The sequence below is a fragment of the Metopolophium dirhodum genome, chromosome 8 (assembly GCF_019925205.1).
Source record: "Metopolophium dirhodum isolate CAU chromosome 8, ASM1992520v1, whole genome shotgun sequence".
In the NCBI taxonomy this organism is placed as follows: Eukaryota; Metazoa; Arthropoda; class Insecta; order Hemiptera; family Aphididae; genus Metopolophium; species Metopolophium dirhodum.
The window spans coordinates 6,801,452-6,937,575 of NC_083567.1; the positions used below are offsets into that span (position 1 = coordinate 6,801,452).

General features: G+C 30.7%; 5 protein-coding genes across 7 annotated transcripts; 3 read left to right on the forward strand and 2 right to left on the reverse strand.

Moving 5' to 3' along the window:
- Positions 1–959: 959 nt before the first annotated feature.
- Positions 960–4,759, reverse strand: LOC132950610 (uncharacterized). The gene is made up of 3 exons (XM_061022131.1): positions 4,575–4,759; positions 1,543–1,686; positions 960–1,444 (listed from the first exon to the last, which is right to left on the reverse strand). The coding sequence occupies exons 1-3, from the start codon at positions 4,627–4,629 to the stop codon at positions 1,080–1,082; spliced, it is 564 nt and encodes a 187-aa protein (XP_060878114.1). The 5' UTR covers positions 4,630–4,759; the 3' UTR covers positions 960–1,079.
- Positions 4,760–10,951: 6,192 nt separating this feature from the next.
- On the reverse strand, positions 10,952–15,574 carry LOC132950218 (zinc finger protein ZFP2-like). 3 transcript variants are annotated; one of them, XM_061021533.1, is made up of 11 exons: positions 15,402–15,574; positions 14,175–14,416; positions 13,966–14,097; positions 13,815–13,891; positions 13,587–13,755; positions 13,391–13,512; positions 13,176–13,332; positions 12,880–12,989; positions 12,676–12,817; positions 11,968–12,616; positions 10,952–11,584 (listed from the first exon to the last, which is right to left on the reverse strand). In XM_061021533.1, exons 2-11 carry the CDS (start codon positions 14,407–14,409, stop codon positions 11,410–11,412), a joined length of 1,968 nt encoding a protein of 655 aa, XP_060877516.1. In that variant the 5' UTR covers positions 14,410–14,416; positions 15,402–15,574; the 3' UTR covers positions 10,952–11,409. The 3 variants fall into 3 exon arrangements, with proteins under 3 accessions (XP_060877516.1, XP_060877517.1, XP_060877518.1); XM_061021534.1 differs by lacking the exon at positions 15,402–15,574 and adding an exon at positions 14,985–15,278; XM_061021535.1 differs by lacking the exon at positions 15,402–15,574 and adding an exon at positions 14,859–14,974.
- Positions 15,575–15,736: 162 nt separating this feature from the next.
- On the forward strand, positions 15,737–27,776 carry LOC132950217 (gem-associated protein 5). The gene is made up of 21 exons (XM_061021532.1): positions 15,737–16,163; positions 16,453–16,780; positions 16,933–17,170; positions 17,228–17,459; positions 17,618–17,797; positions 17,863–18,024; positions 18,103–18,211; positions 18,533–18,779; positions 19,445–19,571; positions 19,635–19,819; positions 19,877–19,995; positions 20,542–20,719; positions 20,799–20,867; positions 21,898–22,098; positions 23,233–23,389; positions 23,455–23,712; positions 23,790–24,000; positions 25,013–25,237; positions 26,058–26,253; positions 26,319–26,654; positions 26,722–27,776. The coding sequence occupies exons 2-21, from the start codon at positions 16,457–16,459 to the stop codon at positions 27,324–27,326; spliced, it is 4,359 nt and encodes a 1,452-aa protein (XP_060877515.1). The 5' UTR covers positions 15,737–16,163; positions 16,453–16,456; the 3' UTR covers positions 27,327–27,776.
- A 1,435-nt stretch (positions 27,777–29,211) lies between these two features.
- Positions 29,212–35,871, forward strand: LOC132951101 (exocyst complex component 4). The gene is made up of 15 exons (XM_061022816.1): positions 29,212–29,545; positions 29,985–30,316; positions 30,389–30,554; positions 30,819–30,982; positions 31,043–31,157; positions 31,235–31,492; positions 31,649–31,770; positions 31,850–31,910; positions 32,118–32,239; positions 32,431–32,608; positions 32,675–32,895; positions 33,644–33,830; positions 33,925–34,110; positions 35,005–35,358; positions 35,416–35,871. The coding sequence occupies exons 1-15, from the start codon at positions 29,492–29,494 to the stop codon at positions 35,590–35,592; spliced, it is 2,697 nt and encodes an 898-aa protein (XP_060878799.1). The 5' UTR covers positions 29,212–29,491; the 3' UTR covers positions 35,593–35,871.
- Positions 35,872–41,740: 5,869 nt separating this feature from the next.
- Positions 41,741–81,302, forward strand: LOC132950187 (ubiquitin carboxyl-terminal hydrolase 48-like). Its single transcript, XM_061021464.1, has 18 exons — positions 41,741–42,497; positions 43,345–43,551; positions 43,676–43,886; positions 43,960–44,075; positions 44,167–44,409; positions 44,479–44,657; positions 44,730–45,292; positions 45,357–45,532; positions 46,038–46,708; positions 46,781–46,905; positions 46,972–47,147; positions 53,447–53,563; positions 57,417–57,529; positions 62,537–62,673; positions 66,571–66,780; positions 71,809–71,937; positions 78,003–78,063; positions 80,656–81,302. Exons 1-18 carry the CDS (start codon positions 42,361–42,363, stop codon positions 80,673–80,675), a joined length of 3,591 nt encoding a protein of 1,196 aa, XP_060877447.1. The 5' UTR covers positions 41,741–42,360; the 3' UTR covers positions 80,676–81,302.
- Positions 81,303–136,124: the final 54,822 nt, after the last annotated feature.

Consider the following 136,124-nt stretch of genomic DNA (forward strand, 5'->3'; position numbering starts at 1 on the left):
ATAAGAACCTAGCATTAAATGTACAAGCTCTTGTCCTAAAAAAAAAATGGTTAATAATATAAATGGAAAAATAGTTGAAAATGTTAATAGCTCAAAAAGAGCCAAAATATTTTGTAAATTACGTCTAAAACATTCATATAAATATTTGCTTTTTTGTTTTGAAGTGCCGAGTAAAAACAAAACTTTATTTTGTGTAAATCCGAAGTATTAATGTATTATTTTATATAATTACCTATTAATTATTATACACAATGAATCCATGACAAAGCTTTTTGTTTTAAAAAGCTTGGTTTAAAATGTAAATACCCTAGTTATGTGGTTTGGACTTTAATAAACTACACGATTTAAAATAAAAGTAAAAGTATTTACTGATGAGTACCTATTTAAATATTAGATAAATATTCTATTTTTATAATAATGACAAAATTACATTGATTATAATTTATAAATAATAGGTATTTAAAATTAATGATATAATATCTATAATTGAATGTGTTAAAGATATTCAAATGGCGTTTGAATCAAAAACGTCAACTGTTTAATATTTTAGCGCATTTCAGTCTAAACTGTATACCTACTAAGATAGGTGCCTATAATTATGTATTATAAATTATAATTATATCTCTAAATGGTCTCTAAATGCATTTAAATTATAAATCTAAACGCACAACACACCATAATTCAGTACATTGTATTATATTTTACCTATAGATAATTTTCGATTGCTATTTTATCTATATCCCGTGTGGCCTATGGGCTATGGATATGTATATGCCATGTATGCATATAATATATGATATGTAAAATATTATGTTTCTGCAGCCAAGTCATGAAGTGTTTTATTTAAAATATGTGAAATGTATTTTTCTAATTTAATTCTATACCACTAGTTGCCATGCACGTGAAAAGAATTACAATATCAGAATGTGGTAATAATTAATAATTATAGACTTATTACAGACAGTTTTAATAGATTATATTAATTGGATATTTAAAAATAAAATTAATTTAACAATAATATAATAGAAACGTTTATCGTAGAGATAAACGTGGTGACTCCGTCGTACTTTGTAACTATTTTACAAAAAATTGAATATGATGAATACAACTACAAAGAATGATGCAGAAAACCCAATCATTTTTTTAAGTGTAGAATAGTCAGGTTTTTTTTCATAAAAATATATGGAACATGGGATTGTCTCTCCATCTTTAACACCTAACTCGCGTGCTGCTTCTTTGGATAACTGCAAAAGGGTTTCGTTGTTTGGTTGCAAATAGTTATTTATTAGGATATCTATGGTCTTATTGTTGGCAGTGTTCGTTAACTTAATTTCTGAGCCAATTGGTAATATAGCGTGGGCTGCATTTAGCCCTAAAAACTTGAACGTATCGTCGCTGGATTCTTCATGGAACGATGAATTGTATGAACATAAACCATGTTCAACTTTATGTCGTGAAACAAAGAAAAAAACAAACGATATAAATACAAATTATGTCATTTCTGCATATTATGTTGTATTAATAATATTTATAAATTAATACCTTTAACAGCAGCAGTTGTATTTACGGGGTCCATACAAAATCTGTCATTTACATTGCCTGCCATGTAGCAATTGTTAGAACAACAGTCACTGTCATCGACACATTTGTCGTTGAATTTCATGCATGTTTCATTACAGCTTATTTCTGAAATTTATTATAAATACAAATACTTGGGGAACGGAGTGGCCGAGCGGACTAAGGTGTCACACCGGCGCTGGTTCAAACCTCGGTTCACTGGCGGCATTTTTCTTCAGGCAAGTCACGGTGTCCGGAGAGCAGTGCCGCCATCCCCCACGCGGGCTTGGCAGATACCTACGGATGCCCACTAAAAAATCTGCCAAACACACACGTGTTCTCACAAAAATCACAGTTCTTTCCCTCACAGTTCCAAAGGCTAATAAGTAATAACCTCAGTAGTTAAAGCCACAACCCCAATAAAAAAAAAAAAAAAAATACAAATAATTATACTGCAATACAATATCTACATGTCTACATAACTGACAGCATAATATTATATGCCTATATAGAGGCGTGTACACATGCACGATGCGTCGATGTACTAACGGCCTTAACTTTATCATAACTATTAACTTTAGTGTGTCAATCACATATAATATTATAATTGCCCCAAAGTCCCAACCAAAACCCTAAAAGATAAATTATATGATTAATGAAAATAATTGTTTTCCTTATCACAAAATGAAGGTTATTTTTTAACAATTAAAAAATAAAGTTTTTTAACCTGTTGAAGGTCTCCTAAATATTTTTTCAATATTTGAAAGTTGGTTGGGTACAGTTTAAGGGTTTAGTTAATATAATTAGAAAGAAATGCAGTGCGTAACAATTACCTATTCCTATACGAACAATTGTATTATGTCTCCACTTGCGCCTTTGACTAAGCGTAGGCATAGGTGCAAATAGAGGAGGATTCTTTTGGGGGGGCACTTAGCCCCTTCAGTTTTATAGGTAGCCCACCCCCCACTCAGTTTTTAATTATATTATATTAGTTTAAAATATTAATTACCAGGGTTTGTGCTGCTGATATATTTTACCCCGCCCCCACCTCCAGAAAAATGTTCTTAGTTGAGCCTATGGGCGTAACCCGGTAACATCTTGTTCCTATCAACAACTACAGGTTTCAATGATAGAAAAAAAATATACAATTTATTACAATAAAGATTTAATTATCTATTAAATGTATTAAAAAGTATAACTCACCTAATCAGAGAAACTGACAGTAATTCAAATGTAATTAATTATAAATGTAATGATTTCTCGCTTTGTTCATCAGCAAAATATAATATAAGTACCTATTAAATCATTTGCTCGAAAACAAAAACCCTTAAACTGCGTACATTACAATGATATTTAAAGGCACCTCTATATGGCTATATAATATGGTTATTCTGTCATTTACAATATTCTTCCATGTTAATACATTATTCACTGTTAGTAAAACATTTTTACATTTTGGAATTGTGTTTCTTCTGTTTTTATACTTTTTACATGCCACAACAGTAGTATGCTCAAATTTAAGAACGTAAAAGTCTAAACATATACACTAAATTCATAGGTATAGTGTTTAAATTAATATATATATATACATATATGTATATTGAAAATGGCCCGCGAATAAAATTTATAATAAATTTATAAAAAATATACATTATGTATATAAATCACGGGGTATGGACTGGACTGGAGGATCACAACGTTGTTTGTTCAGACAAACTTGTTAAATTAATATACCTAATGCAGTTATGACTCATGAAGTTCATTAAACAAAATTAGATATGATTATATGAATATACATTTTTGTTTAAAATATAGTATGGTATATTCAATATAATATACCTACTCAAATTGTAGCCCGTGAAAAATTTATATTTATTTTTTGCCCTTGTCATCATAAAGGTTACCGACAACGCCTGCTCTAGACTACACAGATCTATTCGCCGGATGTCGTTTGTGCATCACTATTGTTAATTTTGACCTTTTTTTGTAAAACAGTTGCGCATCGTTCAATTTTTAGGTTATACATCGTATGCGCATCGACCGTTTAAAAGGTCGCAAATCATTTTTGCGCATAAATATATTATTTGACAATAGAACTTAAAAAAAGGTGAATACCAAAAATCGCAAGTTGTTTTCTTAATTTCTAGTAGTATCTATCATTTATAACGGGCTCCTGGACGTCAAAAACTAGACTACAAATAAAATAAAACTATTTAATAATAAAAAAATTAATTTTCTAGATTTTGATGAGTTTTGTCAAAATTTAAACTTTAAGTGCTTATTTAACAAAAACGTATATCTATGTATCTTTATTATTTTTAAGCTTCAATAATTTTAAATAACTTTAAATTTTGAAAAAATCATTATATATATAATATTATATGTAGGTATGTATAGGTATACATATTTATATAATTATGACTACAATTCAATTGAATTAATGCAATTTATTTTTAATTGTTTGTATCTATTTATTACATGTTTTATATATTATGATTATGACAATCATTGAATTTTCAATAAAAATTATTTTTTATACCCTTCTAATTGTTCAGCATGTTGATGCGCATATGATGTACGAGGTGCAGGTAAATAGACAATTCACAAACGATGATCGGCCGCTGATGCGCAAACGATGTACAATATTTGACACAGGTAAAGTAACATAATATGATGTGCAAATGGTATACGGCCGATCTATTGTGCTATATACAATACAGTTTACATATACCTACCTACGTGTTCAATTGATTGCATACAAATTACAATCGTTAATTTTATTTATCGAAAAAGCACAAACAAAATGTTTTAAAAATCATCAACCACCTGTTGTTGATAATCGATATATTATAAATTATAGCTTTGTAAGAACTACTGAGGTTACACAAATTTTCACAATTAACTTTGATATTGGTTAAAACATAATATTATATTATATGGTGTCTCTAAATTATAGGGATTATAATACGTCATCACCATATTATTGCCTTATATGGTAAAAATTAAATTATATTTACCCGATATCGTAACAATTGTGAACAACGCAATCGTAATGACTAAAGATGTCTTCATTTTGTATATTTTGTTGGATTTGTATGTAGGTAGTTATAATATATTATATGTGCTGGAAATATAATAATATTAGGTACGGCCGATGGTTGCGCGTCAAATAACGTTGGTAGAAGAGATCAACGTCAAACGTTATGCTGAAAGTGTAATTCGTCCCAACTATTAATTATTAATCGATTGAATTATACTAATTACTATTTATTTAATCACATTTTACGTATTACGTTTTAGTTTCAACAATTGTGTATTATAATATTATCATGTATTTATCTTTATACATATTATTAATTCTACAATTATAATACCTAACGATAATTCTTCGAAAACAATTATGTAATTAACTGTAACCGTTTTTACTAGGTACCTATTAACACTTTGACATTTTATATAAATGTTAAATGTAAATGGATGTACACACAGTCATACTGTGTGTGCTAATATTCTGATAGTATTTTATTATTATCAATGTTATTTTTGAAGAAAACATATAAATATTAAACTTGGTATCTACCTACTTACTATTTATAATATTATAAGTTATAGTCAACCATTCAATAAATTATTGATGATTTGACATTTTTGCTGAATTCATTAGTAAAAACAAACTGATAAAGACTTACTATTATAAATTTAATTTGACATATTATCTGTATGTCTGCACCCTGTAACTTTACCTCGCATCAGAGGTCTGGTAGTTACATTTTTAAATTGTAAACCGAATTTTTTAGAAAAACATGATCCATTTTTCTCTGACATTCTCTACCAAATACTAATTATAAAATAGGTACCATTGAATTTAAACTGTTTAACCATCTGAGGAAATCCTTATTAAAGTGAATACTTCATAGGTGACCGTTTAACAATTTTTTTATATTTTAAATGTACATATTTAATCAACTTATAAATACAATTATGAAAATATAGCTCAATCGATTCCTTGTACATGTTGTAAAAAGTTAAAATATTTTGTCAAAATGCAAATCGAGTTAATTGTTGCAACATATTGTTGGAATTAAAGTTGCCTATTTAAGAGGATGTCAGCGCACTATTTGTTTTCTCTCTTTGACCCACGCTCAACATAGACAAAAAGCATTTGCGCAGAATCGTTTTTTCCATGTTTTCAAGTAATCTTCGAGTAAAATCACCCATTACAAAAAATATAGAGAATAATATTTTTGAGGGAATGTCATATCGATTTTAGATTGTATTGTTATTTGACTTTGTATTTGAGTTTCAAAATAAACAAAAAAATGTTGTAAATTTAAATTATGTTTAAATTGTTTTGAAACAATATTTAGAGAAATTGATATGACATTCCCTCAAAAATATTATTCTCTATCTTTTTTGTAATGGGTGATTTTACTCTAAGATTACTTAAAAACATAAAAAAAACGATTCTGCGCAAATTATGCGTTTTGTCTATGTTGCGCGTGGGCCAGAGAGAGAAAACCAATAGTGCGCTGACATCCTCTTAAGTGAAAAATAAACATTTTGAATTTTGTAATACCTAGTAAATACGTATACTTATGCAGTTATGTTAACTTTCTTGTTTGTATCATTCCTAAATGATATAATAATAAAAAAAATTGGATTAAATAATAAATAACATTTATTACCTACTTCATACATTTATTTTAGATTTAGAGCGGAGCGATGAATGTATTTAATTTTTATTTATTCATTTATTTATTTATAAACGCCAATCAGCAATTTTAGGTTAAGTTTTAGTTAAAATAAATGTTAAATATAAAATATGTTAAGTTATGAAAAAATACAATTTGTTAAATATTATTATTTATTACGTACTCGATGAACAATATAATAACAAATAATAATAATAATATAACAAATATGCGTATAAGTATTATACCTAACCTAACCTAACCTAGCAACTTTTTTCCCTTATTCCATTTTATTTGGGTTTGTAGTACAGTATCGTTGTAATATTGAAAAATAATGTTTGTTTGCTAGTAAAAATGGTTGAAAATTTTTAAAATTTAAGTCTATCAAAATAAAAATGTTGTTCTCACAACAATATTATTGTTAAAAAAACATCGAAAATATTTAATTATTTTTTACGTCAAAATCATGATTTAAATCCAAGATTATTTTTTAGTTAAAAATGGCAAAAAAAATTAACGGGAGGACATTTCAAGTTGACGACTTCACTATTCATTTTAACGATGAGACTTCCTCCACCCTTTATCTCCTAGGGTGATCAGTCCTCATGCGTCAGACATCTCGGTCTCAGCCCTGCAGTGGCTTTCCATGAATGTTAGTCACTCTCCAGTCCTCCACATACAAATTATATCAACTGGTCGCTTATATACATCACGTTTGGCAGAAACCGACACGTGGTAGACCGAACGACATTTGTTTCTAAGTTTAACGATAACAGATGCGTGTCCTAAGCAACTGACCGCTAGATGTCGCTATATACTGTTCTATGTAAGTAGATACAACTACATCACTGTCACATGCACTTATAGGGGGGGGGGGTATACGGTATATACTCGCTTCTCACTAGTATCCTCACTAGTTTTTTTTTTTAGCGTATACTCTAAATAAAAATAAATACGGCCGTTTACACGGGGTCTACGTGAGCGAACCATAGAGTAATATTACTCAGAATAGGGTTCGCCTTCGCGACGCGTCGCTCACGTAGGGACTCGGTGTAAGCCCCTTAGCGTTTTCCTATTAGAATTTTCGGTGTTAAAACAAAAGGTTCTATAATTATTTGTAATTTTTATTTCTCAGATGGTAATTACAATTTTGTACTTGACACGGACTAAGATAATATTATATCGTAAATTTGTTTACTGTTATAATTTAAATATTATAATACAATAATAATATATTGGTAGGTACGCAAGAGAATAATTACGTGTTATAATCATCGACAACGGATTCCAGGATTGTGCTGATTCCGATTACTATTTCGGAAATTTTATGTTCATCTTATTTCAATCATAAGAAACTGAGGACGTCGGATCACAATATTCCAAGCCATGACTTTTGCCATACGTTTATTACAGCTGACATTCTGTACAGGTACCTAAATCACGTTTAAAATATTTTCCGACCAGTTTAATAGGTATAATAATTCAATTTTGAATTTCGTGTTTAAAATCAAACTATACCCAATGAAATAGGTTCATTTAGTTATTGACTATGGAAAAGAAGAGCATATAATTTTTTATGTTCAAGTTGTTTAAATGTCACACTCATAACATAAAATATATACGCTAATGATGAATTCTTGAGATGTGTCATCTGCAAATTACGATTTACCATCATCGTATACTCAGCGGAGAACCTGATTTAATAATTTCAAAAGGATGGATCCACGCACTGATGAGAAAGATATCGGATCTCCTATGGGGCACTTCCGTAAGGCGTTTTTACTCTTCGTGGTTGAATCTATACGCTTTCAGATGATTTCCCATGATGCCGATTGTCTGTCTGTACGCTATAATGATAAATTATTACTTAGCACGTCAGGGTTCTCTGCAGAGAACGTCAAATTTTCAGACTCTAATATGTAGATGAGTACTCAATTATTAGACTCTAATATGTAGATGGGTACTTACTTCACCGAGACTATTATAACCGAAAATATTTTCCACTGTACTGGATTTTCATTCCGTACACGACATTGTGATTTTCTGCGTGTGAAGTACTGCCGTGCACGGACGAATCATCATCACCTATACAGTGATCGCCGACACACGATCACGATGCGGATTTTTTGTATACGCTATAATAATAAATTAATACTTAGCGCGTCAGAGTCTGCAGAGATTGCTCAATTATTAGACTCTAATATGTAGACGGGTAGGTACTTACTTCACCGAGACTATTAACCGAAAATACTTTCACTGTTACTGGATTTTCATTCCGTACGGCATTGTGATTTTCTGCGTGTGAAGTACTGTCGTGCACGGACGAATCATCATCACCTACAGTGATCGTCGACACACAATCATGATGCGGAATTTTTGTGCGCTATAATAATAAATTAATACTTGGCACGTCAGAGATTGTCCAATTATCAGACTTTAATATTATGTATAGAATGTACACAAAAAAAAACACACACACATAATATCATTGTAAAATCAATGCATTCATAATCTCCGCTCATAATCTAAAATAGGCATTATTTTAAGTGATAAAAACATCATTTATTTGTTTTGAATACATATAGTTTTATAATATTGTACATTTATACCGTACATGTACAGACACCTGGAGAGTGGAGATTCAAGACGTAGATACTGCACTCATTAAGATCGCATGGTCTACATAATTCTAAAGTATAAAAATATTTGTTTTTCAGATTATACTTAGTTGAATAGAAAAAAAATCACATGTTAAATATTAGGTTTCGATCGGGAGCGCATCCTTGCGTGCGGCAAGAGCGGCCAAACATTTAAAGGCGGCAAAAAAGTCGCTAATAAAGTTAGTCGAATAACTATTAATTATTTTTGTTTACGAATTTACGTTGTCACTTCTCGGAATATGTAAAATGAAATCTAATATTAAGACTATTAGCACAAAATAATAATATTCTGTGATAAAGCCACGTCCCAGGCGACTGTTAGGATTATCTGTGAGTGTTCGCTGTGTTGCGAAAATGCGAACTACCATTTGCGCAAATAGGGGGGGGGGGGGGGCTTGGTCCCTCCAAATGTCGGTCAAGTCTCCCTAGTTCAAAATCTAGTAATTATTACTAATTTTTATATTCTGTGGTACTAAGCAATATGGCCTATGGGGAGGGGGGCTTATTGAGTCCCCCCAAAAAATTTAGTCAATTTGCGCCTATGCGAACTACTAATATTACGAATGTAATTAATAAACGTTTTTGGCATAGAATTTAATGCCGAAATAATGTTATGGGTAATAATTTTAAAAAAAACTAATAAAAATTTAAATTTTCTTCTGCTTATTATATTTTTAAAATGTCATTGTGTATAGAAAATTCAAAATGGTTTATTCAATAAGATATAACCATTCGGTGAACATTTCATTTAACTGCGGTAGATACGGTTATTTTTTTAGAGTTACACCAAATAACAAAATCGACTTTGTAAAAAACTAGTTTTGCTTAAAAATCTGTTTTTCTTTATTTTATTTTTTTGTTTTGCCAAGCCATAATGTTAAGTAGGCTGTAGGTAGATAGTATAATTTCTGTCCAACCACATTTCATTATCGTACCTAGGTTTAGTTATTTACTAAAAATAATATGTAGGTAATATAGGTATTAGATAATAGGTACAAGTGGTACAACTTTTTATTTCTTTTTGCACATTTAACAATTTTGTTTGATAAAAACTGTTACTCATGGTCTACGGAAAAGAATAATTCAAACTAGTCCTAGGTACTGTCCTTACTATATATTTAGACATATCGTTTAAATATTTTAACAGTGTATATTAGATAACTTCGACTGTGCATTATCTATTCCTTGTTATTTTTTCGATATTATTAATACAAAAAATCCGTTGTTTTAAATTTTAATAATCATTTTTGAAATAATTATGTCGAAAAAAAAAATAATGAAGCCGCACTTAATATTTTTTTTCTGTTTTTGGTGACTATTTGATTTACTTTTAACGCAGCCGTTTTTCTATGGGTATAATTTCATAGTTGCACAACATTTATCAATGGTACTGACTACTGACGACGAATACGTAGGTATATTATATTATAGTTATTGTAAAATCTTAGAATAAGTTATATGCTGACACATTAGAAAATTGAATTTAAAAAAAAATTTATAGGTAGGTTATTCGAGGCACGGACTTAAGGCCAGTTATAAGTTAGTATTAATTATTTTTTTAAATATTAAGATTACTGCCTTAAAAACCAAATGTTTGGCGTACTCAGTTTTTTTTGGTAAACCGATAGGTAGGTAGGTGCCTAAGATGAGTACCTAGACAAATTAGTTATCTAAAACTAATATTTATACAATTGATAATGAACTGTATCATAGATCACAATAATACAATCCATACATTTTAAATGTCATTGGTGTATGCACACTGCACTGCATAATATACTTAAAAATTGCAGTTGTTCATTTTTTAACATTAGATAATATAATGTTTGTTTTATGGGTACCAACTGCCAATACATAAAAATTAAAAATAGTTACTGCAAATACAAAATAATAAAAATATGTTTATCACATATAATATATTTATGGATAAAGTGCACTTCTGGACCATGGAAAAAAAATTGCTATAGGAAACATATCATTATGTAACTGTAATAAAACCAACAAGGAATTGATATGATAAAGGTATTATTAAAAACATTACAGTTTTTTATACATTAAATGTTTATTAAATTCAATCCATGCCATACACCTAATTTTTATAAGAATATTATGATAACTAAAACAATAATCTAAATTAAAATAAGTAAAATAAAATAATAATATAAATTTAAATACCAAAAAAAAAAAATTATTTCCATAATAGTTATTACTTTTACAAAATAAGGTGCATTTTTCTCAGAAATATTAAATATAAATTATTAATTAGTTAAAAATATTTACCTTAATATTTAATAAAAAAACAGGAAACTGACATAATATGCTAATAATTTAAACATAGGTAAATAAAATAATGTATACTTAAAACTAATAATATTTAAAACTTATATTTCTAGCGTAAATTTAAACAATTATAAAAATAAAGACCCTTGATAAATGAGTTGTAACAACCGAGTGAAAGTGGACGAACATTAAAAACAATTTGAATATGATTGGATTCTATACTACGCTTTTGCCAATTTCAAGACATGTTCAATAACTTCCTCAATTGTTTGGTTGCTGAGTAGTGTTTGAATAGCTGAATCATCAATGATAATTGAAAATAATTGCTTTGAATTATCCCTAAGTCTAGTCATGTATGAAGCATCTTCAGTGGCTACAGGAGAATGACCGCATCTCCTAAAATAAAATAAAAACTATTACTTTATCATAAATATTGACATAGGTACTAAAAAATAAACAATGTAGTTAAGTCTATTTATTTAACCAAACTTAAAATATTTTTAGAGGTGTAATTTTAATATTATGCATTTATGCTATAAATAAAATATAATATTTATTAGTACAAAAAAATAAACTTATAGTAGCGGTGAATAACAAGAAAACATTCATATAATTAAATTACATCTCTAAGAATTTAAATTTAATTGTTATATCTTAGCTGAATGCTATACTCTATTCAGACTAAGAGGACACCAGACAGCCACGGTCAAAAACGGTTTCGCTACGTAAATCTGGTGGGCTCTTATTCTGAATAGCTTAAAAATTTAAAATGTACATACTTTATCACAGATTCAATTAAATGATCTACTGTTGTTCCTGGCCATCCAAATTCTTTAAGTGTACTTTCATCTACTAATACAGTTAGCAATTCCATTAGTGATTCTGCCAAAGTGTTGTTTTGATTGGATTCTTCACTTGTGGTTGACCCATTATCTTCTAATTCATCAATACTTTCATCGTCACCCTCTCTATCATTGTCAATTTCGTCAGAATCGTTTTGATCATTTTTATCTTTCTTCCCAACCCCCGAAAGCTGAGCTTCTAGTTTTTTCTTTTCAGCATCAGCCATTATTTCAGCCAACATATCTCTATGTTTTGAACGCATGTGACGTAATAAGCAATCTTGACGGATAAATGCACGACCACATTCATCACATGCTCGTGGAGGCTCTTTTGTATGTGTTAATAAGTGAATTTTTAATGAAGACTTCATCGCAAACCGTTTGTCACAAATAGGACATGCATGAGCTTTAATACCAGAATGAACAATATTATGTCTCTGTACATCTTCTTTTCGCAGTAAAGCCTTGTTGCATACAGTACACATAAATGGTTGAGCTCCTTCATGGATATATCTAGTATGAAGTGTTAAACGCGAACGACGATTAAAAGATTTGCCACAAATATCACATGTAAAACCGTTTTCACCTGAAATTTTTTTAATAATTGTAGCTTAAAAATTCAATAACCAGTTTTTAATTATATACCTGTGTGATGGAATAAATGGGCACGCAATTGTGAAATTTGTATAAAGGTCTTGCCACAGAATTCACAAGAATGTGGTTTAAGGGCGGTATGTGTTTTGATATGACGATTTAAAGTTTCCTTGGCCGCAAATTTAGCATAACACTAAAACAGTTTTAAAATTAGAAAAATCCACTATGTAATTGATATTTGAATAAAAAGCTTACTTGTTGACATTCATATGGACGTTCACCGGTGTGAATTCTACGATGTTTTTTCATGGCTCCACTGGATGGAAAACGTTTAACACATAAATCACATTGATATGGTCTGTAACCTATATACAAAATAAAATATATATTTCAATCATAAGACATGTGATATATCTTTATTTGTCACACACCAGAAACTGATAAACAATTACCTTTAATTGCAATCCTACAGTATTGATGTTAGCATAAACATATACAGAAAATAAGAAATGTAGGTAATATATTGAATTACAAAAAGTATTTAAATTTACCTAAATGACTTCTTCTATGAACTGTTAATAATGCAGAGCCAACAAATTCTTTATTACAATATTCACAATTATAAGTACGTTTCTTTTTAGTTTGACCGGCATGAGCACGTAAATGTTCTCTTAGATTATCCTTTCGGTTAAAAACTTTTCCACAAACCTTAAATCAATTCATTATAAGTTAAATTATTCACGATGTATAAATAAATTATATTTACTTGACAAGGAAATTTAGGTTTTTCTGAACCATCGCAACCAGTTTGCATATTATGACGTACAAGATGATATTTCCTACTGAATGATGTAAAGCAAACGGGACATGAATAAGGTTTTAAAGTTCCTAAAAACAATCCATATATTTATAATTTATAATTAATATAATAAGTATAAAATTAATAATATATATATATTTACCGGCATGAGCATACAAATGTTGAGATAACGTTTCTTTGTCCTTACAATTGAAGTCACAAGTGGGACAGTTTAGAATGTCATCATAACAATGTACCATTAACTGATGACGCTCCATGTTAACTTTTAATTTAAAAAAGTTTCCACAATCAAAACATTCGAAATCACCATTCTAAAATACAGTCATTTTTACTACCATTAAAAAAAAAATAATTGTTATGCTTTTCAAACCGTATGAGCAGTAGCTAAATCTTCACCACAACAGTCACAGTTATTTATTTCTTTCTTCATTGAATCATCATTCGAAACTAAAATTATGAAGACAAATATTATTAAAACAACTGATATAGTATCAAAATGATAAATATAATCTAATAATTACCAACGGTTTCTTGAGGTTTACGATCATGTGATGTTTTATGTCTTTTTAAACCGGGGAGGGTTTTGAATGTCCTTGGACATATATCACAAGCATGTTCTAGTGAATCGGGTACAGGAACTGTTTCTGCTTTCACTGTTAACATAATAAAAATAATAATTAATGCTGCTAATTAGATTTATTTTCTATAGTGCAAGATTTTTGGAAATTACTTATGCCAGGCCCATCTTCCTTTTCAACATCAAAGTCATACACATCTTCATTATTGTTGATATTTTTTTTATTTTTGATAACTTCATAGTCAACACCATTTGGAATGTAATCATAATCGTCAATAGCGTCATCATCTATATCTTGTAATATTGCTTCTAAATCTTCAGGTTCTGGGCTGCGTTTCTCCATTTTAACTACTCGTGGTCGACCGCGTTTTCTTGGAGCCGATTCCATCTTTTGGCTAAATTTAAAATAAGTAAAAAGTAAATATTTAAATTATTGAACTTCCATGTTTTGTTTTGTAGAAATAGGGATTAAAAAACTAACTTAATTGTTATAGAATTAGAGTAACACAAGAATAAATATTCTATTCACTAGGTCAATACTCAAATACATAATATTTTCTTATTGATTAACTAATAGGAAAGTATGTAAAATTGTGATTACAACGATAGAGTAGGTAGCCATATTTGGACAAGTAAATAAAAAAATTAAATACTTTTGTCCTGATTTTGGTCAATTGGTTTACTATGAAAAAATTCGAACCTAAGATTTATTTAATAGAAATATTTAAACCTATGTAACAATAATCAAAAAGTTAGAAAAGTATTGTGCATTATATTGGTACATTTTCAAGGTAAAAGCATAAGACGCAAGCAAATGGTTTATTGTATTGTACCTACCTATTAGAAATAATTTATTATAAATGAAAAAAAATTCGATGGATTTTTTTATAACTACGACTCCTAAGAATATTATAATCGATGGTCGTAAAATAATTGACACTTGTGAACACATTCGTCACCTACCGCGCCCAAATTGCTGCAGTCAAGTCAAACACCGAAAACCAATCAAACGATACCGACGATATGAATTGTTGACAAAACAACGGTACGCGAAACGTAAAACCGGATTCGAAAACGGTGCTCTCGCGGATTTCTGCTAAGCAATAACGAATTTTAATATTTTTTTCACGGTATATCGGAACGCAACATATCAGACACGGGCGCCTTGGACCGTGTCACGTCATCGGCAGCTACATACGTTGCCTATACGATAGGCCTAAAAAAAAAAAGGTTGTCGAGTGCGTGCGTGAGCGAGTGTACGCCTAATTGCATACACACACGTAAATCGACGACGCTAACCGTACGAATGTCGTAACGTACCGTACGTGACTTGACGGATTACCTGTCTACAATACCGAACGTGGGCTGAAAGCTACTCACCTTTCCCCGTCGTCCCTGTGCGAAACGGCGGCTGCGGCCTGCGAACTGTACGGCGGACGGGAAGACGAGTCTCCGGACGGGCCGAAAGCACGGTCGTGTCGGCGGCGCACACTGTTGAATGTCGGCCGAGCGGCGAGCCCCTTAAACGGCGTACAGTCGACAACACAGGCGTCACACGAGAGCAAGATGGCGAACTGAACAAAAGGTGCCAGGCGCAAACTGCAGATGCGGCAACGTAACACACGCCTGGCCGGGGACGGCGCTAAATTATCGTGCGCGCGGCGTATCAGCGGCTGCTACAGGCTGTCCCCGCTTCCCATAGGCACGGTTATTGAGAACACGGAGGGAGGGAGGGATAGATAACATAATATTTTAATGTGTGCGCCCCTTTTGTTATTGATAACGACCGTCGTAATCACTGACCGGTTTAAAATTTTAAACAATAACTATTATTTATTGTTACAAAATAATCGGTGTTTTCAATTTATCGTCCATTTGTGAGTTACATGTTACCTACAACTTGGAATTTGGAGCGGTTTCACTATTCTTAATAAATATAATAATACACTGTTAATATTTAAACGATAAGACTATACAATCGGATTGAAGTCATATCGTCCTGTTGTATTGTTATACGTTATATTTTATCACGTGCGTTGTGTGCGCCAAAGCTCGTCGCTCCGTATTACTTATAACTTATAAGTAATACTTTTTAACGTGTATTCGTTGCCTTTTACTCAATCCGCGGGCCGTTCACTGAAGGTTTGTAAATATTGTCTTGTTTATTTTTATTTTTCCAACACTTATAATAAATTACGCCCAGCTGCACAAATTCCTTTAATATGACGATGCATGCGCATTGAACAATATTATTGTTAAGCAATAAATTCACTATTTTTTTAATGAAATTAAATTTTTAATTTGTGTATGAAGTGTAAATTAATAAACTATTGTATTAACTCGATTCCCCATTCTTCACCTCATTATTTATATTTAAATATTACAAATGTATACCTAACAAAATAGTCTCATTTCACTGTTGTTATTTTAGAATCATGAATACTTTTGAGATTACCCAGTCAATGAACTGGTACAAATCTAATGTCATGACTATGGATGATTGTGGAAAGTTAATTGCATATGGCTCAAGATCTATCATTGTATTAGTTAGTGGTTTGGATGGTAAAAGCGTCTATGATTTACAATATAACCGTCTTAGACTGAATACAAAATTGGGTTGTGGTCGTATTGGAGCTGTATCATTTTCTCCTAAAACTGATTTTTTAGAAGATGCACATTATTTGGCTTCTATAGATGAAGTTAATATTTACATCTGGAAAGTAAAAAGCATGGTCTGTGATCACATACATTCATTTGGAGTAAGTTGTTTTGCTTAAATTAGAATTTAATTAACTTGCTTAGTTAAATTGTCTTAAATTCTAACTATAATAAAAATAGTCTGTTATATTTAGTACTTTTAGCTATAATTAATCATCAATAAATAATTGATTATTGATTTTTTCTCACATAGAATAAAAAAAGTAAGAACATAACTCTGCTGGATGTTACATGGTTGTATGGATGTTTAACCGTTGTAGCGTTGTCAGATGCTGGGACTTTACACAAGTGGGACATTCAAGCATTAACAATGCGTAATTATACGTTAGATATTAAAGCCTCACCTTTAACATTAGCAGCTTGCCCTCACAAAAAGAATTTAGTTGCTATAGGATGTAAAAATGGTCATCTATTTGTCTATGACCTAACTGGTATGGATAAATGATAATTCAAGAAATATTTAGAAATTTAGAGTTAACATTTTTTAGGTGATGGCCAATTATTACACAAATTGCATTACCACGAAAGAAATATAAATTCATTGGCTTGGTGTCCAGTTCCTTATAGTCCATTGAATTCTGATCAATCTGTTGAACCTTTATTACTAGCATCAATAGCATGTGATAGAACTGGTTTATGTATAAGTCGTGCTGGTTTAGATATGTTTAATGAAACTACCATTGCATTACCTATGAGACCTATGAGAAAATCTACATTCAGGTATATATAATAAATTATTACACAATTTTTATTGTTTTTCTTACACTTTTTTAGCTAACTGCTGTTTTGGCATACATATTCAAATTTATACAATTTGACTTTTATAAATGTAAGATTATTAATCATAATTAGATTGTGAATATTATATTTATTTTCAGAAATAAAAATAATTTAATTTGGAGCTGTGTTAAATGGATAAAACCTTCAATTCTTATTGTTACATCTGGTTTTGGAGAAATTATAAAAATAGAACTTAGACCAGATTTGGTATGTGGACCAATAGTGTCTCTGATTAGTGATTCCCACAAGGATATAATTTTTTCTATAGCATGTCCTCGGTACGTTTAATACTAAAATATAAACTGTTTCATTTGTGTAATCAATGATATTTTTTGTAAATTAGGGAATCAACCAATCTTTATTTATGGTCATCATGTATGGGTAGAAAATTAATTCGAACTCCCTTACTAAGGAGTAAAGATGAGACTCCCGAATTACCATTGGAAGTTCCAACGCTTGGTGGTTTTGTTTATTGCTTTTCACTATCCCCAGTTAATTCAGCTGAGTAAGTATGCGACAAATATACCATTTATATTATTTTGTAGCATAATATAATATATTTTATACTTTCAATCATAATTAGCTTTGCATTTGGTCTTGGCGATGGAAGAATTTATTATTGGAATGTATCTAATAAACGTCAGTTAGAACTAATTACATTGAGTCAGTCCGTAGACTCAAAAGTCTTATCTGTAAGTTAGACAGATTAATTTAGAACTTTTCTTACTAGAAAACTGGGCATCCTTTTTGCCTCACTTTTTAAGTATGACAAGTAGTCGCTCCTTACACTTGCCTTATATCACAATAACAGGTGACCTGACCTATGGTTTTGATAATTGATTGTCATACAGCTATAATTTTGAAACTAATGATATGTGCCAATTTTTGTTTGCAGCATCATTTTTGGTGTTAAAAAACTTAAGTTAAAAAAAAAAAATACCCAAAATATTGGGTGCCTGGTTAACTAGAAATACACAGTTAATTAATAATATTTTAATATAATTTCCTTTTAGTTAGCATTTCATCCACAAGACGAAGGTTTGTTAGCATATGCTACAGGTGATGGACGTGTTGGAGTTTTTAATCTAACAAAAAAAAGAAATAATAATAACTTGTTAAAAACTGTACTTGCTAATCCAATTTACCGCTTATGTTGGGCACCATTTCCAAATACAAAAATGGTTAATGATGCAAAACTTGCTCTTTATGCAGTTGGTAATGGGCAAATTGTAATTTATAATGACATGAGTCTTTGGACAGGTAAGTCATATTATGATATTAAGCTTATAATTAAACCTAAAATTTTTGAAAAAATAATTAAACATAACCTAGTTGAGAGAATTTTATCCCCCCCCCCCATGTCTTATCTATATTTACAACAGAAAAATGCTCATAACTGGCCTTAAAATTAAAATATCATAAATTCCACATGATGCCCTATTCTTACTTTTTAATTTGATAATGTCAACTAACTTCAATATTAAAAATCACAGAGTAAAATAGATTATTCTGAACTTATAATTTGGTATGTTACACATTAGTTAGGTGGAAACAACCAAACAACTAATGCGGGTATGACAAGATCTTTTAAAAAGTGCATTATTAAGTATAAACAGCCGATTTTTATAGATGATTGATACAGGCAATTTTAAATGTAAAATATTAAACTCTGATTAAAAATAATGTGCAAGTGGTTCCTTGTCAATACAATTGTTAGTAGTTTCAAAAATTAAATAGAGACTCGGTTTTGTGTTAAAATGAACCAATTAAGTTACAGACTAAGAAACCAAATTTATAGATAATAAAGGAAAAAAAAATTTTTTGTGTTATTTATTATTTTAATTTTTTTTTTTTTTATATTATGTATAAACATAATTTTTCATCTGTTACTTGACTTGTAGTAAAAAAAAAAACATATATTTCAGATCCATTTCATTTAAAAGATTATACTCAATTTAATGAAATTGAAGATAAGCTAACAACACCCGTTAAACGTATTGAAATGGCTTGGAAACCAAATTATGATGTGGTTGCAATAGGAAATTCAAATGGGTATTTTTGTATAATTAAATCATATTTATTACCTGGTAGTTTTACTTTTTAATTTTGTTATAGGAGCATTTATTTATTAGATGGAAATACATTAAAACTTAAACATGTAGTAAATGGTCATGATCAATCTGTTGAGTGTATTATCTGGCATCCAACACATGTAACTTCTGATTATAGTGAAGAATCCAAGTATAAAAATTATTTTGCATCAAGTTCACACTGCATTAGAGTCCATCAACTTAACGAAGGTACCTTTTATTTACAATTTTTATTTAAACTATTTATTCTTTAATTTAATTTTTCAGATTGTACGCCATCATTGGTTGTTGAATTTAAAGGACACAAAGAAAAAATCAATGAACTAGCATGGAGTCCTCATCATAATTTAATACTTCTGAGTTGTTCAAATGATTTCACTGCCAAAGTATGTTAATTTTTGCCATATCATTTAATTATATATTTAAATTAATATGATTATACATTATTTAAAAAAATTATATAAATGTATATACCTCAATGTTAAAACAATTAAATAATAAATAATATTTATAATAATAATATAATTTACTAAAAGTGGTGTTGTTATCCAATATCGTAGTAAATGAAAACTAGTATTTTATTATTGAGTCTTTTGAGTTTTCATGGAATTTGATATGGGCAATTTTAACTTATTATAAAATAATTATTTAACAAGTGGTCCTAATGGCACCCTACTACTTTACAACCGGTAGGGCATAACTTACCACTTATTAACGTGTCAAAATACATTACAAAAAGTAAACAACAAGCAAACATATTTAATTATAAAATTTTATTTTATTTATTTATAGTATTTATAATTTTTTGTTTTACTGTTTTTATATATTATTGCTATTATATGTATTTACTACAAATAACATACAAAATTAAATATTTGGTTTCTTAAATTAAAATTTTAGTGTATTTAGTATATATATATTTGCAATTTCAGGTATGGAATGTGGAAAAATGTACACTTATTGGAGTTTATTCTAAACATTTATCCACTGTGTTGTGTGGAATATTCTCACCTTGTGATGCTGATATAGTATTTACTGGCTCTGCTGATCACTCCATCCATTCATGGCGATTATCAAAAGATTTACACAATTACACAACTGAGTTCAAAAGTAAAATGAATGCTTATAAATATTTATTATTGTTTACTAGTGTTGGGTCATCAAATTGACAATATTTTTTATGTTTTAGAAAATCAAGATACTCCTAATATTGTTAAAGAAAAAATTGTTACAAAAGTTGCCGATAATTCTACAACTGGTATTTATTTAGTTTTTTATATATTTCTAACATAATAGAACACATTTTAAAATAGGGTTTTTTGTTCGGAATTTTATGTACTTCAAGTTAAGTTAATACCTAAGACATCTTGAGATGTTTTCTAATTCTATACATTTAGAAACAAAATAATATAATTTCGTTCAATAATAAATCTTAGATATTGCCTTGTAATTAATCTACATTTTTCCCCATTTCCAAAGAAAATATCCACTTTCTGAGCATTGCGACTGACATAGTGTGGCAATAGATAATTAGACATCAATACTGCTGTATACTCTATTCAGAATAAGAATAGTTTGCATTCATGCATCGTAACTGAGTTTGGCGCTGCCAGACCCCATCGGGTGGACGATTTGTTAATTATTCGATAATAGTGAATATTTTGAAGGCATCCATAGTGGGGATGGATGCGCGAACAACGTTGTCTTTCGTCAGCTGCCGGGTTTGTTATTATTCTGAATAGAGTATACAGCAGTATTGATGTCTAATTATCTATTGCCACACAATGTCAACCTTCCCAGAATGCATCGGTGCAATTGTGCAAACTTGTCTGACCTGTTATTGTAGCCAGACAATACTCGGTGTTATATGCTGAAATATGCTCAGTACCAGATGAAAACCCGTCTGTAGCCTAGGTATTCTCTTTTGAAATAGAGTAAATAAGTGTATTAAAAAACATCCTCTACATTTTTGTGGATTTTATCTGTCAAAACTATCTCAGTTTTAAGACTTAAATGAGAATCACTTATTATGCTACTGGTTATTATTTTTTTATTGGGCCATAGATGTAATATATAGTTATTTATTATTTGCCTTTAGGTATATTCTATTAATTATTTAACTTCCATTATCGATTAGTTTAGTCTAGAGATTCTCAAACGCATACCAATTTTTAAACGTGACTGGTCTGCAATATACATTTAGCATATTAAAAAAAAAGTGTTTGAGAACCTCTGGTATAATGTATTATAACTTAATTGATATTTATTTATATTTATTGTAAATACAGATTCAAGCAAAGAACAATCAAATAAAATTCAACAGTTTCCATTATCAAGTTATGAACTTTTTATTGGAAAACATTTAGAAAAAGATGTAGATAAATTCATCAATTCAAAGTATTCAAACAATGTGTCAGTAGATGAAGATATAAATTATTTGGCATTTTTTGGTACAAATACTGAAATGAAAAAGTTTTTAGTTAATGAATGTAAGTTAAGAAATTATTAATACTAGAAAATAGAAATTATGCGTAACCCATAATTTTTTGAATTTGAGGTCAAACCAAAATATGAAATTTTACATTAAAATTTGAAATAAAACATCAATTAAATCTAGGGATTCCCTCCTGAGGTTACTCTTATATGGAACAGTTTTTAGAATAAAAATAACATTTTAATTCAAATTTAATTAACACAAATAATAGATTTTCTAGCCAAACATAATTATGATATAATGTATGTTCACAGGTTTGGGAAATACACCATTTCTTGACATACTTTGGGATTAGATAAAGACATTTTTTACAAGCTAGGAGATACCTAAATAAGATATTTATCTGAACATTTAAAATATTTTAACCTCCTAGACGGCCAGACCACAGTATGTGCATTTGCAGTTCAACTTGTATTATTTTTAAATAGTAACCATTGATAATAAATAAATAAACCGTAAATATTATTTAATAAAAAAAAAAAAAAAAGCTATACTGCTTATGTGGAAATCTAGAGGGTTAAAAATTTTAAATGTTTTTGTAAATGTGTATATTAATCAAAATTTAATCAAGCCATGAAATTGAGTGTTTCTTCTAATGTTATCAGAGCCAGCTTTAACGTGAAGCAATGCCCGGGGAAATTTCTTTTAGTCAAGGCCTCTGAATATATTATTTTTTTATAGCGCGAGCCCAAAATGTCATACAAATCTGAGAGACCCGGGGCAGGAGCTCTGAATGCTATACACACCGTGTACATAATAAGCAACATTTGGAGACAATATTATGGTTTACTTTGTAGTTCATTCATTGTTATGTATGTTAATGGTAAATTTGTATATAGTACATTGAGCATGTGATACCTGCCGTTAATTTTTGTGATGGCAACTATAATAATTATAACTAAAAGTTTTAACTAGTTATTATTATTTTAATATTTTAGTTAATTATGATAATAATTTCCAAATATATTGCCTTAATAATATGTAAAAATATAATTTACTCGGGCTTATATATAGAATAAATTACTTATTGTTTTTTTATATAATTGTATGAGTTCTGACATTTTAAACTCTTATTCATAAGAAAAACAAATTTAAATAGCTATATAATTAACTATTTTTTTTTGTGTAGACAGTGCATTAAAAAAAAAGTCTTCAAATCAAATGATTCCTTGTATGAATAATATAAATATATGGGGTCAAAACTTAGAAGGGTATTTTAAGGATGCAATTGCAACAAAAACTATCAATGATTGGATGATAGCTGTTGCCCCAAGTGTTAGTTATGAGTATGTGCTATTATATTTTCAAATGGATGAATATTTCAATATTAAATTTATATATTTATATATAGATTATGGACAAAAATGTGTGATGTATATGCCAGTCAACTAGAAGATGTTGGAGAAGTTACTAAAGCATCAACATATTTAGTAGCTATAAAAAAATATGATGAAGCTGCAACAATGTTACTAAAAAATAATTTGTTCCGCGAAGCTTTAGCAGTCGTTAAGAGCCAAAATGAGCAAAATGATGAGATTGTATTGGAAATAACTAAAAAGTGGGCTGAATACAATATTCTTCACGGACATCCCAAAGAAGCTGCTCATTGGTTAGAATATTTTTATAAATCGAACATTAGTAATTATATGTTTATTTAAATTGTTAAATTATGAAATTAATTTTTAGTTTTCTGAATATTGGCGATACGCGAAATGCTATTTTATGCCTTATAAAAATTAAGCAAGCTAAAGAATTGTCATTAGCTGCCAAGTTAGCTAGGTATATAGATGAAGATTTGGAAGAGTCATTGGTTGTTAATTTATTGAAAACCGAATATTTTAGACATCATACATGGAATGAAGCTAGAGAGCTTCTAAAAAATCATCCTAAACTTAATGTAAGTTATTTTCATTAAGTTAGAGATACTATACTTATATTACCTTAAACAATGCATCAATAAGTTATATTATTTTCTTTTTTGTAAATTATTAATGAAATTGGTTTTTCAAATAAGAAACTTCAAATGCATTTTTTGACAGTTTGTCTAGAGGTGGTAGCAGATAATGTTTACATGTTTTGTCCCTATAATTGTTATATATTAATTGTATTTGCATTGTGAATGCATTAAACATTTTGGTTTTGCTATTAGTTATTATAAATGTATAACCTCTCTTAATTAGGTACTATCTTAAAGGAGCACAAAACACAAAATAATTAGTTTTTTTAATTTGAAAGAATGTTCAATTACAAGAAAAATGGTATAGGTTTAACATTTCTAATTACACAATTTATAAGTTATGAGGAATTTTAAAAAGACGCGTGATGTCATGGGGGGCCGGGTTCCTCAGTAATTGCCTTTCTATAGATGTGTAATACTTGCTTCACAAAATAATTTACTTACCTTTAAACTTTATAGTATATTTTTGAATTTTTATTGTATGTAAATGATGTGTTTTTTGTGTACTGAAGACATTTGTGGGACCAGAATTAGTCTAAAGTTTTTAGTTTTTTTTAAATATTTAAAACCTTATAAAATACATTTTTTTGCGCATGCCCTGTAATCACTTTCGGCAACAAGACATTACGCAACCGGTAATTATCTCTTAATATTTTAAATATTTAAAAATAACTAAAAATTATATTATTGTTCTAATACCTCTATCGTCTATACCACAAAAATGAACACATTTATACGCAAATAAAACAGCAAAATTAAAAATGTTAGATTCTAACAATCATTTAATATTAAATAATAATTTAAATAAAACATTTTTTTGTGTTCTGTGCTCCTTTAAGTTAATATATTTATTCATAATTAGCATATTAAATATTAAAAGTATTTAAAAATATAAATTAATAAAATAAAATTAGTTTTATTTGCGTCTCATTTAAAATTTTATTTTTTTTAGTATTTAAACATGTGGACTGGTGTTCATGAAGCAATGTACGAGTTAGATCCCAAAGTAACTCAAATTATAATTAAAAACTGGATTTGCGCTACATCAAATGAGGAAAATTGTTCAATTTTAAATTATATTTTGGAGCATGTAGAGTATAAACCAGATTATTATGACAAATTACTAAAAATAGTGGGGTCAGAATTCATTTCTGATGCTTCACTTTTGATGCCAATGGTAAAGTAAATTATTTTTTTGTTTTGTGTATAGAAACATTATTTTTTATTTTTTATTTAAGGGATCTTGCTACTGCTATCATTTTTTAGTAGTAAATTATAATTATTGTGAGTGAAAATCAATGCGGGTACCACTCTCGTGTGCACATACACATGTCAATAAATCGATAACAATATAATGTTCATCATACTACAACTTACTTATTGTTTAGACAAAATTAAAGTTAGTTAACGTTGTCCGATTTTGATTCTGAAAAAATATTCAATTCAGCAGGAAAATGTCTGAAGATTGTATGAAGCACTTTTCGTTTTTTTATTTTTATTTTAATTAATAATTATGATTTGAAAAATTCATATTTTCAAGTTTTCAACTACAGCTAACAATAATATAAGTTTTAATTTTTATAAAGTGTTCCGTACAATCTATTGACAATTATCTGTAGAGCTCAAATTTTTTTTCCAGAATTAAAATTGACCAACTTAAACTAACTTTAATTTTGAAAACTTATGGTCTTTTGGGCTAAAATTGATGTAAGTAGCGAAGCCCCTTAAATACACAGATAAATTTACTTGTCTGGCAATTTTTAAAATTATTCATGTAGTTGGGAAACAATTTTTTTTTATATTTATATAGAATATTTTTCTATACCTAACTATTGTTAGTTAAAAAAAGTTTCTTGTATTAAATAAATTGAACTTAATATGATAAAATGGAATGAAAATAAAACAACTATAGGTCATATAGGCAACCCGACAGACGGACAGTTCACTTTAAATAAAGTTGTTTCTCTCTAATAATTATTAATAATTTTCTTTTATAGATTACTGTATTCTTAGCGGGCCAGTTCTGTTTAATAGCTTTACAGTATCAAAAAACTGGAATATTAACTGTAGATTCTCAAACGCGTTTAATAAAATGTTTTGCACTTGCATATAACTATGAAACAGTGTATACAGATTCCAATTCAAAATTTAATAAGATCCTTTCAAGATTGATTATGTGGATTTTACCTAAAGGTAATTAATAATAATAAAATTATCTTGTTATGTTATTTTATTTTTTTTTCTATTTATTATTTTAGGACCTTTAACATTGGATTCATATGTACATTTTGAATTGAACGACAACTTGATAAAATCTATCCGAGCTTATTTATGTTATACCTGTTTTTCATGGTTAAAACCTTTGTATACTAGTATAAACAAAAAACTAAACTTGCCAGTTGATGAAGATATTTCTGACAAAGAAAAATATTTCAGTGAAATTATTATTTTAACTCATCAATTTCAACAGTTACTTAACAATTATATTCATGATATAATGGACTTAGAAACTTCAAACTACTTTAAAGCTAAAAAAGAAATTGAACGCATAAATCAGTTGCTGACTACAAGCTCTACTGAAGTTAGCATTGGTGGTAAGTGTTAAATTATCTCTTTCATTTCTTTTTAGTATTTTAATACTTTTACTTAATTTTAATATAGATTCAATAAATGAAGGATGTATAAAGTCAATAAAAAGTGATGATGAAAATGAGAATACTGAGATTTTAGACAGCAAAGTAATAATAACTTCAGAAGTCAGTGAATTAGAATATGTGAAATCTTTAACTGAAAACATGAAAGAATGCAATATTGACGATATTACTAACAAGTTAGAACATGGAGAATCAAACTCGCTTCAAAATAAAGAAATTAATAATTCAGAAAATAATAATAATGCTAATACTGATTGTGATATAGTTTGTACAAATGATAACCCTACAAAAATACATGAAATACATTTGGAAGAAAACAATTCTCTTGCAAACTCAAATAATTTGCTTGTTGAAAGAGAAACATGTAAAAAAGAAGTATACCAATTCTATCAAAATCTCAAATCAGAGATAAAGAAATTTAATTTAAATGATCAGTCGCCTGTCAAGCATATTGCCCATTTAGAAATTGAAGCCTCAAAGAAAAAAGAACTTGAACAAATTGTGACAGAATTTGAAAGTAAACGGATAAATTCTCCTAATCCGTTTTCATTTATAGCAGAGTTGAAAAAATGTATCCATGATCTTGATATCAACTTTAAATATGACAACTAAAGAATGGCGCATCACTTGCCTTAAAAAAATAATTAATATTTAATCTGTGATACTACTGTTTTCTTATTAGTTAGTTAACTAATTATTATCTTATAAATCTTTAAAAATTTAGGAATTATATAAATAATATATAACATGTAATAATATTAAGTTTTCAATTAACTAAAAATATAAATTCTTATCTGTTTTTCTGGAATTACAGCAAATTAAAAATTAAAAATATTATATAATAATCACTAAGACTGAGTTGTATTTATCAAGGTTTTTTTTTTTGTTAATTTAAGTTTTGATTTGAACTAAATTAAGTCATTTAAAAAATAAAATAATTTTATTGTATTATTTGTTAGTATTTTTCTGTAAGCTGAGTAAAATTCAATGATAATTCATGAATGTGAATCTGTATTTTATTGTTACATGTATAGTGTATAATTGTTTATTTAAAACCCTGACAATAATACAATTCTAATACAAAATGTTGGGAATTTGTCTTGTGCCGGGATGGAACAAAGTGCAATATAGTAGTGTATTATACTTTTTTTTTATTTAGCTCAATGCTACGATTGCAACTGAAGAAAGGTAGTAGCTACAAAGTTTATTATTTATAACATTAGTTGATTATTGAATAAACAGTATTACAGACTACAGAGTAAAAAATTCAACCATTCAAGAAATTACGTTTAAGAGTCGCACAATGCTTTTAAATATGAATATTTAATCTTTCTAAAACATTTATAATATGGCTTACACATCAAAAGTTACCATTAAGGAATCTTAATGTTTCAATAGTTGCAGTCAATATGGTAATATTGTATTATCATACACTAATTATATACATTTATTTTTTTATCCTGCAATCTGTACATCAGTTGTACAATAAGCTTCAGTACCAAACATAGATGTATAACTATTATATATCTATGGTACCAAACGAATAATTAAAAGACATGTACGTTTGTTGAAGAAACCATCCAGCTACAGCACTTCGGCATAATATACATTTATATAATTCGATATAGGTAAATAATTTTCTTTTACTGGTCAACGGTGATCTAAGATTTTTGTTTAAAAATTTAAGAAGTTTAGAACCTAAACAATAGAAAGCAATAGGTAAATAAGATAAATAATGAGTATAGATCACACGAGTTTTAAGAAGTTTAGAACCTAAACAATAGAAAACAATAAGTAAATATGATAAATTATGAGTATAGATCACATGAGTAACATGATTGGGGGAAGAGGCTCATTAGCATTGCAACATCCTCATTGTTTGTTATACTTAAATAAACAGTTAAATAATGATTAAAAAGAAATTTGATTTTTTTGTTTATTATAATAGGAGTATAGGACAATAGGTCACGGGACCAGTTGATGTACAACAGTGCGCCTGCAATTATAGTCGAAGTCCGAAGAGTAATATTCTGAATGTTCTGATCAGCTTGCATGGGCGGATGTTGAATGACTTTGCCTGTCCCTAAATTTTGATAATCCTAAGATTATACGCATAAGCTTATATTACGGCTTTGTATAGTATAGATTTACCAAATACTATAGATTATTTTTATATAGTATTTGGATTTACCCAGTATAGAGTAGTAGAATACCTTTAGCATGATATAATTAACGTAGTTCGTTACTTATAGTTATGTCATGCCGTTTATTTGCTGTAGTTCCAATGTTTTGAAGTTCGAATTGAAGCGCGGGATCGGGATCCTTGAATAACTTAATTAGCTTAATTTTTAATAATTAAAATGTATAGTTGATGAACATTTTATTAATACGGTAATTTCGATAGCAACTGTTGGTAGTAATTTTTCAATTGCATGCCCTTATCGGAACCTTATCATTTTTCAAACAGGTGCTTATCACTTCCCGTGTGGAGAAAATATTTGATAATTACAGAATTTATTTGAGATTTTAATTTTTAGCATTAAAATTTAAGATGTACAAAATTGTTTTTAATATATTATGTTATTATGTTATTGCATTTGGATTATTGTTAGTTACATTCTAAAGAGTTAAGATATGTTGGTCAATCATTTATTTTTTTAAACTTGATATCACATTTAATTTTAAATATTATCCGACAAAATACTAATTTTAGTTAAAAAAAAAAATATTAGAATACCTACATAGTTTTCAAAAATTAATTCTTACTAATCTTAACCATGGCAAATCCACCAAGTAAACCACCACGGGGTATTAAGACTCCAAAGGAAACTGTGAGTTCTTATAATTCAAAATTACTTACCTATAGACTATAAGTTATATCAAATATCTTCACTTATAATAATTTATTTGAATACCAATATAAAAAATATTTAGATTTACTACTATTCCTTTTAACATCTAAGTTTTATTTTGTGCTCAATAATTGTTAGTTGATAATGATGTTTTAAAACATAGTATGACAACCCGTGAATTATCAACATGATATAATAATATGTGCCTCAGTGTAAAGATGTTATTTTGATAAATCATAACCTAGTGAATACAATGACTATTTTTCATCTATAGTTATGCTATATACAGAGATGGATTAAAGGTTTACTTATCTAAATTAATGGAAAATTTCAATAACCGTCCCTTCATTATAATTTTCATTTTTCTTTGTATAAATTATAAATTGAATCATGTTCATTTTTTATTTTATTTTTATAGAGCGGATTACTAATGACCATGATTCGAGCATTGTCTGCAACTGAATCTAATGAACATCGTGAAATAGAAAAAACTGCCTTGGAGAGAGAATATAAGCGATGTGATCAAAAATTAGAGGAATTGATCTCTATGGAACATCAAAATCTTGCTCGCGTTATGCATTTATTTACATCAGTGTCTAGTGAAATTAATTTATCTAGAGAACGAGTTCAAGCTGCTAAGCAGAAGCTTCTTGCATGTAAAACTTTGTTACGATGTAAACGGGATGAACTAAGAAAATTTTATGTTGAGAGTATTGAGCAACATCATATGTTAACACAATTGACTCAAATGTAAGGAATCCATATAAATTGCTGATTCTTGTATATAATAATTAAGTAAATGGTATAACATATTTTATTTAGTGAACAAATTAAAGAAGTACCTTTTCAATTGAACATGTTAGAATCAAAAAATCAATACTTACAATGTACTAAATTGTTGATGGAGACATTACAAATAAGTAATAATGATTTAAAAAATATAGATGCATTAAATGAATTGAGAGTGGAACTGAAACACAAAAAACAAGTAATATATATTTATAAATAAAATTATAACTTGTATTATAACAATGATGTCTTTCCTCCTTCACTAATAATTAATTTTTTTATCTTTGAGCATATTTTATGATTTTGGGTACCAATATAATATATAAGATCCCTATATTTAATAGTATGCTAATTAAAAAACAAAAAATAAAGATTAAAATAACACAATACCAAGAAACCTATAATTTATGTATTTTATATTTTATATTTTATAGTTTTATTTATTTTATATTTTTGCTATCAGGCTCTATACAATAGATTATTGGATGAATTAATGAATCATATATATGTTATTTCACCACAATCTGCTAAATCATTTCGTCGTACTGGGTCAGATGGATATAATTCCTCATTTGGACAAAGTACAAGAAGATCATACAAATATATACCACAAATTGCAACACACAAGTAACTAAATTAATTTAGGTATACATTTATTTATTTATTTATTTTTTAAATTTATTACAGAGACATTTTAAATGATAATAATGAGACTGATATTAATGATCTTGATACTGAAAAATTTGTCCCCATAGCTGTTGAGTGCCTTGCCATACTTTTTAAGTTAAATGATACAATTGAAGTAAGTACTAATAGTTTTATTTTCAATAATGGATTCAATTGTATTAACCTGTGACTATATATTATATTGAATTTCAGAAATTGAAATCTACAATGCAAACACAATTAGTTGAAATTGTTGAAAAAACTACAAAACAAATATCAACAACAAATCAATCAAAAAATGCTGGAGAACAATTAGTAACTTTAGTAAATGGAGTCATTTTACAATTTTATTCGGTTGTTGACGCACACCAGCTGTTTTTGTGCAGCTTGGATAAAGTAGTTGATCAACAACTATTAGCCAATGTCAATAAATATGATCTTAAATATGTTTGGGAAAATATTGAGTCTATTGTAAGTAAACTATTCATATAATTTTATATTCAGTGAGTTCCAGTACTTGCTGGGTTTATTTTTTAAGATAAAAATAATATGCTTAATAAATAATGTATAAAAAGTATACATAAAAGTTACATTTCATTAGGTTATAATAAAGTTTTATGTTTTCAGGTGCAAATGTTCTTAAGTAATTATTTGGATGTAAATAGTCACTCGGATTTAGTTATAAAATCTACACCAATTTTTAGTAACATTGACCTGAATGTTTTTTTTTCAAAGAAAAAGATTCAAAGGTATTTATTTAATTATTAATTTATGTAAAACACATTCTAAATTATAAAATAAATAATTGTTGTTTTTTTTTTTTTGTAGACCTAAACAGTGTCTTTTTAAGTTTTCAAATGCTTTTGAAAGTTCTTCTGATTTATTAGAAGTAAGTATTTACTAGTACAATATATTTTGGTTTTCTGATTCAGTATTAGTTTTTAGAAAAGCTATATTACTTTACTATTTATTAGTTATTACTTGTCACCCTTTCAGAGCGGGTATATGACTCCTAGTGTATTTAATATTTGTATATGTTTTTCATTTTATAAAACAGTTAGAAAAATATTGATAATTGTATATATTTATTTTGTAGAGACCTTTTACCAGTATAACACAGACACAAACAATGATTTGTACTTCAAGTTCAGATAATATTATATATATATATGAACCACTAACAATGTTTATACAACAAATTGAACAATCAATGAATATGTAAGGGAGTCTTAGATTTTAATAATTATGTTTACTGTTGTGTAGATTAAATTAAAATAACACAACAAAAAGTATATCTAAGTATGTTGAATACACTAATATTGAATTTATGAAGAAAAAAATGATTTCCAACTTATATTCATTAAATACATATTGTTTACAAAACAATCTAAAATATAATATTTTTTTAGGAGTACATGTACTTTAAGTTTATGGCTTAATGAATACATAAGAACCGTTTTTCTCGATCGTCAGCATAGTAAAGTAGCAACTACAGTTGAATCAATTACCAAGCAAGCTGATGCTTGGCATGCAATTACTACACCAGAACAAATGCAGGAGTTAATCATTTCAAGACCATTATTATCAGTATATAATTAAATAGAAAGTTATATAATTTGATTAAAATATTAATTTTAAATTTTTTTGTTTTAGAGTACCGTAAGCATATGGAATAATATATGTCAAATTAAAAAGTTAGTCATCACTATGCCAGAATATGCATCTCATTTCTTAATGATCATGGTTAGCATTAGTAGAAGCTATAAAGAAACTTGTGATAGCTTATTTACGTCCAATATAAAATCGTGCGATAATACTACCAAGCTAGTTAGTTATTTATGGATTCAAAAACATGATTTAGTTGACTATCTTAAGTAAGAACTATTGTCTGTTATTAATTAAATATATACAAACATGTTAGTTACCAAGACTGTGTATTGAATGGAATAAATATTTGTTATGTATGCTTGTACATTGCATTTATGTGGCGAACATTGTCAAAATAAAGATTTAAATACCTACCTACTCATAAAAAACAAAATATACTATTTTGCAATAGTTATTAAACAATTAGAATTATTTAAAAAATTTAATTTAATTTACATTATTTAAAAAGAGCACAATATTTTTTATAAGTATTTTTAATTATCAACAATTATTACTCTAATATATTGTATAACAAATCTCCAAATTCCTCAGTACTAATCTTTAAGATAATGTGCTTTTGAAATGCAATTAAGTAAAATGTATCATTGGATCAAACATTCACTAAAAAAACAGCATAGATAGTATGTAAATTCTTTTTTTTATTAAACATTTTATTTATAATCTATACAATACAGTTAGTACGATGGGTAAATTTGATATAATGTTATTAAAAGGAGGTAGTGTTTATGAACAGGAACTCAACAGTGTCACCCAATTTTATATTCTTAAAAAAAAAAAAAAAATGTATAATATTTGAATAATATATACACATTTATCCGTGTAATTTTAAATAGTATGAAAAAAATGATTTTTTTATACATATTATATTGATAGAAATAATTCAAACATAGTAAATACTAATTTCAGCTCAGTACATGAGTATAATATATAATCTAGCATAAATATCATTTTCAGACAATCTCACAACTGGGTGAGAAGAGAATATGAAAATAAGTCAAAAAAAAGTTCATTGGATGAACTAAAACGATACACCCAAGAAGCTGATAAGTTGTTTGAGAACTTAGAAGGAAATGATTTTAAAGTAACCAGTGTTTCAGATATAAATCAACTTAGGTGTTTGGCACACCTTTTGGAAAGCATGGCAAGTTACACTGCTTTTCTAATAATTTTAATATTAATTTAAAATCCTGTTTAAAATTATTTTATAATTTATTTTAATATTTTGTTCTATGTAGGAATGGTTTGGAAAAAAATTAAATGAGATTTCAAATCCAGAATCAAAACATTATTTAGTCCCCAAACTGAACAGTTCTAAAACAGACAATAACAATTTACCATTGTCACTAGTTGAAACTTTACACCAACTGGGTAAAGACTTCCTAGATATTTCAGATAATATACTTTTGTACCTTTATTTAGAAGTAAGTACTGTGATACCAGGCACACTTGTTATTTTGTTTGCTGTATGGTATTTAACTAGAAATTTGGTCACTATAAATTTGGTTGCATGTTTATATACATAAATTTATATGCTTTATATGTTTTGAGTTTTCATATTTATTATCGCTTTCTCCATTGTTGACCCAATACTGTCAAAAGCAGTTCAATAATCAATTTAAAATTATCCAGCTTGTTTTTATTTAAAAATAACCTCATGTATTTATAAACAATATATTGGTATAGTGTAACCATTAAGTAAAACCGCATAGGACCCCATAAATGATCACACCCACAGATATGTATACAGACTAAGCTTATAAGTCAAAACTTATTAGACTCTCCACACCCAAAAGAAAATATTCTAGGCCAATGTTTTTCCTTGAAGTTTATTGTTTTTGAGATGAATTAGAATATATTTTTAATCAACTGATAAGGTACAAAATCATTTGTTTTAAATTTTTAGTGAACTTTTAATATGTATAATTACATAAATCTACTTGTTTCCTTAAGTTTTTCTATAATTCCAGTTGATACTTGGATGACATGTACATTCAAGCGTATATCACAGAATAATTATTCTGCGCTTATTGCTTTTATGTCCATTATATGATACAAGATTTTAGCTCTGATAATAAATATGAAAGATAATAAATGTTTACACATAACCTCTCAGACTATTAGTGTCTATTAGTGTTAGATCTAGAGAATAGTTAATCAAATATTCAATCAATCTCTACGTACTATTTTTCTTTTTGACTATAAAAATTTCATCAAATAAATACAACCAGACCAGGAAATTATTGTGGCTAACTCTCAAATTAAATATCTTTGTTTTATATAAAAGTAATAATATAATAATTTATTTTAATTTGTAGGTGCGTGCTCAAAGTATTTACTACCTATTACCTAGTTTTGAATCAGCTATTGGAAACACAACTGAACCCAAAGTTTTGGATCTTAACCAATCTGTATCAGCATTGCATGAAGCTATGTTGAATGCAATTTCAAATAGTAAATCTCAATACATTGTTGAAGGACTCGGTGAAGTTATGGCTAAGAGTTTAGTAAACCATACTCGTAATATAGAAATGATTGATGAAATTGCAATTAGAAAAATAATACGTGATATTACAATGCTAAAATACAACATAGCTGCAATGTTAGGGGCATCTCAAGTTACTTTAGAAAAAACAGTTCATTATTATGAATTGTTACTTTGTACTCCAAAGGTAAACAAAATAAAGAATTAAAAAGTTTTAAATCTAAATTTGTACTTTTGTGTGTAGGAAATACTGGAAGAGATATTGGAAAAAGGAGCTACTTTCAGTGAAGCGGAATATTTAAATTTGCTTCAAATTGTTCATAGAAGTAATAAAAAAATAGAAGAAACAACTAGCTTGCAAAATGATTTAAAACGATTATCCGATATTCTATCACAGACTAAACATACATTTTTAATATAATCATTTTATTCAACAATTGTAAACATAAATAATATTATATTATATTTTTGTATAATGAACTGCTTATATGTTTAGTATTTATTAAACCAAACAAATATATCACTGTTATGTAATTTTATATTAAAAAGTATTATAGTTTATAATGATATTCTTAGTTATTTATACACTAATTATTTATATATAAAAACATTTTTAAAATTGTATGTATTATTTTGTTTAGTTTTTATTTTTCTATATTTATATAACTATATACAGGAGTACAGGACAAGTATTAAACATTTTAACCATACTTATTGATTACATAATTATGTTCCAATGTTCATATTTTTCTATAATTTATAGCTCCTAATTAAAATATCTAGATATTCAAATTTCAGATGGATGTTCAATCTGATGTTACATTGTTGCATATCAATGACATAGGTATTGGCGGTTCATCGTGAGGAATTTGTTCAGTGACCGACAAAACACACATAGGGTCGGCAATAGGTGGCCCTCGGTCCAAATAGCGGACCACGTAGGGGTAATAAATAGACAATCAGAAATATTTTATTTTAATGCTGATTTTTTTCTTCATTATTTTTCTCTGTATACACCCAGCTGTATAACTCAGTTAGGTCGGTGGTCGAAGCAGTTCTTCTGTCAATCCAAAAAATTTAACCTTTGACACTTTGTTAATTGTTTAGAACAAACTAGACAATCTGTGTCTCAGGTCTTAGTCTGCGCGACTATACGTTAACGTCGTTTAGCAGTTCTGACTGCAAACTCAAATTCAACTCGTTCCCGTTTAACTTTTTGAGAAGTTCTACATGGAAATGGAACTCATCCAACGTTGGTATGGTTTTGCACTATGTTTATGTAATTTATAATATAAAAAAACACATTTATCGCCCAGAATCCAAAAGTAATTATTGTTTAAAATTTGTTTTAAGCTTGAATAACTTTTTTCTTTTAAGATATAAAAATAATAAAACTCGTAATCTACGATATAGTGAATATTATGTTACATATTATTGTGTAAAAAATTGGTGTCTTTGTCAACACTATAGTAGGGTTCTTCATCTCCGTGCACTGTGCAGAATGGTTTTTACAAATAATTCATGTCCTCTTAATAATCATTAATTACCATTATTATTTAATATAACTTTAAATAGATGCAATAATAAGTAATTTTTATTTTTAAATTTGATAATATAATCTAATAAGTATTAATATTAAACATATTTTACACGATTAGTTAAAATTACAAAGAAACAATCAATTTAATATTAGAAATATAATTTTGTATTGCTTAATGGTTATGTCTTATGTACACTCTTATCTGCCTAATATCGATTAAATATAATATTAAATGGTGTAAAATAAATTATACGTACCTGGTACCTACTAATACTAATGCAATTTTCAATAATAATTGACAATTTGATAATATATTAAAAATATGTACTGTAATCAAACACAGTATTAATGTACCTTTATTGCCTATTCAATACGCCGTTCAATGCATCATATCAAAAAATAAAACTAGCCTTCCTTTGTTAACTGAACTCAATGACTTAATTAGGAATTTGTTTTAGGGGGGAGGGTGGACATTTCTTTACACCTGAAATACTAAAAATAAATACAATAAATACTACATTTTCAACTACCTACAGTTTTGAGTCGTAGCTGCAGGGAATAGGAACTGATTTATCAAAAATCCTAAAACTAACAAACACACAAAATTATTAAATTTTGTTTCAAAATTCTACACAATTTAGTACCTATACAATATTATAATGCATTTAATAAATTCACTTTAGCTACCTAGCAGTTTTTCTGAAACATACGTATTTCAGTGAGTTAATAACAGTGGTGCAAATCATTATTAATTTGAATGTTATAAGTTATATCTTCTCAAAATTTGAGATTTTACGTTTACACGCATACGCACAACACTGAAATTTACTGTCACGCGCAGTGCCTATAACGAATTTTGATTTCGTTTTATGTATTTTAACAAGTTAAGAATGATTATGAAATCAGCGGTATTTTTCTGTTTTAGCAGACACCCTTTTTTAAAATATTTTTTTGTTTAACGTTAAGAATGCTAAAAACGATGACGAAGTCAGAGTTTTGCGGTCGGCCTTAGTTTTAAAGTTTTAGCCGAGTTTTAAAGTCCGATACTCATCCAAGGTGGTCATAGGCGCAATTTTAGTTTTTGACTTGGAGGGGCTTTACATATCTTGTCCCTTTGTGGCTCTGTCCCGGTAATCGGAAAAAAAATCCCCAGACTACAATATTACTCACAACCACATGCAACATGAACAAATATTTTTTAAACGTTAATTAGTATCTATAATTACCATTTACCACATTATTAATATTTAATTACAAATACGTACCTATATTATATTATATTATTAAAAAATAATTATATTAATATATTGTTAATATGTTAATATTTTGTTTTAAATTACGATAATATATTATGTGTAAATGTGTAATATGCCTCGTGCCCTACATTCAATAAATTATTGTTTGATAATTATTATTATTAACTATATTTTGTATAATATTTTTGTATACTATGTTTTTAACTTTATTATTGGACGTATCGATCATTCAAAATATTTTTATATGCTATATTTGTGAAGTTGTTAACTGTTAAGTTAATTAAGTTGAATTACACATAATATACTATCGTAATTTAAAACAAAATATTATTTTAAATGTATTATTTTTTTAATAATATAATATAGTGTAATATACGTATTTATAATTAAATATTAATAATGTGGTAAACGGTAATTATAGTACTAAATAACGTTTAAAAAATATTTGTTCATGTTGCATGTGGTTGTGAGTAAATATTGTAGTCTGGGGATTTTCTTTCCTAGGTTTGGGGATTCCTCTGTCCCCCCCCACACCCCATGTTAAAATATCTTTAGTATACATTACTTTTTTAAATTATATTATAGGTATAACATAATATATTGTTTTTTCTCATTCACTTTCTTACATTTGATGTACATATTACCCAAAACAAGATGTATCTATGAATTATACATCTTACCTATTGCTAAAATGAAAACTATTTTCATTAAAACAAACTAAAAAATTTAGGTACTTACTATTTATATATATTATGAAATTGGAAATTTGTTGAACTACTATCAAGTATCATCTATAATCTTGACAAATTGAAATGTTATCAACAATATTATATAGATTGTAATTACTAATTTGTAATACTATTATTAAAATGTATTAAACCTATATATTATTATGTTCTTATGGCCCGTGGGTGGATCCGATTATTTACTATGGAAAACACGTGATTAATGGATCGTTCTTTAAACTTTATAAAATAATTTCTTCAAGCGTTTACTGTATTAGAAGTATAGGTTTGATTAAATAAAGGATTTAATACTTCAATTAAAATACAATTGTCCAGACCGGCTGAATTTAATATTGGAGGGGCTAATCACCTCCAAGAGTGCTGCGAACGATAGACCACGACGAGTGTACCAGTTCGGTTAGGAACACGTGTATGTGAAGCTAGGTTTTTTCGTACTACGAAGTACGAACCCGGGTGGTCACCCATCCGAGAACTAGTAGCGGCGGCCGTTGCCTACTCACGCAATCACGTAGCGTGAATGATCTCGGGCACTGCGCCGTGCCGAGCCACCAGCATACAACAATATTTCAATATTATGTTCCTTTCCCTTCACAAAATACACACACGCACCACACTTGTTGACTTGCATACATACATACGTACATACATGCACGTCCCCGCATGCGTCTAAATATAAATATATTCCAACTATAAATTGTTAATTAAAAACGTATCATTGCATTGTGATTTGTGACAATGATTTCTAAGTACCTACACGGTATAATATTTTCTAAAAATATCATAACATTAGGCATGTTTTTGTGCTAATAAAATATAATATAATGGTTAAACAAACAAGTAACAACAACCGGGCACCAGCAGGCTGTCCATCGGGCTGCTTTTAAAATCAGATAGGGGCAAATTCTCACCTTGTTGTCGTCGTCCCCCCCCCCCACAAATTACGCCTCTGAGAGATACCTATGTCTGATGACAAGCAACGCATTCAGGCCATTCAGCATTTCAGCTTTTTTCTGATTCATGGCCGCATATTGTTTAATCTGCTATACCAACACAACATACCTGACATATTTCTTTGGGGACCTGGGTCAATTTTTCCTACAATAAGATAATGGACAGAATCTATTATCGGCTGTGATCTACATTCCAACTATAATCATAATTTTTACAAAGCGTTCCCCCCACATTGGTTAATGGAAAAAATATCTGGTCGAAAATTTATCCGGATTATCTTATTTTTTGCTCCCAATAGTCACAACTATACGCAGGGGTCGGCCACCCTTTCCATACACCTTCATAGCCAACGAAGCTCCGTTCCTACCATAGACCTATTGTTATGTACGTCTGCACAACTAAATAAACGAAACACGCAGTGAGGTAGTTTAACCACTATACTTTATCTGAACACTATGTTAATACAAAAATACACGGATTTGTGGAGGCTCTGTCGGACTGACAGCGACTGACTCGCCTCGGGGACGAGTGCGGTCGGGCGGGCCCGCTGTGGCTCAAAAGTGCCCATGCAGCGGAATGCCATATACGCCGGCCGTGCTCGTTCCTACGGCGGATACATGGTTACATATATATTATGTCAAAGAAATGCTTATATTACAAATACTTATATTACTAATGAAATGGGCTTATAACACTATCAACAGATTGTTAATTAGGGTCTATTAATAGGTCCGTGGTTCCTACTGTTATTTTCTATTCTGTTTATCCGTCTCAGTCATCCAGTTGGATGATAATCTGATATACCTATACTCCGGCCCACGAGAGAGTATCCTCGTTTTGCGCATGCAGACTGTAGGCATTTCCCCACTTAGTGCCATTTAGTGTATGTCAAATACGTGGCGATGCGCGGAATCGGACGAGTTTTCGTCGGGCGACGGGATACTCTCTCGAGGGCCGGAGTATAGTACCTACTGAAAAAATACCTGGAAATCGAAAAACAGACAGAAAAAATAACTGTTCTACTATAACAACATTATTGTTAGTTAATATTTATTATACTAAATAAAAAAAAAAATACAAATACAAATAGATAGGAATATTAAATGGAATGTTATTTAAACGTTTTCCAATATTATTTTCCGTTGACATAATTCTTTCAGTCTTTTTTTCGTTAGTAGTTGATTTTCTTTTGATTTTCTTTTCCAAGTGGTGGCCACGGTGGCATAACGATTAGGTAAGTACCTACAAATGTCACAAATTGTAAGCAGTTATTCAGTATTCTATAATAGCTCTAGGTATAGTGATAGTTTTGCTCTATATTGGCTATGGCTAAATTTCAGACAGGTTACAATAAATTACATTGCGAGAATAAACACTTTATTACTCATTAGTATAAGCATTCAAAACATTTTCCCCATTTGTCGGATATTTTTTCCGCAGTTATAATACTGTTTTCCAGCAAGAAAAACTACTTTCACCTCGGGCAAGGTTTTTTGACCATCAATGTTCATTCCATTTCCCGTGTGATAAACTCTCATGGCATATTATCTATTATTATTTGACCGAGCTAGTAGATATTGCCAGTAGTATTGTAGGCACTAGGCACTGAATGTATGTCATGATCACGGACTAAGATATAATATTATATGGTGGTCTTGATATTCTGTGATGCATGCAATAAAAAATATTATGTATTGACGTATGTTTTGTACGAGAAACGTTTTTATTTCATATCTTCTAGTTGGATACTTGGATACCATGACGCTCCATTAGTCATTACTCATTACTTATATTTTACATAATATCAATTTTATTATAATATGTCTATGATTATAATTATACGTCTTGGTACTTTGATCATTTGTCAAGACTTTATTATATTAGTATATTATTATTGTTAAGAGTTTATGACCAGCAAAAGAGGTTGGCAATGCTGAACGTACGCGTAATCTCTTTTCTATGCGTCCTGCACTCCTGTGCGCTCAAGTTGAGAACCCCTAGATAACAGCGTATGGAATAATGATATTATTGTAATAAATATACCGACCCACACACACACGCGCGTATATGCATATATATTATATACTTATATATATATACTAGAGTATATTTAAGTGATATTAATAAAAATGTCGGTTTGATTATTTCGCGAAAAACCAATATCGGATATCCATCGGCTGAATAGTATTTTTAGTGATAGTTGGTGGTTAATGCTTATTACTTATTGGTTGCTCTGGATCGAATACAATATTATGTCAACCCGCGGTGCGTTACCAAACGGCTGTTGGACAATAACAACAACTCTAAATCTTTAAATCTCTGAATCTTTAATTATTACCGTCGCTATATGAGTGTGAAACTGTCGGCAGTGGTTATTGGCTACGAACAGAACAATTAACGGTCGCCGACTTAACCCCATCCGGTCGGACTTGCGATCACAGTGTATAGGTTTTAAGATTAAAACGATTGTAAAGTCGGTCAGAGTTCTGGTGAGTCCGTTGTCGTTCTTCTCAATAACGACTACGACGACGACAGAGAAGCAGCGATTCGGAACGGTTCGCTCGCGACGCTTATCATATCGGCCGGGACTCGGGAGCGCAGTCATTGCCGAGTCACATACTCACATCTGACGTACCGGTTAGCATATCTGTTCCTGGTCCTCACGTCTTTGTGCTTCTTCGCCGTATGTGGAGGACATGTCCAAGAAGAAGGATCACGAGAGAAAGAGCCAGTGGGCATGGGCCGAAAACATTCACCCCAACAACATCGAATTCGACCACATACTAAAAGCATATCGCATAGGCCTACCCAACTGCAAACCTCTGTCATGTCGGTGAGTTAAACCCTTTTGGTCGTACATCGGACCTTTGTTCGATAGTTCCCATGTCAGTGTTAGTCATAACAATCGGTTTTAACTACCTAGGTATACCTATTCCTGACCCTACTTGAAATATTTGCGTCGTTTGTGTTTGTATCAACTAAAACATTATGGACGAATAATATTATAATTTTAAACAGTGTGACTTGCTTTGTTTTGTTTTAACTATGCAAGTCTATAAAAGTAACTACACGGCAGTCATTTGTTGTTATATTACTCTAAATAATAAAGCTGAGCATTTCTACACTGATAACAAATTTGATTTAAGGATTAAACCTTTCGCACTATTTGGGAAAAATCCTATAACATTTAATAATGACGTTAATTACATAACATTACCAATTTAATCATATGGGTACATAACCCATTATACTTGTAAGTGCTTATGCAGTTATGCACGACTTTCACACCTTGAATAGACAAATATATTATATTGTATTTAAATAATTTTAATTAAAATGTAGGTACCTATTCCTTAACTTAAAAAAATGGGATGTGCACTGTTGCCTTGACTGTTGCTGTTGGTTTAATTTTGAAGTAATCATTGCATTTAGTATAATATCTGTGTAAATTAGTTCAAGAATCTAGAGATAGATTTTGATTAAAGCGGAGATGAAGGCACTAATAGTTTTAGTGAATGTTTTTAAAACATTTTTAAAAGAGTTTTGTAAAATCAATAATACAGTTAACTAAATAAAACAGGCTTGCTCTGATTAACATTGAAAAAGTGTTGGTATAACCTAGTAAACATTGTTAATTAAAGTTAATTAATTTGTTTTAAATATACCTTTTTGGTTTATAGACGTAATTGCAAAAATAATCCTTACTGTCTATCTGGACTTGGAGAACAACGTTGGCTTCAAGACAAAGTGCGTACACCTGTTAATGACTATGAAGATCCAGAGCTTGAACGGCGGCAAAACAATACATTTGTTGGTTTAAAAAACTTGGGTGCAACATGTTACATCAATAGTCTCTTACAGTTATGGTTTCATAACATTAACTTCAGGTAAACATCCATTTTGTCATTTAAGTTAGTATTTTATGTTTGAATTTTATGAAATATGTTATATTAAAAAAAAATAACCTGATTATAATTATGATGGTAATTATGTTGATATTTTAATATACAGAAAAGCAATATTTAACTGGAAACCAGAAGAAGATTCAACTGAAAGTCAAAACAAGTCCCTTTATGCTGAAAATTCATATATACCAGAGACTAGTGTTGGTCATCTACAATTAGTATTTGCTTTAATGCAATTTGGTAAACAACGATCAGTAGATCCTGAAGACTTTATTACAACTTTAAGAATTAATACTGCTCTTCAACAGGATGCTCACGTAAGTTTTTTAGTCAATTTATATTGTGTGATTATAATTGATATTAATAAAACAAAATTGTATTGCATTTCAGGAGTTTTCAAATTTGTTCCTATCTGTCTTGGAAAATAAATTTAGTACACAATCTGATGCTTCTGTCAGAGATATGGTTAGAGATAACTTTCTTGGCGAATACAAATATGTAACTACGTACGTACTATTATTAAATAATGTCTACAATAATTAGTAAATACTTAATATATATATTTATAATTATAAATTTATTCATTTTTTTATATAGCTGTTTAAAATGTAAAACTAAATCCACACGTCCATCGACATTTTATGAACTTGATTTAAACATTAAAGGTCATAAAACATTGAATGAAAGTTTGCAAGAGTTTTTAAAAGAAGAGCACCTAACAGGAGATGATCAGTACTATTGTGATCATTGTAACTGCAAACAAGATGCTGTACGAAAAATATGTTTAACTACTTTACCTCCTGTGCTTAATATTCAATTAATGCGTTTTGTTTATGATAGGTATGTTTTCTTATCAATATTGTATTGTATCAAACATTATTATGACGTACAATTTATTATTTTTTTTAGACAAACAATGCAGAAAAAAAAATTAAACACATATATACAATTTTCACAAACATTAGATATGGCTCAGTATTTAAATTTACCCATCGAACTTGATGAATCGTCTAAAGAAAATCACATATACAATTTATGTGCAGTCCTTATACATAAAGGTTCAAGTGCATACTCTGGTCATTATGTTGGTTAGTGTTTAATATTAACATATTATATAGTTGTACAATTTTAGTTAATAATTCCCATTTTTTTTTTTGCAGCTCATATCAAAGACATAGCCGCTGAAGAATGGTATAAAATGAATGATGAAAATGTTGAAAAACTAAAGGGCAAGGGTTTAAATTTGTGCACTGAAGACGAGTTTAAATTAAATGGTTCAAAAGTTACTAAAGCTCCTAAGATTCAAAAAGGTATGTTACAAACAAACAATGCTTACATGTTGGTTTATATGCATCACACCATGATCACAAAACTAAAAACTGAATCATCTAACTGGGAGTTATCACCAAGACTGATTCACCTTGTAGAGGCTCGTAATAATAACTTTGAAAATACAATATTAAATATTAAGAGTAATCGAGAGTATGTAGAAGACAAAGATAAAGTTTTTGTTGAGCAAATGCTGAATTTAATAACTGAGATGAACTCTGTATCTGTAAAAGAAAAAAAAAAGGAAGCCATTTCATTACAGTGGCTTAACTATTGGTTTAAAATCACACCAAATCAGAATGTCAAGGAAATAAGCAACTGTGCAATTTTATGTAAACATAATTTACTTGACCCCGATAAGGTGCACGAAGCTAAATACATTGGAACGGAATTAGTACGTATGAATAAACATAATATATAATATGTATTACTTGATGTTATTTAATTTTTACTTACAGGCAGATAAATTGTATGGTATATATCAAGGAGGTCCAAGGCTGCAATTAAATTCATCAATATGTTGGAAATGTGTTAGAAATAAATGTGCCTTATTATACACCAAAACATTAACTACTGAACAAAATAAAACTATCAACACAGTTTTACATAGTTGGAATCCCACTCCTAGCATAGAGTGAGTATTTTTTTTTAATATAGGTATGACATGGACTTTTATTCTATTAAAATAGAAAATAAACGTGTATTCTTCTGAATGTAAAATTTGCCATGTTATGCACTTGTCAGACAGAGACACCACATGTGGATGTGCGTCCTTTTAAAACATTCAAAACCTACGATTGTGTTTTTTTTTTTATGATTATTTAATTTAATATACAAAATTAAATACAATAACTTGTACAAACAACATATTCATAATTTAAGTTTTAAATATATTTTTATTTTATTTCAAATCCAGAAACAAAATAACCACTCAGTTGTGTATTGTTATGGTCAGTGGCACAAATTCATTTAATCACGGGGGGGGGGGGGGGGGGGGCACTGATTTTGGCCTCTGGTTATATCAGTACAATTCATTGTTGTAAATAAAATAATTAATACACATTTGAACTGACTTATGTGTTAAGAAAATTGTATCTATATTTATCTTGGTTAATTTTGTTATTATTTTTATTTTGTAGTGATGAAAATCATGAAAAATGTTACTGGGTTGGGAAAGATTCATTAAAAAGTTGGCGACGAATGTACTTGGAATTGTTTGAATATTTTGTTAATAATCATGATATACCTCCAAATACTGCCCTGCCTCTTAATCCAGATCTATTGTCAGTAGTATGTGATCCATCAAGCAGTTTTGATGACGAGGATAAAAAATTCTTTAAGTCTAAAGATAGAAGCCGTTTTATTAAAATGGAAGGGATAACATTGGAATCTATTGATGGATGTCGGAAACTTGCTCATATGTTTGTTAACAATTCAATATCGATTTTCAAAATTCTAAAGCTCAATGACTTCAAACCATTTCATTATTCCTTATTGGAATTAGAGTCAGTTTTAGAAGAAATGACAAACATATTGTCTTCAGTTATTGCTAAAAAAGTTAATGATGAATTAGCTAGTGAAGAGAAAAAATATGATAAAAGTAAAATAGATAATTCAAAGAATATGATAACTGAATGTTTAATTCCAAATGAGAGCGAATCAAAAACAGACGACGAGCATAAAGAAGATGATGTTGAGGACAATAGTCATGAAGAAAAAGACAAGCATGATGATTCTGATTCTTTTGATAACAAAAATGATACTGAGTACATGTCATGGGGATTCAATGAGGATATTACGTGTTCACATGGTAGGTTCATAATTCAATTTTTTGTGCAATGTTTTTACTAATAAGTAATGACTATTTTATTTTTGATAACAGGGAACTTGACTATTGAAACCAACACAAGAAGATTGGTTCCGGAAGTAGTGAAAGGTATTCTTCATTCCTACTTTCCTAAAGCACCAATATTTTCTAATGATATTGAACCTTGTAATATATGTCGAGTAAGTAGAAGGATTTTTAAACATAGAATCATATACACAGTAATTTACAATTGATTCAAATTATAGAATATGCATAGTCAAGATGAGATTACTAAAAATCTACATAAGCAATCTGCTATTACAGAAAAAGAATTGCTGAATGATTTGCTATGGAATAAAAAAAGACCTGTTCCTTCACAGGAAAATTCTCCATACCCTTGTGTTTCTAAGAATTTTTTAGAATCTTGGAGAAAATTTGTGAGGTAATAAAAAATTATATCATTATCTAGTTTTAATTTATTAGCTTGTAACAATTGTGCATAATACATAATATTAAGATTGGAAACTTCTAACATAGTTGATATATTTATTGGTTTAAGTTAAAATTTATTTCCGTAATACTGTGTTCAATATCATTTATTTTTCTAGCATTCTAGCTATAATGCTGTATATATAAAATGGTTGTATGCATTTATTATTTTTAAAACTTAAATATCTTTAATTTTATTTGTAATTTGTATATTGGACTTTGACCAGGGTAATTTTGAATTAAAATTCTGCTAAGTAATGAATGAATTGATTTTTGATGTATTTGGTTTTTTAGTTATGAATGTGATTATGGTTTTGGTAGAATTAGTGCTTCCAGAGTATTAATTAAAATTTAATGGATTATAAACTGTAATTTGATTTTATTTAAAAATTTTATTTTTCAATTTATTAGTGTGAAAACTAATAGAGATTTTCAAATTTGTATTTTTCTAAATGTTAAAACCTAGTTGTAGTGTACAAATATACCGATTTCCAATTATTGTTTCTTTTGTATCAATTGAAAATAATCCCTTTTCTTATAATATATTTTATCAACTATCTATAAACAAATGTAACAATAAATTAAAGATAAACAAGGCAATTATATTAATAGTAAATGTACAATATTAAGAACTATTTAAATTTTTAAAAAATGAAAGAAATATTATTTACATTTTACATTGCCTTTAACTTGTCAGAATAACAATGATAAAAACATTGTCAACTTTTGATTTTTTATGGTAACATGTATTTTTGATTTTATATTTTAAATACTTTTAGTTTTTAAGTTTTGGATTAGTGTATCTAAGTGCAACACACTAAACCTAATGTTAAATATTGTTTTTTTATTGTTTAGTAAATGTTTTGACCATGTAAAACGTATAAACAAATAGAAACCTATAAAATCTATAAACTAACTTAACGTAACTTTATAAATATATTATTATTAAGTTCTTATAATATAAAACATTTATTTCTAGTATAAAATTAATCTTTTTTATCAACCATAATTTAGATGAGTTACAATTTATGAATAAATCTAATTATGTGTTGTACAAAATAGTGGTACATAAACATTTTGAATTTTCAGCAATATTTAATATATTTCTAGAGTTAATTCTGATTTTATGCATAAAACGTATTTAAAGCTTGAATAGGCAGGAATTTTAATTTTACATTTATATTTTATACGCTAGTAACATTAATTAAAAAATATTGTTTTTGAGTTAAGACGCGTTAGTTTTTAAATTTAAAAACGAACCTTGAAATCTGAGAGTTGGTACCTGATAGTTGATAATTAACTCATATAATAACGTCTAACTAAATTGATGCTTCCCGTTGGTAATAAAACTTTACTATTCTAGACTAACTACACTTTTGTATTTTTTTTATTGCGGACAATAACCATTAATTAGACTAGTCGTCACGTAATGACAGACCTATTCGAGTGATCGATCCCGCGTGAAGTGGTAATAATGAACGCACGCTGAAGTTACACATGATTCTTCATTATCTACTGCACAACCACCAGTGTAATTCTTTACACATCTCGTCGAACATCGCGTGAATGACAGCCTGTAGTGTCAGTGACGAATAGCTACACCACCGTACTAATTGTGTGAAATATATCGATCTTAATCAATTTTCTTCGCCGATAATGTATTGTATACATACAGTCTTTTATGGAAAATATGAGATTCCGTTTGTTGTGTTTTTCTCTTTTAAAAATAAATTTACTTATATCTGCGCTATAACGAAAGGGAGAGGACCTAGTAAAACTCATCATAGCTAAAGCAGCCGGTAAATCTAGAGGCGGATGGTGGAGCCAATAAATCAGAATTCAATTTTGAAGGGTAAAAATAAGGATGATTTGTGGCCCGAGCAGAGTCAACAACCAATACAAAACCACAGACTGTTGCAATATAATACTATATATATATATATACGTACTAGAACCCATGTCTGTATATACGTACAAAAGTAATATAAAGCGCATTAAATCTCCATGTGTCAAAATATCGTTCCCGAAATCGGTGATATCTGCCCATTCGGCAAATTGTGAACGTGGACGACAGAAGAAAATATAAAAACTTGAAATAAACAAAAGATATTTTTTAACCAAATGCTACATCGAGTTTCGATTAAATAGCATTATTATAATATTATATGATATTATAATATACTCCTAAGAATCGTACATATTTTTTTTCCCGGTACTTATTCGCACACTGATATTTGATAAAAAAAAAGTTATTTCAAATCTAGGTACCTTCCAGCTGTATACGGCATAGTATTTTATTTGTTGAATATCGTCGTCTATACGTATTTAGCCACTTGAACCTGATCCGTCGTTAAATTTATGCATATATTATTTATACTGACTGTTACTCCATAATTTTCCGGTTACTGGTGCGTTCACGAAACATCGCATTTGAATGAAATATTAAAATAAAAATATTATGTTCTTATTTCTAATTAGTTTTACTAAAAGGATTATCTGCCTTTTTTCGCTTGTAATTCCGTTGACCAGGACGCGTAAAAATTTGATATTCGCATGGCACTTGTTTCGACCTGACATGCTCTCTTCCCCATGTCCCTGTTCTTCTAACCCATTAAATCCTTTAAATTCGAAGGATTTATTTATACGAGGGTCCATTGCCACCCCTGGAACCTGTGACGTCTGCCCCTGGATTCTACCTGTCAAAATGACATTCGCTATATTCTTCTAGCATAACAAGTCTAATACTACAAATGCACGTCGTTTCAAAATAATAACATGACTTTTTAGTAATATTATCACATATATTGTGTATTGTAATAACATTCTCCCTCTGTTATACGTACTATATCTACACAACTCCCATTGTTGGGTTGTATATACTTATATGTATGTTGACCAAGAGTGCAGTCTGTGTTACAAAAAAAAAAAAAAAAGAAAAATACTGCGTACTTTATTAGTCAATATAACTCAATATGTTAATATGTTTTTCATAATATTATATTGTAGGTTTAAATGCCCTTTTTTAGGTATCGTAAAAGGATTTAAAATTCAATAGCTTATTATTTGTTCAACTCTGTATAATATAGTGTGCAGTGATTTACATTAATTCACATTATTTATTATAATATGTTGCGTAATTGTGTAATACGATTCATTATTTAAAATTCTAGTTCATACTTTGTAAAAAAAACTCGTGACAAGTTGGAAGGCTTCTAGTGTGTCACAAAACTATTTATTTGTTTATTTTATTTTATTTTTTTTAAGTTTTACTGGTTTATAAACTCTCAAACAATCAAGCCACGGTACAGTGGGTCGGTGCGGAAAATCTGATTTAACAAGCATGAATAACTTTTAACCTTTCGAACTTCTAACCAGCTTTTCTTTACACTTGGTTCGCGTTGAATAAGTAAAATTCTTTCGTAGCGGTCTCTGCTGCTCTCTTCTGAGAGTATACCACCGCCTCCAATACACATTGTATTGTGATCGGAGAACTATTACAGCGGACTTTCTGGCGGCGTAATATAATAGTTATCGAGACGACGATGTCGCGTCGCCTTTAGCGCCCCCTTACCCCTCGGCCTCATCCACATGTGTACGCATATATATATATATATATATATATAGCTTTCATCACCTCAAGCCGGTATAATTAATCAAAAATGTTGTTGGAGGACAATGTGATGCCGGAAAGGAGAGGGGACGCCTTTGGTGTATTGTTATACAGGCATCGTTATGTGTAATTAATAATTCACACTTAATTAGTCAGAAGATATTCGGGTTGTGGTCAGAGGACCATTGAGAGGAGGGACACGTTGAACAATACTTGACGAAATTACGAGCTGCCTTCTCTCTGATGCTTGACGACTTTTCATTTTAAGAGCGGCACCGAGAATAGGGCCTTTCCCAAATTATTAGACGGTGTATAATAATTATTCAAAATCCGGCGTGGTGCGTGGCTAAGTTTTTGCGTGTTCGTTCGGACGTTAAGGATCGTTTATAAATTACTTTATCACCGCGCACACACAAAAGGAGGCTGTCCACTGGCCTGCAAGTGAGCGTGTGTGTGTGCGTGTTGTGGCGGTGGTATGATTAAACCGTTTCCGAACGTTGAGCGTGAAAGTAGGCGGCTATATCTTTTATCGGGTCGTGATTACAATATAACAACAACGGACGATGAGAGAACGAAAAAAAAGGCTTCGCGTCGTTATTTGTCGTGGGTGTATAATATATACGTATATATAATATAATAATTTGTCCGATGAAAAACACGTTATAATACTGTAATATTTAACCGCGAAATATCAGATTTCATTTTAACCGCTGTTTATATCGGAAAACGTGCAGTTTATCGGATTATATTATCGGATTTACTAGCCCGATTTTGTGTAGAGTGATCCTGTAATAATAATAAAACGAAATAAGCAAACCAACGACGGAGGAAAATAAGTAAATTAATATTGTTTTATGTACATATTTGTATGAATATATTGTTCTGTATATTATTATAATACTTGAGTGTAAAAACAAATCTGTGCACATATACAAAGGTAGTAGTGAAACGGCGTGGCGGGGAGGTTGCAAAGTACTGGCAATTGTCATGCGTCCGTGTCCCCGCAAACGACCGGAAATCTTTATTGGAAAACAGAAGCGGGTAAAGCTGCACGTGCATTTGTTTGATGGGTTTTTGCCGACACTGCGTTCGTTGGTGGTTTAAGCGACGGGGTTTATATACCGCTTCGGACTTGTGTCGACCACAGCGTACCGCTCTCATCTTCGGAGGGTGCGCGGCGGTGTACCCGTATAGTCTACACTACACTAAACCTACGCTCTACACTACACTATACTTCACTATATATAATATAACTATAATATATTTTATATATATATATATATATATATATATAAGTGTGTGTGTTTGTGTGTATACTATATTACGGCCGTGTATGCTATTACACCGCCTGCACTCTTTCTGTATCCCTGCGGAGTGCGGTGCAGTATATAATGTTGACTGATGGCTGGCCGTCTCCGACATGTGTTGCTCTGCCGCAGTCGTCAGCCTCCGCCTCTGCCGCTGTGTTCGAAGCTCTAAAAGACGTCGTCGTCGCCGTTGTCGATGGGTCACATCGAAACTATGCGTAGGTATATATACAGGGCGCTCGCATGATAGGGTGGAAAATGGTACCGAAGGGGACTCGTGGCGATCGTCCAGATGAATTGCCGGCTATCAAGACTCGCCGCTGGTCGTATAGCTTGTGTGCTTGTATGCGTGTGTGTGCTAATGACGTCACACGCCGTCGCCACTCTGACCCTACCAACAAAACGTATCATTTCTCAAAACCACCGAGGCCATTGCCTCCCTATATATCTACCTATACTTCCTTGTTCCTTGAGAATGCCCACCCCGAGTGTAGGTATCTCATCTGCTTTGTGTGAGAGAACATTTTTCCAATACTTTTTACTATTTTGGGCTTTATCCATAACATGTAACCTAACCTAACCAGCATTTACATTTTGATTTATTGATAATAAGCATGTTTTAATACTTTTAAAAATTCTCAAAAAATGTACAATAGTTTATTTAGTTTATTGAAATATGAAATCGCAAAGGCAAAAGCACTGCGTAGTACCTTGTATACATAATTCAATATTTCAATATAATATATATTATACCGAGTTGATGCTGAATAGTTATGTTATACGCATGGACTAGAAATAGACGGAACATTAGGTATGATAACGCGTGCAATGATATAGCTTGTTACGAGGATCGGACACTATTAAAGCTTTATATTGGCTGTCCTCGGAACAGTGTCATTCTCTCGCTCTTATGATAAAACTTATATGCTATATCTCCGTTCGGCACGCCTCCCAGTCCTCGGTAGAAATATTCCGTCTATTTCTATAAGTCTATAGTTATACGTAATATAGGTATACACGATATCTTGGATTTTTAGATTAGGTAGGTTATTTAAAAATATTTTTTTTAGATTTATCTTTGAGTTTGATAACAAATTGATTTTTGGATATCCGGTATTGAACTATCCATAACACTATACATCTAAATATTATAGAGGTACACAGTATCATTTTGTCGAATTGTTATACCTACATAGAACATTAGCACATTATCTTGTTTATGTTTTCTTAATATGTATTTTTAATAAACTTTTAAATTGTTATTTTTGTTCTTCAATTTTATTTTGGGCTTTGTTGTATTACATTTTTAATAATACACCTAAATATCTGTTATAGAAATTCATCAAAAGAACCAAGACCGCATTCGATTGTGAACGAAGCACTTCTTTGCAAAGAACACACTGGACTGTTATTTGAACCACCTTCGAATTTGTATTCGACTGAACAGAATCCGTAAGTAATAAATTAGTTCGTATAATTTATATTGTGATATTATAAATATTGATTGTATGCTGTTTTTAAAACGTCAATTTATTACAAGTTCTAGGTAGGTACTTGATAGTAATATTTAACTATATAAATAGGTAACATAATTATTTACATATATATTATATAAGTTCGAAATCATGAGATTTAAACACTATTATTCTATTTTTGGAAGTTGATACAAATTACTATTATACTTGTATAGCTCTAGTGCTGTAAATTAGCTTTATATTTTAATTTTTTCGAAATTTCCTCAAGGAAACTAAAAAAAAAAAAATGCCCACCCTTAGTATGGATGTAACATAATATCCTTGGAACTTTCTGAGGTTTTTCGAAAAATATAAAATACCTCATTTCTTTAAGAATATTAAATTATATTATACCATATTCAATATAATAATATGGTGTGCCTAAGTTATTTACTAAACATTTTCTATCAAAACGAGAATAAAGTTTAAAAGTGAATCGAGTTTTCAAGAATGATGTATATGTACATTTATCTCCAACATTTAGGGTGGTTTTACTTTTTAGTAGCTAATTCTAGTTGGTACTTTGGTAGTCAAATTTGAAAATTTGTAGTAAAATAAATAAATTAAGCACAGCATACAGTAGGAAGGTTCCTCATAAGTTCCTAAATACATAAAATACATAAAATACATATGTTCAACATATTTTTGAAGTTTTTTCAGTGTTTGAAGTTCATAATTTACGGCATTTGAATATCAAACTAAAACATTGATTTACATAACATATTATTTAAAATATGAACTTAAAGTATTGCATTTCACTATTAGTGTCATCTTATACAATTTAGGAAATATTTTGACCAATTTTAAGCTATATTTAACTATTATTTATAAAAACATTTAAAATGTTCAACTTTTTTTTCAATATTATGTATTGTTCATATTTTTTTCCTCGGTCAAAAAACTTAAAATTGTTATAAAAGCAAGGCTCCTCATTAGTTGTTCTAATAGTAATTACATAGGTAGGTAGTTTAAATTGTTATTTATCAATGTGTTCGAAGTTCATATTCAGATTCTGTCTAAATCACATTTGAAAATTATTTTTTAATTAAAACCATAAGTGATATTTTTAGTAAAAAATAGTTGAATTGACTGATAAATAAAAAATTACTAATACATAATTATATAAATATATATTAGCGACACACTGTCTCCATTTAGAATCACTTTTCATACATTAATCAATTAAAAAATTTAACACATCTTTACAGTGACCTACTTCTACTCAATGACGATTGCCGAGGTACACTCGAAACCATGTTTGAAATTTAGGGGAAGGGATGAGGCAAAAAGGTGCACATATTTAGGCCTACTTTTTTGGCCTGTCAAAAGTAAAATGAAAGCGACCATATATGTTGTGAATCTGATATTGAGATATATTTATTGATATACTTATATGATATATAATTTACTATGCATTTTTTTGTTTTTTTGTAAATATACATTTTTGTTTTGAACTGAAAATACAATTAATCAACTACCCAGAGAATAAGACGTATAAAGAAATAAATAATAATAAAAAGATTATTTTTACATGGCACAATGTCGTTGCTTGTACATATTACAACCACGGGGCATAAACTAAAATTCTAATCATCATAAAAGTCGTGTTAATAAGAATTCATAAAAATTGATAATTTTCAATTAAAATGTCAGAATCAAAAAGAAAGGCATACCTATTTTTAACAATCATTGTTGTTTATATTTTAAATCTTATCACTTGCTTATTACACGTACATATAGTATATAGATACATATATACTGTTATAACCTATATGTAAAGGGCTGGTAATAATTTAAAAATTGTTTTCAAACATTTTCACCAAAACAAATTAAAAATTGGAATGATGCGCCCCCTTGAAACCTACTATACAGCAGAGCGAGTTTTTCAGTTTCTTTTTCGATATTTACTATACATAAGTAACTGTGTTTTTCACTGAGATAATACCTTATATTTATATACCTACAAGACAGGAACATCGCTCTTTCGAGTGGAAAACTGCGAAACTTTTGGTGTATAAGTCCGGAACGAGCGTGTGGTATAGTTTCCCCTTCCGTTTTAGAAACTCTTCCACTATCGTCGTCACGATGACTGAACGACATTCTAACCAACAGAGCGGTGTTGTGATGTCAACTGCCTTCACCACCACACCCCACCCCACTCAAAAATCACCCCAGTTGTTCCACAGGTTTTTGTCGTCTCCGATGCGATCAACTGTAGTTTTTAATTAATTAATTCCGTTCATCGTATATACGCGACGGGTCAAGTTCTTCGGCGGGCAGGACCCGCCGCCACTATAGTAGTCGTTTTCGTAGTAGTAATATATTATTATTATTATTTTAAGAGCGTCGGGCGGGAAAATTATATATTATAATATTTTCAGTCTGTTCAAAATGGTTTTTAATAGCTGGGCGGGTTGTCGTGCGTGTGCGTTTATATTCCTCGAAAGAAGGGGGTACGGGGCGCAAAATAATCTTATTGGCCTCTGCTGCTGCTGTTTCTAGCGGATGCGCCGTGGTCCGGAGGAGAGGAATTTAACGTGACGGTGATTATGCAAATGTACACCGAGTGTCTGCCGTGGCGACTATGCAAATCGGTCGTGCCCATAGGAGATATTATGTTTTTGTCAGCTGCCGTCAGTATTTAACAAATTATCCAATTAATTAAGTATTATCGTCGCCACTGCGGCCGCACCCTTCCTGTTACGGGGGTGGGGCTAGTATATCCTCGACGCCGTGGTTGCCGTGTTTTGGTGGTTACACTGTCGTGGACGATGTGTGCCGTGATGATGTCGGCCATAATATATAATACAATATATTGCATTCGGATTATTCATAAACCTATTTTCGATATACTGCCCATCAGATTAGCGTATAGACATGAACTTATACAATATATATATAGGTACCACTCACTACACATAACACTAAAAAAAAACTTACCTGTTGGAAAAATTTGTTATTTTAACCTTTAATGTATATTGTATGTGGAAAAACGCTTAAAATACGTAAGACATGGGCTGTTAACTAGTCGGCTCTATGACGTCACGGGGCTATTCATCAACTCTCATTATTTCGTTGAATAATCATTTTTTTAACTTAAAATTTTTACCAAAACGTTTTTCATTATTTCAACAACAATAATACTCCAATAAACTTAAAATTAAAAAAAAACAATTTAGTGTTGTGATGTCATGTAAGATTTATGTATTAATTTGAAAACCATTTTCTTTTTTTTTATTGCCAGAAAACTATATAATATTCAATTTTTTTTTTAATTACTTACAATATATTATATTCTTTTGACAAAATAAGTTAAACATTATCTAACAATGAATGACTAATGAGTTAAATGTAAAACACAGCAATAAAATAACTTATTAAAAAAATATTATTTTTATTTTTATACTTAACTCATATCATTTGTTTTTGATTAAATTAATTTTTTTTGTTATCAATTACTGTTTTTATATTATTTTTACATTTCTTTTTTGTAGTAATAATACTAAGCCATATAGTTATTTAATATGTTAATGAAAGTGAAAAAAACTTATTTTTCCCTTGTCATAAATAAATATAATTACCATGTATCTATTTAATTTATAGTACCTATATCACTATTTTCACCTGATATAGGTAGATAAGTTGGTTCTAATTTGAATTTAAAAGTGCACTTTGAAATCATATGAATTCATTCATATAATCTAGATTATTACGTTCAATTTAATAATATACATGTACAACATAACTTTGCTATTTAAATCTAATAAAATATAATAACATATGTGTTTCAGAATAGCGCTATTAACTAAAGAAGAATGGAAGATTCTTTCACGATGTTATGCAGCTGATTATGGAGTGTACTTGTATTTTGGTGAACTTGGAATGTTTACAACATCAAATCCAGGTAATTTATTGCATTTCTGATACAATTTTGTCATAAATGTTAAAATGATAATTTAGTAAAATTTAACCATTTAATTATTCAGCTTATATTTTTTTCCATCTATAAATGTAGTTTAAGTGAACGCCACACCCGCATATGTTGTCTCCGTTTACGAACGTATGACAAAGAAAATTTGTGTTCAGCAGTTCCAATTGTATGCAATAAACTTTAATAATAGAAAGAATTTTGACGTAGGTATTATAACATAAACGTATACATATTATCTGTGATTTCACGTGCTTTTATTTAACAATATTTAAATTTTTAAGCGCGTTATAAGAATTTTTAAACTGTAATAATATTTTGCTTAAAAATTAAAATATCGTAAAAACACGTGGAAGCACATATAATGTTTTTTAGGTACCTTTCAATTTAGGCCAATTAACTTTATTATTAAAACATACACAATTGGAACTGCTAAACTCGTATATTCTCTATTGTACCACTGAATTTTAAAATTTATAATTAGTATTTAATACTAATATTTATAATCAATGGTTGTACGTTCGTAAGACGGAGACAACACATGCAGGTGTGGCATCCTGTTAATACATAATTTATACATTAAAATCAACCAATATTAATTTAGTAAAATAAAAATATTAACAGACGATTGTATGTTATATAGATCCTCGTGGTTAAATTATCGGAAACCAACTGAGTTATAATAATTAAAATAATAAGTTATATAAAACAAATTGTAATTAGCTCTATTTCAAAATAATGTCTTACACATTTATATTATATTATTATTTTTGAAATACCACTGATCGTTAAAATCTCTTTTTAATATCTTAAATTTATAACACTCGTGTTGGTTTGTTTATTTTAATGAAGTGACGTTGTAAAACCGTTTTGTTTTTATTGTCATTTCTCTCATTTCTCATAACATGTAATTATACACTAGAGGTTCGAGTAAGCTCATTGTCGGCCTACCCGTCATATCACCCCATAAGGTTGTCTTTCATATCAGAAGTATTGTTTTTTGAGATAATTTTATTTCAAAAATTCAAAATATAATTATACTACGACAGATAAAAAGTTAAAAAGGTGGATAAGTGGATGTCGCTCTGCTGTACAGTAGGTTACAAGTGGGTCACTGTAGTGAATGGTGTTAAATTTGAATTCAATGATATAATTGAAATATATTGAATATATTATCTTTGTATAAGAAAAACGATTCTGAGCGAAAACAGTCAGTCAGCCTATGATATTAACAAGTATATTTGATGATATTATTGTGAATAAAGTAATTTATAGAATTAAGTAATAAAGATAAAGAGTGTTTTACGCTTAATGAATCACCCTGTATAACCTATTTACGTGGAACCTTGTTGTAAATTATCAATCCTTAGCTATAAAAGTTGAACATTTTATACATTTTTAACTACAAAATAATTATTAAATTTTAAATTTGATAAATTTTGTCAAAATTCGAACTTTAAATGTTTATAAAAAAAATTGTGCCTTTGTATTTTTAATATTTTTCAAATTCTATTGTAACATATCAGGAGCCTTGCATTAAATTTTCACGCTTTTTACCCAACAAATAAAATTTTATTGATATTTATAGAAAAATGAACTAAAAAAATTGAAAAATGACAATCTCCGTAAACAGCTCAAAAAGAGTCAAATTATATTCAAAATTGTATTGTGTATAGAAAATGCTAATATAAACATTCAGTGAAATTTTCAAGTATCTACAGTCATTCGTTTTTTAATTACAACAAAATAAGAAAATCGTTACATGAGAAATGTAGTGAATATCAAATGTTGTAAAAATATGAATTTCAAACGCTCATAAAAATTTAATTTGACCTTCTTGTAGACATTTTTTTTTTTTGACAAAGGTAAACAAACTTATGAGGAATCTTGTATTACATTTTCAAATCTTAGATTTAAAAAGAAAATTTTTTATGAATTTCCAACTCAAAATAATTTGCAAATTTTCGTCATTTTACGTATTTTGTCAATATTTGAATTTTAGATGCTTATAAAAAAAAAAAACTGTGACTACTGACTATGGATTTTTAATTTTTTTCATCTGCCTTTGAAATAATATACTAGGAGCCTTCTATTAAATTTTTAAGCTTTTTTAACCAACAAATAAAAATAAAATAAAATTTTATTGATATTTATAGAAAAAAAAACTAAGAAAAATAGAAACTGAAAATGTCCGTAAACAGCTCAAAATAAGTCAAAATATTTAGAAAATGTTATGATGTATAGAAAATGCTAATATAAACATCTAGTCAAAATTGCATGCACCAAAAACCAAAATCAATTTTTTCAAAAACAGATTTTGTGTAAAAATTTCCGTTTTTCCTTAATTTTTCTTTTGTTTTTCACGGCGTTTTTGAAAACTACTGGAAAAATATAACCCCCAAAAGTACCAACTAGATTCACTTTCCTATCAGAAAAGATACTGTTGAAGAAAATCCAAGCACTTTTACTGTCCTAAAAGGTGATGACAGACACAAAAAAAAAAAAAATTGAAAAATTAAAAAAAAAACACACATCATTGTAAAATCAATACATTCATCGTTCCACTCAGAATCTAAAATGAAAGTTTGTTTTTTGCATCAGTATATAAAGTTCGATTATGACAGGTGAAATCTGTATAGGTATAAATAAAATCTGCTGTATTACTACTACTGCTGTTTATAATCGTACTATTTTAAAATCAAGAAAATGTAAAATATTTATTATATACCTACATATTTTAAAGAAATATTTTTATTGAGTAATGAGTATTTTGTATTTTTAATAGTACCTATATATAATATTAAATTTTCAATTATACTCGGACGGAAGTTATATTTCATCTAAAACTTAAATAATTTATCTGTTTATCGAAATATACCAATAGTATGATGTGGATTTTCTAATTAAATTTGTTTTTTTATTTCTTCTACATGTAGTATATGTACTATTTTTTATTCTCTGCAAGAATCTAGTCAAACCCATTCTAAAAAAAAAGGAAATTAAGTGTTGGTGGTTTGCATATCAAAACTTTAAATTTTACAGTTTTTTTCTTAAATATATCGCCATTAGCAAATTAGTCTAATTTATTAAGAATAGCAGCCAAAGCAAGATGCCCAACGCGCGAGGTTATGTATTTTCATTTGGAACGGTCCCAGAGGAACCCGAAACTTTGGTCCGAGCGCTTCCTTCTACCATTTTTTTCTTACCACTCTCATTGGACTGGCTCTGTTTTTGCGCCTCGGAATTAATATCGCGCTTTTGTCCCGCCCGCCGAATCCCCGTAGCTTGACTCGAATTTCAATTCCAAATCGGAGGAGGTCATCTTTCTCTTTACGCGCACACACACACACATACACACACTATACACATGACTAACATAATACACGCAGTGGCAAGAAACTAATTCATTTAAGGGACACGTGGAGTGGTAATGTTTGTATGTATGGTATTGCGCGTGTGAGAAACGTGATGGGAATGCTTGTAAATCATTAAAAGGTCACCTTTGGCTGCACCGAGGGGGTTCCGTAGACGTTATAGCTGGACCCTGTTATCTGGGCCGAAGGCATTGATCATGTTTGTGGTGAATCCAATTAAAGATATGGAACAAGAAATCACAGTTTGCGTTCCAAACAGGGTTGTATATTAATCGGGTCCAAGGACCATTTCACCCTTTGCCCCTCAGTGTGTAGCCGTGTCACGGAGCCGTTAAATCATTCGTAATGTGGCGATTCTGAACTATACATGTGCATGGTATTTATGCCGTGGTTGTCGGTGAAGGGATATGAGAGCCCGTGGACAAAAAAAAACTTAATTTGATTTATTGGTATTTCTGGGTTCTACGAGAGCTATCAGCTATAGTGTTTAATTATAATAATTGTCATTGCGTAATGTACATTCTGAATATATACAGTTATATAATGATATACGAATTATTATTATTAGTTATAATATTGTATGCATTTGAATACCATCGTGTTCTAAGTCCGTGTTAACATGTGACTAGTTTTTTTTCAAATATTGATTTTTGTTAAATTTTTGGAACTATTGAAATAACTACTTATATATATTACCTCAAATCTATACATATTTATTATATAAACATTTATTTATTTGACAAAGATAATCATAAAGCAGGATTATCTTTTTTTCCTTTCTGTTAAAAATTGTGTAACTATATCAATAGGTATTATTCATGCTGATTTTATTATGTTGAGATTTGTAACTAAATAGAAGAAAAATTTAAGTTGTCGTTTAATTGTACGGAGAGAAACGGCGTACTTACGGAAAAGGGTTGATATCACTCCCCCTGTAAAGTAGTTAAATGAAGCGTGTTTTGTTAGTGGTCAGCGAATTGCAGATAACCGAATACGATTCGGTTCATTTGATATAGTCGTTTAAATAGAATCCACTAGAAAGGGGAACCCCCTCACTCTATCTTTTGGAAAATGATGTAAAACAAACGTAACGCCGAGAAATCAATTTGGATTTCTTGACTTACCAGTTTTTTCTTTTCTTTTTTTCCACCCTATATAAAAAGACCATCAGTTTAATAGTCGTTCAATATGTTTAACGACCAGTTGGGAAATCCATGAAACCTCTTTTACCCCCCCCCCCCCCCCTCCCTCTTACCGCTAAAAACGGTCGTTAAGTATTGGTTTTTTTTCAGACAAACCTTTTTTCTCCCCTGGACACAAGCAGGTTGAAACGAGGTCCCGACGTGGTTTAATAAATGACAAGGCATTTGTCGCGCTTTTATCCCACTCTGTGCAAAAGGGATAGCTCATCTTGGGACGGGACCCAACGATAATTTGAATCGCCCTAAAATAGGAGAAAAAAATACTAATGACGCGTTTTTAAAGATTAATATATGAAAATATATGTAGAATTTAATTTAAATTTTTTTTTGTTAAGGTTGTGTAGAAACTATCATTAATAACCTTACTCGTTACCTTGTTAAATGAAAAATTTAACGTTTTGTTATAGAAATATGTGTACCGTGCCGCCAGAGAAGATTGGACGAGGAAAAAAAGGAACAGTTAAAGTATAATAAAGCAAAAATTTTTATTAAAGTGATAGAAAAAGAATCGCGTGAAAATAGATTCAATGGAATCGATGACAAGGTAAAAATATGATTATAACTCTAGTATAATAATATAAGTTTAATAATTGTTAAAGAAATTAAACGTAGTTAGTATGGATTTGACACAGATAGGTAACTACTATATTTGTTTTCTTCTTTAAGAACGTGAACCGATATTGTATTATAAATATTTAATATACCTACAATATTATTTTTGTGGAAATTAGCATTAAGTACAATAATATCGATAATAATTAAGAAACTATACACAGTTCAATTTATTAAACGATTTTAGAAAAATGTATTAGGTAATGTAAGTTATATTGACAGTGAAATAGGATATAATATACGAACATAATAATATTATCATATAGTGGTATAATTATTGTTCGTAATAAAGCTTATTTCGTTATCGATTTGATCGCGCGTGTCAGTTAATCGATTGATTTCCTCCACCACGGCATAATGATAAAGTCGTGTGTCGAGGAAAATAAACAAATAAAAAGGTTTAAAATAACGAGATAGTTATATTTATATTATTTTGTATTGTATATGTATATGTTTATTGAGGCTCGAGCTGAATAGTGCTGCCGCCGGTACCTACCCCATCTTTATAGCGTAATTGGCGATCGTAAAACTCGATAATTTTCTCGTGAGAGCCGGCAAAAAGACTGAGAGACGTGTGGAAAGACATTATAATAATAGGACTCCTCTCTCGGCGCAGACACTGATGGTGAATATTCCGGTAATAAAGCCATCGCGCCAGAGATGTATGCACTATTATATTATTGTATAAGGAGGCTGTTGCTGCACCACTCGCGTCTGTAATCATGTGCCAAATCGTAAACTTCCCATTTACACACATATACATACTAAGAACTTGACTGTGGCATTATAATTACCTGAACCCCGGCAAACAAATCAGAACAAGTACCTACAATAAAGTCGGACGTTAAACCCCGCCGGAGCGCCGGGGACAAGGACGGGCAAAACGAATAAAAAAAACCAAATACAAATATAAAATACATCCTCGGGGCGTATGTGTGCGCGTCTGGACCGTCAAAATAATTACTGTTGTGGTTTACGACCTCGTGCCCAGATTGGAGGCTGTACAGACAAGAGGGTTTTTCCACTCGTGGAGATCGGTCCGTTTCTTTATTTTTATTTCCCCTCATCTGTTTGTTGCTCATCTCACACTTAGACCGAGCTCAATATTACTCCGAAAAATGGTTGATGGACGTCCACCGCAAGTAGAGAATAGATATTACTGGGTATAATAATTTCCCCAAGTGTAAAAATAATAAATAATTTTGACTAGAAAATTTGTTGTAATAGTGACGTTGGTTTGGACCTTCTTTATCGAATATTGTTATTTAACTAAAAAAGGTTGTAACCTTTTTCGTTTTGGTAATCGTCTAAAATGGTCATCTCTTATCCGTGTAGTAGTTACCTAGTTGTTTGGTTCACACAACAACTAATATTTTTTTCAACATAATAATAATTATAATAAAATTGCTTTAGTGACTTGCTTTAACTCTTTGATTATTTCAGCTCTTTTCTTTTACCTTTCTCAAAAAATACAGAAATATTTTTTTTGTTCAATTTTTTTAGTTATTATGCAGTGCTACTTCTTATTACTTATTTTTAAATGTCAAAACAAATAATACAAATGTATATTATATTTTGTGTTAATGGATTTGAATTTTGAACAGAATACAATAAAATTATTAAATACCTATTGTTTTAAATTTTTATAAAAATATATTATTTTCCCCAATGAAATAATTTTTAAAAATATGCACGTGAAATGAAAACTATCGTTTCATTTTAAGAAATATATTATAGTTTTTCACGGTTATGTAGACAGTTTTAAACAATTCACCCTGTAGTGCATCGACACCTGCCGTTGGTATCAGAAATACCTATGTCAGATATATATATATACTTTTTAGTTCTACACTGTCAAATCAGAAAATTATAAGTTTGAAACAAAAGCATTGGGATTTTTGAAGACGTTTAAATAATTCCCCTATGTATCTATTGTATAATACGTATATAATTTATGTAGCCATCGCACTTTTATACATTTATTATTATTAGGTGTTATTAATTGTTGCTTTTCATCGGGGTTTCAACGTACACTCACAGTGTTTAATTTGTGTTCGTTTTTTCTTTAAGACCAGTTAACTCGCCACGCAGCCATAAATATCGATACGGATTCCCCCAATTAAGCTCTAAACAAAATAAATAAAACCGAAACATAGTAATTAACTCATGGGTTCTGTATGTTATAATCATTAGGTTGGGTGAAAAATAATTGTTCCAATAAAATGTATAAATCCTGCTTCTGAGGCAGAAGCAGCATCGGCAGTATTTTTTTGGAGTCGGGCGGGTCGCAGCTTGCGGCTGTTACGCCTTCCTAGTTTTGAAGTGGATATAGTTAATAATTAGATGTGTGTGTGTATATAAAAAATTATATATATATATAATATATAATATGTTATGATGAGAATATTTTCTCTGCGCGTACCTGTCGCTTTCGTTGTTAACATTTTTTCAATATATTTTTTACGCCTTGTTTATACATACCTAGTTCTGATAGGAATCGACAGGAACAGAAGCAGGAAATATTTTTTTTTTCTCACAACGATTAAAAATATTTGCTACCTATAAGAACAATGATTGCTGTGTTTATTTTGCCATATTTGTTTTCGAGTTTATTTAATATTTAATATTTATAGTTGATATTTGTCTGTACACAACTATAATTGATGACACACTGGCGTGGTGTAGTTCAAAGACAAATTCACGTATTGGTACTTGGTATCACTATTCGAATTAGGTTTTAATTTTACCTATTCTGCTTTAAGAACGGTATAGCTACCCAGTGTACAATGACTGATTAATATTGACTTAAATAACTGTTGACGGTTATTGTGTATGAATTAAAAAATATAATTAAAATATAACGCTAAAAAATACACCAACATATAGGTACAAGTATTTAGATTGATCCAAATTACTTAAAACTTATTGATTGACGGAATAATCAACGTAGTATGTATTAATTACTATTTATGTAATTGTACATTTGTACAGTTTCTGAGTACGTGTTAAATTGTTTTCGTTTTTACACGACTCGTATAACATGAGAATAAATCAGAATTATTTATAATCATGTATGCCTATAATATGTAGTAATTTAAAAAGTAAACACGATGAAGAGGAAACAAATAAAGCGAGAAATGAATTTTTCATTATTTTAACTAGGTACCTATGTTTGTTATCGTGTTTGATTTACTATCAATAAGTGTTGGTTAGGTAAATGAGAAATAAAATAATAATTCATGCACGTTTTACATTATTTACATGACGGCCACGGTGGCTTCAGCAGTGCCTAGAACATCGTTTTTGTAGGTTCAAAATATATTACCTAGTCAATGATTTCTTGTTCGTTAATGTGATTATCGTTACAGAAGCAATTGTTTTTCGTTTCGGTCGCCGAGGTGGTAATTTTCAGTATTTTCATCTTAATGCTGCCTTCTGTTCACGTGTGTGTGTGTCAAGCAGTATGTGTAATAAATTGTCTGTCATTTTACCAGCACTAGCGAATAATCGAAAGGGTCTAATACAAAGGCACAGACCGTAATAATTAGGAATGTCGTGTGTATGTATACCGATAGGGCGTGATTTTATCTCAGCTCGTAAAATATGACTATATACGACTTTATTACCGACCCGTGTATACATATATTACCCCCTATAACTTAGTCATGCCGCCGCACTGGTGACGTGCCAGTATATACGAAATACATACGCATATTATACATGTAGATATATTATTTGCATACCAACTGCAGCTTTGGAAAACAGTTTCAAGATGTTTTTGTGTCGCCGAATGATATTTAAAATACTAAATTGTGCGTTTGGTTCACAGGATGAGTTATGGGGCAACTGTTCGAAGAAAATTAAACTGGATACGGCGTGCCTTAACGGCACTAGTGCCTCCGCAACGGCCGCCGCTCCCACGTACGTCAACAACGGCGCATTAGAGTTGGGAATCAGAAGGAGTGCTCGAAACCGAAGGCCTAGGGGTGAACTGATCGTGGTTTCTTCCAACGACACATTGCTTGATCTCAAGATGAAGGTAAGTCGATTGTGATAACTGTCGTTAATATTTGTTGCACACTGCTCAGTTGTTATTATATAATTATGTAAACCGCGGAAAACTCGTCGTGTGTAGTAATAACACCACTAAAACAGGACTGAGTCATCTGTCTGATCATTATAGGCGTGCTTTGGAACAAAAAGAAAAAATCTTTTTCGTTTAAAATGTGTGTAGCAATAAAAATTCAAGTAAATCGTTAAATCTGCATATTTTAAACCCTTGCCAACTAAACCTATCATCTAAAGATGACTGACCGTTATTGACTGAATGCGATCATTGACTAAGGTACCATATAACATATACCATAACATACTGTGAACAAAACAAAAAATCGTAAAAAAAAAATATAAAAATGATAAGTAACCTGCGATTTTTTACAGTACAGTAGTGACAGTATGACCATTTAAAATTGATATTTTCCCAGGAATTTGCTATGATCTCTAGTATCTATTATATCTATTTGTATACTTTTATAATATAATATATCTGTATTCTGTATACAACATATAGTAATACGTATTATAAATATTATTTTTCCGTAAAAAAATTGAGTGGCCATAATATGATTCTATATACTCTCAAATTATATAATATGATTTTAATAGTGTATTATATAATTTATTTTGACGAGTGTACCTAATTAAATAACATATCAGACGTATAATAAAGTCTTAAACAATATTAGTAACACGAGGCCTTAAAGTTCAAGGTTTCCTGACGTTATTTTACAAGTGGCTAAAAAAACTTGTTTTAACGCATCTTTACAATCTATAACATTTTATATGGAAAAAGTGGATACATTTTACTTGACTTTTATCATAAAATAATTGATTAATAGTTATTACTTATTATTTATTACTATTACCATTAAACTAAAATGCATACTTGTGAGTTGTGATAACGTTATTATATACCTATGATTCTCCATCACAGAAATGTATTACATATTTGCGTGTGTGTGTCGTATATATTACAATTTAATTTGACAAGAGTAATTGAACAAGACCGGTTTAAAGTTTTTACGATGGTATATTACTTTTATAAAATTCCAACAATTGCAATAATGATTTTGTTTTATTAATACAATTACGTCTATACTCTATATATAGTATATGCATACATAATATAATACGTATAATACAATATCGAAACGACGTATTTACATTTTTGATGTATATATACCACGTATCCAATATATCATTTATAATTATTTATCAAAAGATGTATTGATAATTGGTGTTAATACAACTCATACTACGAAAATGATCAAGGAATCAAAATAATATAGGTACAAGAGTTTCAATACTTCTAATAAATAGAGTAAATAAACTTTATAAAAAGTTTGTTTATATATAATTCGAATTCTACTAAAATGGACATTATGCGTGCAGATAATAACAACACCTATTATAATCTACATTATATATTTAAACAAAGTAATTTTGAAAGATTAGAATAAATACCAACACTGACACATGTAAGCTAAAACTTAGTCCTTGGTTATTATATTAGACATGTTTTCACACATACTTCAACCCATTTCATCTTCACCATTTTCTCAGTAAAGTCAGTTGGTTAAAACTTGACAGCTTTGAACATTTCAAAACTTCGGGCTTAATGCAACTGTGTCGTAGAATCCAGTCGGAGACTTGTTCGCGTGCGTGTGTGGCTGACATTCTAAAGTCAATAATATTGTTGTTTAAACTACGCCCAAGTGTGGAAAAATTTTTTTCTTTCGAATTTGAATTTGAACTTTTCTGTTACAGATAAATAGACTTTTCGAGTTACCCTCGCGTTATGGTTTTACAATAAATATGTTATTGTTTTCGTCAAACTTAAAACTATTTATCGGAACGCGGAATAGATTTAAATGGCTTGTCGCTATAAGGTTGTAATAATTATTACGGTTTCAGAAATTTAAAGGTGCGATGCGAGAATATATTATACATATTACATTATAGTGGGAGATATATGATCCGTGTGCGGATGGCTTTATATATTATAAATATTCTTTATGTGTGCTCGGCCAACCCACAATAGAGTCGAAGTCGTCGTGGTGAATATTTATATTATTATTGTGTTGTTATCCTATACTATATATTGAGTCATTAAAAACATGGGGCGAACTCGCGCAGACTGCAGCCGGAGCAGCAGTGCTGCAGGACGCCCCGGGGCAGAATATTTCGCGACGCGCTGGTGGCGTTTAACTGCCGCCGCCGCAATCTCGGTTTTTTATGTTGATTTGCCCTTCCTCTTGCCATCTACCACCACCACCAACACATCACCTCGACTGAAACAATTGTTTTTTTACGACACGCACTTATTATGAGTGGCGTAGAACGGCAAATGGAAAACTACTTGAACACGACCGCAGTGATTACCGCGACGAAGAAAACGCTAAATTATATTATCGAATATCGACGGCGATGATATTATTTGATTACCGGTCTTCAATGTTGGCCACATGCCGAGTGTTGTTTAATAATTGTACTAAATATTTTAATATGCATTCCGAAATGTTTACAGTTTGCAGTCGTCCGTTGATGGATTGGAGGCGATGTGGTTGTAATTTTATTCGAATAAAAAAGCAGTTTTATACTTGATACGAGAATAAGGTTTTAATTTTTTGTCTAACGGATACCTATGTCAATGCCCAATGCTAATATAAAATATAACACCTAGGTACCATTATGTAGTATATACTACACTATTACCACCTATATATACTATTTAAAATGTTTACGCTGTGAATGAAACAATATAGCTTTAAATTCTAATTTATTAAAACCGATGTTATTTATATTAAACATAATAGGTATATAATATACTATATGCAATAAACTAAAATGTTCAGACAGGCTGCTATAACGTTAAAAAATATATTAGATTAGGTGTGGTGATCATGTGATATAAAGTGCTAGCACGCTACTCGATATTTTCCATTTCGAAGAAAATATATGAATCATAAATATGTATTAATAAGTAACCTTTAATTGTATAATGTTTCCTAGTGGGAATTAAAGCTAACTTTTACATTTTATTCGATTCTATATGGTGATAAAAAAAGCGTTACACAAAATCGGTTAGAAAATAAAAATATCTGTACCCATTTGAAAAACATAATATTTATATGAAATAAGTATTCCTATTCTTAAACGAACGTATTTTTTGTTGACAACAACCACAACTTTAGTATTTAAAAGAATTTCTCCTGTTGTAGTTATAAGAATATTTTAATAATATCAATAATTATCAATTGATTTTAAAGATATATCTGAGTGTTATATTTATTTTTCAATTAATGTCAACTTAAACCTTAAATTGTAATTTAAAAATTCAATTTGAATAATTTGAAGTATATGATTTCAGTTTATATACTTAATAACAAAATATTCTTGAAAATTTTAGTTACCTAATGTTTGGAAAAGTGTATCGCAGGCCCAATTTGATCTAGTCAAAAAACAAATGATAACTATTTTGTTGAATTATTCACAATTGTGTTTTTTTAAATCGACTAAATATAATTTAAAATTTATTTTAATCGTTTCTAATATTTACAAAGACGTTAACTGTAATTACTCTGCTCGGACCGTCTTAATTGGTATAATTTATAAGAACGTTATCAACTGAGCGGGTAATCCGCCGGAGACAAATCCGTTTGAGGGATGCAAATGTCGAGTGAGCAAATGGTAATAGTGTTAGGAGGGTGTAGTATGTGTATTTAAGCGCCGAATTCGTTATCATAACTGCTGCTGCTACTGCTCGGACCCTTAGCAGTTGACTGTTGAGGGAGGAGCGGGGGAAGAGGAAATATTAATGACGTCAGGCTGGACCAAAGGACGACAAAAAACAGTTTACCGTTCTATTATTAATCTAGAACATTCAGATGAAGGTTAGGAGAGGGTTAAATGACCGTAAGTGCTGGCCCCGACAGCAAAACCCCCTAAGGCCGAATAGCTTTTTACTGCGAAGAAGTCACCCTTTCCTTCTATCTCGCCCTCTCGCTCTTACCAATGCACCGTCTCTTCCCTCTCACATCCAATCTCCACTCGGTATATCTTTAATCATAATTCAAAGGTTTTACACACACTGTGTATATACGAGAGAGTGTATCGGACACCGGGCGGACGTGATTAACTGCTCTGCGAAATTGTAACTGTGTGTTAGAGTGTGAACTTTACCCGAGAGAACTTTCCCACCCTCTGAGCTAAATTGGCTGGACATTGGATAACTCAGAACCCTTTTCATTTTTTTCGCTTATAAACTTGATGCAACACACTAAACTTATTCATTCGATTTTTTTACCATCGTATTTTGTTTGACGTTTTAATCGTTGCCGTGTGAACTTTTCAAATGTCATTTTTCGTATGCTATTCGGTCGACATGCGTGTATTATTCATATGTTTTGTTGCACACGTGAAATAGAATTTTCCACGACGCCAATCATTTAACTATAAATTCATAACAATAAAATATACTTACGGAGAAAACAAACTGACCAGAGTTAACTTAGCTGCACCTGCGATCGCTTGACCGCTGACATTGATTGAATGATACATTTTGAAAATATAGGAAATCAAAATCCACAGACCTTTTATCCTGTCCCGGGATTATTTTAATTGCACCCCCCGACAGTATAAATATAACCTTTTGTCAGGACTAGCCTTGGGACAAATGTCATCCACTATAATTCTGTATACTGTCTTAACAAATATCAATTGGGGTGGAATATTGATCACTGTAAGTTTAGTTTGTTATTTTTTTTATGTATATAAAGTTATTTTATTTAATTTAATTATTTACACATAAGTATGTTTAGTATAGTTAATAAAATAATATTATATTTTATCACGAGTTTCTATACTTAGTCATGATCAATATGTGTCAGTGATAATAATAGTTATTTTATAGGTACATGTTAATTGACAAAAAAAATTACATTTTATAATTAACTGTAAAACGAGTTTAAAACGAGGTGATTTAAATGTTGACGTTTTGTGTTCGTAGATCATGGGCGCATTCAACGTCATGCCCAATGATCAGCATCTGAAAACAGCAGAAGGTGTTAGGTTGGATGATAATGAAGCTACATTGGCTGACCTAGAGATTCTTCCCGATACATTAATTCTAGCAAAGGTAAGCAGAATTTATTGACCAATTATCAGAAATACTATTCTCTTTAAACTTTATAGTTAAGATAAATTTATTAAAAAAACATATCTAACTAGGTTATTATAAATAATAAATAGGTATTTATTATATTTGTTATTAATAATAATTAATAATATACACTTGTGTTGGTAGTTTATATTATGTTTATGATATACCTTTAAATAAACTTTTTACAGTATCACCTAGAACCAATAACCTATTGATAAAGGTGTCAATCATCACTTTTTTGAGCTCTAATACTCGAATGAATGTTAACAACAAAGATAATTATAATAAAAAAAAACATAATTGTAAAATTAAAATATTCTTCATTAATTTGGTTATACCGTAATAATAAATTGTCATTAGGTACTTATTACTTCGAGATTGTTAAGGTTATATTTTCACTATAGATACTGAAAAAGTAAATAACATTTAAAGCATTTTAGTGAAATAAGAACTAGGTTATGTTTTGGACTGAAATGTTTCCATTCTGCAAACAGTATCTGGACTAAAAATAAATAGTTATTTCTATGTATTGTGTGCGCTTTGAGAATAGTTGGAATATATTTTGTAAAGTATTTTTTAAAAAAGATTTCCTGGTGTAGTGAATGGTTGCCACAGATAGAGTTAAGCTCTCGAACTGACCAGGAGAATTACTGTATTTATTGACCTTTCTGCTCCTTAAATGTTGACAATGATTTATTTGTCTTCTGAAATATAAGTATTTTTTTTTATACAACAAATACCCACTATCAAATAATCTCCAACCAACTTTATTGTAAAGCTTAACGAGATTCGAATTTAAATTTTTAGACAAATATATATACAAATTGGCCATGTCAATGTATGCCATTAAAATTAAATGGTTCATATCGGTTACCGATTTTAAAAATACAGTGTAATTTTAATGTATACGTACTCGATACTCTGCAGAGTACTCACATCAGACATGCGCACTTAATTATCTATGACACTTAAAATATGAAATTATAATTTTTCTATAAAAAAAAAACCTAGTAAGGAAACACTATAAACACTCTATAGGAGCATCATGCGATATCTTCCTGGTTTCTATATCTACGTAACTAATTAGATAAACATTATTTAACCAATACTTCTATGCTATATTTCAATTTTACATAACACAAAAATGTGCAGTGTGTTCAAATTGGTATAGTTTAAACATAGCAACATAACAAGTTCAAAGAACGGGATGTATGTAGTATAATATAGCGGAAGCATTATCTCGCTCAGCTTGGCAATAACATAATTAAGATAAAAGCTCGAAGTTATTAAATACCATTTATAGGTAAATGTAAGTGGCTATATAGTATATGGTAAATGTATGATCGCGTTTTAATTAAATTATCTGTGCATCCTGAAGTTAGGTTAAAAAATATCAACTATGTAGTGTGTGGTAGGCATTGGTACAATTTCAATTTTTGACTTGGAATGGCTACATATTTTAATAAAACAGACCCGTGGGGGCTATACACCCCATTTCCCATGTTTTGGATACCTATAAAATATATTACCTTGTGTAATATAGTATATCATAATATATTTATTATTAAAATAAGATAACAGCGTAAAACTAAAAACTACAAGTCCTTTCAATCGCAGACTGTGTTATAAACAAATAATTGAAATAACCGATAAGCAATAGCGTTATGAATAATAACGGCGGAGATTGAAATACAAGTATTTAACGTCATGACTGGGGCTGTTGTATAAATAAAAATCAATTCTAAAAACACACTAATAATATGTACCTATTATAATTCGTAATACTATAATTTTAAACCTACATTATGTGCTGCGCATCAATAATAAATTGTTGTTTAAACTTTGGAAAATAATATTTTCAAACAACGTTTACTCTATAGATTAGATCACTAATGGAGGATTTAATACTTAAATTATAATACACATTTTTGGAGGTGCTAAGCCGCTCCTTCATGTTCTCCCCCTAAATTTCGCCTATATAGTGGTAGCAGTAGTCACAAAAGTCGAGATTGACAGTCATAAGCAGCCCCCAAATCAAATTTTGGGCACTTCCAATAAAATTCAATCCTTTACAAGCGATACGAGTGTCCGATACACAATTTCTACAGCACTTGTGGCCGCGTCAATATTATAATATTAAAACATTCATACTCCTATTAGAAAATATTATTTTATGTAAAATATGTATTTTTATTAATATTTCAAAAATTACAAACTCATTTCAACGGGCTCTTAAAATAGCCGTGTCCCTGTATTCCAGGTCCCTTGTGGGGCCCCTGGTCATAAGCATAACGTCTATCGTGTTGATAATTGATATTATTATTAAGTGTTCGAAACTTATTGTATAGGTACTGTATACAAATCTAAAACCTAGCTTCATACAAAGTTTAAAAGAGTGTAAAATAATATTATTTTGTAGTTTTCAGATCGTCTGTCTAAAAATAAAGGTTTTTTTAATTGCGCTCTTCGATGCCATCACAATACGATTAGCCATGTATATAATACATATAATATTACATGCGTCGAAAATCGGTTATGGTACACCACCGCAATTTATCGCGCACACCGATTATATTATAATGGATGACTTGCACGTCAAATGATTCGTGAACACCACACTTCGGCGATTCACCTGCACAACTCAAAGCACACAGTGCTATTACGTCTTTTAATAAATATTCAACAGTCCGGGTATTGCAGATGATGTGTATTGTTTCGAAAACAAAAAAAAAGCTTAAGGTAGATTATGTCCATGGGCACTTATTATATATAACATAATAACGATCGAGTTGATCTGTCGGCAGCTGAATTGAATGGGTTCCGATTGAAATAAACTATTTACTTAGGATTTTTTTTTCACCGACGACGACGCGTTTTCGTCTTCCGTTATTTTTTCTGTGTACCTACTGAAATGCGATCGTGTCTGGTACCCGAGACACGTGCTCCGTGAATTACCAGGTTAGTTTTTTTTTCGTTCGTCTCCGGAATCCCCAAGCATAATAATTGCCCGGTGCTCCATTTACTTTGGTGTTGTGTTTTTTCCTTCCAATCGTTTCACCGCCGGCCGGCCATCACCTGCCTTTAACAAACAATAATAATTCGTGGCATTTAGCTTCCCTTTTTTTTATCACTCGTATCAAATTATATGTATACATTTGTTTGTTTACACCGTCATTGGACGACAAGTATCTTATTATAATATTATATAATTGATATTTTACGTATTCCAAACTTACGAAAAAAACCTATCCAAGTTAATGTTTCGCTTTTTTATAAACTAAATTACTATGATACTTGTGGTATAATATTATATGTTATTAATATTTTCCTATTTTCACATTGATTAATGCGTTTTCAAAAATGTTAATTTGTAATTACCTAAAACAGTTAAATGTCATTTATCAATTTGCTTATTCCAGATTTTTCTATAGTTTTTTCTGGTTAGATAAACTTATAGATGGCCGTTAACGTTTTCAATATATTGGTTAAAATCAACAGCATTATATTATATATATGGTGCAGTCGTTTTGAGATTTCATAAAAAAAAAAATGATATGTATGTACCGTATACAAAACCATCGGGGGCTTACGATTTCGACGTTAATGACCTGATCGCGAGAGCTTCATAAAATATTTTGACGTCTTTGGATATACCGTGACGTATTTCGTGTCTCCCGGGACGCCTTGAGGGTCCGATGAACGACCGCGGTGGTATCCCATGTCTGTACTGTGCACGTGACGAGGAGGTAAAGGGGACAATGGCCTTTTTTTTCGAAGAGGTATACATACGCGCGCGTGTGTATGCTCGGAAAGCACCGATCAACCTACCAAATACCGCGTAACGGGTTGACACCACATGCACACGTAGGGCGCTTTCGCTCTTCCGAATAAACTATCTCTCTTTCTCTCTCTTCATATATTTATATATATATATATATATCAGCAGTTTGATCCCGAAAAACGGTACATGTGCGTCCAGACCTCCAGGCTTGTTCCCACGGCGTCGACTTGTCACCCATATATATATATGTGCATGTACACATGTGTTATCGTCGTGATAATATATGAAGTGTAGAATACAGAATCGTTCACGCATCGGCGCCATGTGTACGGCGCGCGCATATATATATACCCTCCGAGTGTGTGTATACTGCGCGCCGAAAGCGAGGAGCAATGATAATATTTAATTATAAAATTAGATAGGAAAAAAAATAAAAATTACTTAACAACAACCCTTAGACTGCCGGGGTAAATCGTCTAATGGGTTAATGAAACGATGACTACACCGCCCACGAGAGGTGTGCTCGCGTGGTGATTTCTTCTTAAACGTTTTTTCCGTCATCTGTATAATAATAATATAGTTTCCCTCGACGGCTTGTACGAAATATTAAATTGGCCGTGTCTAATTGAAAATTATTTAAATTGCCGTTTTTTTTTCTATTCTTAATAATATGAAGTTATCATCGCATCCCGCGCGTCGCCAGAGCAGAGAGACCACACATACGCGATATTAATACTTAATAATACGTAATCTACTTTACAAGCAGTATCGGAATTGTAAGTCACCATATGGAAATACTTTATTTTACTAATAGACTTGCAAAAAAAATTGTTTATGCGTTTTTTTCATTACAGAAATGACCAAGTTAACTTAATTTATACATTTACGTACGTAGTACGTACTATGCAAAGTATTGTTAAACCGTGTTTTTTTGTTTAAATATAATATATTAGCGGTCAATTTTAGATATTGGTAATGTAATGAGGTCTGGAGTGGTGTGATATTTATACACGCATCAGTCAACATACATCATCATAGGTAAATTTATTATAGGAGCATTATAACGTGTTAAATATTATTATTGTTATTAGGTACTATTTTAATACATTTATATTATGTTCGATAGGTATAGTAATTTGAAGAATTTTTTCTTACGCATTTGCTATCAATTTCCTATTTTATAATGTCTTTAAATTAACTAACCAAAACATTATTGGATAATCCTTAGTTTTAAATATAATAGTACCTATACCTATAATTTTTTTTAAAATCTTCATCAGTATTTGTTATTGTAGAATATATTAAAAACACAATTTTTTTAAAGTTTATTTATCATATTTTTATGGATTTCATTTGATGATGGTATTTAAAAGAAATTATATTATGTAATTGTATTCGAAATAAAAACATTTATCGTTTCGAATTTTCTACATATTTATAACATTCATATAGAAAACACCCAAGAGATAGTGTGAACAGTCATCTCGGTATACATTTTTAAATCACCAATAATAATACATTTTTTTGTTCTTCAGTATTTGTATCTCTGCGTATCTGCACGTTACTTATTGTTATAATAATATGCCGCCAATGATTTATGACTATGAACGCTACAGATGGTTAGGTCTATGAACCATTATATCACTATTCAATAGTACTAATATTGTCTTTTGGATTATTGATAAACAATTTAGTGTATGACTTATGTATTTAGCTTATGTTTCCGTGAATACTATTGTGGAATTATGAAAATTATCGTATCTAAAAATTATTCTGAGGTTGTGTAAAATGTTGGAATATTGTTTTGAATAAGACTGCCACGAAAAAATCTAATCACGATTTGTAGGTATACATAAGATAATTGTCCTTATTCAATATGCTTCTAACTATTTAGCAGTGAGTATTTTGTAGATGTACGATGTGCAGTATACACATAGGTATCTTTATCTAAATAAATTATTAACTTTCTATAGCCACCTATTGTTTCCACCGTAAGTCGTAACAGTTATGGATATAAAATCAAAATAAATACATTTTGGGGGGTTTGGTTATTACTAATAATAATTTACCACCTATATTCTGTAATGGAATTGGTGCGTCTAATAGTACCTACCTAAATTAGGTACCTAATATATTTTGCAGAATTTTCAGACCTGTTCCGTTCTCTATAGTATGGTATTTTACTGAACTTATACCACCATAAAATATTTTCAATGTTTAAAAACAATTTTAAATTCTAAAAAACATTTTTTTTTTACAGTTTGACGAACCTACCGAAGACCTGCCAGAATTTGTCGCTGAGGAAGAAGCTGGCTTCAAAGGTTAGTTGTTCACATACATTCATTTTTTTAAATATAAAATCGTACCGTAACGGATCTTCCCTTAGAAAGAATCGTTTTTAAACTGGATCATACTATAGTGTGACAGAACGATGATGGAATGTGAGAATACACTTTGATGGCTTTAACACTCATTTGTACCGCATAATATATATAAGGGGACATTATATGAGCTATTATTGTTCGGATGTACCAGCTTCCTGTGTTTGTATTTCTTGACACGTTTTTTTTTCATTTCACACGCATTGTTATGTACGCATCGAGATTGAATTAAAACTATTAATTACTGACGTCTTTATCACCATTACTTACTTAAATAACGCATCGTATGTAATTTTTTAACAATTTTTTATTCTGAACATTTCCTAAGTGATAATTGACTCGTAGTATTTCGGTAAAATAGTGTTTTATCTTCATACATTTTTTGAAGCGGTGCGATCCTATTCTGCATACGAATGTTCATCGCATTATTTATTAGTTTATTATCATGTATCTTCCATGTCTTAATGACTCGATACACTTCCATTCAATATTTCGTTTCTCTCGGATATAGAATATTCTACATTCTAACCGATTTCGTCAAACAACGAGTATTGTATTAAAATTGACACTAAAACTGTATGAAAAGTAAAAATCACGAGGCAGTTTCGTTATAGCGCTAGTAAGAAATAAAAAAAAATAACTTGATCGGTAGACAAATAAATTCCCTTATAATTTCCGAATGTGCGTGTGTCTGTATGCTTCTACGCATATATATATAGTTCAGTGGACACGATCGTATTCTTGCGGAGAGCTGTTGACATTGGACAACAACAACGACGTCGACGATGACGGCATTATTATATTGCCTCTGGGTATTATAAATAAAGCCGCAATCGCGTTTCCAAATGATGATTTCCGTTTTGACTTTTAACCCACTATAGACTTATTATTATTATTACGAGGAGCTGCAAGACCGCGGTGACCACCCGAATTCGAAAAATCGTAATCACGTAAAACGAGACATATATACGTACATTATAATATGCGTACGTTGGTTGTTGTATTATTGAAATTCTTGTGGGTAGGGGGGAGGGCAAGAGGCGGTGACGGTGCCGCAATTACCGCAACGCATAATATCATCGTAATCATCATTATGTCGCGGCCGTGTCATTTCCGGTCGGTACACACACTCCACCACTGACGGCCGTACTTCTTCCCCTTATTCGGTGGTCTCGGCATGCGGGACAATAACGTCGAAAACTTTCCCGAGTCACGTCACTCAAAGTTGCTTTAAAACGCACAACGCCATAATACCTATATATATAATATATATATATACATATACCAAAGCTGGTCGGTAACTAATAGTTAAAAATTTACGATTCAAGTGATTTTTTATATGGGAACTTTTAGTTTGATTTTTTCTTTGACTTACAATTAGTTATTATGTTATTTTTTAATTTTTATCGATCTCCATTTAATTAATATTTAACTAACGATTGAAATGTAAAGTAGGATATGAGTTATGGAATTATGGAAGTTGATTATATTATATCATTATTGTTATGCCGACAGGATTTGAGTCTTGTCAGCGGCGTCCATATACAGTCATCTATATTCTATATATTATACTCTATATAGCCGCCCAATTAGCGCCATTCGAATTCAGGTCTCTCCGTATTGTATGTGCGTATCGTGTAAAAGTAATGTTTATTTTTTCCTCCGACGCACACACACACACGCGATAATCTCGTCGTGTACACCGTACTCGGGCTCTCTTAGACTCTTATACCCGTTTTTATCGTCAATTAAACCAAGAAACCCTGTACAGTATACACGATGTATGTTTATAATGTATATAATATGTGTTTAGCGACCGTAAATCTGCAACGATAATAATCATGATATTAATAATATGTGCTGCGCTGCGGCGCGAGCATATTCGCACCACTATATTATTATATTGTATACGTGCAATTCACGTGGGACCCGACGACGATACAAATGATGCACTTGGCCGTTTGTAGTTATTATATTTTTTTCTGTCCCTCTTTCTACTCCCGTTCCTTCGGCGCGTTTTATTTTCTCTCCGACATCGTTAACAATTTAATTCATTATTATTATGATTATTATTATTTCCCTGACACGTGATGTATAGTAATAGCTACGATTGGCGCCGTGTACCGCGAAAGACCACTGCGCCAAAATCGTCCCCTGTCCTGCCCGCGTGGATTATTTTCACCTCAATCACTCGGCGATTCCCCCTCGGCGTCATACTTTCAGCTAACGATCGTAAGCCAATCGCGACCGATTGGTAGATAGCTGCCGTGTTAACAATACGGCTCTAAGGATATTTTTCTTTTAAATTCTTATATTAGAAATATTGACAGCGATATTTCATTTTACAGCTCATCTGGTGCGTACGAAAACAATCGGAAACTAAATACACATTTTGTTTTTAGTATATTTATTTCCATATATTATTATTCCAAGAAACTAACTAATAAATTGATTTATCAACCCCTGCAGTAGTATACCCCTTCCTAATTTAAAATTGTATGTATTAATCTAATATTTTATATTTTTTTTCAGGTACTGAGCTAATGAGTTGAAAGATCCGAATTGAAATTTGTAAAATAAAGAAATATATATATATATAACATTAATTTGAAAAATCCATATGGGTCGATAATTTATTACATTTATTTATATATATTTATACGCGTATGTATATATCAATATTGTATTGAGATAGGTAGGTGACTAACTAGTTAAGTAGGTTATTATTACTAAATAGTTTTTTTTTTTAACACTTATGTATATATAATATTAGTGTACCTATGTGTTAGTATTTATTTCAAGCTAAATTGTTAAAACAATTATATTTTTATATTATTTAAAAAAAAATGTTTTTAAAGGCTTTTTTTTAGACAGGGATATTTAAATTAATTTGTTTACTTCGAGTTAATTTATATTTATGCAAGCAGCGCGTGTGCTGGTCATATTAAAATATTGTCATCTCTCCGCTAGTTGACTTCATCGTTGTGAAGCCACAGGAGAGAATATCGTTTCAAACTTTTGTTGTTATATCGTAATCTTTAACTATTTATTATTATCATTATCATATTATAGTATTGTATATAAATATTTTTTTGATAGCAACGAAACAGAAAAGTTTTAATGAGATATTATAAGTGTTGCGTGTATTATATGATAATGGATTACTTACTATTTTTGTATCTTGCTTTGATGTTAAATTTTCATTTTTCACATATATTGTGTGTGGAAATAAAAATAACTATTATTATAATAATAAAGAACAGGAACAAAAGGATACCAAAAAAATTGATTTACTAATGTTATTTACTTTCGTAGGTTTTTGCCGATTGGTGGCGGTTAGTGTTCGTGGCGTGGTATGGAGGTGGTTTGGATTGCTCGGTGCTACCTACCGTATATATAAGCCAATAATAACGCGACTTCCGTGCCGTTATCATTGCGTATAATTAACATAATCAGTCAAATTATAGCAGCGGGCGTAAACATAAATCCATTCATTATATTAATAATATTCGCGGCCCTATATTGTCGTCGTCATACCCTGCGACGATGAATGATTTATAGTGTGCCAGCAGCGGTGGCGCAAAGTCGGTCGAAACTCCGTGAGTATACAAGTCGTCGTGATATTGTTATTGTTGTTGTTGTTGTTGTTGTGGTGTCGATGACTGGGTTTTCAACTCGGTTACTTGCTGCCTGCGTCCACTTCAGTCGAGGTAGGGGAGCGCGTGAAAACTTCGCGGTGGCGTCGTCGTCGTCATTGTTTCTGTCTTTCTGACGGTATTATAGGTATACTATATAATACATAATATTATAGTGCATAGGCAAACCGCGGATTTTTGATATTGATACATGAGTCATGAAATCGCTTTACACGGAATTTGCCGAAAACCCAAGAAAAGGACCATTCAATATTTGTGCAAGTCTATACCTAATATGTATATTGATAATGTATTATTTTCCTTTTACCGTGTGTGAGTGTGGGTCCACGCACCTAGTTAGAGTATTTTTGATTGACACGTGTATATGATGTAAATTGTAGAACAGAGCTGATGCAGTATACTATAAGGTGTGATATTTGCTTGCCGTTTTGAAGTGTCACGGGGGGAGGGTATGATGTTTGCTTACCGTTTTGAATTGGGACGAGGGAGGAAGTCTGCCAGTAGCGATATGTGTAGGTATAATACGCACGTCTTTTTTTTTATAATACCTACTAGTTTTTTTTTACTTTGTTTCTATGTGATGCTCATGTTTATAATTAATAAGCTTAGTGGTACACTTAAAAAAAGAAACAAACACGTATTTATGGTTCAACGTTGTTAATATAGGTACATAATATAATCATTAAAATTAGCACATTCAACTAAAATGTGTTTTATAGTTAAATTGAAATAAGTCATTGATATCAGGAGATGTGGAGAAAATAAATTATAAAGAAATATATATATATTTTTTTTTATTCTTCAAGAAGTTAATGGGCCCCACTGAACATATAGTGATATACAACCAGATATAAATTACGTTTTCTACTTTAGAAATGTCTGTGTAAGTCGGTAATCTATTTAAATGGTATTGTGGTGTACTGGGACCTACTGTCAATCCGTCAAATCTAACCTGTGCCTAAAAATATAGCTGTAGTGTCGTGTCAACCGAAAACTTGAAAGTTCTGTTCGTACGAGAAAAAAATTGCATTCATCTATATACATCCATGACTATTACAACGTCTGTCACGGTGAGTATAGGTTACTTTGTATATAATACTTGTATTTAGGTATATATTTATAAATTTATAATCAACATTATAACGTCGCTTAATCGACAGTTCGCAGCAAGTCTTACATACGGTTGTCCCCTACGTATACAGTTGTACGGGTTTCAGTAGGAAAATTATTGTGAAGGACAAACAAATTCTTATAATATCATGTAATGTAGACCATAAGAGATCTTCCTGAGATGTTATACTAATACTAGGTATGTATAAATACCTAATAGTGAATGTGGTTAACGGCGTCCGCGACGGTAGGTAATACAAATCACTCATCTAATTATTTTATAATATGGTCGCATAATAATAGTTGTACGGATTTCAGACCTCTGTTAAATTATAAAAATGCTGATGGATCTCTGTTCGATCTGATGACTGTTTACGAGTTCCGGCAGTGAGCGGAGAACAAAAAAAAGTTAGGGTCGTTAGAACATTTAGGCGTTATATTTATAGCAACACGACGACTCGCATGTGGCCTCAGTTGCAGGTAATAACGTGATCAAATAAAAAATATAACGAATGACGCTGCCCGTAACGGTTAATAATATTATCTTTCACTATTTTTTCAGCACCCAATGAATATATTATCTATATATTTTTTTTTATCTTCATCAATGTTTTTATTTGTTGAAATTTGAGTATAACTATACCTATTTCGTATTACCTCGCTTTATTTAGATTATCAAAACAATAAGGAAGAAAAATGGAAAAGGAAAATATCATAACTTTATATTAATATTTTCTCCATATTGGAGAATTTTTTTGGTATGGTAAATAATTTGTTATATACAAGGAACGGTAAAGATATATTTTTATAAAAATTAAAATCTCTGAAAGTATTTGATGATGACAAATGCTACGTGCTTAATTTAAAATATCTAGTACCTACTAACATAATACTGGTACGGTGGCATAGTATAGTTGTCGGCCATTCGCGTATACCGAAAAAATAAATATTCGTTTTCATATTAACGTTAAATATTGTACTTGCTTTATACTGTGATTTTACGACTAGATTACAACGCTGCAGCAATAGTACATTATAATTTTTACTGTATACCTACCATATACGCATATATATTATTAAACGTTCTATAGATCTCTATTGGTATATGTACCTGTACTTATATCATATTATACGTTTATACGTCCGTATCGCCGAAATCTGTCGACTGGATGGTTAGGTATATAAGTAGGTAGTTAGGTATGCGTGCACTGTATAACATTATAATGTAGGTAGGCTATAAAATATTATAATATATTATATGTTTATCCTATATACGAAAACAATAGTCCCGTGCCATTTCTCGCTGTACGCCGACGCACTCTCGTGCCTTTTATCCATGTAGGTATGGGCAGATATATAATACGGTTTGTGTATATTATTATGTAATTATTACAAATGCGCGCGCGCTAAGATTTTTTTTCTTCTCAAAAACTGTTATTTTGGTAATCGCTCTATAAATGTACGTCCGACGTTTTACCGGGACGTACCTACCTACCGACGACCACCCAGGTGTGCGAGCCACCTAGTTTTTTTCCGTTCTTTTGGGATTTTTTCTGTTTTGATAAACGTCAAAATTTTAACGAATATCGTCGCCGGACGTCAGTTCCCTAGGCGTAAAAAATGCCAATCTCTCAGCCCGTGTATACTCCATATTTTTTGGAGTGCATTCGTGGCGTTTAAACACCGCGACCCTCGTATCTGCAGTATACACCAATTATACACATTTTTGCAGGACCATTTTAAAAATTCGGGAAATTTTTGGGAACCATTTTAACTCTCGATTGCGTGAACAACTCGGTTTTTTTTTAAATAGACAGCCATTATTTATGTCACCAGATATGGATGTGTTAATTTGTTATAAGGTAATTTTGATCTATTGACGATATGGTTTTAACATAGGTACGACGGTAGTGTTTGAGTTTTGAAATTTTAAAATCATTTTTTTTCAATTTCTCCAAAAAATTAGCAAACCCGTTTAAAGAATTTTTTTATGGATTCGGTTTGAATTTATACTTGGGTATACCCTCTATAAGTCTATACTATATAGCTACCACACAAATTCGTATTTCAATCTTCAGGTCATTGGTACATAATATGAGACAGACAGACAGGACATATACTGTATGTCTGTATATTATTTCGGTAATACCATAGTTGAATTATTTATTGTTATTTGTAAGCACAAAATACAATAACTGATAAGTATTATTTATACATATTAATATATTATGTGTAAAATATTATCAAATTATATTTAAAATATCTTTCTTTATAAATGAAATAAGGTTATCAGAATTATTTTAATTGCACAATAAATTAAACGATGGCTTTACAAAAATAATATAAACACTCATAAAAACTATAGTTTTTTTAAATCTATAATTTCAAACTTTTAACTCTGATAATTAATTGGGTCACACTAATTTTTTACATTTTATTTTTTATTGCTAAAACATTGGTCATCTTTTACCAAATACCAATATATTATTGATGTGTTATTACTAATATTTCTTGTTAAGCCAGACGTCATCGTGATACCTATATATTAATATGAATTTAAGATTTGGAAGTTCACTTCCAAATAGAGGTATATTATAGTATTATACATTTATACTATAATATACTAAATAGATATAATACCTAATATTATGTTCTATTATGTTAAGCTTTTTTTTTAACATTGATATGTTTTTGGGCTGGTTAAAACTTTTTTTCGTAATTGTGATGGATTTTTCGTTACAGTCATGATATGTGTTGCTCCTATAGCAACGCTGATGCATATAATATAATTACATTACAATAGAAACCTCGTTTTTATGTTTCTAATCAAATGGCTTTATTAAATCATATTCAAGAATTTAAATTGAGCAATAAAAGTGTTCATTTTACATTGCATATTTTTTTTATGTCTGAAGACACTTCCACTAGAAAAAGTGATCATCTGATCATCAAATTTGATGGAGGTTTCTGGTAGAAAATGGTTATCTAGTTGGGAGGTTAAAATTAAAAATTATCAGTACTTTTTAAAATAATAAGGAAAAAAATAATACGAACATTTGTTAAAATTAAAATATTATTAATATAATTGTTTACCTCCTGAGCACTTATATACATATATGATGATATTTTTGTTTGTGATTAAAATATTTTTTATTGTACTTAAGTTTGATATATTTGTACATGTCGACATTTCTGACTTTGTAAGGATTTTTGTAAAAAAAAGCTATAAATTGCATATTTCTATATAATTGAATAAAAGTTGCATTTTTTATAGATAGTCAATGAATTTTATTATTTTTTGCTTTGATTTACAAAATGTATTTTTTTTAAATGAATTTCCCGCTCTGGTCTTCGACGTGGCAAGATGAGTGTGAGGCAAGTGGGAGGCAGCACTATAGTGTATACAAACCTAGCCACCTAGGAATGGTCTACCAATGAAATTGTAAAACAGAGTTCTACTCTAATGTACTAATACTATAGGTAGTTAATTTTTACCTAACAAATTGTATTCTTTCCAGAAGCTGTACACGATAAAATAATTATATAAATTACATATCATATTGTCTAAGCATATAATATCACGTATATATACATGTATACATATATAAGTCTATATAGGTATAGGCACTTACTATACATATTAATATATTATTATATTAAGTATAATAAAAAAACCAACGTCCGCAAGTAACCGTTTAAGTCTAAAACAACAGTACTATTATTATATATTATTCTCTCGCATCAGTCTTTCTCCACCCCCCCCCCCCCCGCTATTTCACACGCCGCGCCGTCGTTCTGACCGAGAACCGCGGGGGTTGGACCGTCGCCAATTCCGTTTGAAAGGGTTTATTTTTTTTTCTTACGAAAGTTCCGAGCTATATATTTCACTTTTATACGGTTAACGCGTCGCTAATAATCGGTTTATTATTTTAATTATTAGTAATAATTCCCGTGGTAAGACATAAATCATTATGCGCATAGATTTCTTTTTTCTCCTCCCGTGTACGATATTTATTATTTTTACACTAGGACGCGACCGACGACAACCGCGGTCGGTGGACCGCGACGAGCCGTCGGACCGACGGTCACGGGACGGCGCGGACGCGCTACGAGAGAGTGCCCCGAAGACGCGCGCGCGCACACTTCATCAAAACGAATTACTCGGCAATTGTCGTCGTCGGCCGGGTCTGCCGTCTTCGGACGATTTGGCGTGGGTGTGAAGTGTCTGTATAATATGTATTTATCTATTATATATTATATTATATACTCGTACATCGAAAGTGCAGCGATCTACGATCGTGACGACATATTTAATTCCGCGTACAAAGACCTACAATAGTATCTATAATAATATGATATAGGTATATTATGTATAATATAATGTCTGATTCGAAATCAGGTAGGAGTATACGTAGTGAATCAAATAATATATGTATATTATATGTGTTTATCGGTATACTTCAAATACCTACAGCGCCTCTACTATAGTATTGGTTAATTTGGACGAAGTCTATATATTATAGGTACACATATAACCACACGAATTGTGAATTCACGACGTCCGCCCGAGAATATAATATTATAAACTATGTATATACAATTATATATTTATATAATATACACTTTGGGGGGAGGGAAAAAGTAAAAATTCACAGAACTTTTCTTTATAATTGGGAAAACAAAAGAAAATTCAGAAAACAGAAATTTTTTACGCAAAACCGATAGTTTCCGATACATGCCATTTTCTATACACAGTATAATTAAAAATATTTTGATTCTTTTTGAGTTACTTATAGACTTATGCAATTTTCTTAATTTTTTTGAACTTTTTTTAATAATTGTCAAACAATTTTGTTCGGTCAAAAAGCTAAACAAGTTAACGAAATGTTCTTCATAACTTGTTATTGCTGGAATTAAAAAAAAAGTTGAGTCTATTCCACAAATACTTTTATGAGCGTCTGAAGTTAGAATTTTGACAAAATTGGATATTAACTCATAAAATAACGATTTTTAAAAATGATTATCTAATTCGGTTGTAATTCAAAAACGAATAATCGTACATAGGTACTTGCGATTTTCACCAAATGTCTATAATATTATAATTTCTTACTCTTTATCGCGTTTGAGTGTTACTGCTATGGGTAGCTATACTACCCTCAAGCTTTCATGTTGTGCACATTTTTTTTTATTCTATGCTCATAATATGCTTATTGTAACTACTATTAAAAATTATATATTTTTTATTAAGAGGACGCTACACTAAACTAATAGCTAAACGTGATCTGCTGAGCATACAATTTGCTATCTATTTTGCGTTTGTGGTAGTAGAAGTATAAAGAAGCGAGAGAAGTATAAAAAATGTCCAACACATGGTATTATTTTCACTCTTTTTGAGTTATTTGTAAATGCTGATAAAAATCTTTACGAGGTACGATAGGTACGATTTTCCTTATAAGCATTTGAACTCAAAATGTTGATAAATTTCTTAAAAATAATAAACTTTGCAAATAATTTTATAGTTAAGAATATTATATAAAATTTTCAATTTTTATGTGTTAGGATTGAAAATGTAATACAAGGTTGGGCATAAGCAGTACTGTAACCAACATATCCAAGAATAAACACAGTTTATACATTTTAAGTTAAACATTTTACGAAATTAGATATTTAAACAAAAAACGTTTTTAGTTATATTTTTGTGTATTTTATTATATTTTAAACACCGAGTATTAATTAGCATTTTCGAGTAAAATATAAATTCAATGAAATTCAAACTCGTGCAGTACTCGTCGGTGCGCGGGGAGCAGAGGCCGACACAACCTACAACGACGCACATAATTTAACGGTGAAAACATCATTACACCTATAACTTTATATTATTATACTGTCGTCATCGCGCGTACCTCGGATATAGATATAGGCGTATAATGTACAATATATAGGCATATCATATCATATTATTATTATTATTACGGCTTATAATATAATATTATATATAGACGGAGGAAAAGTTTTTCGGGTCTCTCTTTTGTTTGCGTTCGCCGTGCACGGATGACGTCCGTTCCGCGGGACCGTTCTACTGTGTCGATAATATATATATATATATATATTATATTATATTGTATATAATGTATACTTTGAGCATAAACATACCTATATACGTATATATTACTGTACGTCGTTGTTATTATGTGTTGTTTATGTGTCCGTGTATATATATATACACACTCGTACATATTATAATGCGACTCGCGTCCACACGCACAGACATTATATTATTATTATATGTATATATAGATAGGAGGTGCCTATTATTATTATACTTGGCGAGTGTAGACGACATTCACGGTTGATTGGAATATTTCATAGCGTTGTTTTCGTATACCTTCGTATGTATATATATATATTATGCAGGTACCTATACTGTACATTATACTATATAGGTACCCGGCGGAGCCTTTTCTTTTCCTCTCACTCACTCTCTCCCTCTCTCTCTCTTTCTTCCGATCGCTCTATTTTTCTGATATAGATGAATGGGAATATTTAAAGTAGTATGGAAAAAAAAAAACAAAAAATTACACGATGACGACGGAAAAAGTGTCTGGTCATCGCGTTGATCGTCGTCGTCGCCCACTGCAGCTGCTGCCTATAGGTGTATAATATTATGCGTTATCGCCGTCCGGCACACGTGGGTCCTACCGACCAAGAAAATGCCTACATAATATATATAACTACATTTTTATAGTTTTATAGCTGTTTCCCCATCATAGCTGACTCCGCTGCCACCGATGGCTATACCGGAACAATAGACTCCGATAATATTATATTACAAAACGATATTTCGATGTACAGGTATTATGTATATATATATATAATGTTATTATAACATGTATAAATACTACGATAAACGCGTAAATCGGTCGAACCATTTAAACGACCGTGAACCTAATATACATATTATACCTGACACGCTCCTGTGCTACGACATGCCACCTCCAAACGCTCACACTTTCGTATGGAACAGCACATATATATTTTACACTGTCCCATTTAAGAGTATAGGCATACCTAAGTATATTATATTATTGTATACTGTGCCATTCTGAGGTTAGACTCATTAAACATAGATTCATCAATATCATTCTTTATAGGTATGTCGTCTATGGGTGTAAAGGTGCCGTACAGAATCGGGTTTGGACTCAGCGGGTATTGATACGCTGGGCCATAGCGTGATGAATTTATATGGGGGGTATAGCCCTCATAGCCACCCTTTCCCCATTCTATGGGCCTATGCACCGAGCCAAGCTCGTCTAGACGCCCCCCCCCCGCACTTACCTGAACAGTCCATAATCCAAATTTGAGGGTCTATGTATTTATTATTTATGAATTGATGTATTATTTATTCATTAGGTTAATTAGTTATCTTGAAATCTTATCGTCTATTAAATGAATTGGTACCTAACAACTTTTTCAAGTACCTATTTAATAGCTAATTCATAGTTGATTAACGTAATTAGGACTTAAAAAATATAATTTAGTGAATTCTATAGCTTAGCTTTAAACGTGTACAAGATGGGAGCTGCTGCTTGTCCACAAATTACACTTACACCTACTTATAAAAAAGCAAAGTATGACTATTATAACGTGCAGAATAATAATATTATGTTTATAGTAACACGTAGAAGATTTACAATTTTCAATCATCATTTCATCTTAATCCTTGGGAATATTATTTCCGAAACATGTGAAACAACATAGTATAATAGTCTAATTCATTGACTAAGTAATGGATGAGTAAGTATAGTAACAGTAATACAGTATACATAAATAGTTTATTATTATTAACTAAAGTCACACTAGTTTTTTTTTTCAATTTAATTTTGTTAAACTTTTTGTTAGCTCGATATCAACTCATGTGGCTTACATTTTTACTCGACATCGCCTTTAATGATCTCAAAAATGAAATTTTGAAAATTTAACTTATTTTCTGCTTAAATGAATTGTTTTTTTTTATTTTTTTAATATGTTTTTCAGTTTCTAAAATGTATAAACGAAAATAACTAAATTTACACTTTTAAATTTTTAATTTATTTTCATAGGATGTATTTAACACAATAAGATGAGTAAGTTTTTACAAAAACACGTCCAACTCGATAATATAAATATTTAATAAGTACCTATAACACTATTAATAACATTTACCAAATCTAATATGTATTTATTGATCTCACCCGCAGTGATATTATAATATATATGAAGGGCATAGGGGAAGAAGAGTAGTCCATTCGTGACAATTTTTTAACAAAGCAAAAGCGGTGTTAGTGAACTCCTACCCTTTAATCATTTGAAAAAAAATGCGCTTTAAGAGTCATATTATTGGAAAATGTATTTATTTTAAAAACCTTTTAAGCAAAATTAATAATTTTAATTTTATGTTGTTATAAAAAACTATTTGCAAAAAAAATCATGGACAAAAATCTTTCTTACCCGTTAAATATCGATTTCACATAATATAATATTATCTTCAGATTTATCTAATGTTAGGTAGGGATGTTTTCAATGAATTCATCACTGTTGTCTGTAGTTGTCAATAATGTTCCTGCAGATCAAAATCAGTTTAAATATTGTTTAAAATTTGCAACAAAAAAGTTTCTAAAAATATGAAGACAGTGCGTTTTTGTATTTGTTTTCAACGCAACCATCTATCAATTTTATTCAGCATATTTAGTATTATATTCATTTTTAAAAATCCTAAAACCACAACTATACGTAATACGAAATCTTAATCAGCGGTCCCAACTCGCTGATGTTGTACTCGGTTTTTCGTGTCGCATAATAATAACATTCGGAGAGGACACGACAACGCCGGGGCTATAAGACACGACGGCTACCGGTTTATTATTATTATTTTTTTTTTTTTTAATCGTTACGAGAATTCGATTTTTTTTTGTCTTCTATTATTTATTTTTCGTCTTCTCCGTCGTTTTCGCTCTTCTGATCCTTTTATGTCCGTGACGTCGTCATAGTCCGCGTGTGTGCCTGTATATTATATGCGTACCAAAACTGCGACCGACCGCCATTAATCAAACCGAAACGACCGCTGTAAACGGACACGTATATATAAATGCCGCCGCCGCCGCCGCCAACTATTGTTACCACTCCCTCGGTCGTGGCCGGTTTTTATTTTATTTATTTATTTTTTAATTTCCACCGGGATGCCGAAAGAGAAAAATTTTCGGCTGGGCTTCCATAGTAATAATATATACCTGTATATAACGTCCGTTTAATGTCGCTTTAGTTTATACATTTATTTTTTTTTCCACTCGCATCGAAGAATCCGGTCGAGCACCGAAAAATGTTTTTCGCTTTAATTCAATTCAATATATGACGCGTGTATATATATAATTATTGGACGCCGTCGTATCATATATATATATATATATATGTGTATATACTGCAGTATAATATAATATATAGAGAGGATACATTTTTTGCGCACCGCCACCGTTTCGATAATATATATATATGTTACGTATAAAATAATAGCAACAGAGCGAGCTATATAATACTTTTCGCATGTTGCATCGTTGCACGTACACCTATACGTATATATATATATATATTATATAATAAACCATCTAAAAACCTACTGCAAAGAGAAGACTATACGCGACGCTCTCTGCTGCAGACAGCAGATTATTATTCGGCAAATTCCAACCATCGAAATTTGAACGAAACATTTTTCCGTCTCAAACCGACATTTTATATAATATAAAATTATTATTTATTGCACACCGGTCGTATAATAATTTTGCTGTATACACATAATATAGTATATTAGGTATATATACCTATTGTATTATTTTGCGACACGTGGCCCCGATAACGTCTATGCTGCATATACTGCATACTGCAGTGTTCGTTATTATCGAGGAGATCCAATTTTTACCATCGAATTTTGTGTATAACTTACCACAACAATATATCATAATATTATGCAAAACTACGTTGCCGGCCGTTCGAAAGATACAACCGCGTTTCAATTTCATAAGAAAAATCATGATAAACGCAATGTATTTTTCTGCTGACGGGCTTAGAAAAAACCGTTTTTTTTTTTTTTGTTGTATGGGCGGAATTGTCGTGGTTTAAAGGTCGATTTTGGATTTAGGTTTTAGATATTTTTTATTACGCGCGTGGGTCAAATTGCAACTTTATTTATAACTCGAGAGACATTTTTAATTCTAATATTGTTCAATTTATTAAAAATTTTAAGAAACTTATTTTAGTCACGCCGTAGAATTTAGATCATGTTTTTTTTTTTTGTAAGCACGAGTAATTTTTCCTAACCTCTTAAGTTGATAATTATTTTGAGCGTGAGATTTTCTTTAGTTGTGTTACCTCTATAAATATTGTTGCGACTTGCTTAAATTCACAATATGTCAAAAACTAGGTACTGGTTATAGGTAATATTATAAATATCAAAATAATACTTATAATCAAGTGTTTCAATTCAAACTATGTGTGTAGATTGCAGAATGTAGCCCCTTAATAAACAGTCACAGTTTACCGGACCCTAACTATGGTTCGCAAATATTGCACTGTAGAAGATGCGTTTACTGCAGACTTGCGCGGTCCACGTGTGTAAACGCAACACAGGCGGTTTTATAGTTAAGCGGAAATCCGTCGAATTCACCGTAGCAGGCGTGTGCAGTTTGAGATGTCGAGGTCGACCGAAGGAAACTAATGCTAATAAATACCTCTGCGAAATCGGTCAGACAAAAACAAAATATTATATTAAGTATGTATACGATATTCCGGTGACGGGGTAGAATATATTATTATCAGAGCGGTTTTCAAAATCGATTTACGCACACTCACAGGAAGCGGCGAGTAAAATAATATAATATTTCCGCGGTGACCAAGAGTGCACGTGAAACACGCGAGCCGACAGTTAGAACGTCAATTATACACCACACACACACACACATACACACACACACACACACACACACACACACACCTTATGTATACATTGCGCGCGCCTAACAACGATAATAATAATATACACATAGGTATACCTATGTCCTATAACTTATAAGACATATAATATAATATCTGTCGTACACCGACGGCGGTGACGGTGATTGCGGTTTGATTACGATTATATTATTATGATTGTTATTATTATTACTATATTATAACTACCATAATGAGTGTATGGTATATTATATTATATTGTGCGCATTGTACGAGGAACCTCTGAATTAGCTTGTCCGGTCGAGTGCGGCGCTGGCCGCGGTGACGAGGAGCAAAAACGATTCGTAGAGGACGATAAAAGATAGAGTTGAACGACACGACAGCAACGATTTATACTGCGCAATGTGTCCTGTTCCTAATCTCCACGCGGTATATATCACACACACACACACACACACGTTCGTTCATGCACAATATTATACATTATTATACTTTATGGCTATATATATATATATGTATATAACAATTTATATAAATAGGAAATAAATAGAAACAACAGGTGGTCCTGCAGCAGGTATATATACCATAAAGTCGAGTTGTCACCGCCTCCTCGTGGGTGGGTGGTCTAATAAATCATTATATTAGTATTAGCTTATAATATTATGTAAGTACGATTATGACTATTTGATTTTATTATATTATATACAAATAAACCGGCTCATGTGCCTATACTATTATTACTATATAAAATGTATGTACATGTAGGTAAGAGCGGTTTACTGGTAGGTATGTATAATGTAAATTAGGTATACCTATCGCATTGTACATAATTTTATGTCCGTTTATGTGATTGTTTGCGAATCTATATAGCGAGATCGTTATCTAAATACCTACGTATAACTACTACTCGTATGTGAATAGTGAACGACTCATACCTCGCCGATGATGGGTCTGGCATGCAGTCGTAGGGGTGTACTACCCTTTACAATATAGATTATAGATACATAATATTATAACATTGAACAATGTTTAATCAATGATAATAATATTATATTGTTTACTATTGGGGTGATTGTAAACTCTCCCGGGTCCACTTCGGTACCACCTGATTCTGAAGGGTATTACTATATTATGTAAGTCTGTAATAACTTGATTTGTACATTATAATTGTATCATTATATAGAAATAGAATATAATATGAAAATACACATGTTAAAAAAGTTAAGTAAATAAATTATAGTAAATTATAAAAAAGTATATGACCTAACCTAACCTTTAGCAGGAGCTATATTTATTGGCAGCACTTGGCTCCAACTGTTCGGGAGGGTGGCAAAAATAATCAAAATTTACTGACCCATTTAAAATGATGTATTTTCTGGGGAGGCAACTGCCCATTATAACCCCCTTCCTCCTAATGCCCCTATGTCTAGTCGAGATAAGAAGTAATAAAAAAAAAGGTGGATAAGTGGATGTCGCTCTGCTGTACAGTAGGTTACAAGTGGGTCACTGTAATGGATGGTGTTAAATTTGACTTCAATGATATAATATCATTGTATAAGAAAAACGATTCTGAGCGAAAACGGTCAGTCAGCCTATGATTTTACCAAGTATATTTGATGATATTATTGTAAATAAAGTAATTTATATATTATAACCTATTTACGTGGAGCCTTGTTTTAAATTTTCAATCCTTAGCCATAAAAGTTAAAAATTTATAAATTGTTTTAATCACAAAATAATTAATAAATTATAAATTTGATAAATGTTGTCAAAATTTGAACTTTAAATGCTTATAAAAAAAAAATTGTGCCTATGTATTTTTAATATTTTTCAACTGCTATTAGAACGATATATCAGGAGCCTTATATTAAATTTTCACGCTTTTTTACCCAACAAATAAAAATTTATTGATATATATAGAAAAAAAAACTAAAAAAATTGAAAACTGACAATGTCCGTAAACAGCTCAAAAAGAGTCAAAATATTTTGTAAATTTTATGGTGTATAGAAAATTCTAATATAAACATTCAGTCAAAATTTCATGTCCTTACAGTCATTTGTTTTAGAGTTACACCAAAAACCAAAATCGATTTTCTCGAAAACAAATTTTGCGTAAAAATTCCCGTTTTTCCTTAATTTTTCTTTTGTTTTTCACGTCGCTTGTGAAAACTACTGGGAAATTTTTACTTTTGACCCCCCAAAGTACCAACTAGATTCACTTTCCTATCAGAAAAGTTACTATTGAAGAAAATCCAAGCACTTTTACTGTCCTAAAAGGTGATGACAGACACAAAAATAAAAAAAAAATAAAAAAAAAAAATAAAAAAAAAAAACACACATCATTGTAGAATCAATACATTCATCGCTTCGCTCAGAATCTAAAATGTATAACTAATAACTATGAAATATATTTTACATTTTGGCTGATGTGCGAGTGCGTGTTAATTTATGCAATATTTTAAAATAAATGCGATTCTTAACATTAATCAAATTATGTTTTTGGTGTAACTCTAAAACAAATGACCGTAGGGACATGACATTTTGACTGAATGTTTATATTAGCATTTTCTATATACCATAAAATTTTGAAAATATTTTGACTCTTTTTGAGCTGTTTACGGCCATTGTCAGTTTTCAATTTTTTTAGTTTTTTTTTCTATAAATATCAATACAATTTTATCTGTTGAGTAAAAAAGCTTGAAAATTTAATAGAAGGCTCCTAGTTTATTGTTTCAAAGGCAGATGAAAAAAATTAAAAATCCTTAGTCACAGTTTTTAATTATAAGCATTTAAAGTTCAAATTTTGACAAAATACGGAAAAATCACGAAAAATAGCAAATTATTTTGATGAGAATTCATAAAAATTTTTCTTTTTAAATCTAAGATTTGAAAATGTAATATAAGATTACTCATAAGTTTGTCTACCTTTATCAAAAAAAAAATGTCTAGAAGAAACTTTAAATGAAAAAATGAAACTTTAATTATTTCAAATTTAAATTTTTATGAGCGTCTGAAATTTATATTTTTACAACATTTGATATTTACTCGATTTCTCATGTAACAATTTTCTTATTTTATTGTAATTAAAAAACGAATGACTGTTGATACTTGAAAATTTCACTGAATGTTTATATTAGCATTTTCTATACACCATAAAATATTGAAAATATTTTGACTATTTTTGAGCTGTTTACGGACATTGTCAGTTTTCAATTTTTTTAGTTTTTTTTTCTATAAATATCAATACATTTTTATTTGTTGGGTAAAAAAGCGTGAAAATTTAATTATTAGACTCCTGATATATCGTTTTAATAGCAGTTGAAAAATATTAAAAATACATATGCACAATTTTTTTTTATAAGCATTTAAAGTTCAAATTTTGACAACATTTATCAAATTTATAATTTATTAATTATTTTGTGGTTAAAAATTTATAAAATGCTTAACTTTTATGGCTAAGGATTGAAAATTTAAAACGAGGCTCCACGTTAATAGGTTATATATAAATTACTTTATTCACAATAATATCATCAAATATACTTGGTAATATCATAGGGTGACTGACCGTTTTCGCTCAGAATCGTTTTTCTTATACAATGATATTATATCATTGAATTCAAATTTAACACCATCCATTACAGTGACCCACTTGTAACCTACTGTACAGCAGAGCAACATCCACTTATCCACCTTTTTTTATAGTTTATATCTATTTCCAAAAAAAAAAAAAAAAATACATCAAATTATGAATTATGATATATATGAACACACCAGTATACATAATATAGCTATATAGGTACTGAAATCAACGTATATACGCATACCGATGGCGTCAAAACTGCAGAATGTGTTTCAAATTGCGAAAATAGAATTCGTCATGTGCAGGCCATTCCGCCCACTGCAGAGGAGAAGACAAATCGTGTAACTATATTATATAATATAATGATTATTATTAATAAATTTGCCCGAACATAAAAATGAATGTGGCATCATAGGTATGTGTATAGTTTGTGTAAAACGTGTGACTCAATGCGGAATAGTTCACGCTGTCGTGCCAATATAACATATATTATATAATATAACATTTGTATATATATGTATATATTATTTATAGAACCTTTTTTACACCGATAACTGAACGCGGAAATGGTTGTGGAGAAAATAGTATTTCCGAGGGGCGGTTAACCCTAACTTTGAGCTTTTACGGAATGTTTTCTTCTCGACAGTCGTGAAACAGCGTTTTCGCGTATAACTTCAAACTCCATCCGTGTGTGACGATGACAAAAACAAAAAGTCGAAAAGTGTCCGTAGAGGGATGCATATAATATGTGGGATAGTTGTATTGCATTATATTATTGTTGTATTTATTTTTTAAAATTTCTTTGTTGGACTTCGGAAAGCTGTTTTTTTTATGCCGTTCATATATATTATTACAGCTGTACCTATACACTTGTAATATGGCGTTCTACCTTCTACCTATATTATATTGGTGCAAAACATAACTATGAGATACAATTTAAATAACTGTACGCGTATATCACTATAAATCTGTTATTCGGCAAGGTCGCAGTCACACCTGGCATGCTTTAATACCATTATCGATTCATCTAAAGTTATGATTATACATATATGTCATCCCGAATAGTTCAAAAACTCATTAATTTCTAAGATCGATGAAGGTATAAGGAATAATAATAAAAAAAAATTCGGTTTAATAAGCGAATAATAAGCAAATAATTGTGAATGATTACCACACGCGCATGTAGGGCATGTATTGTTACATACCGTGTATAGGTATAATGGGGTTTGTGCCCCGTCGGCTCTATACTCGCCGAACGTTATTTTGGGAAGATCTACTACTTGATAACTATTTTCTTTTGTCCGCTGGCTCGCATCAACGTTTCCCCTTTGATTTCGCAATAATAATTCATTACAGTCAACCCGAATTCCCGAATTGCATCCCGAGTATAAGGCAAATGTATCTTTTTAGTTTTTGGAATGAATTGCGCGTATAGGGGACGTGTCACTATAGTCTAGTTATTCACTATATAAACTATAAAGTACCTATAATATTTAATCCGCGCTGCTACGGTGTTGGGAAGACAGAGTAACACTGGGAGCACTGCGTCGACGCCTGTCGTACTGATGATTAGGTGCCTATCCCGTGGAGTCGGGATACTATTATCAGCTTGTATGTATTTTACCGACATATCGTATACGTTTTGCTTTAAGTGAAGTTTATTTGAATTAATTTGATAATATGAGTAGAAATTATAGTAATTAGTAGTAAGAATACGGTTGGGTATATACCAGCGTATAAAATTTCGATGGCAAAATTAATTTATTAGAAAAAGTAAAACAACCAATATAAAACTACATAATATATATCTCTATATACATGCTGAATCGGAAGGTACAAACTACAAATATTATTTCCACCACAGGGCGTTTTGTTAATTTGCTTTTCCGATACCGTCGTAATATTAATAAATATTAGGTAGGTAATTAAATTTTGTTTTTTCAATTGTGTGTATACTATAATATTTACATATTAATTAATAATAATTCAATATTTTTTATTTAAAACACAATTATTGGAAACGACGAAGAAATAAAAAGTCGCACAATGAAAACTTAAGGAACAAAACGAAAATCAATTGTAATTTTATTACATTTTAAAGTTTAAAATTTAAATATCAATCAGAATCTTTTATAATAATAACAGAGCCGTCTTTATAATTTCATGTTGTTGTTTTTTAATAAGATGCATTACATCACAATTTACTCAAACACTGAGGTCGCGGGAGCTTGCAATAAATTGCACTAGTATTGGAAACATAATAAGTTCTTATACACCATAATACCGTATTATTATGGAGTGCAGTGTATACCTATTAGAAGCAAACAAATAGATCATTGTCATTATATTCAATATAAATCTGAAACAATAAATAATAATATAATAAATATTATGTATATAAGCCTGAATTGTTCGTAGTATATAGTTATGTTCTATATACACACGGCCCATGTGTTTTAATTTTTTAATGTTATGTACTTAAAGGTGTTAGCCATGTGTGATGTGTCACGCATTTACAAAACGCACAAATAATACTATTTCCAGCAAACAACTTAATCTTAACAAAACGTCATACATATATTATGTGGTACTATATTAATATTAATAAAGATAATATTCTTAAATATTTGTTTAATGTGTTTAAATGTCACAATTTTAAATGACCCTGCCAATTTTTTATAACTCGGCCTGCTTCGTATAAAATACCAATTTATATTTTTACAGGTATACTTATAAAGTTAAAAACTAAACTAGACAACTAATAACTTATAACGTAAATACGCGTTTCAATACCTATAAGTATTCAGATTTGTATTTAATTGTCTGAACATTTTTTAATGTATTGTAATATATTTAAAATAGCAATATAGAAAAAAATATGGATAGTTATTTAAACGTTGGATGGAATTTAAAATGTGAAATTATACTTAATCCGATATTATATAATATATATATATATATATATATATATATATATATAAACAAAAAGTTCAGTATTTGTTTTTAAAATATATATAATATAAATTATATTATTTACATGTCTAGATTAGTTATTAGTAGTCTAGTAGAGCTACTATATAGACTCTAATTTTTAGAGATATAATAACAGCTCTAAAAATCCTTCAAAAAAGTTTGAAAAAAGTACAGGATTTTAAAATTTAAAATTTATTAATTTACTACCTATTATAAATTATATAATAATTAAATAATTTACATTAAGATTCCCAAAATTACTGAAAAATTTGTTTTCATGCTTATCTGTAAATTTAATAAGTCCACTGCAGTTTAAATGGATCATCTTCAAAAATAAATGAAACAACAATAATTTACCCTAAGATCTAATCTATACTATATTATTGTTAATAATAAACATATTATGATGTATGTCTACTTACTCAATGAAATGGCCTTTTATTTTTTTAACAAGCCATTGTTTTACTTATATTTGATTATATTAGTACATCATACAAAACAAAGATAGTATAAAACCATAAATTAGCCCAAACATTTTTTAATAAATTTATAATAATTTATTTTTATAGAAATCTTATTTTATATAGCTGACAATTCTGTGTTTTAAACTTGAAAAAAATAGAGTTTTACAAAGAGGTGACAAAATTGAGATATTATGTGAGTTCCTAATTTCTATATAGGTATACGCACGGGATGATTTTTTTTTTATACAATTGCATGACGTATTTACTCATCCCGTTTTCCCCACCGAGTATAGGAATACTAAAATAATTCCAATATTACCACTGCAGTAGTACACAATAATAGGTATATAGGAAGAAACACATCTCAAAAAAACTCACGCGGGAACTGACCGCAATGACTTACTTTTACTTGCTAGCACGTATCTTGTATAGGAATAATTACACGCATATTCTTCCTTCTTTTGGCTGGCCAAACTTCAGCTATTACTAAAACAGATTGATGTCTCGTCATGTATTATATAACAGTATAATATGTATCCTATACGCACTTATAAACGCATAAATATATGAGGACACAACTATAGGCTATTTAATTACTGATTATTACTCTTGTAACATAATCACGGCACCGGTCAAATCGCTGCAGTCGGAACACGGCATATAAAGCATATACAATTTTTACGTGTACCTATATTATTATATATTACTATCCAAAGTTTCAAAAAAAAAAAACACACACGTAGGTATTATACTGTCGTGTCATTGATTAGATTTGAGCGTGTACGCGTAACCAATACGCACTGCAGACGAACTTGTAGCATTTATATTATAATATTATATACGTTCACGGTATTCGTGTATAATAATAATAATAATAATAATGTAGGTCAGTTTTTAGAACGTGCGCGATGAGCCAAATAATATAATAATATAATATAATAGCCACGCGGCAAACCGGTGGACATCAAAACGCGACGATAAAGAAAATGACATATAATAAAATATACAATGGTAAACACTGGCTATAGGTTACGTATAACGCTCGTTTGTGTGTCAATCGGACAAATATAACAATACGGTGTACATACGTATATCGTCGGTGTATACATACCCATACCTAACTACAATATATTATTATATCGTTTGAAGTGCAGGAAGCCGACGGAGGCGTATCGGCCGCGGACTTGTCGTCGTCGGTGTAAATCCGGGCACGCACTGCACGACACACGTCGTCGTCGTCGTCGTGTGTCAAAAGATGTGTCTTGTCACGGGCAAGCGAAGACTTTGTCCATCATTGGCCATAATGGGCGTAACGCGTGATATCAATACCGCAGCACAAGTATACATTATATCGTATTATGTATCATAAAATATCGTCACATATCGATTATATAGGTACAGAGTATAATAATAATAATAATAATAATAATAATAGTTGTAGTGACTGGTGAGTAACTATAAGTACTAACAACAGCAGCTGCTGCTGCAGCTGATGTACAATAAAAATATACACACACAGCATCGGTTGTCCGTCGAGGAGAATTATTATTGTGTGTGTGTGTGAGAACGCATTTGACGATATAACATTATTGTTACGCGCGTATAACATGTACGTGACCTGTTGGTACACAGCCAAGTTTCGGTCGGATTTTAATGGTCGTAATGAATGGGAGTGTATATTATAATGTGTGTGCGTGTGTGTACGATCGAAGATAGAGGGTGTGTGTGTGAGAGAGACAGAGAGACAGAAAGGTAATAAGACGTGCATGTGTATAGGGATTGCAGTGTTATGAGAATGCGGCTAAAACGACACTATATATTATTATGAAATATTATTGTGTGTAGTGTGTGTGTTGATATATATACTAATATATGAGATCCGAAATCGATAAACGGTCGACACCGATAAAAATAATGTAAATTATATAGGTATACAATTTATATGAGAAATAGCTGTTGGCCGATAATAAGCAGGTTTACCGACGGCGACTTCTATCGCACTGTATAGTGTATATATATATATATAACTATTATATACCTACTTACTATACTTACATGTTGTCACATAAAATGCGTTCATCATGATCAAAGACGGCACTTTGTGTTATTGTTTAATACGAATTAAAAGTAGGCTGCCAGGTAGGGTACTATTTGAAACGGCCCCGAATTTTTTTCCAACATTATAATCATCACCTATCTCTTTCAAATTTTGTTAACTTTTTTTCTCAAAATTTAGAAAAGTTAAGATATTATAGACTAGGTATATTATTATTTATGCAGCTCTTAAATTTTATATTTATCCAACTTTCTCACGCTCATGTCGGCCGGCGCAACTTTTTTTTCATCCTTACGATGTATTGGCACGTCTATATTTTATTGTTCATATACATTATATTGATATAATAACTCGTCGCGTTAGGTTCATTTCGTGTGACTGATTTCAAGTGATTTGCAGCTCCGATAGCGCCTTGATAATATATCTTCTATATAATATTATAATTATATAATATTTTCAATTCGTCGAAACCCCTTCCCGCGTTCAGCCGTGTGCAGTGTGTACACACGTCAATTAATTATAATAATATTGTCGGTAGACGGGAGCAAACACGTTTTTTTTTAAAAAAAAATTTTTATTATAAGTAAATATTATTATTGTACATTTCTGCGTCGGCCGCCGTAGGTCGCGTACCTACGCTGCAGCAGACAACGCGCACGCGGTTTACGTTTGTCGACCATAAATCTTCGACCTCCTGTTGCACGGATCCACGCGCGTTTAGTGACGCAGGAAGTATTAAAATAATACCTATAGAGTATATTCACGGGACAGAACGTCATCGTCAGTCGGCGGTAAATCATCGATTGTCCGCGAGAAGTCGTCCAACTCGCTATATTATTATTATATTGTATGAATAACAACAATAATACACTGTATATACTGCAATATTATATGACGATAATCTCCATCATCCGTTTGGCTATTTTTTTTTTTCAATGATTCGGAAAACGTCGATTTCGACGGAAAAATATGATGTGCGTCGATTCCGAAGATCTCCGCACTGTCCATTTCCCGAGACGAGCGTCGCCGGCTATATTATAATATAGTATACAACCCAACGTATATTTAGAACATATTAATGATCGTTCGTATTTGTTGTGTATATTGTATTTGAACGTCCTCGCAACACATTAAATTATAGAAATTAATACGATATTACGATTGATTTCAAACACCTTGCAATCTGTTTTAGATTCTGAGCGGAGCGTTCAACGCGTATTGATTTTACAACGATGAGTGGTTTTTTTTTTAGTGTGTCAGTCATCACCTTTTGGGACGGTCAAAATGCTTCGATTTTCTACTTCAGATTATTTTCATATTTTCTGGTAGGAAAATGAAACTCGTTGGTACTTTCGCCTGCCCGGATATACTGTATCGACCTCTTCACCCCCTAGATCTTGTCAACCACATAATTCATAATTGTATGCATCTGCGTTATCTTGAAAATTATATTGCGTTGCTGTTCATGTATTATATATTTTAGTATGTTAATTTACAATTAATTAACTCCCTGTGTGGGATATATGTTTATTAAGCACTGACATTAGGATCATAAGTTTAATATTATTTTTTGTTTGTGTCACACGTACAGGATTTACGGATATTGTAGTTCCTTCATGTATTTCAATGTATTATTAGCTTACTCGTATATTGAATTTTATATTATATAATAGTACTAGCTATATACTATAAATATAGTTATCACTTGTCAAAGCACGTAGCAATATTCATACTTTGTGACGAAACAAACCATTTTGGTGGTATATTATGTTTCATATACAACAAGACTTTAAGACCATGTAATAACAACTTTACGCGACGTGAGCGGAATCTCTCTACCCTGGCCCATGAAAAATCCGTACAGTTCTGGATTACTGATTGAGATTACTTTCTCAGGCAAATATTGTGTGCGAACGGTAAACACCAAATAGAAGGAATGGTATAGTATTAGTTGACAAGGTTCACCAATTTTCGTACGAAATCGTGATGTTTTTAAGGGTATTAGGGTATATATTTTATAATATCACCGGTATGAATGGCTGTTGTAGTGTTGTTTACTTGTTTCTATGTCCTGTCTTGACGGCCCAGTTTCAATTAGATCATTAAAAAGTGTTAGAGCGATATTTATAGCTTTACAAATCGAAGGCAATGTTTTTTTCCAATACTTATCTATTGCTTTTAATTCTAAACCGTATGTAATATATTATTATGATGTTTGCTTAAGTCTCGTCGGTGTAACTATATAGGGGCTGAGTCCTTGGGATTTAAATTTTAAACCAAGAGTTTGAAAAAAAAATAATATATTTATTATTCATAATAATTAAAAAACTTAAATATATAATATTATAATACGTTAATATTATGTTATGGTCAATGGTACTCCTGCAGTATTGTTTCGCCTGCAGAAACGCAGTCATATACGCGTGTCAGTTATAATAATATTATGTACACTAAATTATAATTTTATATTTTAATGATGGTCGCTGCAATCGTCATACACTATTTATACATCTACATCGTATTATAATATTTCAATACCGCACAATGTTAATATATCATAATAATATACACAATCGTGTCATATGGACGCATAGTATAAGACATCGGACGGCTGACGATTAATTACCATCAGATGCGGTTTACCCCTTTTCTCCAGGGTTCCCGGTACGCACACATTTTATTTCGCGTTCGATGCACATACCACAACCACGTTTGCGTCACACACACACACACGCATATACTAATGACAACCGGTGCACGTGTGTTTTTACGTAAAATATAATATCATACATAATATTATTGTGTTAGAGAGACGTAATAATTAACGACATTAAAACCCGGCCAGGGGTCCGTTGTTGCTTGGTCGCAGTGCACCGCAGCGTATGCGGACAAATTTGCAGAGTCGAGTTTGACAAGGTTTTCGCGACGGGTTGTCGATTGTAAATTTTTTTTTACGGCCAATCATCGGCTCATCATCGGGTGACCGACGATACCCGACCGACGAGAGTTCAGAAGCTCATTCGAACGCACAGACTTCATATTATATTATAATATATTAAATAATAATGAATACGTAGCCGTGTAGGCGTGCGCAGACTTTAATCGCAGACGCAGCTAATACGCGTCATAACAAAGCGGCCCATTTTTTTTTACAACCGGCCAAATATTGAATTTCGAACGGCCCAAATTATTACCTAGTGAGTATGGTTCACAGGTAGGCAGTGCAGTTATTGACGCTATTTGATACTATATATACGCGGTGGCAATTATATAATCCGTAATTTTGATCGGATATAGACTATAGATATAAGTAGATATACCAAATTGTTGTAAACTATATTATAGGTAGGTGTAGTGCGGTTTTAACCTACTAAAATTGTGCAGTTCTTAGAGACAATACAAAAGATTTTTACCTACAGTAATTATACGAAATATCGATTATCTGTGTAATGGACAAATTGGTTCGGATCCATTTCATCTATATACTCAGTTGGTGTATCAAACAACGAATTTAGCCGACAGCGACTAAGGGCCTGTTTCGCAATCATAGTTTAAACCTCGGTTACCTCGGCCTAACCCACTGATTTTACCGGTGGTTTAACATTAGTTTAACGATTGTACTACGGGCCCTAAGCTGCTATAATATTATAACTTGGACTGCGGGCCAATCAGTAATCAGCCCGAAAAATGTTGCACAATCAGACGCAGCACGTCACGAGCCTTCTGCTGCACGCCTGTATATGTTACAGACAGACTGACTTTGGGTATATATAGGTATACCCGGTCACCGCCGTCGGACTTTCAAAGTCCTCTTGTCATATTTTTATGAATATAGGTAATCGCCTCCATCGTATTATAATATATTACGTGTATATATTGACCTGCTGCAGACGACGTGCGGCGATGGTGCAATTGACGGAAAAAAATCGGCCACAGCCGTGATAATATTATTATATACGTTATATTATATACGAACAACACCTTGTGTTACTTATTTAGCCTGTCCGCTCGATTTTCGTGACCGTGTAGCTTTATGTAATGGCAATAACCGTAAATTGTTTTTGTTTTTTTTTTTTGATTTTCATAATAATATTATGCAGTGTGTCTACATTGTTTGCACTCGATAATATAAAAATCCGAATGCCACATAGTTTTAATCGTTTTTTCGACTAACCCATTTATAGTATAAAAATGTCCAAAGTAAATTGTGTTATGAAATAAACGTTCCAAAATATCTAATTTGCATCAACTGTTCTGAAGTTAACATTCTCATATTCTCACATCTCAATTAACCTAACCTATATAATATATTTAGCTCTGACATTGGTTGTGATTTTGAGCGGAGCGACGGGACGATTATATATATAGATACCATTATTATCCATTCCTTTATCAGGTTATTTTTTTTTATAACCTTACACTTGCGTTGTATGTATGCGAGCGTTTTAGCTAACCAACTCTTAACTTTAATACAATATAAGTCATATATATATAGGTATTAGTCGGGTGTTTGGTTTCTATAACGCTGTTCTGCTTTTGTTGACAAACTGCGGATTCTATTGAAACGACTACGATGGTTTTTCTTCAGATTCTTAGACTTTATAGTATACCGCTTTTGAAATCGGGACGATAAATAATAGATCGAGAACAGCCAGAGCGACTAGCAGAAGTACGAAAACTTCAAAACTGTGTAAAGAAATGAAATAAAGAAAATCTTTTAAGAATCTAGCTATTTTTGGATGAAAAAAAAAGCTCCTAAAAAACCTTATCAGAATAATAAATAGCATTTTATCATATGTGCCACCCTCATTGCAACGATTGACGAAGATCGTTTATTTCCAGAAAATCATTCACTCGTTTTGAAATAATATAATCATATCCCAAACAAGTTGTGACTTCGAAGCGCCTTCAGCGTATAGCAAATATATATTATGTATACCTACTATATTCATACAAAATATAAATTATTACGGCGGGAATGGAACCACATGAATTATTTAAACCGGAAATGAATCACATTGAAACCTCATGTTTAACAGTAACGAATGGTGTATGTGTATTATAATCTAATTATTGTTGTAGAGTGTAGACAAAGTAAGCCGACTTTGTTTAAATAATAATAATAGGTTGAATGTTGATATTAGTTTAACCTTCGAAAAGATTTTTTTTTCTTTGAAAATAGATATGGATACATTAATAATACAATATAATATTTAGGTACGCTAAGGTTTGCTGTTTAATTATAATGGTACTGATTAATGTTGCACAACTAAACGTGTTATAAATTATAATACTTGTAAAATACAGTAACAATTATTTTTATTTTTCATTTTTCATTCTCATAAACTCATATAAATTATGTACGAATAATGTAAAAACTTTATGAGTAATTTGTGTATCATTATTCATTAATTATGTAGAAAAACAATATCTAAGTACTGAAGTACCTACCAATGTATAGTGGCAATAACAAAATGCGTCAAAATAAAAAAAAACTTTTATTACGCTTATTTGATATTTTAGCTATTTATTATTTTCAAATATTAATCATAAAAATAAAATTTGGCTTGGTGTGGCGCGTGGTAGTTGCATTCAGTCACAAAACGTGTTTTGAGTGCAAGCACCGGCCGGTGTCCCTAGTTTCTTGATGGGTGACCACCCGGGTTTTTAGTGACAAAGCTTTGCTGTATACACACGTTTTCCAATCCAACACAATGAATACAGATTTAACAGGGTTAGCAAATTAAATCATAATAATAATTGGGTAACAAATTATAAACAATAATAATAATAACTTTATATTTATTATGTATACCTATTAAGTATAATATGGTCTTTTTTCTGGCAACAATTCTTAACAATTAACAAGCAATGTTAAATGATGTTAAATTAGGTAATTAAGCTAGTTAATAACGGTGCACTTCGTCTATTTACTATATGTAACTCTATTTTACATACATTCAAATAAGGACAACATTGCGATGGTGAACTGCAGTGTTGATCGTTTGTTGACTATTAATTTTCTGTGTAAACGTAAATAATTGTGAATTGACGATGATATCTATGATTATAATTGAAATATAATATAAATGTAATTATAGTCATTGAAAGAATAAGTACCTACATAAGTATATTTGCGCATTATAATTTATAATGTCTACCGTGTATATGTATGTTTTTGTATTTTTACAATTAATTTACTGTACAAATCTTTGAATTTGCAAACCTTATAAATTTGTGAATTTCAACCGTTCAAAGACACCAACAATCAACAATATAATTACCAGCGCGCGTATCTAGGTCGGTGTTAGTTAATTTTATTCTCCAAGTTTTGTAGAAGGATTAGGTCAGGTTACAAAGATGATTGTATATGTTGTTACACATTTCGTTTATTATATATGTGATAATATACATTTCAATCTAAAATTTGTTTGCTCTTCGTGTAAGCACACTCCACGCGAGTGTTTGACGGATCGCCGCGATAAGGGCCTCAGGGTTTTTGCAGGGGTGTGTGGATAGCATTATTTTATTGTCATAGTCTTTGCACATCTTCCAATTATTGATGGTATAGGTACCTAGTTCAAAAGTGGAATCTCGTAAAATCCGTCGACCAAAGGGATCAGCGCGTTATTATAGGCTTCCACATGCCTATTTATTGGGTTTTTTTTTGTTTGTCATCTGGACTCGGCCAGACGTTTCGTTTATTATCTCCTCGTCGCGTCGTGTATCTATTTGTTTCTTCTCACGGCTGCCGTTCATTTATTGTCTTTGGAGTTTTCAATAATAATTATGACTACGTGTTGACAAATAATAATTCCGTCATTAGTCATAATTATATGATTATAATAATAATAACAACATATTTATAGATGTAAATGTTTGTACATGTACATGGGGCGAAACCGCCTCACTATAAAATATTAAACGATATAATATATTATAGTGTCCACGATACTCACGAACGACGAGATTAATATTTTTTCTAGCCTCCCATCCCGTTTCCCAATCATATAGAACCAATTTTACATCGTACTGATTAATTAAACCCATTAAACTGAGCACGCAGAGAGTCGAATTTCGCGTGAAAGTATATATGGTAGGCGAATTACGGCGAGGTTCGTACTTCGTTAGTTATTTGATATAATTGTTGTTTTATTTTTTTTTTTTTCGTCGCCGTCACAAAACGAGTTTCCTTCGGCGGCTATGGGGACCATATACATTATATATAGGTACATGTATTTATATTATATTATATATATATATATAGACATAAGTATACATGTATTTTATATATATATATATAATAGATTCGACGTTGGTACCTACTACTACTACCATTTTTATTATTATTATTTTTTTTTTTTATTCTGATTGTAATTCAATATGCAACGAGATGAGAACAACCACGTGTCCATCAAATGTGTGTGCGGCGATCATCGGTCACATCGGCCGGTTGCACGTAAAAAAGCAGACGTAGAAAAAAACTGTTTAGAATTATACGCAATTACTGCGACAGTTTTCCTCATATTTTATTCTTTCCTAGAACATAATAATATATAATAATAATATACCACGTAGTTGTGCGATTTGACACAAATTTTCAAACGATATTATACCATAAATATTTATTATATTACATAATATTATTGTATCCGTGCGGTATTAAAACACTATATTATACAGCATAATATTGTGATATTATAATTCTTGTACCTACGCACTGGTTCATTTACATGGCTAACATATTATTATGCACTAATTTTCTGAAATAGTATTTGTTTGTGCAAATAAAATGTTAATTGCTATAAATATATAGGTAATACAGGTATAGCCGTATAGGTATGGTTTATTATATTTATAAAAGTTCATTTTTACGTTTATACAAAAACTTTTGTTTCTACTATTTTTTTTCATAATTATAATATTATGTAAGGTATCGGTTTACTAGTTTTTTTTTTTTTTTATGGCAAGAGAGGTACTTATCTTTTTTCAATTAAAAAATGTCTATGAATGGGTGTGTAATGGACCACACATTTTGGAGGCATACGATTCATCCATCACTATTTTGCATCAATCATCTGAACTTTAATTGGTTATTTATAAAAAAAAATATATTTATAGCATTCAATATTTATAAATCAACGTAAAAAAAATAATATAATTGCTTCTGATCGTGAAATTACATAGGTTGTCTTTAAACAATAATCATTAAACAACTAAAAAAACATTAATATGATAAACAATAACAGTCGGAATATTCCTCGTTTAGATATACTTCAAAGCTCAAACTACTATAGTGTATAAAGACATTTCGTGTTTTGTTTTTTTTCAAAAACGCAACAATATTGACTTGGTAAATGATTGTGTAGCCACAAAACGGACCTCGTTGTGTGCACAATATTATAATACGAGATGGCTTTTGGCGTGTATAATACGACAAAAAAAAAAAACATTTACCCACACAGTACCTATATATATATTAAATTATGTACAAGCGCCGAACACAGACGCACGAGAAGATCGATTTTCACGCTATTTATTCCGCGGCGCGGCGGTGTTTTGGATACAACCGAACGATTTTAATAATATTATCCATAAAAATAAAAACGAAATCCAAATATATACATATATATATATACGGCGGCAGAGCGTGCGAATCGCAGAAAACCAATTTCCATCGCATAGGTCAACGGCGATAACTACGCGAGTATTATTTATATTATGCATATCCGGCGGATAATAAATACGCGCAGACATAATATATTATATCAATATATATATTATATAAACACGCGTATTAAAAAGAAAAAAAATACTAAGAGCAGTGTATAGTGTACACACGCCTATAATATTATGTATTAATGGACATTCGATTTAGTGTACTTATAGACACGTCGACTGCAGCAGTAATCCTGTATATAGCTATATACGAAAACAACGAATACAAAAACCATCGGACCATCTCGTTAAATAGATGATACATCATACATAGGTATACATAATATCATGATATAGTCAAATGATAACTACATATATATTGTTTAATAATCGCGATCGTTTAAAATGGAACAAACGAACCGAAACGAAACGGTTATACTCCTCCGCACCGACGCGAGGGTAATATTATTATATATACCCAGGTATACAGATATCGTTATTATTTATTTGTACGGCGAAAAAATATATGTTTAAGAGGTATTTAGGTATTTTTTTTCGGTCCCGAAATTAATACGGTTTTACAACAGGATTTTGATTTGAAGAAGGCGCACGTTTCATTGCGGCTTAACGGCACTACGGCAGTATAGGTTATTTACGACACTCAATGCTGTATGATATACTATTATGGATATTTATATATAATTATGGCAATACCGCATATTAAAACGATAATAATTTCATCGATTTTTGTCGAATTATAATATTATAAAAAATGTAAAAAAAAAAATACAAGCTACGTATTAAATGTATTAATAAACCGTGTCAAATAATTATGTAACGTTTAATTGAAAAAATTAAAATAATAAAATAGGTACCTGTAACAGTGTAAATTATAGAAATTTAAAAGATATAATTAAGAAGAAATCATAAAATGAGTTGTATGCAGCTGTCTGCCTGCCTCTATGGCTCTATAACATAATATTAAAGTTGTAAGGAAAAAAAAACTTGTTATTCTGTATAGACACATATGTTTTAATAATTTTGATTAAAGAAAAAAACCGTAACGATCAACACAAATAATCATTATGCAATTATATGATTATTATTTTTAAGTCTTTTTTTTTTATGTCAATGATTAATATGAACTAATAGATACGGTTTTTTTTTATAATATCGCAAACATTATAAACATCAAGCGCTTTAAATTGGGATTTAATTATAGTGAAAGAAAAATCTCCAATACTTTTAATTTAAAGTCATTAAATAAAACATTTAAAATTATAATGACGTTTTAAGCTATTTAAAAGCTTCAGTGCATCGCACAAACAATTTTAGTTTATGAATGTATATGTATTTGTCTTTCATTTTTTACAATGGGGTTTTTTTAGTCCGTCATAACTTTTTGCAGAACTAAAATCCTTAAACTTTGAGTGTTGTTTTTGGAAGAAAATTGGCTCTAGTTGGTACATCGGCACGGCGAGGATCAAAAGTTAAGACCCCCCAGTGACCGCCTGCATAGTACTTTACTAATCATGAAAAACAAAAAACAAAATTTCGGAAAAACTATAATATAATATATTACGCAACATCAGTTTTCGAAAAAAATAAACTATTTAGCTATTTTGTTATTTTGTTGTAATTCGAAAAAAAATACTGTATACAGAATTATAGATGACGTTTGAAATATTTACCAAAATCGTATATTTGCTTAATATTCTAAACACCGTATAATACATATGATATTGATGTACAATATTTTCTTTTGAGCTTTTTATAGACATTTGAAATCTTCGACTTAATTCATATAGTGTTTTTCCATTTATGTTTTCTTCTATTATTGTCGTATGATGTATTATGAATACACTAATTAGTAATAACATAATGCATAACGCGTGTTCGGTGTACATTTGTTATTTTCCCGCTTATGTATATATATATAAAAAAAAAAATGGATTCATTAGTTGTGATTTGGGAAGGATTAACTGCTGCAGTTGTTATGTCAAATACAATTTTTAGAATTCATACAAAAAACACCGCTCCTTACATGGAGCCGATTATAAAAGAAACGAAGAATTTCATCACGTCGTATGAACTGCCAGACGGGCGCCTCTCCTTTCTTCCTCGACGAAAACAAATTGTAAACGAAAGTTTGTTTACATCGAAATAGGATTCAAAGAGCGATAGTGATAATATTACTAAAAATTAAAAACGGTATTTTATTTAGGCGTAATAATTAACGGGGAAAAATGGAAATGCTCGAGTGTGTCATTATATCATGTTATGCGTTTATACATCGTATTAATAATGATACTATAATTGTAATATTAACTGCTTTGTATTATTTATTTAATTGTTTTTGTATCACATAAAGTTACCTATTATTAATATAATATTACTATCATAATAATTAGATATATCCCTAGCTGTATTCAAAATTGCATTGTGAAATTGTGCGCCACAAAAGTAAGAGGGAATGTTATTATATTCATAACTTCTATAATATATCGTTTAATAATATATTTTATACATAAACATTTTTTTTTTTTATATAATTCGTATATACAATACGAGTGAAACATTTATGTTTAATATATATATATATATATTGCATATGGAGGATTACAGCGCCAGAAAGAATAGCAAGTTTATATTATATCAATAATATAATAACTACCGTCTGCAGAGACCGACATATTTGAAATATTGACGTCTAATACGAAAAACGTTATCCTTGGCATTGCAGCACCATAGTCGCTGTGATCGACTTGTCCTACCTTATTTAGATGTCTGCGTGAAAAAATAATATTATATTGTTATGTCTACGCTAGTATTATTAGTATTATTAAATCAATTGTACAGTAATACCAATTTATGATGTACGAAATTAAAAATAAAACTTTTAAAAATTAGAAAACCAAATGGGTATGATACGACTATTGATCGTAATATATGAGCCTAATATTAACAACAAAATGTGTAAATCGTATAAATGTTTAAGATTTATTTAGGAAATTAGCATGTTTATAAAGATAGCTGCATATCTTATTTAAATAACGCATAGGTACACAGGAGCGACCAAGTTTCGATGATACTTATAATAATATATAAGGAAAGTCATCGATAGCATTGATCATTGATAAAATAGGATTAATAAATATGATCGGAAAAAACAAGCGGTAAAAGAGTACTCGTATAAGAGATTTGGAGTGATCAAACGCACAAAATAACCCCTATACTTAATGTACGGCGAAACTTCCATATTATACAAAGTCTCATCGTGGGCAACAAATAAAATTCGTGTTATAGAGAATCAAGACAGTTTGGTTCTAATTGGGGTATATTTCGCTAAATAGAAAATTTCGTGAAATGGAAGTTTGTTTTATGGAAGTTTCACTGCATATATTATATTGTGGTTATTCATTTTTATAGGGATCACAATACGAAACCTACTCGATAATACGTACTTCGAAGTAACAATTAATTACAAATTCGTATATAATATTGACGCTAGCCTTGTCTGAAATCTAAACGCCAAAAGTCAGTGGGAGAATATTACGGTATCAACCTATATATAGGTCTTATATAATATACTCATTACAATATTACAACAATAATCGAAAGGCTATTACATTAAATTGTTCCGAAAACGGCTTATGCGATTTAATATAATTTGCCGGGCACGACTATAAGTACATGAGCTATATCATGGTAACACGATATACACAATACACCTGTATACAATTATAATGCCTGCCACTGTTACACGGACATACATATCAATAATAATAATAATAATAATAATGATAATAATGATAATAATAATAATGATAATAATGATAATAATAATAATGATAATAATAATAATGATAATAATGATATATATTGTGTAGGTAAACGAATACCTATATACCGACGACTTTGTGCGGTTCCCAGAAACGATTCTCCGAACGCGAGCCGCGCGTCGACGCACGTTTGGCTCGGCGTATAATATTATACCTATACCTACCTAGTCGATGATAATAATACGTCGTCGGACACCGGTCCGATAAATCAAACGCTTTCGTCGTCGGGCGACGCGCATAATATCGTACCGGGTGTACAGGGCGTGTTATCGAGTCGCGGTCGCACAGGCATCAATATTATATTTATTTTTGATTTTGATTTGCGAAAGCCTGCGCGGTCCAGCCGTATACCGCGCGGTATACGTGGCCGAGGACGGGCGAGTGTTTGTTGCCTCCGATTCCCGTCGCGACTCGTCAAGCTGGACAGGTGGTTGTAGTGTATTGTAGAACAATAATATAACCTACAAAAATAATATAATATGCGACAATAACAGAGGTATGGGCGCATAGACATAATAATATGCGCGTTTCAGTGTTTCGGATGTCTTTTTATGCTCCGAGCCGAAGACTCGCGAGTGGTCAAATCACGCATCATCGTGTATCATGTCGAAAAGAAACGCGCATGAGCCTATTTCAAAAGCAATCTAACGCCATTCGGACGCGTACTAGAATAATAATTGTACGAAATCAACTTGAATTCGACACTATACACCTACCCACGTTTATACGATGAAAAAAGTAACTGATGTCAAGTTGAAATAGTTGGGTACCTATATGTTACACGCTGACGAAGATAAGTAAAACGTGTCACGTTGTGCGCGTAACATCGTCACTAACGTTTTACCACGACTTTGAATTTCCAATCGTCATCATAATAATATTATGACGTGCTGCGAACGCAGCCTTGAGTTTATATTTGGCTATGCGACTTTAACTGCATGTGATGTACATGGTGTGTTTTCGAACTGCGGTCTCATAATCATTTATGCGAACCTACACGCGCTATATGTTCGTCTGCGATGGGTACTCGAAGGATGGGCAAGTTTGCCGATTTTTGCAACCATCGTCAATAGGAAAGTATAGCTGCAGTATAATATAATATAATGTATAAAAACAAACGATGTTTTTTTATGCTTCGAGCTGAAGCTAGACGGCAGTTGTAAAATGGTACGTATGATATCAATTAATATATTATGTCGAAAATAAACGCATACTCATATTTTAAAAGTATATTTTACCTGCAGATATGAATTGGAAAATTGACGGCCAAGCGCGAGTCGGAATCGCGGACGAAGGGTTCCGTGCCATCATCTATAAACGTGTTGGCAACACTGCTTATATTATATACTCTAGGATTTTAAGTATGTTTTGTCATAGCGGCAACAGAAGTACATAATCTGCGAAAAAAAATATCGACTTTCTAACTTTCGTGGTTCACGAGATACAGCCTGGTATGACAGACGGACGGACGGATTGCGGAGCCTTAGTAATAGCTGGGTCCCGTTTACCGTACGGAACCCTAATAATGAGCGAAACTGACATTATCGTACCTGCGTACATTTATATTATATTTTACGGTGAAATTAAGTAACTATTATTAAGTCGAAAGTTATATTATATTAAAATAACCGAAATAAGTAACCGCGGGTAATAAGTAATAACTTTATTATATATAATTATTATAGGCGGTAAGATTTTAACAAATCATTCATTCATAAAACGTCATTACATGCTATACATAATTCAGCCTAGCTAGTCTACTTGGCTACATATCACTACCTAAGGGCTGAGGCCATATACACCATATAAAGTTATAACTAGGGAACGGATTTAAATGCTCTAAAAAACAAGAAAAATGCCTTAAAAAAATACGATTTAATGCCTTAAAAAAATGCTTTAACATCAAAAAATGCACTAAAAAATGCCCTAAAAAACTTTAAAAATGGGTTTTATATTCAATAAAAACAAAATTTTAAATTTAAAACTTATAAAAAACACATTATTATGAAAAATCTAATAAAAAATATTTAAATACAATACAACCTTAATTAGTTATTTTTCAATTATCTTCTGTCCATCTTCTTTTCACCCTAAAAAATAAAAAATTTAATAGGTATACCATTTAGATAGGTGTATTCGTTATACTTTTACCTCTTGTTTCATAGCATTGTATTATACACGTGTCAACAATAATTTCGTAACATAATACATATTTAGGTATTTTAGTTTTTTTTAGAATAAATGTAGAAAAAATGACTTAAAAACCACAAAATGCACTAAAAATTTCAAAAAATGCAAAATAATGCAAAATAAAAGTTACATTTTTTAATTCTTTGACGTCTGAAATGAACTTTTTGCTTGGAAACCAATGTTTTCGGACATTCAGAAAAAAGTGCAATTTGCATTCAAATCCGTTCCCTAGTTATAACTATTAACTATACATACCTATCCCACTATTATACCACCTGTAATCTGTATAAATGTTTAGTACGGCACAATATTCCGGTTTTGTACTGTAACTGTACCTTATCTCATTTCTATTTTTTACACTTTCATCCGATAGTGTCATATGCAAAAATAAAATAAATATTCCGGTTGCCGGATCGTTCCGAGAGCGTAAACTGTATTCGCGGAAAATCGGTATTTTATTACATCCTTTTCGTTTACGCCCCCTCCCGTGGTACATCCGTGACGCCGCCTTCAGGTAAACTTTTGATTCCGCACCCCAACGTATAGCTTTACCACCTACTACCTATATTATATGTTTATAATGCAAAATCAAACATTTCATACCGACCCGGCTTTGTAGACAATCGAATTTTGATTTTTGAACGAAAACAAAGTCCAACTATTGTACCTGATAACAAGAAGATGTGGAAAATGGAGCGTAAAAGTTAAGAAAAAAAAAAAAAAACCACGATAATAAGTATATTATGTCGTAGTGATTAGAATCAAAATGTCTGGTTTCAAGGTTTGTCTTTTTACAGAACATATTATAATAACATAATAATATATAAATCCAAATATAAATATAAAAATATGTATAATACCTATATATATACATAGGTGGCCACATTATGATTTACCCAACTACATATTATTGTTACATTGAATGCCAAACGAACCGCGGTGTACTATTCGTGATTTCAATATAATATACTCAGGCGTACTATGTACTATAATAGTACGGCAATGGTGCGTGGCGCACACGAATCACCCTGTATATATTGAACCCCCTAGAGCGGTCGACCTTGCAGTGCCGCCAAAAAAAATGTCTCCCATACTATTTGTGTATGTAATATAATATACGCGCATATTATTTATACGATGATTGACAACGGCGGCGGCGGCGGCGGTTAACGTTGAAGATTTCGACTCGGGCCGTGTACCTACCTATGCAGTCTATACACCTACATATATATGTGTGAGTGTGTGTGTGTGTGTGCATTGTGTTATGCCGTTTTGGGAAAGGGAATTTTCGCGGCGCCTTGCTCGTCTCCAAAGAACAAATGCGGTAAAAAAAACAAAAAAAAATTCCACTGTATTAAAAAATAAAAATAAAATAATAGTGAATAGTTATACTGTTATTGAACAATATATATATATATATATATACGCACTGTAAAAATAATAAAATGCGTAAGCCAGGTAGCCCATTACCCGATATATATAATATTATTTGTAAGCTGTCGGCCGAAACGACAATGGGAAAATATTTACGACGTCATTAATTAATAAGTCGTCGTGTACGTACGCAATGAATATATATATATATATACAGCCATGATACAGGTATTGGCGGTATTGCGTATAATAGAGGTATTTTATACCTATATAGGTTTTACGCAGAGAGCGAAATGTAAGAAGTATTTTATATAGTTTTATACAGTTTAATTTATTCGGGTATAATTACAATTAGACCTTGCGCTACAATCAGGCGCACACTGCAGGTTCATACCTAAACGTAATTTTTGAAATAGGTAGTTCATTTTTTCGTTCGCATTATCTGCAATGTCGGTCGACCATATTATTATCATGTGTAGCTAAATTATAAGATTTATAATACTTGGTGTAATATTGCACCACGAATCAAGTGTGTACAGTATAATGTGTACAATGTACATAATGTAATAACAGTAAAATAACTTTCAATCAAAGGTCATTTATAGTCATAAATATTTATAGTTTATATACACTCAAGTTGCGCCGTTATTGTCGTGTTTATTAAATGCGTGCGTCAAGTGTATGTTAATAATAATATGATATGTATAATGTACATGGCCTAAATTCACAGCAATATTTTTGTACATTTTTTTATAGGTACGACAATTTTTTAAGAATGAGACGGGGGGGAGGGTATCTAGAGATAATATATATTGTATAATTTGCAAGTCATTCGTGAGTTTTTATCAATCAAAATTATTGTCATTGCAGTATATTGTGATAAAATTTAATTGTAACTGATACTAATTATAATAATATACTGGCTACTATAAATCTCGGAAAAAACCACAATAGTATTATGACTTATATTTTATCGTCACAAGCTCTATTAACAGTATTATTTCTGTATACATACTATAACACTATATAGGCGAGCGGTCAACACAAAAGACGTATAATGTCCCTTAAGTCCGTCGAGTTTGGTGAGATGAACGCCAACGCGGACTGCAGTGATCGATCCGTGGTAGACACCCTCGATTTGGCGATCGACCAAATTATCACGGAATTTGGTCTACAGTCCACGACTCACATGTCGTGGGCATCATACAGCACTTTTGCCGAACCTCAGCGGCTGCAACGGACGGCGGACCATAAGTCCTTCTCCAGGACGGTCGAGACGCTGCTCAAGCCACGAGGGTTCTGGAAAAGAACCAGAAACCTCTTGGAAAACGTGTTCCGAGCGGTTTGTTGTCGCGTCTGCGCCACGCGCACCAAAAATTAAAACCACCTGCACAAGTCTCCGATGTTACAGTCCGATCGTGACTGTAGTTATATCTGATGTATATAAAATATTTATGTATTATTGTTATGTTTTAAGATACCTTTAATTGTGTATCGTGTATTTAGGTACTATTAATTGGCGTTTTTCATTAAAATAAAAAAATATCTAACAAATTTACCTATAATATGTTTTTCATATATTATAGACATCAAAAATTAGGTACCTTTTTATAGTTATAAATTATACATAACTAGATAATATTATTATGATACGCTTTAAAGGTGCTATAAGAACTAAGTCAAAATAAATTTAATTAAAAAAAAAAAAATAAGATTTAAGTATTTTATTTTTTTTATCATAGGCAGATATCAAAATTTATAAAAACAGAACGAAATAGGTAATATAATTTTTATTGAACTTTAAATTATGCCGATTAAAATTTAAAAATCAAGATCTCACTATATTATATAGGTGAACAAAAAATCCAGGTAAACTATTATGTTGAAAAAATCGATAGAATATGAATAATTTTTTGAACAACATATTCTAGTACTTTCTATAATCTATACAAACCCTAGACTATAGACTCTGACTGCGTTACATCTATTAGCAGAAAAATGAGAATTGACAATAACTAAATAATTTGACAACGAGCTAAACAAGAGACGGGCGCACACGGCAGTACAGCGTATACGTACAGCTTATACTTCGGCCATAGGTACACCGAACCAATACCGAGTACAATCTCGTATTGACGAAGTGACGTCTGGAATCACGAGTTTAATAGATATGTGTGCACCTTTTGATTCTAATCCCCCTTGTCGAATAACTCATAATATGTCCTTCAAATATGAAACAATTCATGGAGTTATTATAGTTATAACTTATAGTAAAAATAATAATATATATTTATATTTTCCGTGTATAGTGTATGAACGTTTAACTCCAATATTTTATGTTCGATTTAAATTCATAAATTCGTCTGTCCTACTACATATTTCAGACTCCATACGAGATTTAATTTCCTCGTTGCGTTGTTATTCAACACAAACTATAAATAAATAATTAGTTCAAACTAAAAAAAACGAAAGTATACCTGCAGCACAATATAGTCACGATTTTCACAAGCCGCATAAATTTTCCACAAGCACGTTGACGCGTTAATTAATAATAACCATGGTTGCAATAACCGTAATAATATCAAATAAAAACTATTAAATAGGTAACCAAGTGTAACAAAAACGTTAATTTGTGTGAATCATAAATGCATTTTCAGTGGGTATAACAATCTTATATTCTATAAATAAAGGTTAGGTTAAAGTAAACATTTTTTTTTTTGAACTAGAGTTCGAGGTTCGAACCCTATCGTATTATAAACTCTGCAGTACATCACAAGACATGGCGGGCGCAACTAAACAAGCGTCGGACAAAACGCTTTGTCCTCTTCCATATCGACCTGCGCTTAGGTTTAGCCGCCGTTTCTGTTACCGGTTCAGTTGCATCACACCGGCGAGCTTCGGTTATTGCAGGGTCCTGCAGCAAACTCGCGGCGTGCACGCGTGAGCTATCGTACGGAATTCTCCTAACTCGGACGACTCGATAAAATCTCGTGACGGGACGTGCTTTACGTCGGCCGAACAAAGCGGCACATGGATTGTTCGGCATCGAACACGAACGCCGTAACGGTCGTTCCACGAAAACGCCGGCTTGCGGACGGCGAAGAGTCGGACGGCGAGGTGACGCGGAGGATGCCGACGAGACGGATGGCGAAGGGACGGACGGCGTATCCATAATGACTTCGGCGGCAATGGGCGTCACAATTGCCTTGTTCACCGACGAAACGTAAAACCTGAACTTTGGAATCCGTCTGTACCGCAATGTTCGGCATTGAACTACACCGTCTTAACGCCGGGCCAGCGAATTGACCGCGACTTGTCGACGTCATTTCGCGACAATTTTGGGTCAGTTCGGAGGATGGATGGAGATAATATATGATCTCGACTTCAGACGACTTAATATCCTCAACTTCTGCGACATTCGAGATGATAGTAGACTTAATTAATATTTTATCGGAAAAGTGTGTTATGACTTTTAGAAAAATACTTTTGGCTTTTGGGGATTTCCACTTCACCACCAGCTGGACGGAAAAAGGTCGCTTTCCAAACGCTTCACAAATCGTCATCGAAAACTTAACTTTCGGTTCAGGCGTGACAAAAACGTATTTTTGATTCATAGATTTTCATTGAGAGGAAAAATATTGAGTATTTTTACGTTATTTTATCCGATTTTACATCATTAAATACCTCTGTATTTTATGTATTATAATTTTCGGTAATATATATAGGTATATAATAAATTGTAATGTTAAATATTTTAATTTAAATTCATCAATAATGGGATAGTTGATATCATAATCCTAGTGCATACGTCACAATGATAATTGATAATTATTGTACTATGATACCATTGTTTTTAGTATGTTCTAAAATAAATGATGATACTTAGGTACCTATAATGATTCGATTGATCTAATATATGTATTTATCTAGTATTTAATATAGCTTATACCAATTATAGAAATAATACTATATAATAATATTATAGCCTATAGGTAAGTGTAACACACGTCTATTGTGCGAAATAATATACAAGTACAAGTAATATAATATAAATATACCTATGTAATATACTATTTATAATCTAATTTAATATAATTATATAATAGGTGCGCCACTTACTATATAATCTAGAACACATGAGTACTATTGCTATGATATAGTTAATTGTTGATAAAAAGTGCATGTATATACATTAAAATCATCGTGTTACACCAAAAACAACGTGTAGGTAGGTACTTATATACTAGCTGCAGCATTTTTTTTTGTTATAGAAATGACCATTTTAAGTTTTCATAAGAAAAAACTTATAAAATTATAATGATGTAGTTGTGCAGCTTGAGCAGTAATAATGTAGTATACAAGCATCATTTTGCCGTGCGTCTATTATATTGTAAGTACATCGAAAATCGAAATATAAGTAGGTACCTACCACTATACCTGTTATCTACTTATTCGTTCCACACGGTTATATCGCGCGCGGTACGTTGAACAAATATAAAATTATATATTTTATAAATTATGTGTATAAAAAAAACATCGTATAATTTGCGTCACAATAATCGTCGGGTCATACGCAGATTGATATAATGAACTGAATCAATGGTTATATATATATATATATATATAGGTGCGTAATGCCTACATATAATCTGAAAAATTGTCATGATTCGTTGCGAACGCAGTAAAAAGAAAAACGGAAAAAAATCGTCGGTTATAATAGTTTATAATAATATAATGTCCGTTTTTCCGGCGACGGCGGTAATTCTCGAAAATCTCCCGTGCAATATAATATCATTTTGTTGTGGGATCTAAATATGGAGGCGACGGGAGCGGGGTTAATGACAAATAAATAAATTTTACAAATGAAAAAAAAAAAAAATGCGTTTGACGATAATACCCGCGGCCGCGGTGGGGACACGTCGAATAAAGCGCGGGAAATCGCGGGTAAGTGAAAAAAAAAACAAAAAAACGAAAAAAAGAACGCGGAAATCGCTATTGGGTGACCGATAACACTATACAACGGTATACATGTATACATCGGATATAATAAATATATTGGGAATTATTCACGGACAGCGGTGCGAGGAGTGGCGGACGCTAAGCACTGCGTTAAAAATCGGATTACGATTTGATCTGCGTCGTCGATCGTCAATGAATATACAAAATAATAGGTGCCCCGCGTGTACCTATAGGTATATTGTATTGTATAGATTATAGGTACATTGTCTACGCGATTTATGGATACAACAACGACAAGCCATTGTAATAATGGAGCTGTGCTGCAGACGACGACGACGACGACGACGACGACGACGCTCGAATATAAGAAACCGAACAAACCGCAACTCGCGAGTGGCGAAAAAAAAAAAAAACCTATACCGTAATAATATCTGCACCGGCCGCGGTAACCCAATATGACGATTATAATAATATTATTGTTGCGTTCGCATAAAAGGTTTATAGCGTAAAAGAGTGATCGCACCGCGGGGAGAGGGGTCACCGTGACCGCGGGTCCGGTTAATAGGCCGTGTGACTTATTCTGCTGCAGCAGCCCGCCGCCGTCGTTGGTCAGTTGGCGAAAGAACTATATAGGCATTACCTACCTATACTTATATTATGAACGCGGTCGACACGATAACACAATAATATTATTATTATTGTAATGTATGGTAGGTATTATATTATAGAACAACTGTGGTTTCCAAGAGCATTGCCAAGAGGCAAATTATTCAAAGGGCCTCTCAAAAAAATAACTTAAAAACGTTTTATAGATATTTATTACATAATAATATGGATCGATATATTTATAATATAGTAATATGATATCGATCAAACATCACATATTTCAACATAATCATAGATTCCAAAATTATCATATAATTTTATTATTACCACGGACTAAGATATTATGATTTTAGTATCATTATTAAAATAAAAAAATGTATATTATATTATTATTATAAAATTATTTAATGGATCCAAACGCATACCACTGGGCTGTATATAGTAGGCACGTTTTGGTAAATATTTTCATTTATTTCTTGAAAAATACAGGTCGGGGTCTCGGAAGCGATCGCCTCCTAGCCGCCTGGGCCAGATCGACACTGATTGTATATTAAACGGCGATGACTCATTTTTTATTATTATTGTTTATTTAAATGGTTCTACCCCCCACTGATGGTAAATATATAATATAAATCTTAAATATTAACAATTGTACCTTTAACATCTCGTTAGCATTATAAAACATTCTAACAGAGGCGTAGCTGAGGGGGCTGCAGTCCTCCCCCCGAAATGTTAAGAAAATTAAAAAATTATTTTAATATTTCACTCAAAAAGTCTTAAATTGTATTTAAAATATTTAAAAATGTACTATAAGTATTAACACTTTTCAGCTAATCTATCTGTGCTAGTATACGTATTTAATGTGTAAAAGTGTAAAAGTTGATCAGCCCCAATAAAGCGGTTGTCCCAATAATCCGAAATGAAAAAAAAACATATAAATTTATTGAAAAACTGATTTTTTATGTTTTTATTATTACAAATACATATTAGTTATTACAATAACACAATTATACAACATTTTTAATTATACAAAAAGAAAAACATAGTACATATTATGTATAACCTAAATATTTATAAAAGTACACACATATATATATTTTTTATTATTTTATTATTTTATTTTAAATCTTTACGTATACGAGACATCGTTACTGCACGCGACAAACGCGACTAATGCACTAAATAACATTTAACACACATCACATTTGAACATATGATAAGATAAAATGTATATAATTTAATCTAAAATCGATTACGCGAGTCGTTCGCGATTGTCGGACTATTGATCTATTAATATTTAATATTATACTCGATAAAAATGTCCCAATTATCCGGATTCGCGGCCCAGATAAGCGGCGTACTTTTACATTACAAGTATACATTTGTTTTTGTAATTTTAGAATTGTCCCGATTAAGCGGTTGTCCTTATTAACCGGTGTCTCTATTAAACGGAATCGACTGTGTATATATTATACATACATTATACATATTTTGAATGTATGATGCGGGCAGAAACACTCAATCATCTATAGCAGTCATCTAATCTATTTATACTATATAAGACATTAGTATGGATTATGCGCATATAAAGAATATACTTTCAACTAACGAAAAGTTGTTAATCAAAAAAATAAAAATTAAGTATCATAATTTAGGTTAGGTTTAAATTTACAATTTATATTTTATTTACTCATAATGGGTACATAAACATATTATTATTTATCAACCTACATAAAAATTACATAATATTCAGATGTACATTATATATATATCGGTGTACCATGTCTATCCATGTCAAATATCGACAATGCATAAATCAGTTATATAGTAATTCAAATAGTTGCAGGTTCCTCTCACACAAGTGCATATATAGTATACCAGATACCTACATACATAGGTATAACACGGAGATTGAAGATTATCTCAAAAATTCATAATTTATTCGGCTTTAACGCGTCAGCACATGTATCAGATAGCAGATATTATATAATATGTGTTTATTGATTATAATGCCTATAGATACCTATATTATACTGCAGAATAATTTTCGCGGGTTTCACATATTTTGTCCACTCTATATCGTACGAAAATCATTCACATTAATAATTATTATATAAGGTATAGGCGCGGACGCGCGGTATAGGCATTACTCAACCATAATATAGTTGGTTACATAGTTATAGGTACTTATAATATTGCATGTTATACAGCTAGTGGCGGTAAAATGGGTGCACTGTATTATATATTATAACACTTATATACCTATATAATATATGATATTCGTCAAAATGTATCCTCCGTGTTATTCTCGCATATAATGTGTTGCCTTATACGTGCATAATTTATATATATATATATATACCACGGTACATGGCGAAGAAACTACCTTCATATATATATATATGTATATACCTTTGTAATAGCTATTGTACATACGAACAACAATAATCTATATAATATTATTTTTATATATTATATATACCTACAATGATGTGCATAACAATTTTCGAAAAATAATGCAAAACCATATTATCTTTACCGCATAACGCGTACGTTATAATCACGTCGGGCGGGCTGCCGGAACAAACGACTTCCGGACCGTCGGACCTCGGGAGCCCTACAAGACGACGGGGGTACGTGTGGATTTCAGCGCCGGACACAACCGCCGTGCGCCGTGCGGAACAGGTGCGCGCCGAGGCCGCGCCCGGACCAATGCGGCCGTTTTGTGGGCGGTCGCGCCACGCCCGGCCGGCACCGCGGCGGTCGGCCCGCGCGCTCATGTACCTGTCCGCGTCGTCGCGCACCGGTAGAATATAATTAATTATTATCATTATTATTATTATCATTATTATTATCATTATTATTATCATATCGCAGGACCCGCGCGAAGACGAGGCGCCGCCGCCGTTTTTCTTTGACGGGCGCGCACGTTATATCTCTATACAATGATTATATCATAATACATAATAATATGGTCGTAATATTATTATTATTATTATTGTTATATGATATAATATCTTGATCGCTGCCATTCGTTATATTGTGCGCAATTATACATGCGCAGGCGTCATTTCGTTAAATAATAAATAGGTACTTTAAAAAAAAAAAAAACGTAAATCTATTAAACTGCCCAGAACGCGTGTATCCATTGACAAAACGTGCGGTGGTCACAATTTCGCACAATTGCCTGTATTATATTCCTTCGCGAGGACTAGCTTTTTGTTTATATACATAGATACTATATAATATAAGACTATTTACTACTTTATACTATACTGGATAATTTGTCCTTTGTGCTTCAATGTGTAAATTAAAAATGCATATATTATAGTCATAATGTATAGGTAAGCACTTGATTAATTAGCTACTATTCGTTTAAATTTAATTTATAACTAATATACTATATATAGGTGTCTAGTGTCTACCTATTACTGTGAAGAGATAGACATCCGGCTGACCGATGGATACAGCGCATGTCTGTATAGTAATATATAGTGTCGCTTCATGTGTGCCTATAATTTGAAGATGACCAAACTATATGTACTCACCCCTATATCTTATCGAAAAATGCTTACAGCGATGCGGCCAAACCTGCGATGTTATACATATGGCACAAACACATTTATACCGTGTTAGCAGTAATAGTGCCACTGTACACGGTTTTACAATTATTTCGAGATAATGCCTACTTTGGTATATGTAATATTGTATTACGAAATAATAATTTATTGTCTAGGACGATTTTCGATTTGAACTTTAGATATTGATGCAGAATTGGGAGTTTTTATTTTACTTGTAAATAATATAGGGTGCTGCAAAGTTCATATTAAACCACTTAGGTTTTCTGAAGTGCGCGACCGTCACAGCTAGTGTACCCACATAATAGGGGACTGCAGGAACCTTATTGTAATATGATTTAATAATCAATTTCGGTTCGGTTAACAACAAATTTATAGTAGGTATACAAAAACAGCTGCAGGTATAGATATATAATATATATATAGGGTTATTCCCCAAGCATATGCCCACCTTCATTAAATTATGAACTTATTTAAATTCTGTTTTTTTAAAATTTTTAGGTATACTCTTTTAGACAATAATATATTACTTGTATTGCATGTATTTATAAGTAATTTCTGGAGTGTTGTATTGTGGAGATACCAACTTTTTTTTTCAATCGAGAATGTTTTTCTTATAAATTTAATAACAGGGGATTGAAAATTTTGATGTAGTGTTACCTATAATATGGCTATACATATGTACATATTATAGATATGTATATTATATAAATCAAAATTGCAGGAACGAGTAGATTCTGAGTTATTCAATTGTATATGTAATAAGGTCTGATAACTGATAAGATATAATATAGTCCATGAAATTATTCTTTGAATAGATTTAAATGTATTAATATATTATGATGATTTTAAAATGTATTATAGTTATTTATTAATATTAATATTTTATAATTTATACAAATCTTCCGAATATAATAAGTAGGCGGTTGCGTATCTAGGATTTTTTCAAGTGGGGGGGATATACAATTTTTAATAGACATTAAGTATACCTACACATAGTATATTCATATTATTATATACATGTATTGTATTGTGTACAAAATTTGGTCTCCAGGGGAGGGGGATATGAGTATATAACCCCCATATCACGACGTAGATACGCCACTGTAAGTAGGCATAACTACTATACTATAAATATCACTTGCCAATATCATTGTAATTATCCATTTATCCCTATAAGCTATATAGGATATTATAGTAACTATAGTAAGTAAACATTTAGCCATAGGTACGGCTTGATAACTCAAAAACTACTCGTTTGAATTTCGATTTAAACGTTATATAAACATTTTCAAAAAAAAAAAACATAGGTTCAAACATTTATTTACAGTAAAATAGAATTGTTCTCGTTTAAAAAAAAAGTTTGTGTTGCCATGGTCCACGGGGCACTCTTTAAATAGTATAAAAAAATCTAAGTATTTGAAAATAAGGTCAATAATACCTATATTTTTAATAATATCAAAAATATGAATTTGAATAAAATATGTATTATTAAAGAATAAATGGAGGTGAGCATACTTAGTGAATCAACATATTTTAATACACAGTGTACCTACATATAATATATTATATTATATGAATTTAAATATAATCTTTTAGGGAGTGTTTTGTGTTTATACTATATTTTATAGCTACTTGCCTACCTACCTACGTTTATTAACCATATACCTATGTACATAATCATGCTGATAGGTAAAATAAAGTGATTATAATATTTAAATTTAATCTATTAGATTAGTAAAAATATAAGCCATTTCACAGCAATATACAGTAGCATTTACCTATTATATTTTATACCTTTTCATGTTTTTCTAGTGTTTTACTTTACATATAGACATAATATATTATAATATGCTCCAAGTGATTATATTGCTTTTCTCAGGAATACGCGTTGTGTATAGCTTATATATTTTCGTCAATAATTAGAATTCTTACACGAAATCATAAACGTTTTGAAGCTTTGCACGCGATGAATCATTTATCTTAAAGACCTTTTTTTTTATGTTGGCGTGTCGGATGGCCCTATAATAAGAGGGCAACACACGCATATGTACATATAACTACTGTTGTAACTGTTCACGAGTTATGTGTACACCTAATATTAAGTATCTATATTTACATAGAAGCTTGGAAGATATTTTTAAACTGTTACGTAAATTATTATATTTTGAACTCCGAACGAAGAGTGGAGTGTACCTATATTGATTTTAGTATTTTACAACAATTTTTTATTTCAATCTATGAACAGCAATTTTTAGTACCTATATATTGAAGTCCTATAACAAAGTTTTATGTGGCATGAAAATCGAGTGTAGATTATGGTTCTTTGAATAGTTTATTTTTTCATTGGCATGTCCTCCAAGACGTCATTGAGTCTCAGTGATAATACTTATTATGACCTGCAGCAGGGTTATGAAACAGATCCAAGTTGAACAATATATGCGTATACGTATTATATTTATGACTATTATTATTATATACTATTATGTTATATATATATATATTAACTATCAATAAGTATATTATATTATAATCTTAAATGTTTCTAAATTTAAGAAAATACCAATATCATCCATACATAAATTATTCGTAGGTTATGTATATCTATATATTATTATTAAACGTAAAAATATATGACAAAAGAGCTTACAGGAGAGACAGCAGTAATAAGTGTATGTAATAAATTACAGCTATTATATTTAGTAAATAGTATAGGTACTGTATATTGTATTAAATAAATGATATACCTAATATTTGGGTATAGTATTAAAATTACGTTTTGTTAATTTGTTAGGTAGGTATTAATGTACTATTATATACTACTTATACTCACTAAAATAATATTTGTAAAAAGTATCTATCCCATTACAACTCTGATGTCTAATAATAAACGTTATATGACTATAAGATAGGTCGTATTACGATTTTAATTATACACATATAATATATTATATTAACGTGTTACTATGACGCGTTATATCCATATAATTGGTTGTATCTGCCTTTCTAACACATAACATAATATAGCACATTTTACGTCTAGATTAGTCCATTTTATTCTTTTATTTTTAATATTAGAGTGAATTAATAACCAATTATCAAATTTAAATGTAAGAATATTATATTTGGGACACCACAGTAGGTTTTTTTAAATATTAAATAGTAAGGGTTTCAGTGGCAGAATTTTTTTTTTTGGACGGGGATTGAATATTAATTTTGACAAATTTTATCTGAAAATGATTTATTAACGAAATTGTTTTTATTACTAACGATTTTTTAGGATATTACAACCACAAAACCCCTGCGTTCTAACCACTACCACCCTCCCCCCCCCGGATACGCCACTGGTATGTTTTATAAAGCATCTTATATGCATTTTAATATTGTAAACTTGACGCATACTAAAACTACTCAAGTTGTCGGTTGTCATTGGTCGGTTGTCATTGTTCGGTCGAAATTGGTGTCGTGTGAGTGGTGAGGACTAAGACATGAGGCGAAGAACACTGTAGGTATAAAATTAAAAAATTTAATGTATAATGGATACCTATCAGTCTTTATTAGAATGAAATACTAATACGAATTACCCTCTGTCGCTAGGAATGGTTGGTGGACAGACTTGGCTGGCCACCCGGTCGGTGATCGTTGTCACAAACCTGATTTTTCGTTGGACGTCATCAAGACAAGTCGTGGCCTTTCGCCTTTGCCTCCGGTCCGTACGTACAGCTGGCTCCCGCGGAGTAAGGCGTGGGAGGTCGACTTAGTCGCGCTGATTGTGTCTCGAAGTGGTGGTTGATAGGTTAGGTTATAGGTACGACGAAGTCCTTGTATTTTGTACTTACAATGTTGACTCTAGCGGACCACGTACAACTTCTATTATTATAATATTATTTAATATACATAATTTTTTATTAGACCAAATTTTTTATGGTACCCCATATTGGTAATAAAACATTTTTTAACATTGTAATTTCAATACAGGTAAAGGGGCTGGACTACAAAATAATTATATAATACTATAAGTACACGTATTATAAATTATTTAATCAAAGGACAAAGATACACACAACGACTCAAGTCACAACCACTGTGCAGTAAAAAATTATATTTTAAGCGTTAGAGAGTATAGAGACTAATAGTATAAAATATTGTTACCCCTTGTGAGTTGTGAATATGTCAAAATACCAAGTATTAATTCGGCATAATGGAATACATTAATATTATTTATTATTGAATATAATTCAATAATTACACGGTAATATCATGTACCAACTACCTATACTACATAATATAATATGATTACATTGTTCACAACACCTATTTTCATTAATTTATAAACTTTATCATCTATTGTGACCTATCAAATATCAATTTATTATTAATCATTTAGTAGGTAAATAATTTTTCGTGATATTATATAAACAGTTTTTATTTTGTTTTTGACATTTATTTTGAATATGAGTATTTAATAATATTTTGTAAAAACAGACAACGGGTCCCTCTATAATGAATGGACTGCGGGACCGCGCCCTCCTGGCTCCTCTTAATCCAGACTTGTTCTTACAATATTCAACATAACTTCTAATGAATCGGTTAGAATGTTGAATCTGTGATTCAATGCAAAAAATAGCAGATATTTATTATAATAACGTCTGAAAGATAATTTATTTGTGTCTGTATTTGTTTGTCAGCCTCGTGCATACTGCAAAATATAACATTGAATTGCACCGCATAATAACGAAAACAATTTTAAAACCTGGTGTCCAATCACAAATAAAATCTTCGAATAACGTTTAGGCGAAAGTATGTGATAATTTCCGCTCGTCACTTTTATAGTCGAACGACCTTCTGCAGTGAATATAATATATCTATATAGGATGTTATCCAATTCGGAGACATTGTTGTTACACACATAAATATATATATATTAGATATATTATTTTCGTTCCTAAAATTTCCGATTCAATCATGACTCAGCGAATACCGTCTTCTTTAATAGGTCATTGTTCTTGCCTTCTTGGTCTCTCGAATACGTTAAATACGTTTTGGCAATATGACCGCGGCGGACGATAAACGACAAGGACCTCAAAACTAATTATTAAGATTTTCCAAATTTTTGATTTTGACCAGAAAACACGTCGTAACGAAAAAAAAAAACGTCACAATAACGAATTACGTCATGCGAGTCAATCATTATTGTTATGGGTACCTATAGATATATATGTGTTTTATGCATTTTAATATACATCTCATCCGGTTTTTGATAAATAAATCATTGCAGGCTAGAATCAGCCGTATTACCGTATAGCTGCAGTGTAATAAATAATTATTCCCTTTTCTGACCTCAAGAAAGTAAAACGATTATAGTAATAATAATAACTACAAGGTAAGTTATACATCTGATTATATATAGTTAAAACTGTTACAACCTTTAAGTTTTATTTTTAATAATAATTTTGTTAAACAATGGTTTGATGAGAATATAACAAATACATACTTACATACAACATGTGATATTCGTCATTATAATATATACTATTGTTTCAAATACGCCTTAAAGAGGAATGTTGGATTTAAAAAAAAACATTAAGTACAGCTAGAGTTGCTAACAATATTAATCATTCAATAATTAATACTTATAGCTGAGTTAGATACAATCTATTTAAACTTTAAAATGGTAGGTTGGCATAGGTAAATTATAAAACAAAGAGTTTGTTCTACTGCTTTGCGATTTTGTAATGTTGTGTTTATAAGCACTCTCAAATACTTTAAGTACCCCACTATACCACGCGTTACGTTGTTTGCTTAAATTATTGTTTTATTATACTTATGCAACTAAACCATACAATAAAATGCAGCGATAGTATTTAATAAACCATTATGATTATTTTTGACGTGTATTTCCACCCCTCAGTTATATTTTGAATCGAATTATAAGACTTATACTTAATATTGAACTATAGAACTACATTGATCGTAAACCCATAAATTGTACAATGAATTACTGATAATATTCCTATATGTTGTCACTGGCTTAGCGCATGCAACAAAAAACATTTATTATTAACGTAAAATCAAACAGTTTTCGGCACAATATAAATTTGAGAAAAAAAGACGATTGAACGAAATAATTCCGATTTATATTATGTTACCTAAATTTATTTAACATAAATTAATATTATATGTATACAATTTATACCTCTATATATTGCATATGATATAATTATATTAAAATACCAAAATATATTAATGTAGTTCAGACATATAGGTAACATAATATTAATATTTTATTAAATGGTAGGTACGGCGTATATAGACTATTATAGTTTTATGAACTATGGGTAAGTACAACAAGGTATTATTAGTAAGTAATATTTTACAAACAAAATTAAAGTTCTGACAAAATATATGCCACTGGAAGATATTGGGTATTGGTAAGTATTCCTTTCTGTTTTATAATTATACATAATGGTACGTTATTGAATGGATACTCGTCAGTTTATATAAGGAAATAATAATATAGTTACCTAAATTAACTCTTGAAGTTCTTCATTTCAAAATACAATTGTATAATATCATATTAGTACCTATATTGTTATAAAGACAATGCCACAGAGTTGAAGTCTAATCCTATACATTATATTTTGTTGGTCCCATAATCCTTACATGGAAATTAGTGTATTTATGATGAACAGGTAGAAACGAATTGAATAGGTACCACATGTTAAACGGTTATTATATTATTATTATAATTATATTTATTGTTCACGTTAAAAAAATCACCCAATATTTATTTTAGTTGAAAAATAATGTCTCACTTAGGCACATATAATAATATAATATAGCTTAACGTTCCGGCAAACGTTCACGTTCTCATGAATTACCTACAAGCTTCGTTACAATGTTACGTATACTTATACCTAGTTAGTACATATAAGTCATAAACTATAACAGTGTTCTTTAATTATTAATTTTTAAATGCACTGTCAGAGGGATGTGAAAAAATATTACTGTTAAAAATATTATGTTTTATTATAATTGTATAGCTAATTAATGATATTCCGCCGTTTGATATTGATGTTGAATTGTTAACAAAAAATTAACAAAATTCTATCAATAATTTTATAGCACTGTGTAAATTAACTATATCATATTATTGCGTTTTAATTTAGAGTATACATTTTATATACATATTAAACATGACGTTTCACGTTATTGACATTGCGTAATTTGATGATATCCTGCATTTATTATCATAAGATAGAGAATATGAAATATACCTAGTATATTCTAATATTTATATAATTATATGATAAACATCAAAATTTATAATTATTCCGTGGTGTAACCATACTGCAAGAATACAGTGTAAACCATAATAATTTTACAATAATTTAATGTTGTACCTTCGAGTAGATATTGCGTATAATATTTAAAATAAAGATATAACAAAAGTATTGTTTCTATTGGGTAAACAATATATTACGAGACGTATTCAGAATTTTTGGGCCCGGACGCCAATTTATTTTGCCACCACCCCCATTCTATAAATGTCAATTTTCGAATAGAAGAAAATAATTTTTACATGTTTTTAAATTAAATGTGACGAATAAACCCAACATAGAAAAATAAACTTATATTACTATCAATAATAGGATCACAGCCTCGGGAGACCATTGGCTAGTTAGTTTATAGTAACAAGATGAATAAATAAAAAAAAAATCATCCAACAATATTATAAAATATTTATTATAAAAATTATCAACACAAATATGGCACGCGCGACGCGCTTGCTAACGGTGACTTGAAAATGATTTGTTAGACTTATTAGTGAATCGCCAATTTGATGTCATGAGCGGATTCGTGGTGTGGAGGAAACGGTCGGTGGTCGTCGTTAGTCGTTACTCGTTACACATACAATTCTACGACCATTAAATTTGCATTATTAAAATTATAAATTAATATATTATAATTTGCGTGT

Bases quoted from the DNA above. Each gene is read 5' to 3' on its own strand.
- LOC132951101 (XM_061022816.1), top strand. From the start codon at position 29,492: ATGGCAAATCCACCAAGTAAACCACCACGGGGTATTAAGACTCCAAAG. The intron at 29,546-29,984 runs GTGAGTTCTTAT...TTATTTTTATAG, and splicing joins TTAAGACTCCAAAGGAAACT to AGCGGATTACTAATGACCAT. The intron at 33,831-33,924 runs GCAAGTTACACT...TGTTCTATGTAG, and splicing joins CACACCTTTTGGAAAGCATG to GAATGGTTTGGAAAAAAATT.
- LOC132950187 (XM_061021464.1), top strand. From the start codon at position 42,361: ATGTCCAAGAAGAAGGATCACGAGAGAAAGAGCCAGTGGGCATGGGCC. The intron at 57,530-62,536 runs GTAATTTATTGC...GTTTTGTTATAG, and splicing joins GTTTACAACATCAAATCCAG to AAATATGTGTACCGTGCCGC. The intron at 71,938-78,002 runs GTAAGCAGAATT...TTTTTTTTACAG, and splicing joins ATACATTAATTCTAGCAAAG to TTTGACGAACCTACCGAAGA.
- LOC132950217 (XM_061021532.1), top strand. From the start codon at position 16,457: ATGAATACTTTTGAGATTACCCAGTCAATGAACTGGTACAAATCTAAT. The intron at 19,572-19,634 runs GTATTTTTGTAT...ATTTTGTTATAG, and splicing joins GCAATAGGAAATTCAAATGG to GAGCATTTATTTATTAGATG. The intron at 23,390-23,454 runs GTATGTGCTATT...ATTTATATATAG, and splicing joins GCCCCAAGTGTTAGTTATGA to ATTATGGACAAAAATGTGTG.
- LOC132950218 (XM_061021533.1), bottom strand. From the start codon at position 14,409: ATGGAATCGGCTCCAAGAAAACGCGGTCGACCACGAGTAGTTAAAATG. The intron at 13,756-13,814 runs GTTTGAAAAGCA...ACTGTATTTTAG, and splicing joins ATTTAGCTACTGCTCATACG to AATGGTGATTTCGAATGTTT. The intron at 12,818-12,879 runs GTAAGCTTTTTA...AAACTGTTTTAG, and splicing joins GTCCATATGAATGTCAACAA to TGTTATGCTAAATTTGCGGC.
- LOC132950610 (XM_061022131.1), bottom strand. From the start codon at position 4,629: ATGAAGACATCTTTAGTCATTACGATTGCGTTGTTCACAATTGTTACG. The intron at 1,687-4,574 runs GTAAATATAATT...AATAAATTTCAG, and splicing joins CACAATTGTTACGATATCGG to AAATAAGCTGTAATGAAACA. The intron at 1,445-1,542 runs GTATTAATTTAT...CACGACATAAAG, and splicing joins TACAACTGCTGCTGTTAAAG to TTGAACATGGTTTATGTTCA.